We start from the raw sequence: 142972 nt of genomic DNA on the forward strand, positions 1-142972 counted from the left end.
TAGATTTAGAACAACAGTGTTTACATGGTATATCCAAAAATGTACTATTATGAAAGCAGTGTTTACCATTTGATGCAAATGCTTCATTCTGACACATGTTTATGGCATTTTGAATGCAGTGTTACATTTTGAAGGAGATGTGAGGCATTTTGTGTGTGCAGTTTTGGGAATTGTGTTTAGAGTTTTGGAAAAAAAAAAGGAGACCGTTTTGAAAACGTGTGTAAGCAGTTGGAAAAAACTGTAATATCAGCACAGTCACCTTGTTACACATTGTATTTGTATTTATTATGAATCCCCAGCTGGGCTGGAACTAAAGCCTGCATATCCTGAAGACTTACGTGCTGGATAGATTTCTTTTCGGCTCCCTCATGAGCCACCCACGGCCCTCCTACAACGCAGCACAGGAGCAGAACCATCTGTGTGGTGTGTGTGTGTGTGTGCATTTGTGCATTTGTGCAAGCAAATGTGCGTATGGCTGAAAGACGTAATCCATTAAAAGCCGCAGTTATACACAATACCATAGCCAAGCAATACCACAGCTACTGTGTAACCTCATCAATATCATAATATAAGATGGCGTCGTACTGTATGGCTGCTGTCTTGAGAGCTCCGACTCAACTTTGCTATTTTGGGATAATTTTGGCGTTTATCTCTACTTCTTTTGCACTACATGTATTTGCTATCATTTCTTATGATCGACAAAAACTTTAAAACATCAGATTGGCAGTTACTAACCTACATTTCAGCTGCAACTTCGACCCATCCGCCCTGGGCTCTTTATGTACCTCTGATCCAATCTTTGGGCTAGCCAAGAGGAATCGCTGGTGAAAAAGATGCAAAATATTGGGTGTTCTGTTGATACTAAGGCGAAGGGAATACCGGCAACCACTTCCCTCCATTCAATTGGCCAATGTACAGTCACTTAATAAGATGGATGACCTTCCATCGCAGATTTGCTACCAACAGGACTCTCATAACAGCAACATTCTCTGTTATTCTGAAACATGGCTTTCAGACAAGATACCCCATGGCTATCCAATTCGATGGATTCTCCCTTCACTGAGCGGACAGGACATCGGATTCAAGGAAATCCAGAGGGGTATGGATATGTCTCTTCGTCAACAATGGATGGTGTTCATACTGAAGCGCAGTGGAAGTCTCTACCTATTGTTCACCTGTCTTGGAATACCTGATGGTCAAATGCTGACCCTTCTACCTCCCGAGAGAGTTTTCATCTGTTATCGTGAATGCTGTATATATTCCACCTCAGGGCACACTCTATATATTCCACAACAACAACAAGCTTGGCAAATCAGATCATGTCTCTATACTCCTGCTTCCTGTTTATGAACAGAAGCTTAAACATGAAGTACCTGTGACATACTCTATAGAAAAATGGTCCTCCGAAACAGAGGCTAAGTTACAGGACTGTTTGCTAGTGCTGACTGGAATATGTTTTGGGGACTAACCACCTCGGGTTTCATCAGGAAAAGCATCGCTGACTTTGTCCCCACAGTGAAGATTCACTGCTTCCCCAATCAAAAGCCCTGGATTAACACTGAGGTACGTGTTAAGCTAAAGGACAGACACACATAGGGCCATTGCAGCCAACTCCGAGGTGACAGCTGCGGACATGAACACGTACCAGAACTCCCGCTACGACCTCCGCAGATCCATCAAACGAGTAAAAGGACAATATAGGAACAAGGTTACACCGGCTCTGACGCTTGACACGTGGCAGGGGCTACAGTCCATTGTGGATTACAAAGGTAGCCGTGATCTATTCAACAATGGCTCTCTACTAGACGAACTCAATGCATTTTATGAACACTTCGACAAAAACAACACAGAGCCGTGCACGAGGGCCCTCGCCGTCTCAGAGGACTGAGTAATCTCGCTCTCCGGGGCCAACGTAAGGTCAACACTCACAAGGCCACAGGGCCAGACGATATTCCAGGGTGAATTTTCAGAGCATGCAGACCAGCTGGCAGGCATCTTCACGGTCATTTTCGGGGGTGCACACCCCTTTCCACATCGATAGGGCCACAGTGGAGAGGGTCAAGAGCTTCAAGTTCCTCGGTGTCCACATCACTGAAGACTTAACATGGTCTCACACCCCAGAAAAGACCCCAGAAACCGAGACATTAACTATTCTCCAAGCTCCCATTCCACAGGCGGTACCGGTATATCAAGGCTCAGACAAACAGACTCCCAAACAGCTTCTATCTCCTAGCCATAAGACTGTTAAATGGCTAACAACCACTCCCTCTCCCACAGACTATCCACAGTGAATCTATGCCCATGCACAGGTCTCTACCCACTCAGACACAACCTACAATGCTGCTAAAATGATTATTGATTGCCATAACCATTAGTATTTATCTATTTTTCCTGCTACTGGTGACTATTACTCCTGTTTACATGTAGATTTTACCATTAGTATATTACCATAGGTATTTATATATTCCAGCTAGTAGTCTCTTTTCAGCCCTGTTTACATGTATATCCTACTACTAGTCAATTGTTAGTACCCCTGCACATTAAATAAGGTACTGGCACTGACTTGCATTCTCGTGTTCTCATCGTAGTTCTTCTCTGGTTTTATTCTTACTTTAAAAAAATATACACTACCGGGTCACTTAGAAATGTCCTTATTTTTATAAGAAAAAAAAAAATCCATTTATATAACATCAAATTGATCAGAAATACAGTGTAAACATTGTTAATGTTGTATATGACTATTGTAGCTGGAAACGACTGATTTTTAAAGGAATATCTACATAGGCGTACAGAGGCCCATTATCAGCAACCGTCACTCCTGTGTTTCATGGGCACGTTGTGTTAGCTAATCCAAGTTTATCATTTTAAAAGGCTAATTGATCATTAGAAAACCCTTTTTCAATTATGTTAGCACAGCTGAAAACAGCTGTTGTTTCTGATTAAAAAGCAATAAAACTGGCCTTCTTTAGACTACTTCAGTATCTGAAGCATCAGCATTTGTGGGTTCGATTACAGGCTCAAAATGGCCAGAATCAAATAACTTTCTTCTGAAACTCGTTAGTCTATTCTTGTTCTGAGAAATGAAGGCTATTCCATGCGAGAAATTGCCAAGAAACTAAAGATCTCGTACAACGCTGTGTACTACTCCCTTCACAGAACAGCGCAAATTGGCTCTAACCAGAATAGAAAGAGGATTGGGAGGCCCCGGTGCACAACTGAGCAAGAGGACAAGTACATTAGAGTGTCTGGTTTGAGAAACAGATGCCTCACAAGTCCTAAACTAGCAGCTTCGTTAAATAGTACCCGCAAAACACCAGTCTCAACGTCAACAGTGTAGAGGCGACTCCGGGATGCTGGCCTTCCAGGCAGAGTTGCAAATAAAAAGCCATATCTCAGACTGGCCAATAAAAATAAAAGATTAAGATGGGCAAAAGAACACAGACACTGGACAGAGGAACTCTCTATATTTATGTATTCATAAATATATAAATAAATACATGAAACAGAAAACAAACAGCAAATGCTGTTTCCAACTTGACCGTGGTTTATCTCCTCCACACTTTTCTCTTGTTCCCATTGATTTGTCCTCTTGGCCCCTCTCTCTGCTTTGCCGGTAGTGGGTGAATGAGTGCACGTGTGTACGTGAGCATGCGTACGTGTCAGGGCCTTAGCTTATCTCCCTGCTTGGCCAGTGGTGTATCTGCTCCAGCTTCTTCACACAGATCTGTGCAGAATTATCCTCATTAAACTGGATCTATCCACATTAAACGTATTGATCTGCCCTGCACCGTCTCCCAGCTCAAGACTTCCTCCTCCACCTCTCTCTCTCGCCCCTCTCTCTCTCTCTCTGTCTCACTCTGTCTCGCTCTGTGAAGTTAAGAGCCCACCTCACCTCCGCTCTGTGTATTTTGCTCATTTTTAGTCACTGTTCCCAAAATGCAATATCAATGCCCTCTACTCTGAACTGCGTGGTGCTAGCATCCCACAAGCTATAATTACGCACACACACATGCATTCAAACACACACACACAACACACACACACAAATGTACTCAGACACACAGGGGGACGGGAGGCATGTTTTAGATTCCATTCAATTCCAGGAAAACATTTTAATCACAGACCTTTAATTGTGGTGATGAGTGGGATGACTGAACCAGAGGAGGGAAACACAGACCTGATTGTTGAGTGTGACAACTTCAGTCTCTCTTACAGGCAAACAAATGGCATCCTATTCCCTATATAGTGCACTACTTTTGACCAGAGCGCTGGTCCCTGCATTTGGGAAGCATCCTATGAGTGGCCCCTGCGGCAATCCTTCATCTGAATAACTGCTGTTATTCTAATGAAGCATAATTACAGCAGACACTGTTAATTAACAGGATCATCATGTGGGCACATTGTATCTGTTCATTAGCATTATCCACAGACAGACACAAAGTGGAGGAGACACTCCGGAAAATTAAACTCAATCAGCAACCCTTAGAAGGTGCTTAGTTTTCTCGGAAAACCAAGCAATTTTCTTGGACAACCACAGAAACATTAATAAAAACAAATTACCTTAACCTCTTTCGAGGAACAACACCTTGTGACCCCTAATCTCCCTCGTTATGTAGTTATAGAGAGAGAGAGAGAGAAGAGAGAAAGCAGGGAGAGAGAAAGAGAGAGGAAGAGAGGAAGTGAGTGAAAAAAAAGAGAAAGAGAGAGAGAGAGACTCATTAGTATCATTATATCATTAGCATCAGTCCCAGGCACAGGAGGTTGGGGAGAAGGGCTCGTGGTAATGGCTGGAGCAGAATGAGTGGAATGGTATCAAATACATCAAACACATAGCTTGACGCTATTCCATTTGTGCCGTTCCAGACATTATTATGAGCTGTCCTCCCCTCAGCAGCCTCCACTGGTCCCAGAGCACCATCAGCCTATAGCCCAAAGGCCGGCAGATGGGGATATTGAGTCTTTTAATATTACCGTCCAAAGGGAATGCATGCAGCCGGCTATAAACTTGTATTCCCCGTGGACCAATTTCTACATTCAGGCTGCAAAGTTGCCAATTTCCTCCTTAACTCAGTTTAATGGTGAGAAGGCAGAAACAAACGGAACGCTAGTCCCGGATGTTGCGTATCACGTTCAGCCAATCAGGCGGCAGCATATGGGGCGCAACGTGGGGCACAACATCACGAAGTAGCATTAGCCACGCTAGCATGGTGATGGGAAATGTTGTTTTGTAAAGAAAGTATGCACATTTTCCCTGTTTATTTCCATACCTTCTCACCATGAATTACTGTTAAGGAGGAAATCGATGCCTTTACAGCCTGAATGGACAAATGTTTTATGTATGAACCGGTCCACGGGGGATACGGGTGTGTACAGCCAGCTGCATACATTCCCTTTTAACGGTAAGATGAAACGACTCAATATGGCAATCTGTCGGCCTTTGGGCTACATCAACCTGCTAGCGGCAGTGCCAATTAGCCGTTAGCCCTGGCTAATCGCAAGATGGCTAAAGACGACCACAACAGCTGTGTGTGTGTGTGTGTGTTCGTGCATGCGAATGTGCGTGTATGCATACATGTGTACGTGTGTGTGCAACACGTAGTGAGTTAGTTTATCCCAGCTTATTGTCATGTATGAATGATTGTAGATAATGTTTTATCATTACTATATTATCCTCTGAAGTTGGGAAGTAGTTGAGTAGGCGAAGCAGTTTAATGCAGTTTAATGCACGCACACACACACACACACGTCTGGAAACCAGGAGGGGGACAGAGATTGGAAAGAGGGGAGGCGGCATGATGTTTCAGAGACAGTTTGCGTGTGTGTTTTTCTGTGTATAGAGAGGCAGTGTTAGAGAGGGTTAGTGACTCAGTGAGGGCTACCGAGTGGTTGTTAGGTGGAAAGAGGAGCCGAGGTTTGGCCTTGTTTAGATGCGCTGGCTGAGGCAGGCTGCCGTTTTCTGTCTCTGATTATTTCTGTTTCTTTCTCTCCTCTTGTGGACTGCCCTCTCACTACCTCTTTATAAACGGGTAATTTGATAGCATGATATAATCTAAAATAGTATTATGATGTGATGTAATCTCCCAGTCTCCAACGTACAGTACAGTACCTGTCCCTCCAGTGCAGCTCACCACATGTGTCTACAGCGCCCTCTACAGCATGGCTATGGCAACACACGTGTCACGTGCGCCTATGGCTCTATTTAGTCCTTTTTCTTTCTCCCCTTGTGTGCTTTATTTTGAATGTATTACAGTTTTTTTCTGAATGCTGAAACACTAACAGGGATTCTTGAAGCACTATCTCTGAAACCATTAACACTTGTAGCCAATGCATTTACCAAGTGTGCCAAACTGAATGTGCGTTCTCTGCTTTACACTCAGGTTGTAAACTGTAAACACAACTCACTGCTTTACAGTCAGTTTGCAATTTAATAACACACTTCTAGCAAAACTGTAAACATTGGTCTCTACGTTGCTACGCTATTTCACCAATTGCCTTTCCACATTGACACATAGGGCGGCGAGAAGGTGACAACATTTGGTGCGATTATTCGCAAATAGAAGAAACATAAAAGAACTGTCAATATCCCTCGGCCTGGGGCTCCATGCAAGAGCTCACCTCGTGGAGTTGCAATGATCATGAGAACGGTGAGGAATCAGCCCAGAACTACACGGGAGGATCTTGTCAATGATCTCAAGGCAGCTGGGACCATAGTCACCAAGAAAACAATTGGTAACACACTACGCCATGAAGGACTGAAATCCTGCAGCGCCCGCAAGGTCCCCCTGCTCAAGAATATATATACATGCCCGTCTGAAGTTTGCCAATGAACATCTGAATGACTCAGAAGACAACTAGTGAAAGTGTTGTGGTCAGATGAGACCAAAATGGAGATCTTTGACATCAACTCAACTCGCTGTGTTTGGAGGAGGAGGAATGCTGCCTATGACTCCAAGAACACCATCTCCACCGTCAAACATGGAGGTGGAAACATTATGCTTTGGGGGTGTTTTTCTGCTAAGGGGACAGGACAACTTCATCGCATCAAAGGGACGATGGACAGGGCCATGTACCGTCAAATCTTGGGTGAGAACCTCCTTCCCTCAGCCAGTGCATTGAAAATGGGTCGTGGATGGGTATTCCAGCATGACAATGACCCAAAACACACGGCCAAGGCAACAAAGGAGTGGCCTAGCCTGTCTCCAGACCTTAATCCCATAGAAAATCTGTGGAGGGAGCTGAAGGTTCGAGTTGCCAAACGTCAGCCTCGAAACCTTAATGACTTGGAGAAGATCTGCAAAGAGGAGTGGGACAAAATCCCTCCTGAGATGTGTGCAAACCTGGTGGCCAACTACAAGAAACGTCTGACCTCTGTGATTGCCAACAAGGGTTTTGCCACCAAGTACTAAGTCATGTTTTGCAGAGGAGTCAAATACTTATTTCCCTCATTAAAATGCTAATCATTTTATTACATTCTTGACATGCGTTTTTCTGGATTTTTTGTTGTTGTTATTCTGTCTCTCACTGTTCAAATAAACCTACCATTAAAATTATAGCCTGATAATTTCTTTGTCAGTGGGCAAACGTACAAAATCAGCAGGGGATCAAATACTTTTTTCCCCCACTGTAGCTTAGATGTGCGAGGGCCTTTTGAATTTTGACTGTACTAAATTTAAATGTTTTCCTATCGTGTGCTGTGTTTTGGTTTATTTCTTGTGTACTTGAGCGACTTCCTTTACTTTTAATTGGTTAACCGCCTTTTCAGGGACCTGAGCCATGCCTGCCCCCCCCCCACCCCCTCCCCCAGGGGACTAGATGTGGCTATGTTAACTAGATATTGAGTCCAAGACAGCCCCAGAACAACAGTAATGACATCTCATTTTATATTGCTGATATAAAAACCTGTTTTCATTCTCATAATGAGAACCATGAACACTTGCTGTTCTCTTATTCTCCCCCCCCCCCCCCCTGAGGGGGTAACACAGCCTCAGACCGGTAGGGGAGAATACAAGAGTAGAACCTGCAGAAGGACACATTAAACTAGATGAGATTCAAGCTGACCTGATCCCAGATGGCTGTCTTCTAAATTCATTACCTACAGCTGTTGGAATTGCAAGTATATCTTTCTAAAGTTTCTCTCCTATAATGTGGAAGGAGGTACAGCAGAGTAGCCAAGAGTATGGGATATTAGCAAAATGGTACAGTAGCTATTTGGCACATTGCAGTGGAACTGCAGTACAATAATATTAGGCAGAGAGGAGGCAAGCAGTTCATTTACATACCGCCCACCTTATATTCTTCATACTGTGGGCACAGCTAGGGAACAGAAGGGACTGCATACGACACACACTTGGCTGGGTGTATTGTTCCTGAGGCTTTGCTTTGTCATCAAATTAGCTGTAATTACTAGACTGTACAGTATATTCTCACAGATCTAGGCACACTGCCTGCCAATGTTAGTTTCACCTTTTCAATATGGCTACTGCTGCCTGTGGTGGTGTTTATGGGGCTTACTGTAAATACCTCACACATACCACAATAGTCAACTTTTCATTGCTGCATTGGTTGAGAAGGTTTTCAAAAACAAGACAAAACAACAGAGCAATAAAACTAGAATCTCATTTCGATTGGATTCCGTCAATGCCACGACCAGCTCAGTGTGTGTGTGTGTGTGTGTGTATCTTCTAGTGCATTATGAAAACCTCATATTGAAGCTGTTTTGATTTGATGGCAGCCATAAAGACAGAGGCTTCATGAAATGAGGCGATAGGCTTTTTGAAACGAGGAGATAAGCAGCAGCGATTTGGCCTTAACTCACTGATTTGTTAACGTATTAATTCACCATGACTGACCGTGTTGCACGGATGTGGATTTGGTGGAATGATAAGCTATGAAGGTAGAGATGAACAATATCAACTTTGGGCCTATGGGTGATTCCTCACAAAACTAGAACAAAATAGGACAGTTTTTTTGATTTTCACAACAAGTCATCTATAGACGGGTCCTTCGGAGGAAGGATTGTTGGAACATTGTTGTCACGTTCGCTGTCTTCAAACTCCCTATCGTAAATAAGCCAAGGCGCAGCGTGCATGGAATTCCACATCCTTTAATGAAGTGAAACCAAAAAAAAACAATACAGATGGAAATGTGACGTTCTGGACTGCTCACCGGCAGCCACACAAAAACAAGATCCCACAATCACAGGTGGGAAAAGTGCTGCCTAAGTATGATCCCCAATCAGAGACAACGATAGACAGCTGCCTCTGATTGGGGACCATACCCGGCCAAACAAAGAAATCAGAAAACTAGATTGCCCACCCAAATCACACCCTGACCTGACCAAATAGAGAAATAGAAAGGCTCTCTATGGTCAGGGCGTGACAATTGTTGACATTTTAGTCTTACCCAAACCTTTAAGACTCCATAATGTTCAATCTGTATTTGCTCTGTAGTATTTGGATTTCAATAAACATTTTCTTACATTAATATATTGGTATTGAAAAATATAAACATGAATATTGAAAATACAATTTTATATTTGGCTAATATTTCTATATATTGGCACAAATGTTCCAACTTCAATAAATTATTTCTGAATTATGCTTTAAGACAACAATCCTTCCGCCAAACGACCCTTCTATGGATACAATTTTGTGAAAATAAAAAAGAATCATTGTTGCATGAGGAATCACACATATCTAAGGCTATAGATCCCTGTAGTAGACACTTCTCTAATTCATAAGTGTGTGTAACAACATCTCAAGTCAGTTCTTTTTTATAATGACGACCTACACCGGCCAAACCCGGACGACGCTGGATCAGTGGCGGTTCTAGACCATTTCAACTGGGGGGGCCAAGCTGGGGCCAGTTGTACTGTTAGAGGGGCCAGTTACATTAGACGTTATTGTTGTCATATTGTTTTCTTCACTGCATTGCAGGCATTAGCAGGCAAAAGACCATGTTCATAATCATTAGTGTTCCTCGTTGCCACTGTCTAATAACGAATGTAAAAAAAGAACGATAGCAAAAATGTGTTATGTAAAAGTTATTTCATACTCCACATTTAGGGGGGCCACAAAGGGGTCCAAAATTGTTGTCACAGGGGCACTGCCCCCCCCCCCACCAGAACCGCCCCTGCGCTGGACCAATTGTGCGACTCCCTATGGGACTCCCAATCACAGCCGGTTGTACAACAGCCTGGATTCGAACCAGGGTGTCTGTAGTGACGCCTCTAGCACTGAGATGCAGTGCCTTAGACTGCTGCACCAAATGCGGCTGGTTAGGTTTCGGTAGTAATTCTCAATAGAGTCAAGGTTTCGGGATAGGGTTAAAACATAAAAAATAATACTAGTGACTATCACTAGGATTGAACACAAGACCCTTGGAGCCGCCCCTGTCCACAACACATTAGTAAACCCAAGCCTACTTGATGGTAATAGCGCTCACTGTTGCCCCTAGCGGCCCGACATCTCCCAACGTCCTGGGTACCTGAACAGACAGCAGATTTCGAAGTGGATCTTGAGCTACCTGACCGGTGTGTGTGTGTGTGTCTTTGTTCTGTGTGGTCTATTGCTGCCCTTTCTCAGTGGGTCATCATAACAGGAGAGAGTGAGGGAGAGAAGGATAGGAAGGGAACTTCAAGGGACACGTGTCAATTCCTTTCCTCCTCTTCTCAGACACACTGGGAGAATCCCAAATGGTTTTGCTCTTTTCCTTTCTCCAGTCCTCTCCTTGCCTCTTTTTGAAAAAGGTCTAAAGGTAATCGAGGAGCGGAGGCGAGGAGAGGAAACGTGGAAATAAATCCTCTTGAAATGACACTCGCCTTCTACACTCGCACGTCAGACAAATTACGTTTACAGGGGTTGGAATCCCCAAGTAAATGTGTAAAGTGATCAAAACAAATACAGCTAGTTGTGGCAGACAACAGCATATGTTTTTAAAGGTGTGCATGCTTTGTTGAAGTAGGTAATCGAGGAGGGGATCAGACTCTCCTAGACCACTTATCAGTTTCCGGGTCAAGGAGGAGAGAGGACGGAGGAGTCGAGGAGAGAACAGACATTTGCCCAAATCTCCATTTGTCACATGACAGGATCAGGCAGGAACTACCTGCAGGCATATCTCATTTAGCTCTTTAACACACATATTTTGGTCATTTTTCACACGGGGTCCCCCTTCCAGCATTGGGGAACATCCCGCTCCCCCCACCTGCGCGCACGCGCCGCGTCTATTTCTGTGGGCACAAGCACTGTTCATGACACAAACACCCCCCTTGTTGGTGGACAGACTTTTGTTGGTTTAAAATGTATCTCATGCAATTCTACACATTTTGTCATGGGTTGCAAAGAAAATGGGGCCGTTTTAAAGCAAATGTTCTGGCAATTCTATATATTTTGCCATGTCTAATGTGTATCCATGTGATATTTGAGTGACAAAAAATGACAACAATATCTATGGGCTAAAAAATACGTTAGCTGACATGGGCTAGCTGATCTGGACATGTTATAAATAGCTCTCTAATGTATGCAATGACTAACATGACAAGAGGAACTGATGATGCACTACCCAATTTACAAAGTGCACCTTGTGCATTCTACTATTACAACTTTCAGGAGTAAATGGATCTGCATGGTCAATCTGACGTCTGCATTGGCCGTGCTGCATTTAAGGAGATACCGTCTCTGCATAAGTCAGGTCATTCATACCTCTTGCGCTTCACAGAGCAACACAGAGCTGTTGTCAAGGAAGAGAGTTTGTGTTTATACAGGACCTCCAGCGACCCACCTATCGTCAACCAAACATGTCATTGCGGAGCTACAGTGCATTCGGAAAGTATTCAGACCCCTTCCCTTTTTCCAAATGTTGCTTTATTCTAAAGTTGATTAAATCCATTTTTCTACATTCATCTACACACAATACCCCGTAATGACAAAGCAAAAACAGTTGTATTTCTTTTTGCAAATGTATAAAAAATAAAAAACAGAAAGAACTTTTTTACATAAGTATTCAGACCCTTTGCTATGAGACTCAAAATTGAGCTCAGGTACATCCTCTTTCAATTGATCATCCTTGAGATGTTTCTTCAACTTGATTGGAGTCCACCTGTGGTAAATGTAATTGATTGGACATGATTTGGAAAGGCACACACCTGTCTATATAAAGGTCCCACGGTTGACAGTGCATGTCAGAGCAAAAACCAAGCCATGAGGTCGAAGGAATTGTCTGTAGAGCTCCGAGACAGGATTGTGTCGAGGCACACACTGAGCAATCAGGGGAGAAGGGCCTTGGTCAGGGAGGTGACCAAGAACCCGATGGTCACTCTGACAGAGCTCCAGAATTCTGTGGAGATGGAAGAACCTTCCAGAAGGACAACCATCTCTGTAGCACTCCACCAATCAGGCCTTTATGGTAGAGTAGCCAGGCGGAGGCCACTCCTCAGTAAAAGGCACATGACAGCCTGCTTGTAGTTTGCCAAAAAAGCATCTAAAGGACTCAGACCATGAGAAACAAGATTCTCTGGTCTGATGAAACCCAGATTGAACTCTTTGGCCTGAATGCCAAGAGTCACGTCTGGAGGAAACCTGGCACCATCCCGTTGGTGAAGCATGGTAGTGGCAGCATCATGCTGTGGGGATGTTTTTCAGCGGCAGGGACTGGGAGACTAGTCAGGAGTGAGGGAAAGATGAATGGAGCAAAGTACAGAGAGATCCTTGATAAAAACCTGCTCCAGAACACTCAGGACCTCAGACTGGGGCGAAGGTTCACCTTCCTACAGGACAACGACCCTAAGCACACAGCCAAGACAATGCAGGAGTGGCTTCGGGACAAGTCTCTGAATGTCCTTGACTGGTTCAGCCAGAGCTCGGACTTGAATCCGATTGAACATCACTGGAATGACATGATAATAACTGTGCAACAACGCTCCCCATCCAACCTGACAGAGCTTGAGTGGATCTGCAGAGAAGAATGGGAGAAACCCCCCAAATACAGGTGTGCCAAGCTTGTAGCGTTATACCCAAGAAGACCCGAGGGGGGGGTTATACATTTTCAAAAATGTCAACAAATCTGTTTTTGCTTCATCATTAGGGGGTATTGTGTGTAAATTGATGAGGGAAAAAAACATTTAATCAATTTTAAAATAAGGCTGTAACGTAACAAAATGTGGAAAAGATCAAGGAGTGTGAATACTTTCTGAAGGCACTGCAGATTCCATGTCACAATAAGTTGACAAATTAGGTTGAAACAACGTTGATCAATCAGTTTGTGCCCAGTGGGTCCCTTCGGTCCAAAATTGTCTCTGGTTTGATCATCAGGGCAAGACTTGGAAGTCTCCGCCCACCTGTCGCCGCAAGTACCTCATTCTGGTCAGGCTCAACTTCAGAGCAATCACTACTGCCGAACAACTCCATTTCGAAATTCTCAAGGTTCTCAAGAGAGGAATTAGATTCATAAGTAAGTTTACTTGGTTTGTACTCAGGAGACAATGGTTTGTAGTTAGTGCCATTGTTTCGCCTTTGTGTCGTCACACTTCTGTCTCCACAATACCTGTCAACCAGAGCTTCTTCTTCTTCTTCTTCTATGATATATTGGCGATTGCACATTTTAATGTGCTTCCTGCCACCTACTGTACGGGATGGAAACAGGATTTCCCCCAAGAAACTGAACAAACTACATAAAATAAAATAAATCAAACAACTTTACTGTTAAAAAAAATCCCTACACAGGCTCAAGGGGAGCTTGGGAGGGAGGGCCATTTTCCAGCACCAGTACCCCTTGCAAGTCTTCAGATTTAAAATCCTTAAGTTCCAAAAACTTTTCTACAGAAGCCCCAATTTTCAGTTTCTTAGACTTCTTTGACACTTGAGCCGTACAGTTTATAACTGTGGCAATGAATGACACAAAATCCAACTTTTTAACACACATGGTATCTTTTGACTGGCAGCAAACATTTACTACTGCCTGTGGTGCTTCCACTATCATATCTTCACTAGGGTCACTTGTTTTCTCAATTCTTTTAATCGCCTTCGCCTCAGAGATTAGATTGGTCGCTCTAACTTTTGCCACCTCAATCTCCTTCACAGGGCACTCCAGGAACTCAGCATTATGATCCCCACCACAATTGCAACACCGTCGTCCTTCTACACACTGATCTTTAGTATACTCTGTCCTTCTACACACTGTCCTTTAGTATACTCCGTCCTTCTACACACTGTTCTTTAGTATACTCTGAGCAGACAGGCCTAAGCTGGAGCCTAGTGGCACCTACTATATACGTCTATGGCTGGCTGGCTGGCTGACACACACGCACACACACACACACACACACACACACACACACTTTTATCCACAGTTCTATTTTACTTCAGCACGCTAGGTGGCGGTATGATTCGTTTGTGGCGTGGAGACACGAAATCAGAAACCGGAAACACGCGACCATCGTCATCTGCAGGAAAAAATAACAACAAAACATTTCGTCACTGTGTAGCTTTGTTGGCGACATTTTGACAGTGTCAAGCGCTTTTAATCTTTAACTCGTGTTCTGCCCTCGCTTCATGGTAAGCTTTTAAACACCATATTCGTTGTTCAATAACATGATACAGCTGTTACGATGAAAAATAACTGCAGCAGATAGAGATAGCAACATTTGCTTGAGTTTTTCACTGGCTGGGTTTGTTTACCAGGCTAGCTAACTTATTTTCGCTTGGGGGAAGAAAAAAAACACGTTGACGGTGCCCCTTCGAAACCGTGGTCGGTGATGTTTCCTTTCTCTTTTCTTTTGTTTCAATCAGGATGCCTAGCCCTGTCCATAAGGCAGAAACAAGCCTGGGTTTTCTTCTAAGCTATATCTACCTGGTAACATCAGCCTAACGTCACTCCTCCAACATGGCCCAACCGAGAGGAGTCAACAGCCTGCAGTTCAACCAGGACCAGAGTAAGACAAGAGTAGCCTACTCTGTGAAGCCAGACAGAGATCTGTAGAGTACATTACTTTTGACAATCTTACTCTTGTTTCAGACAGTGTACATTTATCAGTGTACCTACCCCTCCATCCCCAGGTTGTTTCTGTTGTGCCATGGAAACCGGTGTCAGGATCTACAATGTGGAGCCTCTTATAGAGAAGGGACACCTTGGTGAGTGGAATTCAGACCTGTGGTACGAGCGATCTGTGTGTTCGCATACTGTGTGTGTGATCATCCTGTGCTTGTCTGTGTCAGACCATGAGCAGGTGGGTAGTGTGGCCCAGTGTTCAATGCTGCATCGCTCCAACCTGCTGGCTGTAGTAGGAGGTGGAGTAAACCCCAAGTTCTCTGAGATCTCAGGTGAGTGGATGAGCAGACCACATATTTTATTGAATTACTGATTAGACTTGATTTTCCAAAGTACTAAGGGTGTTGAAGAGTGGAGATAAACTTTACACATGCGCAGATACTCTGTATGACTGTGAGAGCAAATTCCTGCATCGCGCTCATCTCAATGTCTGCAGTGCTGGTCATGGCAATGTCAAATAGCTGGGTCTCAGTTTAAATTGTGGCAATGACTGCGACTGATTATATTTAGATTTTAGAACTTTTTTTGATAATGATTCTCATTTATTGTTTTCATTTATTTCAAAACTGAATGTGTTTTTTTTTTATCCTAGTGTTGATCTGGGATGATGCTCGGGAGGGGAGGGACCCCAAGGACAAGCTGGTGTTGGAGTTTACCTTTACCAAGCCTGTTCTGGCCGTACGCATGAGACACGACAAGTGAGTTACTGTCTGAACATTTAGTAACATTCTCCTGAACAAGCCCCAACTCCCCATAGAACACCCTGTAGTGTGTTGTTTTACTAACCCTTCTCTCCCTCTGCTTTCTCACACTCCAACCTCTCCTCTCCCCTCGCTTTCTCTCTCTCTCTCAGGATCATCATTGTGTTAAAGAACAGGATCTATGTCTACAGTTTCCCTGACAACCCTGTGAAACTGTTTGAGTTTGACACCAGAGACAACCCTAAAGGTACAAACACACATACACATATACATACATGCACCTGGTTATGTTTATCTGATAGACGTGTGGATACTCCCCTCTCTCTCTGTCAGGACTGTGTGACCTGTGCCCCAGTCTGGAGAAACAGCTGCTTGTCTTCCCTGGACATAAGTGTGGAAGTCTACAGCTTGTGGTAATTCATCCATTTAATTTAAGTGTATTGCATGGTACTATACTAACTATGTTGGTTTATAAGCTGTTCATTAAGCACACCTTCACATGTCATTCCATCGACTATCTGCCCTTTCGAAACTGCTCTGTGTGTGTTGATCATTTTTCACATTACCCATGAGGTCCCAGTTAGTCAGTGTTGAACTCTCTCCCTCTCTCCGCTCCAGGACCTTTCGAACACCAAGCCTGGCACATCGTCCGCCCCCTTTACCATCAACGCCCACCAGAGTGAGATCGCCTGCCTGGCGCTCAACCAGCCTGGCAGCGTTGCGGCCTCGGCCTCCCGCAAGGGCACCCTCATCAGACTGTTTGATACTACCACCAGAGACAAACTAGTGGAGCTACGCAGAGGAACAGACCCTGCTACACTCTACTGGTACTGGGGGGGAGAGAGAGGAAGGGGGGGGAGATGGAAGTCATGCTGAGTGTCTCATCGCTTCTCTTTCTCGCTCTCTCTTCCAGCATCAACTTCAGTCATGACTCTTCGTTCCTGTGTGCCTCCAGCGACAAGGGAACTGTTCACATCTTCGCTCTCAAAGATACTAAACTCAACAGACGCTCAGCGTAAGATGCACGCATGTGTGTGTTTGCGTGTGTTTGAGAGTTTCGCAGTGTGTTTTTAGCATTCCATTTGAGCTAATATTCCAATCCTTGTACTCCTTGTCATATGCCAATGACAGATGACACGGAATACAAGAACTGGAATTTTAGCTAAAAAGACTGGCAAGCAGGCTAGTGTTTGTGCGTACCTCAAATCCAAATTTGACAATTTACTGTTCATGGCTTGTTTATGCCACTATCACCCCTCTTCCCCTCTCTACAGATTGGCTCGTGTGGGGAAGGTGGGCCCAGTGATTGGTCAGTATGTGGACAGCCAGTGGTCATTGGCCAGTTTCACCGTTCCGGCAGAGTGTGCCTGTATCTGTGCGTTTGGGAAGAACACCTCTAAAAACGTCAACTCTGTCATCGGTCAGTCCTCTAAGCAACTAGACAGCAATGTTTCATATCTATCAATCAATATAGTTATCGTCCTACATGTAGCTGGAACATTAATTGTACTGTGGAAATGAACAATATATTTATTTAATTTATACAATAAAGCTGTGCCGTGTGAAATTGTAATGATAGTTTTACACATGTCCTTTTCTCTGCATTCCTCCCCTTTCTAGCTATCTGTGTTGACGGGACGTTCCACAAATACGTGTTCACCCCTGATGGCAACTGTAACCGAGAAGCCTTCGACGTTTACCTGGACATCTGTGATGACGACGACTTCTAAGAGGATGGAGAGAGAGAGAGAGAGGGAGGGAGGGCAGGGGAGAAGAGACCTGGTGATAATGTGATAATGGTAGGTTGGATCTAGAATCAGACAGAGATGAAGGCAGATGTTGTACAGAACAAAATACAGGTGTCTGAAAAGGTCTGTTTAACATGATTGCCTCGTTTTTATTGTAACCAAGTGTATTTAAAAATGTATGAAGATTAAAAACATTTTTACGATGACTGCTGGCTTGTCTGTGGTCCCTTTTGAGTTAATAAAACCAAACCTGTTCAAATGTAGTGTAGTCACTTCCAGGACGCACAGATACAGGGTGCAATTCATATTATAGGAAAAGAATAAACAATTGATGCGAATATTTAAAGGGCGTTCATTGGTTTCGACCTGGGGACACGTCAACCCCTCGTGACTGCCATATTGAGCAACGGCGTAACAAAAGGCGGATGTTCTTAGCTAGGACAAGATTTTATCAAGCTGGTTAACGTCAGTTGGTCAGGCTTTTCACTTTCACTTCTTGAAAAATAGCAAGTAATCCCGGCAAAACTGACATCAAGGGGCTAAGTTGTTAAATTGTCCCTGTGCGGTAACATCGTCGCTTGACTATTGAACAGGTAACGTTAACTGGTCCACATTTTTTTGTATTTATTCTTACACTAGCTAGCTCGCTAACGTTAGAACATCGTTTTCTGTGACAGTGCATATAACGTTAGCTAGCTAGTATTTCGATGATGAATGAGTAAAGTTAGCTAACGATTTGTCGTATATCTGCGTACTTGGTTGGCATCAATCAGCATGAGCCGTTAGCCTAGCTGTTTGACAGTTCTTGATAGTCGGCAGTGCAGCGTGACCAGTCAGCAGATGGCTAGTTAGCATACACTGCCTGCTAGCCAGAATAGACCCCGACCCTATTTTTGCTTACACTTGCACTGGGGTCTGACAGTCTTCCTGTTTAGATTAAGACACAGCAGAGCCGGTGCGAGATAAGGCTCAGAAATTGTACCTCAATCCAGGGATGAGAAATGCATTATACTCCGAATTGTCTCATTGTCCCAACCATTACACTGAGAAGATTGAACTACTTACTGATAGTTTTCTCGGAAAACTGCCCTTGTCATCATGCTAGGTAGCAGAAGCCATTTTGGAACGTCAATGTAAGCCAATCAGCTCCTTTTGTTGTTAAATGCAACGTGCCATCCCATAATGGCTGCTGTGGCTACTGCTAGTTAGCATGAAGAAAAACAGCAGTTTACTAAAAACTAGCAGTCTTTCCGGTGTAACAGTTGGCATAATGGGACAATTGAGAAAAAGGCATTTCTCATCCCTGGATTTCCGAGCTATATATTGTGCCCGCTCAGCTGTCTCTCTAATCAGGAAGTCTGTCTGACCCTAGCCCAATTGTGGACTAAAAGAGGATTACCTTACTCCTTATACTCCAAAGACCTTACCATTTCTGTTTAGAGGTGTATTGGCTTTGGCAGCCAAATACTCCATCTAAATGTGAATTAATTCTCAATTGCGGTACGGTTCTGGAAACATAAAACCCTCTACTTTCATATCACATCAAAAAAAAATCACAAATGCAAAATATACACTCTACTGTACACTGTTTTAACTGGATTTAACACAGTTGCCGCCAACAGTATTTTTCAGTGACAACACATTTGTGGCTTCAGTCTTATATTTAAACACAGGTGTTCGGAGACGCAGATGGCTAATTAGCACAGGTACGCCTCTGTCTTCAGGCTGTTTTCCATAAACATATGCTGTAACATGGAAATATGGCTGTGTAGGAACCATAACCCTAGACGGGTTGGTTGTTTAGCAACAAAACCGACGTGTGTGCAACTATGGGGCAAAACAGACGGGCTTAGATTAACATGTAAACTATATTTTTTTCTCCAGCGTTTATTGAAAACATAAATACTGTACTGACCCGGCTGGGTCATAAAAGGAAAAGAGACGGACTCTAGGTGTGCAGGTCAGAACACAGGTTTATTCCTAAACTGGGCTATTGTTCTGGCCACAGCCCACGCCGCTAAATACCGAACGTACACAATTATACCATGTCGAGTTCAGGGTCACTCCCCTAGGAACAGATCAAGGCCCGAACAGAAAGAGAGAGAGAAAGATGAGACAGTAATCCCTATTTATGCATTCCCAAATCCCGCGGGATTACCCATCATACCCCCCCAACCCATACCCCCCCAACCTCTGTCCTGACATATTTAACCCCTGCTAGTAGCCATGAGAACCATAACACACCCACAGACACAGAACACAATACCGGGTCGTTACATAGCCCCCCCCTTTCTAAACCCTAGCCCCTAGGGTTACACAACAAAATCCTTAAAACGACCCGGAAGTCGCATCAGTCTCTTGGGCCTCCCCGTGGCTTTCACCGGTGAACCCACAGAACACTCATCTGCCCCAATGTCATTTCCAGCGCCCTCCGAAGAAGCAGCCCCCATCCCAGGCTCAGGCTGCGCTAGAGTCTCCTCGTTAGACTGTTCCCGTGGGCTCACATCAGAGACCTCACTCCCATTTCCTACCGTTTTCCTCCCTCTGTAGGGTGCCAATCGGTCCCGGTGGACCACCACCTTCCTGCTCCGTGGGGGGACCTCCACCCGGTACGTCACCTCCCCCACTCTCTCTATCACCAGACACGGCCCCACCCATGCACTGTCCAGCACCGCCCCTTCTTGCGCGTGGGGTTGTGAAGCCACACACATTCTCCCGCTCCAAAGTGCCTCCCCCTAGCGCGCGACTCGTAGTGGCGCTTTTGGCGCACCCCTGCGTTCTCGAGTTGCTCTCTTGCGAAGGTGTGAGCCACTTCTAACCGGTTCTGCAGACGACACACATAGTTCGGGCCAGGCAAAACCCTGTCGTCATTATCAGGAGGGTGGCCAAACGTCAGTTCGGCTGGGGTGCGCAACTCACGACCTAACATTAGTAGCGCTGGGGAGCACGCAGTCGATTCTTGAACAGCCGACCTACATGCCATAAGAATAAACGGTAAGTGGGTGTCCCAATCTCTCTGGTGTTTTGAGGTAACGATGGCCAGCTGCTGTGCTAATGTTCTGTTAAATCTTTCCACCAGCCCATCACTCTGGGGGTGAAGCGGAGTAGTGCGCGTCTTCTCCGCGCCTAACCGTCTACACAACTCAGAGAACACCCGTGACTTGAAGTTTCTCCCCTGGTCGCTGTGAATAGACTGTGGCACCCCAAACCGACTGATTATTCCCCCCACCAACGCATCAGCTACTGTCGCTGCCTCCTGGTCTGGGAGAGCGTAAGCCTCCGGCCACTTGGTGAAGTAGTCCATAGCGGTTAGAATCCACCTGTTACCGCTGTCTGTGGTTGGAAACGGCCCCACTATGTCTACCCCCAGTCTCTCCATGGGCTCCCCTACTGGGAATTGTTGTAGGAGGGCGTGTGACTGACCTGGAGGTCCTTTTTTAGCAGCACACTTGTCGCACTGCCTACAAAAGTCCTCAACATCCCTCCTGTGCCTGGCCCAATAGAAGCCTTTACGCACGCGCTTTAACGTTTTGGAGACCCCAAAATGCCCTGCGCCAACTCCCCCATGAAGCTGCTGTAACACGCTCCCCTGCAGCCTTTTGGGCACCACTACCTGCCACGTAATTTCTCCAGTCGCTGGCTTTTTCCACCCCCTCTGGAGCACTCCCTCAGCCACTCTAAGGACTGTGAGTTTAGCCCACAGTCCCTTGGTGACTGGTGATAGAGGGGCTACTTCCCCCCACGGCGGTCGTCTTCTCTCTTCCACCCACCGCAGCACAAGACGCAGCTCTGCGTCCTCCTCCTGGCGACGCCTCCACTCCCCAACGTCCACAGCCTCAAGCTCCCGGCACTCTGTCACCCTCAGCTGACTCACCGTGGCGGTGACTCCCTCCTCCCTGCACAGTTCTCTCTCTCGCTCCACCCGTTTGGCGCAGTACCCACAGCCATCCTCAGCACACGGGCGGCGGGACAAGGCGTCTGCATTGCTGTGGCGAAGGCCGGCTCTGTGCTCCACCTGGAAGTCGTAGGGTTGCAGCTCTTCCAGCCAGCGGGCAATCTGACCCTCTGGCTCCTTGAAGGAGAGAAGCCACTGCAGGGCGGAGTGGTCCGTCCGGACCACAAACGGCAGGCCCCCCAGGTACATTTACATTTAAGTCATTTAGCAGACGCTCTTATCCAGAGCGACTTACAAATTGGTGCATTCACCTATAATATCCAGTAGAACAACCACTTTACAATAGTGCATCTAAATCTTTTAAAGGGGGGGGGGGGGGGAGTTAGAAGGATTACTTTATCCTATCCCAGGTATTCCTTAAAGAGGTGGGGTTTCAGGTGTCTCCGGAAGGTGGTGATTGACTCCGCTGTCCTGGCATCGTGAGGGAGCTTGTTCCACCATTGGGGTGCCAGAGCAGCGAACAGTTTTGACTGGGCTGAGAGGGAACTGTGCTTCCTCAGAGGTAGGGAGGCGAGCAGGCCAGAGGTGGATGAACGCAGTGCCCTTGTTTGGGTGTAGGGCCTGATCAGAGCCTGAAGGTACGGAGGTGCCGTTCCCCTCACAGCTCCGTAGGCAAGCACCATGGTCTTGTAACGGATGCGAGCTTCAACTGGAAGCCAGTGGAGAGAGCGGAGGAGCGGGGTGACGTGAGAGAACTTGGGAAGGTTGAACACCAGACGGGCTGCGGCGTTCTGGATGAGTTGTAGGGGTTTGATGGCACAGGCAGGGAGCCCAGCCAACAGCGAGTTGCAGTAATCCAGACGGGAGATGACAAGTGCCTGGATTAGGACCTGCGCCGCTTCCTGTGTGAGGCAGGGTCGTACTCTGCGAATGTTGTAGAGCATGAACCTACAGGATCGGGTCACCGCCTTGATGTTAGTGGAGAACGACAGGGTGTTGTCCAGGATCACGCCAAGGTTCTTAGCACTCTGGGAGGAGGACACAAGGGAGTTGTCAACCGTGATGGCGAGATCATGGAACGGGCAGTCCTTCCCCGGGAGGAAGAGCAGCTCCGTCTTGCCGAGGTTCAGCTTGAGGTGGTGATCCGTCATCCACACTGATATGTCTGCCAGACATGCAGAGATGCGATTCGCCACCTGGTTGTCAGAAGGGGGAAAGGAGTAGTACTTGAAATGGCGTACTGCTGCCACGACAGCCAAAAGCTCTCTCCTTGTCACGCAGTAGCGTTTCTCAGCCTTATCAAAAGTTCTGCTGTAATAAGCTACTACGTGTTCCCCATCAGGACCACGCTGAGCCAGCATAGCCCCCAAACCCTCATTGCTTGCGTCGGTGTCCAGGATGAACGGACGGTTCGGGTCTGGTGAGGCCAGGACAGGGGCCTCCATCAGGGCACGTTTGAGGGCCTCAAACGCCCGCTGGTGCTCTTCGGTCCACTGAAAAACAGTGTCCTCCTTGAGAAGGTGGTTCAAAGGAGCCGCTACCCCCGCAAACCCCTCCACAAACCTACGATAGTAGGATGCCAGCCCCAGGAAGCACTTAACCTCTTTTTTTCCCCCCTGGAACTGGCCACCCCCTCACAGCCTCTACTTTGTCTGGCATCGTGCTGATGCCCTCACCACCCAGCTGATGCCCCAGGAACGCCACCTCCCTTTGCATGAAATGGCACTTTCCCGGATGTAATTTTAGCCCCGCCCCCGAGATCCTCTCCAACACTCGCCTAATTGCCCCCAGTGCCCCCTCAAACGATGTGCCGTGCACCAATATGTCGTCTAGGTACACAACACACTCGTCTCTCGGAACCCCCGCCAGCACTCTGTCCATCAGCCTCTCAAAGGTGGCAGGAGCATTACAGAGCCCGAAGCACAGCACCTTGAACTGCCAATGGCCCCTATCTGTGGAGAAGGCCGTTTTTTCACGTGCCCCTGGCGAGAGGGGCACCTGCCAGTAGCCCCTGCGCAGATCAAGGGAGGAGAACCACGAGGACCCTCTCACGTGGTCTAGCGACTCATCAATCCTCGGTAGGGGATAAGAGTCTTTAGTGGTGACAGAATTTAGGCCTAAGTTTACCCCCTTTCTTAGGCACCATGACGACCGGCGCGGACCATGGGCTATCTGATGGCTCAATGAAATCAGCCCGCAACATGTCAACAATAGCTGTGTCTGCTGCTTCCCTCATGGCAAGGGGAATACGACGAGGCCGAATTTTAATGGGTCGGGCGTCCCCAGTGTCTATTTCGTGCTGAACTAGGTGCGTTTGTCCTACCTCATCTTCCCCCCAAGCGAAGCTATCTTTAAAGTCCAACAGCAGCTGCTTTAACTGTCTCTGTTGTCTCTCATCCAGACCCTGACAGTTCTTCAGCCACACAGCCTCGACGGCGTCGATAGCTTCCTCCTTCCCCCCGTCGGGCTGATGGGGTGAAGGAGCCAGTGTGTTTTGGGCTACTGAGCTGCCTGTGCTTGCACCATGATGGGGAGTGAAGGCCGTCACCGCCGGAGACAGCTGCTGGAATGGCACAACGACCAAGGGAGCAGCCGGGATGACCGGTGTAGTTTCTGCAAGCTTGGAGGAAGACGGAGGGACAGCCCTGCCCCCTGCTGGCCCTCCCGAAGGCGACATTCCCACTGTGGGCCCCCCCGACAGCCTCAAAGTGCCCGCCGCTAAGTCCAACTGAGCCCCACAGTTTTTTTCAAAAAGTCCATTCCCAGTATACAGGGGTCCTGCACCGCTGCTACCCACGCCGGACACCCCACAGTTCTCCCCCCCACAGTCACAGATAGCTGACACTTCCCTAACATGGGGGCTAGCTCCCCCGTGACAGTCCGTAGCTGGACAAGGGTCGGCTCCACCCGCACCCCAATAGGTAGTATGTCTGGTCTCACCAGGGTTACTGTAGAGCCCGTGTCGACCAGGGCCAAACATTCCACCCCCTCTACCTTGACGATGACATTGCAGAAGTCCCCCACGGTGGTACGTCCCACCACAACTACCGGACTAGGAAACACGGCGGCAGCTACACCCTGGGGGAGCAGGTCCCCACCCTCTTGTCTGCGCTGCTGGGTACCTCTTTTGCTTACAGTGGGTTCGGGGGCGGGGGGGTGGGTCCGCGCTGCCCCCTGCGCGAGAACCCGCCGTCGTTTCCCTGGTGACGGAGGAATCTGCCACACTCCCGCTGAATGTGGCCAGGCTATAGGAGTTGAGCTGACACTGCGACGCTGCCTGGAGCCCCTCTCCATGACAAGCGAAGCAGTCTTGACTAGCCCGCCCAACTCGTCGACCCACTCTGGTTTCGTGACCCCTGGCACCCCAGCCACCGCTGCTCTCACCTCTGGTTGACTGGCTACTTCCACTCTCACTCCCTCACCCCAGATCAGCTCCCTCTTCCTGGCTATCTCCACTGCAGCCCGCAGAGATGGTGGGTCCGCCATCTGAACATGCTTACCCAGTTCGGTGGAAGAGAGCGCTCTAATAAAACTGTCCCGCGCCAGCTCGTCTTGCACCCCAATCGGCATAGTTGCATAAGCCCGCCTGGTCAGGCTCAGAATACCACTTGCCAACGCCTTTAATGATTCCCCCTGAAGTCTCTTTTTGTTACTCAGTTCAATCCGCAGCATGTTGGGCTGCGCGTCGCTGCCGAAACGGCCCCCCAATGCCTCCACTAGCGCACCGTAGTCGCCCCTCTCGTCCGGGGCTAGCGTTAACAGGCATTCCGACGCCTCCTCTGCCAGGCTCAGGGCAAGCTGTAACGCTTTCGTCTCGTCAGACCACCTCCCGGCTCTAGCCAACAACTCGAATTGAGTGAAAAAAACTTCCCATTTACCTTGTCCATTGAATTTTGGTAGTTTAGCCGCTACCGTGGCTAATGGCAATAGGCCGCTGCCATCTCTGTTTACATAAGCAGGCCTGCCATTTCCGCACCCGGTGACGTCGATATCCCCGTCGCCGTGACGTCTGCTCTCGAGCGGTGTGCAGGAAAACCCGCCAGTTCTGCCATCTTGCTGACTGACAATTTAACTCCCGCCATGTGGCCCTCCAGCTCATCTACGGCAGTCGCTGCCCGACCCTCCCGACCGGGTACCCCCGAGCCCACAACGGACACTTTGTCCGACTCTTCCTTAATTTTCCGCCTCGCCCCAAGCATCATGACCGTAGATGCGAGTCACGCTAAAACCAACCCGGCCTATACTGACAGCTAACTCGCCTAGTCTCGATCCCGTAGTTCGAAAGCACTTCTGACACCAATGTAATGACCCGGCTGGGTCATAAAAGGAAAAGAGACGGACTCTAGGTGTGCAGGTCAGAACACAGGTTTATTCCTAAACTGGGCTATTGTTCTGGCCACAGCCCACGCCGCTAAATACCGAACGTACACAATTATACCATGTCGAGTTCAGGGTCACTCCCCTAGGAACAGATCAAGGCCCGAACAGAAAGAGCGAGAGAAAGATGACAGTAATCCCTATTTATGCATTCCCAAATCCCGCGGGATTACCCATCATACCCCCCCCAACCTTTCCCTCTGTCCTGACATATTTAACCCCTGCTAGTAGCCATGAGAACCATAACACACCCACAAACACAGAACACAATACCGGGTCGTTACAATACATTTGCACAATGAGCAAATACCTAGTTACAGTGGTTGGTTAGCTGGCTAGTGAATATTTGCCGTATTGGCATAGGTGTGACATCCGTCAAAACGACCCCAAAACGAACAAGATAAAACTATCTCAAACGTGCCACCTATGATTCCCCACATGGCAGCTTCTTGCCATTTTGTTTCTCGCTGATGAGACATGTTTCATATGTTTTTAACGTTCAGAACGAGCATTGGGGCTCTTAACAAAAATCCCCCCAGCTAGAAGATACTATCATCAATAGGTGCTAAAGGCAAAGATTTGTATAACTTACCCAAGATGGACCACAGCCTGTCGTTTCCAATGGAAGCAAATTAATTATAGTGAGCAGAACAAGCAAGGAGGTGGACAGAGTCATGCATGAGCTAGCGAGATCCATTCTAGCATGTATTTGCATATTTCTGTTCGGGAACGCCAACTCTGAAGTGTGCGGGTGCAATAACTCAATTCGTCCTTGCACTCCTTCTAAACAACGCAATTTTTTTTCAACTTTGGCAAAGGGTAAAGTCGACAAAACTTGGTCCAGTCTGTTCGTATCAGATTCTAGTACAGAAAACTGTATTGAGATCAAATGTTTTATCAATGACAAAATTAGCAGAATGACAGCCAAAATCCACCTCTCTCGCTTCCACAGCTGGCAACTGGGCTTCCTCTCATCACTATATTTGGTGATTAGTGGTAATGCTAACCGGATGCTTCAGATTTATACATCCGGTGAAACATCTGGCTCATTTTTCTCAGTGCTAAAGGTAGTTAGCATCAATGAATGGGTTAATCTGACCCCAGTGCAGCTGTAAGCGAGAGTAGGGTCAGAATCTATTCTGGCTGCAGTGCCAGCCTGGTAACATCAAGGTCACGTTTTTTGTTATTCGCTACAGTTAATAAGATCACAATTTTAGTTGGGCCTACTTAATTAGATTTTAACTGGCTATTCCGTTTAAAGGTTTTACAAATGGACAGTCTATTGCATTTCAAGTTAGCCAGCTACATATTTAGCTAGATGGTATGCTAATTTACTAACGGTTCTTAGCAAAGGGGAAGGGGTGATGGGTTTTGTATTTCTGAACTTAAAACGTTATTAATCATTAGTTATAATAGAGACCTGAGGGGTGCCATACCTAGTCAGTTGTCTAACTGAAATGTCTTCCGCATTTAACCCAACGAACAAGTCTGTGTCACGTGTAAATAAGGGTGTTATCACAATTAACCCAAAAGCCGTCTGTTTCTTGACGACTGACTTCCCAGTTCCAGATCCAGCTAGTTGACTCGTCCCGTCCCGTTTGTCAGAAGAGTAACATCCCCAGGGAAGGATGGCCTCCCGTAAGAAGGTGCTGCTGAAGGTGATCATCCTCGGAGACTCTGGGTGAGTGACCAGAAGATGATCATGGTGTTTACACAACCAGATGTCACTCATTTTGGATATTTCCAACAGACGTGTATAGGTTCTGTAGCACCCTTGCATGTGAGTGTACAACGGCCTCTGTCAAGAAGTCAGGATCTTTCTGGCACATGTAGCTGTGCGGGTCGTCAGTGGTTCGAAGCCCTTCTCTGGCTGTTACTCTCAATCGCTACAGTTCTATATGTGCAGCTAAGTGTGTGTGTGTGTGTGTGTTCCTTCCCAGGGTAGGGAAGACTTCTCTGATGAACCAGTATGTAAATAAGAAGTTCAGTAACCAGTACAAGGCCACTATAGGAGCTGACTTCCTCACCAAGGAGGTGATGGTGGACGACAGGCTGGTCACCATGCAGGTGCGTCTCTGTGTGTGTGTGTGTGTGTGTGTGTGTGTGTGTGCTGGTATATTTAAGCAATAAGGCATGAGGGAGTGTGGTATATGTCCAATATACCACAGCTAAGGGCTGTTCTTAGGCACGACGCAAAGTGGAGTGGCTGGATACAGCCCTTAGCTGTGGTATATTTGTCATATACCACAAACCCCCAAGGTGCCTTATTGCTATTATAAACTGGTTAGAAAGTGTAATTACAGAAGTAAAAAGACCGGTTTTGTCATACCCGTGGTATACTGTCTGATATACCATGGCTGTCAGCCAATCAGCATCCAGGGCTCGAGGCACCCAGTTTATAATATTAGCCTAGTCATGAGTGCTTACCTCCGCTGGCTTGTCATAGTGTGTTTAAGTCAGAGATTGGGCAACTCATTCTGTGACGAGTCATATGGTGTCAATCTCTCTTTCCCTCTCTTTATTACCTCTTACGCATCTCTCTCACCCTTTCCCTCTCTCTCTTTCCTCCCTCTCTCCCACCCCCATGTCCTGTAAAGAGTTTTTGATGCAAGGCACATTTCTGTGAAAACAGACAATTAAATGCTATTCTCTTAATCGCTGTTTCCCCCCTTTCTCACCCTTTCTGTTTTTCCTCCTCACTCCGATCCTCTCCCGCTCTCTCTCCTTTTCTCTCCCTCTCTGTGTAATCACCTTTAAAAATGATACAACAAAGTACTAAAATGCCAGAAACATGGTTATCAACATGTCTCTTCTGTCAGATCTGGGACACGGCGGGGCAGGAGCGGTTCCAGTCTCTGGGCGTGGCGTTCTACCGCGGCGCTGACTGCTGTGTGCTCGTCTACGATGTCACGGCGCCCAACACCTTCAAGACACTGGACAGCTGGAGGGATGAGTTCCTGATCCAGGCCAGCCCCAGAGACCCAGACAACTTCCCCTTTGTGGTGCTAGGCAACAAGATTGACCTCGAGAACAGACAGGTTGGTGTCTCTGTGTCCGTCCATTGGAGAGCCAGAACAGGCAGGTGGTGGGGCGTAGGCAGTACAGAGTCAGACGTGGTCAAATGTTTGTTGTGATTGCTACATCCCTTAACCTTTTCATGCATGAGTTCCAAATATCTCTAACGGTCACCCTAGCACGAGTTTTTTAAAAACATTTATTAAATGTTTATGCGCGTGATGTCAGAATGCACTCACTATTCCAAAATGTGATTGTTACGCAACAGGACCGGTCAAACCAAAGTTATTTTTTCTTTTTTTTCTAATAACATTTTGAATTGAGGCGTGGTCTGCCTGCTCATTAATTCACACAGAAGTCGACCCTTTCACTGTATATCGCGTTGTCGTTTCTACTGTAGCACGCCGTATGTATGGAGCGTAATGTATTTAACTGTTATTCACAGTTTCAAGCACTGGTGACAAATAATGCATTCCTATTCTTGCATAGATTATAATGGACACATAATGTGTGTCAAATACTTTTTTCAAGGTTGTACTGATTTATGGTGAGCTAATGCTAAGCTAATTGCCAGCTATATGTGGCACCATGTTTGTTGACATGCAATGCATTCTGGTTGTCACACAAATGTCTGTCAGACCAAAGATGTTATAATGAGGTAAAGAGATGGTTCACTCGTCTTTCGAGTAAACTTCCAGAAGTGAACGATGGAAGTGGATGATGGGTAAACTGACGCAACTCATCTTGTAACCTTTTTTGAAACCGTAATATGGTTTCTGTCTCCGCTGAGAGTTGGCTAAATATGACCGCTTGTGTTAGGTCACTCTTTCCTCAGTTAGCACTACGACTAATGTAGCCAAAATGTTCCCGTTTTGGATGAGAATTGTCTTATGCTGTCACTACTTCTGTGAATGTCTGAAAATTGCATCCAAAAATAAGCTGCTCACATTGAGGACATAACGCTGTAAAGACAAAATGCTAAATGTTTCTGTGAAAACATTTTTTTTTTTTTTATGTGGCCAGTTCAAACGCTGACTGTTGCGTCAATCGTAACTAGACGTTCTAAATAAGTGTTCTAGTTTGAGCGCACGCTGCAGGGACCACTGTAGAATGATTACACCCGTGTGTTCGTACGTGTCAAAGGGTTAAAAGGATGAGTATACGCAACAGGTAGTTCCATGTAAAATGAGGAAGTATGTATGACATAATGGCGTTAATAATCTTATGTTGTGTAGGTGACGACAAAACGTGCCCAGGCCTGGTGTGCCAGTAAGAGCAGCATCCCCTACTTTGAGACCAGCGCCAAGGAGGCCATCAACGTAGACCAAGCATTCCAGACCATTGCCCGCAATGCCCTTAAACAGGTACACACACAAAATATAGACTTAAGCAGCCACAGGTAAACCTGTAGGCAGAGTGCCTCCAGCTGTTCAGAAACTCCCTTTCTCTCCCTGGCTGGAAAACACCTGTTAGACTGGTTCACTGAGGTTGCTGTGGACCTCATGATGTCATAGTCAAACACTGTCATCAAAGAGGAATATTTTTTTTTGGGGGGGGGGGGGTAGAATTCTTGTACTTCTGATTTGTGCACACTGTTTGTGGCTGTGTGTAATCCCATGCTTTGTGTGTCTGTAGGAGTCTGAGGTGGAGACGTATGACTTCCCAGACCAGATCAAACTGAGAGACGACCGGCCCGCCGCCTCCAGCGATGGCTGCTCCTGTTGAGACCAACCGACGCCGGATGGATAGAGGGGGACCAGGAAGACGTGGGTTGCATCTCAACAATTCTCCTTGTCTCCTTTACCTCCTCTGCACTGGTGTGAAAGACTGGGACAGGTGAGGCTAATTCGGAGGCCGTCTCCCACACAGCCTTCCCGTGTTCTCACATCAGTGCAGATGAAGATGAGTCGATGGGAGATTGAGATGCACCCCATGGAGAGAGCCAGGGGGGCACCCCCCCAGTCAATGCCCCCAATCCTCTCCCCTCAGTCAGCTACAGAAGTTCCAGATGAAAAAAAGAAAACACTTATTTTTCTTAACTCCCTGTCTCCAGTGGTGACCTGACCGACAGGAAGGAGAAAGCCCCTCTTGCACAGCATCACTTTTTAATAAGGTAGAATCGTTGATACTATGGAAAATACAATCATGATGCTCCTATTATAATGATTTCTAATAATGTTTTCGTGTCTTTTGTTCTGGTTTTAATTGTTCCTTTCTATAATACTGAGGTGCAGACTGTTCATCTGTCTGTTTGTGATCCAGGTAGACATTCTCCTTAACTACAGATCTAGGATCAGATTCCTATTTTCCACAGAACCTAACCTTAACCATTGGAGGGATTAAAAACGGATCCTGTGTCGGTGTTAAGGAGAAATTTGTACCTACTCGACTCGCTCTGTGCCTTTCATCTCATGACAAGTATTACTGTGGCAGATTTCATATGTATGTATATGTGTTATTTTTCTGCAGTTCTTATGTTGCCAAACTTTGTCAACCCTAGACCTTTTCTTTGGCGTGTTTCTCGTTGAACCAGTCCTCTTCAATTATTTTGTGTTTTAAACCGTAGTGTAGAGTGATAAGCTAACCAGATACATTGAAAGTAAATCTGCAATTAGAATACGAAGGTGTGCACCGAAATTCGGTCAACCCAACAGCATCCCTCTGCAGTATCAGTTCTGCATTTAGGTTCTGTTCTCCTTTTTTATATTGTATTAAGTTCTGTACATTTCTTGTTTTTGTTGCCTTATCCATACTACACATTACTATGTCCCTGTACATTGGCTGTAAATTCTCGAGTCCAAAGTCAAACCTAACCTCAAGGCCTCTAATAAATCTAAACATATCTGATTTGTGTAAGCAGTATGGTACTACAATAGTTTCTTTCATATTATTTTAACACCACTTGTCAGGTCTAGAAGGCTATCTGGAAGTGTCTAGTTAAAGGAGTAGGGTCTTTGTGTTGGTTTGGGATGTCCTCTGCCCTAACAGTAGTCCCAGGCCAGACTTTCATTCCACTGTATCTTAAATCTGCCTATCTACACCATCAACTAGTGTCGCTCTATAGTCATGTAACAGAAAAGAACATGTTCTTAAACCAATTAACATAAATCCTTAGTACTATGTGATGATTTTTAGCACAACTCCTACTTCAACTGTCATCTTTTATTGAATATGCTCTTTCTCCACCGTAAACAAATAAATGTTTACTTTATGGAAATATGTCAGTTGTCTTTCTTTAGTCATATTATTGGACCTGCAGGGCCCACTGCTCTAAATGTAATTCTAATCTGTGACAATGTTTGCATTGAACTATACTGAATGTACAAAACATTAGGAACTGCTTCCTACTATTGAGTTGCACCACATTTTGCCCTCAGAACAGCCTTAATTAGTTGGTGTGGACTCTACAAAGTGTCAAGTATTCCACAGGGTTACTGGCCCATGTTGACTCCAATGCTTCCCACAGTTGTCAAGTTGTCTTGATGTCCTTTGGGTGGTGGACCATTCTTGATACAGATACAGGAAACTGTTGAGCGTGAAAAACCCAACAGCGTTGCAGTTCTTGACACTCAAGCCAGTGCACCTGGCACCTACTCCCATACCCAATTCAAAGGCACTTATATTTTGTCTTGCCAATTCACCCTCTGAATGGCACACATTCAAAATCCATATCTCAGTTGTCTCAAGGCTTAGAAATCCTTCTTTAACCGGTCTCCTCCCCTTCATCTACACTGATTTTAAGTGGCTTTAACAAGTGACATCAATAAAGGATCATAGCTTTCACCTGGTTAGTCTCATGGAAATAGCAAGTGTTCCTAATGTTTTGTACAATCACTGATGTAAAACAAATTAATTTTGAAAAATAGAAAGTTTATTCCACAATACAACCTAATTAATACAACCAAATCTAAACAAAGAAATAGTCTATCCATCTGTCACTGAAATAAGGCAATTCCCATCTGTCTAAAATAGCACTTGTACTTAGTTTTTTGTTCCAGTTCCCTTATTTGAATAGGATAATCGAAATTGGGACACGTGTGTCCACCTGTAATGGGGATCATTGCAGCTCATCCTGGGTTTCTCTTCTTTCCCTCTGGTCATCATGTCATTGTAGAGCAGAAGGTGTGTGTTTGTGTGGTCACAGAGACAGGGGGTCCAAAGGCCTCCATGGTCTCCATCACAAGGGAGAGGTGGTCCATAAACGACCCCACAGAGACACGCAGAATACGGGCCTCATCGGCTCTCCACCTCCTGATGGAAAATGGAATGAGGGACGGAAGAGACAGGAGATGAAGGAGAAAGACGAGTGGAGGGAGATAGAATCACATGGACGGTCAGAATGATACAACTCAACAACCTCGTATACAGTAGTACCACCATACACACTTACACCATTGATTACACTTGGTGGTAGTACACGCAAACACACAGCAGACACTCACACAGACAGCGTGCTGCCGGACACCGTGAGCTCCTTGCTGATGCCTCCTTTCCGGGGCTCGCGGTCTGGGGAGAGGGACTGGAGCGCGATGGACGCCTCGCGACTTGATGGGAACGGGACGTCTAGTGCACTGCAGGACTGTCAAGGAAGTTTTCACTCTGTTTCATGCTAAATTATCAAAATATGCATACAATATTAAAGAGGCAATTTACGACCAAGCGTTAATGTCAATAACCGTTATATTGACGTCTTATGTGGAGTACATAGGATACAATTCCAATTTGCCTTGCTTGTGATTGTTTTCCGTGCAGGGCGCCGCCATGATGGTTTTTCTTCTAAGTAAATCTAGATGTTGGCGACCGCAGATTCGCCTGAATGTAACAAATATAGATTTACAGTCTGATGTGGAGATTCGCCACGGTTGATGAATAAAGTTGTTTTTCTATACAAAAAAAGATGTAACGTGGATTTGTCTACATAAAACAAGTTTTAAAAAGTTGTTAACAATCTTATTAGCAATAAACATATTGAGCTTGACACATCTCAGGCAAAACATGTGAATCCAATATGGATGTTGATAAGGATATTATTTAATTGATGTAAACTAATCACCCATAGATTTATGTAAAAATATATCTACATTTGTATGCCAATGGACGCGCGCGCACCGCTCCGCGTATGGCTATATTGGATACTCTAGAAATTGTCATTTGAGTGATCGGTTCTTCACTCGAGCGCAACCGGCAAAGGGCGAGAATGTGTCTGGTTGGTATGTCTATCTATCTTCATGATCTGAAGTGTCTTTATACACCTTTAAAACTTCAGTTTTAATTAACATTCGTCGCAGTCTCATTTCGATTAGCCTATCCTGTTTGCTTTTCACATCAGCTATAAATCAATTTACACATGATGAGATTGGAGATCGGCACATAACTGTGAATGCAGCATTAGCAGTCGGTAGGAGCTTCTTCTTCACTTACACCCAGACAAGCGCTTGGACAGGTAAGACAAAATGTTTTACTTTTTCAAATGTATTTTTACTGCATAAACTCGACATTCCCAAAGTATCAGTAAGTGGTTTATGTGTGTTAGATATTTCCGTTTTATTGTAACCTGTATGTGCATATATATGGTTATTGTATTTCACTGTGTTTGTGGGATTAAGCAGGCAATAATTAATTTAGCATGTGGTGGAGTCCCCAAAACTCACTAGCGAAACTCTTTATTCCTCATGCCTGTGTGTGTGTGTGTGTGTGTGCCTCTGTCTGCCTGCCTTTCCTCCTGCATGTAATGTGCATGCTTTATATGTGCATATCAGGGCTATGGGTACTCTGAGGGACTTGCAGTTTGCACTGCAGCTGAAGATCGAGGAGCTCCGTCAGAGAGACAGTCTGATAGATGAGCTGGAGTTGGAGCTGGACACCAAGGATGATCTCATCCGACAGCTGCAGACAGAACTGGACCGCCATCGCAATGCTCCACAACACACAGGGACCACTGGGAGCACAGAGAACACAGGTAGGTACTACTCGTTACACCTTAAATAACATTAACATGCACCTCTAATACATCACAGCCCTCGGGGAAACGGAAAACAACACAGGGTACCAAACCAGTCCTAACGCTCCTGGAGGTGTTCAGTGAATTCAAGGGTAGTTATGCATGAACCTGTGAGCCATCACTCTCAAGGCTAATGTGACAGATTGGGGTTGAACGCGGTCTCCTACTTGCCACGAGACTGTGTTAGCTCGCTGAGGTAAAGCCTAACCAAAATGGGTGTCTGTCAGGACCCGGGCTGTCCCCACCAGTGCCTGATGAGCCGCAGAGGACTAAGAGACAGGCAATATCAGCAGAACCCACAGCCCTGGACCCTGCCCAACTCACACATGTCACACTCACCAACTACAGCAAGAGTGAAGAGTGAGTACACGCACGCACACAAACGCACGCACACGCACACACACACACACACACACACACACACACACACACACACACACACACACACACACACACACACACTGATCCTGTCTCTGTACCTGTGTACAGGTCTAGAGAGCTGATCCATAGAGCTCTGTTGGAGAATGAATTCATGAAACACCTGGAGCAGGGACAGGTACTAGTATTACTACGACTGTATAGTATTACTGTGGTAATACTGCTATTCTCACTGTCTATTCTTAGATATCCATTTATTTATCTCCTCCCCCCTCTCTCTCACATACTCTCTCTTTCGCTCTCAATTTAATTAAACAAATGCTATATTTTTATAAACAGGTCTCTTGCTTTGTCTCTCTCTCTTTGTCTTTTTCTCTATGTCTCTCTCTCTCACTCTCACCCTGTAGATTCAGACCATAGTTGACTGTATGCATCCCACTCGTCTGGCCCGGGGCTGCTGTGTCATACAGGAGGGAGACGACGGATCTCTGGTCTATGTACTGGAGGGTGAGAGGCATGAAGGGAGGTGGAGGGATGGGGTGGAGGGAGGGAGGAAGGGATGAAACGAAAGAGAGGAAGGGGGAAAATAGGGCAATGAAGAGGGATAGAGAGAAGGGGGGAGGGAGGGTGAGCGAGAAGGGGAGAGAGGGTGAGAGATGGAGGGCGGGAGGGAGGGTGAGAGATGGAGGGCGGGTGGGAGGGTGAGAGATGGAGGGAGGGTGAGAGATGGAGGGAGGGAGGGTGAAAGAGGAGGGCGAGACTGTGAGAGAGGAAGGGGGAGGGAAGTAGATAGGTGAGAAGTTATGACAGTCTAGGCGAAAGGGGAGGCAAGGGAGGGACAGATAATACCACAATGAGACAGATATTTCACAGAATGTATAAATGTGAAGCATCCGGTTGGCGTTTCACTACCAAGTATGGTAGTGAGAGGAAGCCCAGTGGCCGGCAGTGGGAGATCATGGAACGAGATGGATTTTGGCAGACATTCTGCTAATTTACTCATCAAACATTTGATCTCAATACAGTTTTCTGTATCCAAAACTACAATTTGTTACGAACAGAGTGGACTACGTTCTTTAGACTTTACCCTTTGCCAAGATTTAAAAAAATAGAAGGCGTGGAAAGGTGAATTGAGTTACTGCACACGTGCACTTCAGAGTAGGCGTTCCCCAAATGCTAGAACACGCCAATAGGATCTCACTAGCTCGTGCTTGGCTCTGCCCACCTCCTTGCTTGTTCTGCCATCTATGGCTCATTTGTTCCCATTTGAAACAACAGGCTGTGGTCTATCTTGGTTTAGTTATACAAATCTTTGATTATACTGTATATATCAGGTGATATCATACAGTGAGCTCACTGTAGCAGAGGCAGACAGGTCACACGCACACACACTTCTTGCTCTCTCAGGCGCTCTGAAACATCTCTTCCTGACACCTCGACTCCTCTCCTCTTAAAAATATCTCATCTGTCCTCTCTCTTTTTACCACAGTCTCTTTGTCTCTCTCTGTTTCTCATTCACACACACACAGACACACACAATTAGACCATGTTGATTATACAGTCCGTTCACTTTGGTAAACATCCATCTAGAGAGTGTGGGTGTATTACCATGAAGAGATGATTAATATTAATGCAGTCCTTTACAGTTAAAGTCGGAAGTTTACATACACCGTAGCCAAATACATTTAAACTCAGTTTTTCACAATTCCTGACATTTAATCCTAGTAAAAATACCCTGTCTTAGGTCAGTTAGGATCACCACTTTATTTTAAGAATGTGAAATGTCAGAATAATATTAAAGAGAATGATTTATTTCAGCTTTTATTTCTTTCATCGCATTCCTAGTGGGTCAGAAGTTTACATACACTCAATTAGTATTTGGTAGCATTGCCTTTAAATTGTTTAACTTGAGCCAAACGTTTCGGGTAGCCTTCCACAAGCTTCCCACAGTAAGTTGGGTGAATTTTGGCCCATTCCTCCTTACAGAGCTGGGGTAACTGAGTCAGGTTTGTAGACCTCCTTGCTCGCACATGCTTTTCAGTCCTGCCCACAAATTTTCTGTAGGATTGAGGTCAGGGCTTTGGGATGGCCACTCCAATAACTTGACTTTGTTGTCCTTAAGCCATTTTGCCACAACTTTGGAAGTACGCTTGGGGTCATTGTCCATTTGGAAGACCCATTTGCGACCAAGCTTTAACTTCCTGACTGATGTTTGTAGATGTTGCTTCAATAATTTTCCTTCCTCATGATGCCATCGATTTTGTGAAGCGCACCAGTCCCTCCTGCAGCAAAGCACCCACACAACATGATGCTGCCACCCCCGTGCTTCACGGTTGGGATGGTGTTCTTCGGCTTGCAAGCCTCCCCCTTTTTCCTCCAAACATAACAATGGTCATTAAGGCCAAACAGTTCTATTTTTGTTTCATCAGACCAGAGGACATTTCTCCAAAAAGTACGATCTTTGTCCCCATGTGCAGTTGCGAACTGATACATTTGTACCTGTTTCCTCCACCATCTTCACAAGGTCCTTTGCTGTTGTTCTGGGATTGATTTGCACTTTTCGCACCAAAGAACGTTCATATCTAGGAGACAGAACGCGTCTCTTTCCTGAGCGGTATGATGGCTGCGTGGTCCCATGGTGTTTATACTTGCGTATTATTGCTTGTAAAAATGAACGTGGTACCTTCAGGCATTTGGACATTGCTCCATGGAAGAACCAGACTTGTGGAGGTCTACAATTTTTTTTCTGAGGTCTTGGCTGATTTCTTTTCATTTTCCCATGATGTCAAGCAAAGAGGGACTGAGTTTGAATGTAGGCCTTGAAATACATCCACAGGTGTATCAGAAGCTTCTAAAGCCATGACATAATTTTCGGGAACTTTCCAAGCTGTTTAAAGGCACAGTCAATTTAGTGTATGTAAACTTCTGACCCACTGGAATTGTGATACAGTGAATTATAGTGAAATAATCTGTCTGTAAACAATTGTTGGAAAAATGACTTGTGTCATGCACAAAGTAGATGTCCTAACCGACTTGCCAAAACTATAGTTCGTTAACAAGAAATGTGTGGAGTAGTTAAAAAACTGTAAGTGTGAATGAGTGGGGAGTTGGGGAGTTCTGTTCAGTTCAGGCAGGTTTGATGATGTAATGTTGTTTATGTGGGTGCCTGAGTGTGTGCGTGTGTGTGTGTGTGTGTGTGTGTGTGTGTGTGCGGTTGTGTGTGTGTAGAGGGAAAGGTGGAGGTGACTAAAGGGGAACAGAAGCTGTGCACCATTGATCCCGGGAAGGTCTTTGGAGAACTGGCCATCCTCTACAACTGTACCAGGACTGCTACTGTTACAGGTAACACTCACACACACACATCACTGCTATTTTAGGTAGGACACACACACACTTATTTGATTGAGTTCAGGATTAGGAATTGTTTTTGTAGTTTTTGTAATTTCTTCATCCTCCTCTCTGCCACTGACGTTTAGTCTGATGGATTGAGGTGAGATTTGGTGTCAGACGTGTGTGTGTGTGTGTGTGTGTGTGTGTGTGTGTGTGTGTGTGTGTGTGTGTGTGTGTGTGTGTGTGTGTGTGTGTGTGTGTGTGTGTGTGTGTTGAGGCTAAGTGATTGGGGTGAGGCGTGGTGTCAGATCTACGCTGTGCTAAAAGTATTTATTTAATTTCAGCAGAGAGATACAGTAATAATTGAAAATCCTCCCACGGGTCATTTTCACACACACACACACACTGTAGGCGGTAACTGTCTGATTTGCGCTGTAATATGCTGTCAGAAGGCTGCCTGCCTGTGTGTGTGTGTGTGTGTGTGTGTGTGTGTGTGTGTGTGTGTGTGTGTGTGTGTGTGTGCGTGAGTATGTGACAACCTCCGCAGTTCACAAATCGTCCTCTGACATCTTCTACTCTTTCTTCTTTTTTGTCTCTCTCTCGCTCTCCCTCTCTCTCTGAGTGGTGAAGTGTTTACTGTACAATGCTATTCAGGGTCGGGCAGCTATTGGTCTGCTGAGCGAGAGGGGGAGAGAGAGGTGAATAGGAAAAGAAACAACTCCTCTTGCTGCTCTCTCAGTCCCTCTCTTTTAGCATCTCTCCCCCGTCCTTTCCCCTCCTCTGTCCTCTCCTCTTTCCACACCTGCAAGACCTTTGATTTGACCATGTGTCGACAGCGTTCAATTTTGCCCCTTCATTCTTCCTCATCCTTGTCTCTGTCTCTCTCCATCACCGGAGTTGACTGACAGGTAGTGAACATGTGTGGTGGGGGTTGGGAGGGGTCTGTGAGGGGTGGAAGGAAGAGGTGAGATATATATATATCTATATCTATATCTATATAATTACCCTCTTATTAGAATAGAGAGAAACAACGTGTGTGTGTGTGTGGGTGTGTGTGTGTGTGTGTGTGTGTGTTATAGCAGATAATTAGAGTGGGATGTGAAGGCTCTCATCTCTAGAAGGAGAACTGTTGAGATAATGGCATTTCCTATCAACTGCTATGTGTACTGTGCTGACACATGTTGTTGCACATGTGACTGCGTGTGTACTTTTGTCCGTGTATTATTGTGTGGGTATGTTTTTGCATAAAGTGTGTATTAATACAGTATGTGTGGTTGTACATGTGTGAGAGGGAGAGAGAGAGAGAGCGAGAAAGAGAGAGACCTTGAAACTGTGCCCTGTTCATTCCTTTAGCAACCACGCACACACACGCATGCAGGGCCTGCATCTCTCTGATTGTTTGTGTATGTCAGGCTTTCATTGAGATTCCCTCTACTGGTTACTTGCTAAAGGATTGAATAATATTATCATCTTTTTGTCGCCTTGAATGGGATGGAGAGTGTTCCTGTGAGCATAGGTGTGAATATGGAGAATTTGAAATTGATTGGAATTGTCCTACTCTTCTTTCACCCCTCTCCACTTCCTCATATCGCTCTCTGAACCCTACTCTCTACCTTTCTATCCCCCTATCTTCTCTCGTTCTTTCTCTCTCTCTCTCCCCTCTCTTTCTCCTCTCCCTCTTTCTTCCTCTGTCTTTCTCGCTCTCCATTTCTCCGTCTCTCCCTTCAGCTCTGACCGACATTAAGCTGTGGGCGATAGACAGACAGGGTTTCCAGACCATCATGATGAGGACTGGACTCATTAAACACTCCCAGTATATGGAGTTCCTCCGCAGGTAACACACACACAGCTAACACACACAAACACAGGCACGCACGCACCCACGCACCCACACACACACACACACAAGCACGGTTCGCTTCTGCTTGGAACACACTCTTTATTATGCAGCTATGCAGACTTCTGTGAGCCTAGTTGGATAGACAGATGATTAAGATTCAGTAGCCACAGAACACAGAACGTTCGCTAGCTTCTGTCACGTCTAGGGTTGCAAAGCTACAAGTCATTTACCAAAGTTACCGGAATCTTCTGTCATTTTGGTAATTAACAGGTAATCTATGGCAATCTATGGTAATATTGGTAATTTATACTCAAATAACTTTAAAATTAAAAAAAAGTATTTATATATATGATTCATTTTTTATATGATTCATTTTTTATATCTGTGTCCATTTCGCGTGTGACTAACGTATGAGCGGATGGACGGACGGAGACAGATACACATTCCTCTCCACCATTTCATCTGAGGGACAATAAAGTGCTGAAACCCTCATATTAAATGGTATTCACTAAGTTGATGGTTTATATTTAGAATAATGTATTACAGCTTCATTCTATTTTAAAATCATCTTATTTGATATATTTTACGTGTGATAAATCCACGCAGAGGGCCAGAGATAATTACAAACACTTGTGATAATCTGAAGTACCCAAAATGGCCACTGGATGTTTTGTAATAAATTACATAAAATTCTTGAAAGTTACCAAAATTCTAGTAGTTTACTGGTAAACTTAGAAAGTTTCAAGTAATATATCCTCCCTTTGCAACCCTAGTCACGTATTTTCAAATTATTATTCACACAATTGATTTTGGCAAGAATGTTGTTGTTGTTCTCTCTCTCTCTTTCTCTTTCTCTCTCTGTTAGTGTTCCCTCCTTTCAGTCATTGCCTGAGGACGTTCTTAGTAAGGTAGCTGATGTTCTGGAGGAGGTGAGGAGTGCACATACACACACACACACACACACACACACACACACACACACACACACACACACACACACACACACACACACACACACACACACACACACACAGGCATGGTCAGATGGAGAGCAGCTGGTGGTGACAGTCAGTGTGGATTTGTTTTAAGAGTTTGTGTGTTCGTGTGTGTGCATGAGGGCACTTGTGTGTGTGTGTGTTAACTGCATGCATACTGCCATAGACACCAGTCACATGCCTTCCAGCCTTTAGAGACACGCAGACTGTTTCTCCTTTCTGTGGTAAAGTGCTTATGTCTGGGAGCCATGCCCCTCTCTCTCTTCTCCCTTGCTGTCCTCTCTCTCCATCTCTTCCTCCATCTTTCACCCTCTCCCTTTGTATCTCTGCCCACCTCTCTCTCATCCTCTGTCTCTACTCCCACCACTGTGGGAGCTCTCCTCCTCTCTCCTGCTCTCCTCCTCTCTCTCTCACGCTCCCACTGTCTCTCTCCCTCTCCCTTTGTCTCTCTGCACACCTCTCTCTCTCCTCCTCTGCTGTCCTCTATCTCTCTCCCTCTCCCTTATCCTCTCCCACTCCCTTTCCTCATCTCTCTTTCTCCCTCTCTCTATCTCTCTCTCGCTCAGACTCACTACAGTGAAGGTGATTACATCATCAGGCAGGGCGCCACAGGAGACACCTTCTTCATCATCAGCGAAGGACAGGTGAGGAAGAGGAGGTCGAGGAGAGAAGTGTATAAAATCCCAATCATACTGCCACCATGTGGACATAATCAGTAATGCAATTAAAACATACCAGTAATAATCATAATTTAAATTCAGACTTCCTCCCAATAACTTCCTCTCTCTTCCCCCCTCCTCTCCCCCCTTTTTTTCTCATCTCTCCTGTCTGTGCTCAGGTAAAGGTCACGCAACAGAAATCATCCAATGAGGAGCCAGAGTTTCTGACCACACTCTCTAGGGGGGACTGGTTTGGAGAGCAGGCGCTAAAAGGGTGAGACAACAGCACCTCTAATAACCAAACAACACTCTAACAACCAAAGTCACCTCTAACAACCAAACAACAACAAGCAGCTTTAGAGAACAACCAAACACACCCCTCTACCAACCAAACAACACCTCTAACCACCAAACAACACCTCAAACCACCAAACAACACCTCTAACAACCAAACACACCTCTCTAACAACCAAACAACACCTCTAACCACCAAACAACACCTCTAACCACCAAACAACACCTCTAACCACCAAACAACACCTCTAACAACCAAACAACACCTCTAACCACCAAACAACACCTCTAACCACCAAACAACACCTCTAATGACCAAACAACAACCAGCAGCTTTAGAAAACAACCAAACACACCAACCAATTGCCTAAGTAAACATATACTCTCATAGGATTAGAGTAGAGTTGTGTTTTGCAAAGGAAGATAATAAAGATGACTGCTTATTTCTGTTTATAATGAACTCATTTCTAAATATTTTTCTCTCTACCCAGGGAGGATGTTCGCACGGCCAGTGTCACAGCTGTAGGAGGAGTGACCTGTCTGGTCGTGGACAGAGAGTGAGAGACCCCTGGGGAGAGAGAGAGAGAGAGAGAGAGCATGAGTGCATGCCACAGGAGGCTGCTGAGGGGAGGATGGCTCAAAATAATGGCTGGAATGGAGTAAATGAGACGGTGTCAAACCCATGGAAACGACGTGTTCGATTAGTTCAATTACCATTCCCCTCCGGCCATTACTATGAGCCTGTCCTCCCCAATTAAGGCGCCACCAACATCCTGTGGTGCGTGCGTATGTGTAACTGAACCCTTCTTCATTGGTAGATGCGGGGTTGCGTAACTCTAACCCCTCCCCTTGTTCCAGGTCGTTCATGCAGCTGATAGGAGGGCTTGATGACGACAGCAGCAGACACAACGAGAGTGACGAGCTCAAGGCCAAGTAAGTGTCGCTACACCTCCGAATACTCTTCTTTCCCTCCTCCTTTCTCTTGTTTCACCAAACTAAGTTCAGTACATTTAGTTTGTGATATATCCAACCACACAGACTCAGCCAGTTTCAGTGAAAAGATATTAGGTAATTGATTGACCCCCCCCCCCCCTCCAGGTTGGAGGCAGAGGCAGTGTTTTTCTCCAGCGTGTCTCTCAACGATTTCCACGTCATCTGCACCCTCGGAGTTGGAGGCTTCAGTCGCGTCGAACTGGTGAGTGTGTGTATAACGTGCACGCGCTAACAGGACTGTGTGTGTGTGTGTGTGTGTGTGTGTGTGTTGTGTGTTTGTGTGTGTGTGTGTTTTAATATGTATAATGTGTGTGTGTGTGTGTGTGTGTGTGTGTTTGTGTGTGTGTGTGTTTTAATATGTTAGTGTGTGTGTGTGTGTGTGTGTGTGTGTGTGTGTGTGTGTGTGTGTGTGTGTGTGTGTGTGTGTGTGTGTGTGTTCAGGTGCAGTTGAAGAGTGACCCCAGCAGGTCGTTTGCTATGAAGGTTCTGAAGAAGCGTCACATTTTGGACACCAGTCAGCAGGGTCACATCCTCTCAGAGAGACGCATCATGATGGACGCACACGGCCCCTTCACCGTCCGGTACACACACACAAACACACACACACACCACACAGCCACTTCACTGACAATTACGCACACACACACACTGACGCTGTGTGTCCTTGTCCAGGTTGTATCGTACGTTTAGGGACTCTAAGTATCTGTACATGCTGCAGGAGGCCTGTCTGGGAGGAGAACTGTGGACTCTACTGAGTGCCAGGTGTGTAGGTCTAGAACGGCTGCAAATGAAACCTGACTGTACACAAACTGCTCAGCCAGCTATCCACTAACCCTAGCTTCATGCCCACATCTCGATTCAACTCTAACCCTCAACCACAACCCACAACTTAAGCCTAGCTTCATGTCGACATCTTGGTTCAACCCTGAATCTAGCCTCAACCACAACCCACAAACCCAAATCCCAGCTTCACGTCCACCTCCCAGTTCAACCCTAACCAGAACCCTAGCTTCACGTCCACCTCCCAGTTCAACCCTACCCAGAACCCTAGCTTCACGTCCACCTCCCAGTTCAATCCTAAACAGAACCCTAGCTTCACGTCCACCTCCCAGTTCAACCCTAACCAGAACCCTAGCTTCACGTCCACCTCCCAGTTCAACCCTACCCAGAACCCTAGCTTCACGTCCACCTCCCAGTTCAACCCTACCCAGAACCCTAGCTTCACGTCCACCTCACAGTTCAACCCTACCCAGAACCCTAGCTTCACGTCCACCTCCCATTTCAACACTACCCAGAACCCTAGCTTCACGTCCACCTCCTAGTTTAACCCTAACCAGAACCCCAGCTTCACGTCCACCTCCCAGTTCAACCCTAACCAGAACCCTAGCTTCACGTCCACCTCCCAGTTCATCCCTAACCAGAACCCTAGCTTCATGTCCACCTCCCAGTTCATCCCTAACCAGAACCCTAGCTTCACGTCCACCTCCCAGTTCATCCATACCCAGAACCCTAGCTTCACGTCCACCTCCTAGTTCAACTCTACCCAGAATCCTAGCTTCACGTCCACCTCCCAGTTCATCCCTAACCAGAACCCTAGCTTCACGTCCACCTCCCAGTTCAACCCTACCCAGAACCCTAGCTTCACGTCCACCTCCCATTTCAACCCTAACCAGAACCCTAGCTTCACGTCCACCTCCCAGTTCATCCATACCCAGAAGCCTAGCTTCACGTCCACCTCCTAGTTCAACCCTACCCAGAACCCTAGCTTCACGTCCACCTCCCAGTTCAACCCTAACCAGAACCCTAGCTTCACGTCCACCTCCCAGTTCAACCCTAACCAGAACCCTAGCTTCACGTCCACCTCCCAGTTCAACCCTAACCAGAACCCTAGCTTCACGTCCACCTCCCAGTTCAACCCTAACCAGAACCCTAGCTTCACGTCCACCTCCCAGTTCAACCCTACCCAGAACCCTTACCCTGGCAAATTGTTACATATCAATAGAGTTGCAGTTGATAGTCTGAGCACCCCTAGATCATCTATGGGACGAAACATGTTGATCTGACTCTTCTAGGGGTTCGTTTGAGGACGGCACCACACGGTTCTATACAGGCTGTGTTGTAGAGGCTCTGGCCTTCCTCCATGTTAGAGGCATCATCTACAGAGACCTCAAACCTGAGAACATCATACTGGACCACCGAGGATACGCCAAACTGGTACTACTACACACACAAACACCTCCGACGCAGCCTAGAGTTTCGGAATAAGCAGGCAGTGTGGTTTTCCTTCGTCTTCAGTTGATTGAATCTCGGGGCACAGACTCACAGAACAAAAAGCACCATATTTAGTGTGCGTGTTTATCTATCAGGTGGACTTTGGCTTTGCTAAGAAGGTGGGTCTGGGTCAGAAGACGTGGACGTTCTGTGGGACTCCAGAATACGTGGCCCCAGAGATCATCCTGAACAAGGGACACGACATCTCTGCTGACTGCTGGTCCCTGGGGATACTCATCTATGAACTGCTCAGCGGCAGGTACACCGTGTGTATGTGGGTGTGTGTGTGCGTGTGCGTGCGTGCGCAGAGATGAGATCTTCTTATTGGTCTCAAAGCCGAGATTGTCTTTCTCTCTCTCTCTCTCCCTCCCCACCTCTTCTCCAGTCCTCCGTTCTCTGGTTCTGACCCTATGAACACCTATAACATCATCCTGAGAGGAATCGACATGGTGGAGTTCCCCAAGAAGATCTCCAAGAGTGCTGCCAACCTCATCAAACGCCTCTGCAGGTTACACACACACACACACACACAAACATAGAGCATAGAGACCTCATCAAATGGTGCTTGCGCAGAGTGTGTATATGTGACAGTATGTATATGTGACAGTGTGTGTCTGTTGCCCAGGGACAACCCATCTGAGAGGGTGGGGAACCAGAAGAATGGTGTGAAGGACATCCAGAAACACAAGTAAGAGTTACCATGGTGATGAGGACTACTAGACCTACCAGCCAATAGGACTGCATGGAACAGAAATAGCTACATTCTCTGAAAGGACGTTTTGTTCTTCAGCTCCCATACAGATTATTTTGCCTCAATTAGGGAATAGGGTGCCATTTTGGACACAGCCAAGGTCATCTTGATACAACAAGGAGAGCTGAGTTTAGTTGTCCTAGCTCTTTTTCTATTTGTCTTCAGGTGGTTTGAAGGTTTCAATTGGGAGGGACTCCGACAGACAACTCTGGCCCCTCCTTTCACTCCTACTGTGAGCATACACGTTAATACACACACCCATATACACACACACACACACACACAGACACACACACACACTCAGCCGTGTCTCCTCTTTCCCAGGTGGAGGGTCCACTGGACACCAGAAACTTTGACTGCTTCCCCGATGACAGCGAGGCCCCGCCCCCAGACGAGGAGTCCGGCTGGGACCTGGAGTTCTGATTTGGACAACATACGTTAATGTAGAACAGACATGCCTTTCTGACATATAGATTAAGGCATCACGTCAGCTCTGATGATGGTATTTCTGTCTGCGCCCTCCCGAATGCGAACCTGGTTGTGCTAGGTTTAACTGGTGGGTTTACCAGGTGAGTTAGGAGTATCTGGCAGGTTTACCAGGTAAGCTAGGTACATCAGGTCGTGGCTCTGCCAAAGTGACCTGGGGGAATCATAGAACCCCCAGGTAGCAGCGGCCAATCAGCTGCTGTTGTCACCTGCTCCTCCTCATGACAGTTTTCTACAATACAATAAGAATTTTGGGGAGATTTGTTTGTGTTCATCTGTCTTGACTGGGGTGATGGTTAGTTTCCGCAGTATTTGGTCATAAAATATATAACCAAAATAAAATCATCTATCAAAAAAAACATAACACTGTATCAAATGTCTGAATAACTCAGCAGAGCAGTGTCACCGAGAACCACCCAGAGGGAGAGAGAGATGTGTGACTGTGCATGTAAAAGGAAGAATAAGGGGGAAGAGTGTGAGAATGAATGAGGGGAAAGTTAATGAAAGTTGAAACAGAAGCATTTCCTTTCTCGGATGTCACAGCTTTGAGACCCTTAGCAGCTATTTGAACCTCATATGAGCTGTGACAGGTTATCAGATCCAGATAGGTCGTCCTGGGTCACCAGGGACTGTTACTCCATGGCAACACAGATCATCATGGAAACCCTGCCACCTCCACTAACAACCTTTCCCCCGATAACACACACACAAACATGCATGCCTTTCACAATGATTGATCTGCCTTTCTACGTGACTGAACCACTGCACATGAAACATGACTGGAATTTTTAAAACAACTCATTTCAGTTTCCTAGGCCTAATTTAACTAGGGAAGTTGCCTATTCTAAATCAAACTTGAGCTAATCGTAGTCATATTACAATACTGAAAGGTTTCTGGTTTTGCAGACAAGTCATTTTTCCTACAACCACACCTGAACAGCTGCTTCTCACATTAGCAGACCCATTGTAACCTTGCCCTATGCATTTTGGAACAAAATAATCACTTTAGTTTCAATTTCCACAATGAACGTTCTTTCATGAATAAATATAAGCATACGCACGGAAAGTTCCAAAGCGCTCAGTGGAAACATTTTACAAATTGGCCTAACGCACGCACCGCGACCCCCCACTGGAGATGCCGGTCGCTGATTGGACAAACCCGCTGGGGGGTCCAGTGATTAGTGTAACAAACGGCTATAAAAACAGCTCGTCAACGTAACACTAACCAGGGAACTAACAGAGAGCTACATCCCAACTGTTCTCCACCAAAAATCAAGCCGACCTCTTCTACCTCTTGCACCCGATGAACATCACCATATTTCAACAAGATGCTAGCTAAATTCAGCCTGTTTGCGATCTTCCTAGTCCTGGAGACCTCCGCCTTCGATGCCGAACCGGAGGAATCCTCTCCTCGCCGTGCACGCTTCTCCTCCAATAGCCCCTGTGAGTACCGTTGGTTAGCCTAAAGTGCAAAAAAACTATGCAAACTGCAGTTCTTTATCCAAATAAGGCTGTAGATACAGAGTGCGTTGGGTTCATGCACAAGAGTTGGGTATGAAAGTTGCCTCGTGTAGTCAAACCTTCCTAAAATAGTTGCATTCCCATGAATAGAGACATAGGCACTTGGTTAAATGTATGTGAGTGTAGCCCACTATAGCCTCTGTCAATTGCTGAAGTTTGATGAATCCCCCCCCCTCCCCCCTCTCTCTCCAGCGGATGTGGCTGGGTGTTTGAATGGTGCTCTAGCTGTGGGATGTGGAACATTTGCCTGCCTGGAGAATTCCACCTGTGACACGGATGGCATGCACGATATCTGCCAACTGTTCCTCCGCACCACAGCTACCTTCAACACACAGGTAATCTATACACACACACACACTTTTTTGACGACCCACCGCAGTGTCTCTAACCGTGTGTGTGTGTGTGTGTGTGTGTGTGTGTGTGTGTGTGTGTGTGTGTGTGTGTGAGAGCGCAGGGTAAGACATTTGTAAAGGAGAGTCTGAGGTGTATTGCCAACGGCGTCACATCTAAAGTGTTCCAGACCATCAGGCGCTGTGCAATCTTCCAGAGGATGATCTCTGAGGTCAGTCGCTGGCTTTATTAGAGATTCACTCCATGTCAGCCGTCATATCTTCCTATCAGCGCCAAAATGATCCCAAATAACCTCTACTGTGTGGTAGGATGAAGTGCAAGTTTCTGAGAGTTTAAAGGTGTGTGTGTGTGTGTGTGTGTGTGTGTGTGTGTGTGTGTGTGTAGGTCCAGGAGGAGTGTTACAGTAGACTGGACATCTGTGGTGTGGCTCGCTCCAACCCTGAGGCCATTGGAGAGGTGGTACAGGTACCTGCACACTTCCCCAACAGGTGAGCCAAACTGTGTGTGCGCGTGACTAACCCGGTGTATTTGTCTAATGCGACGTGTGTGTATTCCAGGTACTACAGCACTCTGCTTCAGTCCCTTCTGGACTGTGATCAGGAAACAGTGGCGGTTGTCAGGGCGGAGTTTGTTTCTAGGCTGGGGCCAGACATGGAGACCCTCTTCCAGCTGCTGCAGAACAAGCCTTGCCCCCAGGATTCTAACCAAGGTGCTATCTCCGCCCCCGCCGGCTGGCAATGGCCAATGGGGTCTCCCCCCGCCTTCAAGGTCCAGCCCAGCATGAGAGGAAGAGACCCCACCCACCTGTTCGCTAGGAAACGCTCTCTGGAGGAGTCGGATAGAGAGATTGAGTAAAGAGGAGACATACGCTACTAGTCAAATGTTTTGGAACACCTACCCATTCAAGGGCATTTCTTTTTTTGTACTATTTTCTACATTGTAGAATAATATTGAAGACATCAAAACTAGGAAATAACACATGGAATCATGGAGTAAACAAGAAAGTGTTATATTTATATTTGAGATTCTTTGAAATAGCCACCCTTTGCCTTCATGACAGCTTTGCACACTCTTGGCATTCTCTCGACCAGATTCATGAGGTAGTCACCTGGAATGCATTTAAATTAACAGGTGTGCCTTAAATGTTAATTTGTGGAATTTCTTTCCTTAATGTGTTTGAGCCAATCTATTGTGTTGTGACATGGTGGGGGGTATACAGAAGATAGCCCTATTTGTCAAAAGACCCATATTATGGCAAGAACAGCTCAAATAAGCAAAGAGAAACGACAGTCCATCATTACTTTAAAACATGAAGGTCAGTCAATACAGAAAATGTGAAGGACTTTGAAAGTTTCTTCAAGTGCAGTTGCAAAAACCATCAAGCGCTATGATGAAACTGGCTCTCATGAAGACTGCCACAGGAATGGAAGACCCAGAATTAACTCTGCTGCAGAGGATAAGTTCATTAGTTACCAGCCTCAGAAATTGTAGACCAAATAAATGCTTCACAGAGTTTAAGTAACAGACACATCTCAACATCAACTGTGCAGAGGAGACTGCGTGAATCAGGCCTTCATGGTCAAATTGCTGTAAAGAAACCACTACTAAAGGACACCAATAATAAGAAGAGACTTGCTTGGGCCAAGAAACACGAGTAATGGACATTAGACCTGTGGAAATTATGAGATTTTTGGTTCCAGCAGCCTTGTCTTTGTGAGAAACGGTGTGGGTGAACGGATGATCTCCGCATGTGTATTTCCCACCGTAAAGTGTGGAGGGGGAGGTGTTATGGTGTGGGGGTGCTTTGCTGGTGACACTGTCTGATTTATTTAGAATTCAAGGCACACAACCACTATGGCTACCACAGCGTTCTGCAGTGATACGCCATCCCATCTGGTTTGGGCTTAGTGGGACTATCATTTGTTTTCAAAAGGACAATGACCTAACACACCTCCACACTGTGTAAGGGCTATTTTACCAAGAAAGAGAGTGATGGAGTGCTGCATCAGATGACCTGGCCTCCACAATCCCCCAACCTCAACCAAATTGAGATGGTTTGGGATGAGTCGGACCGCAGAGTGAAGGAAAAGCAGCCAACAAATGCTCAGCATATGTGGGAACTCCTTCAAGACTGTTGGAAAAGCATTCCAGGTGAAGCTGGTTGAGAGAATGCCAAGAGTGTGCAAAGCTGTTATCAAGGCAAAGGGTGGCTATTTGAAGAATTTTAATTTGTTTAACACTTTTTTGCTTACTACATGATTCCATGTGTAATTTCATAGTTTTGATGTATTCACTATTATTCTACAATGTAGAAAATAGTAAAAATAAAGAAAAACCCTTGAATGAGTAGGCGTGTCCAAACTTTTGACCGGTAGTGTACATGCACACCGTTCATACCTTAAACACACGCTCACATATACACACAAACACACCACAGCTACCTTAAACACACAAACACACATTCATGAATGCTTCAACTCTATGCATGCTGACACACACATATTTGCACAGGCATGCACACACACACAGCTGTCTCCTCACATGATTAAGGCTAAATGATTAAGGGAAGTTTGGAGCTGCTGTAATGTCGTAGTTGATTTGGGGAAGCGTCTATCTCTAGCTGCTGTTGAAAGTATTTCTGTGTTGGCTGATGCTTGATGAGAGGGGGATGAAACTTGTTAGCTGGACGTTGAATGTGGAGGATTATATCTGCTCAGAATAGACTCAACTTAACCTGGGGAGCTGTTGAAAAGTCTGATCATTTAGGCTATCTACGAAAAGGAACCGTCATTGTAGTTCCATCTGATTTCAACATGGCACAGCAGCCATAACATCCCAGTTTTGACCAGTGATTACCAAGAGAAGCCTATTTAAAAAGACCTTTGGATATATTACTATAATATTATTATTGATATGTATTTTCTTACTAAATGTTTATTTATGATGTTGTATTACGTCTTTAGTTGTAACTTGTGTGATTGGTTTGAGTTCTTCTCTGTCACTGTCTGTGTTAATGCAAGATCCTATACTGTGTACGAACACGACAATAGTATGCTGTGGAAGATGTGGTTAAATCGTGTATGATTTGAGATCGTGTGTGTGTGTGTGTGTGTGTGTGTGTGTGTGTGTGTGTGTGTGTGTGTGTGTGGTGTGTGTGTGTGTGTGTGTGTGTGTGTGTGTGTGTGTGTGTGTGTGTGTGTGTGTGTGTGAGATAGTGTAGTCGAGTCTGGTACTCTACACTATGGGGGCTTGGGGTAATTCTCTCTGCTACAAATAAATGTTGTGATCTGCATCATATTGACTACAGTGATTTCAAATGAAATGTTATTTGTCACATGCACTGATTGCAACAGGTGTACAGTAAACCTTACAGTGAAATGCTTACTTACAAGCCCTTAACCAACAATGCAGTTTTAAGGAAGAAAGTATTTACTAAAATAAGCAAGTTAAAAATAAATAAAATAGAAAAGAAGAAAATAGAAAAATAAATAATTAAAGAGCAACAACAAAATAACAGCGAGGCTATATACAGGGGGGGGGGACAGGTTAGTTGAGGTAATTGAGGTAATATGTACATGTAGGTAGAGGTAAAGTAACTGCATAGATAATAAACAGAGAGTAGAAGCAGCGAAAAAATGTGGGGTGGGGACAATGAAAATAGTCTGTGTAGTCATTTATTTTTTTATTAGGCAATTCAGTTAAGAACAAATTCTTATTTACAATGACGGCCTACCCCGGCCAAACCCTAATCCGGACAACGCTGGGCCAATTGTGCGCCACCCTACGGGACTCTCAATCATGGCTGGTTGTGATACAGCTTGGAATCAAACCAGGGTCTGTAGTGAAGCCCCTAGCACCGCGATGCAGTGCCTTAGATCGCTGCACCGCTTGGGATCATTTTATTAGCTGTTTAGGAGTCTTATGGCTTGGGGGTAGAAGCTGTTTAGAAGCCTTTTGGACCTAGACTTGGAGCTCTGGTACAGCTTGCCGTGCAGTAGCAGAGAGAACAGTCTATGACTAGGGTGGCTGGAGTCTTTGGCAATTTTTAGGGCCTTCCTCTGACACCGCCTAGTATAGAGTTCCTTGATATCAGGAAGCTTCTTCCCAGTGATTTACTACCCTCTGTAGTGCCTTGCGGTCGGAGGCCGAGTAGTTGCCATACCAGACTAGTGAATGAGCGATCATAGTTTCAAACATTGGTGATCTTTAATCGTTTGCATTGGTGTTAGAGTTGGGCTCCTGAGTAGCGCAGCGGTCTAAGGCACTGCATCTCAGTGCAAGAGGGGTCACTACAGTCCCTGGTTTGAATCCAGACTGTATCACATCCGGCCGTGATTGGGAGTCCCATAGGGCAGCGCGCAATTGGTCCAGTGTCGTCCGGGGTAGGCCATCATTGTAAATAAGAATTTGTTCTTAACTGACTTGCCTAGTTAAATAAAGGTTAAATAAATAAAAATATAGAGTGTGAGGTTAAAGTATTTTTGAAGTTTATTCTGTAATTTCCATCCACTGGGTAGCAGTATACTCCTGTCGTTGATGGGACTGTGCGTCCTTAGTACAGTCTACACTACAACGAGATTATCTCTGGTACCAATCTCCAGTCCCAGCCAAACTCCCCAGGCCTATGACTTTACCAGATCTCTGTACATACAGCCAGAACCAGCATTCTAAATCACAGACCTGTAAAGCCCTCCTACGTTCTTCTTACCACTTTCTCACAGTCAGTTTCTATGCTTTACAAACTCGTCTGTTAGATGACTTAGGGCTGGTTTGCCAAACAAGTCTGTGTCTGGCAGACCATCCCTAAGCGTACAGCGGTGGTTCAAAACATCCCGCATTTTCATGTGACCCACCAAATTGAGGCAATGATAATAACTCTCCCTAATCAATCCGGGTGATCAGTTAGGAGGTTGTTGGAACAAACAGTTTGAAAGGGAGGGGAGGTGTACCAGAGGAAAAGATCTACACTGCTAATGGCCCCCTAAGTGTTCAGTAATGACATAGAAGACATTTCTTTCTCTCTCTGTCTCTCTCTCTCTGTCTCTCTCTCTGTGTCTGTCTCTCTGTCTCTCTCAGGAGTACATGCGGTAAAACTTACCTGTTTCAACTGCTTCAGAAAGAAACGATGCTACACTAAAAAGTTCAGTTTCTAAAATGGTGGTTTGGGTCACAGCTGATCCCATTCCTTCTTGGTCGTTATTGGGGCCAGAAACGGAAACAGTGGTGGTTGTCACAGTACAAAACAGCCTGGGAACCAGTGGTAATGAAGTACTCAGCGCTGACTTGAGGGAAACTTGAACTCTCTGTCTCTCATGCAAGCGTGCGCGCGCGCACACACACACACACACACACACACACAAAAGGAAGTCTGGGGGGGGACAGGGGGAGCAGGTAGCTGACTAGTGGTGGCTGTTCAGTAGCCTGATGGTCTGTGGGTAGAAGCTACTGACCAGTCTTTCAGGTTTTGCCACGATGCTCCTATACTTAGTGAAGGAAGTGGGGAGAACAGGGCGTGGCTCGGGTGCCCCATGATCTTCTTGTCCTTGCTGCGACACAGGCAGTGTGCACCCAACGGTGCGTTCGGCTAAGCGTACCACCCTCTGTAGCACCTTGCGGTCAGCGGCGGTGGAGTTGCCGTACCAGGCTGTGATGCAGCCCGACAGTGTGCTCTCGATGGTGCTCCTGTAGAACACTGTGAGGGCCCTCGGGGACAGGCTGAACTTCTTCAGCAACCTGAGGTTGAAGAGTCGCTGTCGTGCCTTATTCACCATGGTGTCCGCGTGGTTTGACCATTTCAGCTCCTCTGACGTGTGTACGCTGAGGAACTTCGCATGGTTGATAGCCACCCTGTCAATAAATCTCCAGCGTTTATTTACAAAAGCCTGATAACCCTGACAGCCCCTGTGGTTCCCAAGGCTGATCCTCCACTAGCTCCTACAGGTGTTGATAACAGCACCACACTGGATGCCAGTGACTCTGACGCTCCTCTGAACCATCTGTCCCTGGTGGAAACTGCAGCCCCATTATGGCTCCTCACACCCAGCAGCTCATGGCCCATAACCCCAATAGAGGCCACATACAGCCAGGGGAGCACTTAATGGAGAAGGGTGACAGGGGTGGGGTGTTTGCATTAACACCTTGGTGGGGGACATTGATTGCCGTCATTGTGTGTGTATGTGTGGTGGTCAACATATAGGGCAATAGGGCAGATGGCTGTGCTAACAGCCCTCATTTCCAGGAATACGAGCAAGCCAACACACTCCTCAACACGTTTAGACAAGCCCAGATTTACACAGTGACACAGGAAGAGCTCAGGGAATATAACCCTATTCAGGGTAATCAGGTTAGAATAGGCTACTTCAAATTTTAGAGTGAATGGATGGGTGCTTTATCCTTATGCCTTCGGAGAAGTTTCTGGAAAGTTCCTATCTTCATCTGAAACAATAAGGATAGGATCCACATGAAATGTTTTTATTCAACACATAGTTAGCTATGAGCTGTGAATAGAACACAGGGCATAGAACACAGAACAGCTTAAATCTCACCAGAGAGAGAGAACGCAGCCAGAAATTGAACAGAATGTTTCCTCTCCAAGGGGCAGACATGCTATCCAGACCCTGGACCTCAGCCAAACAAGCTGCCAGCTATGTGTGTGTGTCTGGCAGGAAGCTGCTGTCTGTGCTGTAAGGTCCAGATCTCAGGGTGATTGATAGAGCGAAGTTACTGGCCAATCCTCTCTTCCCACCATTAATCACACACACACACACTTACCATTTTCTGGAGAGAATGCTTCCTCTGCAGTCAGCAGCAGAACCTCTCCTCCCTCTCTCCCATCACACACTCTTTCACCAGTCCTTTATTCAGCCCCTGAAGTCCTGGAGCACTACTATGCAACATTTGGCTGACTGATCACTTCAGCATGTGCTCTCTCTCCCTCCATTTTCTCTCTCATTCAAAAAGACTTCAGTGAAGTTTTGTAATACTGTTGTCTTTATTAGCAGTCCTTTAAATAAAGGCATTCTCTGTAAAGGAAGGTAGACTTCCATTGGCGATAAGTGCATTTGCCACTGTTTTAAAACCATTTACATTATCATTAACATTATCAACAACATCATCATTACCTTAATGTAACACTGGTGTCCATACAGCCTAGACTAGAGAGTGATACTGTAACTGTAGGCAAGCCCTGACTAACACTGCTGGTATGATATTAGCTTATTAAAACACATCTTACCTACTTCTTTCCTCTGAATCGAACACATAGCATCATATCCACGCCACTCGTAGGTGTACTTCCATTGACAGGGATAAAAACAAGCAACCGTCTAAAAAAATAACACTGGAAAAATATTTTCAGATGACACAATTCATAATATATTTATATAAAAAGCCCCCGACCCCGCAGGAGGCCTTTTGGTAGGCCGTCAATGGAAATAAGAATTTGTTCTCAACTGACCTGCCTAGTTAAATAAAGGTTAAATAAAATATAACTGAATTATTTGTTTTTCCTTGGTATGATTTCCTTTTTATAGCCTGTATGGTTTACTCATGAAGCAGCAGTTTGTTGCGTAATATGGCGATGAAAATAATGTTTAGCAGCCTCCTTCTCCGCCTCTTGCTCCTGTGTGAGTATCCCTATATTAATAGTTCAGTATACTCCTAGGGAGGAGGACAGAAGAGCCCAGTCTTTGTGAAAAGTCTATTTCATGTCTTATGACTCTGTTATAGAACCCTCTGTCTGTCTATCTTTGCCATTGTCTTAATCTTTGTTAATGAGCCTCTCCCCAGAAATGCTAAGCAGGTCAAATGAAACCGCTCCGGGGCGGACTGGAGAACGAGGGGTTAAAGCACTCAGGTAGTGTCCTCCCCTCTGGTAGGCCTCCCAGTCACCAAGGAGGGGCTGGGGGTAGAAGCCAGGGGGTTGGGGGAAGGAGGGGCTGGGGGTAGGAGGGGGGCAGAGATCATGGTAGAGACTGACTAAAAGGGAGGTGGATAGGTTAAGGTGTGCGGCAAGGGTTGTAGATCAACGTTGGCTGTGTCCCCGGGTGGTGGTGTGCCGGGTAGGTATGGTGTAGGTCAGGATGGATGTTCGGGGGGGGGGTCCGGGAGGGAATATGGTGGTCGTAGGCCAGGGTAGAGGTCCGGGAAGGGGTCCTAGGGGGGGTGTGCTGGTTGTAGAGCAGGGTGGAGGTCCGGGAAGGGGTCCGGGAAGAGTACTCTGCTCCGTGGGTCGGCTCCCTGGAGAAGACAGAGTCAGAGGAGCTGCTGGTGTCTGGACCCACTGGAGAATACTGGACCGCAGGGATGGACAGATCCAAATACTCCTAGAGCGAGAGCAGAGACAGAGGGAGGGAGAGAGAGAGAGAGGACATGTTCAGGGGAACAATTGAAATTATACGAAAATGATACTGTGTGTGTGTGTGTGTGTGTGTGTGTGTGTGTGTGTGTGTGTGTGTGTGTGTGTGTGTGTGTGTGTGTGTGTGTGTGTGTTTACCTGGTTGGCCATGAGTGAGAGCATGCGGTCCAAATCCTCTACCAGTTGTTTGAAGGTTGGTCTGTGAGACTGAACAGCATGCCAGCAGTCTCTCATCATCATGTACCTGAGAACAAACACCACAGGGTCGGAACAGACAGTGCATTATTATACGTGCAAGGACATTTATTATACTTGTATCACTATACTTGCGAGGACATTGTACTGTATGTGTGTGTGTTTCGGCGTGTACTCACAGCTCCTCTGTGCAGGCGGCTGGTCTGTCCATACGATGTCCCTCCTTCAACAGTTTGAACAGCTCCTCCACGGGGACACCAGGGTAGGGAGAGCCTCCTAGAGTGAAGATCTCCCACAGCAACACACCAAACGACCACCTACAACACACACACACACACACACAGAATTCAATACAGGAAACTACCACTTTATCAGGGACAGTTATTGATGGGCTTGAAAAGAAACCTACAGGTACATAACATGATGGATCAACGCAAAGCCACGGCACAACAGAACGTAACGTCTATGAAAGGTTAGGAGGGCGAGACTTACACGTCACTCTGGTGTGTGTAGATGCGGTCGAACAGAGCCTCCGGTGCCATCCATTTCACTGGCAGACGACCCTAGGAGGAAAACAAGGGGTTAAACCACCTATATGTCCGTTTGTCTGTGTTTAAGTCAAACCCGCTCCATTTTGACCAAGTCACTCACGTTGGTGGTCTTCTTGTAGTAGTCTATGTGGTGGATGTCCCTGGCCAGCCCAAAGTCTGCGATTTTCATCACATTGTCCTCTGTCACCAACACATTCCTGGCTGCCAAGTCTCTGTGGATACACTACAAAACAAACAATTGATTGATTAATTGATCGAGAGGGACAAATGTCCACACTTCTAGGAGAAAGGGAGAAGTAGAGTAAGAGAACAGAATAGATGCAGACGAAGAGAGAGAGACAGACAGACAGACAGACAGACAGAGAGACAATAACACGGGTCTCTTCTCTGACCTTCTGTGAGGCGAGGTAAGCCATGCCCCTGGCCACCTGGTAGGCAGCAGACACCAGCTCCTTGACCTCCAGCGTGTCCAAGGGGGCCTGGGTAGGCCCAGACCAGTACTCCAGACCCACAGGCCTCCGACACCGCAGGTACTCTCTCAGGTTGCCCTGAGATGCATACTCTACCACCACGTGGAGAGGGCCTGGAGAGAGAAGAGGGTTATAATTAGGCTTGGGCAGTATGCCGATACAGAGGTATTCTGAAAAAGCCACGATTATATTTGAATATTTGGAGATACTTTTAAATACCTGCAGTCAACTCGTGCAATAATTTAGGAGATTGTGTTCTTCATTTCACCTGTCACATTGTTTTACATTATGAAGCTTACTGTAGTTCCCCAGAACAGTTGAGCCAGTCACGTGTTTGTTTGTAAATAGCACAACGGGAGAATACAGGAGCTGGTGGGTCCAGCTGTGTATTTGGTTTAACTTGCTAGTTAGCTAAGTAAGTGGCTGAGTTAATAAAGAGACACTTTCTGTGTTTGAGATGTCAAAGTGCTTTGGATGAGTTATCTGTAAAGCTGGCACTGATGCCATCTTGATTTCTTTGCGTTTATTTTTTCTCCTCTCCGTTCTCGTCCGAGCAGAGCAGGTAGGCCCGTTACCGTAGCAACTCCAAACTCCACACAGACACAGCGTGTACACATACTGCTTCAGAGCCAGTACTGTTCTTCCTTCAGACAAGCATGCGTCAAAACTTTGTTCATTTTCACAATGTCTCTAGTTCACATTCGCTTGTAAATGTCCAAACGCAACAGAAATTACATTCAGTAGCTACTACCTATACTTGTATAGCTGTATAAGCTGGATTGCATGTCTTTGCAATTCGTTTATTTTGTTTGCGCTCGTTAGCATATTTAGATAACAGCCTCTATTGAAATTCGCTATTAGTTTGTGCTATGTTTGTTAGCATTCTGGTAATGGATGCCCAATGGCATTTTTTTTGCTTTTTTTAGCGCCCCCTCCTGTACAGACGGTAATACCATAAATCCAGAGATGAGAGAAGGACGGTATGACGATATGAATATCTGGATACGGCCAAACCCCAGTTGTAATGTAACATTTGGGTGTTCGCCAAGGTTCAGTGCTTGGACCCCTGCTGTTATCTTTATCCTTTCGTACTGTGCCTCTTTGTACTTATGGTTTGCCATTCTGCTCATACGCACGCACAAACGCACACACACAGCGCCAGTCTTACCATCCTGTGTGCAGGCTCCTAGCAGGTTGATGATATTCTTGTGTTTCCCGATCATCTTCATCATCTCCATCTCAGAGATCAGATCACTCAGGTCCTTCTCTGTGGCGTCCGCTACACAGGAAATAGGACGTGACATCACATCAATATCAACCAATACGCACACCGTTTTCAAGGTTCGAAATGATGATACCAAAATCTACGTTTTATTCTAATTTACTCCTCAAATTTGAGGAATATATTTCAAGAAGTAGTCAGCACAAACCTTTAAGCATCTTCACTGCGACCATGGTGAGACGGGAGGGTTTTTCTCTGTCCAGACCTGCAGCCTCTGCTAGCACCACCTGACCAAAACAACCTTCACCCAGTGGCTTCCCCAGTGACAGCCTAGAACACAGACACGCAAGGCATATAGTTATTTTTAGCTCATTTGCACCCCAGTATCTCTACTTGCACATTCATCTTCTGCACATCTATCACTCCAGTGTTTAATTGCTAAATTGTAATTACTTCGCCACTACGGCCTATTTATTGCTGTACCTCCCTAATCTTGCCTTCTTTGCACACACTGTATATAGACTTTTCTATTGTGTTATTGACTGTACGCTTGTTTATTCCATGTGTAACTGTGTTGCTGTTTGTGTCGCACTGCTTTGCTTTATCTTGGCCAGGTCGCAGTTGTAAATGAGAACTTGTTCTCAACCTGGTTAAATAAAGGTGAAATAAAAAAAAGAAATAAAATGAATGTCCTGTTCATGGAGGTTATGAATCCCCTTGGTTAAATTATAAGCACCTAGTGCAGATTATGTATGCCATATGCAGGGTATATGCAGGGTATATTATGTATTCCCTAAATTATAGGTTGTGTATTCTCCATGCAGGGATATAATCCTTCTAGTACCTGTCTCGTGACAGCTCCCAGAGCGGGTCCGCAGGCAGCTCATATTCCGACACGCCGGCCAGGTTGGGCGTGGCTCCGCTGGAGAGGCGGTAGGGTCTGACCAGACACACCCCAGACTGCAGAGAGGAGGAGGAGTCTACTGACACCTAGAGAAAGAGAGGGGGAGGCAGTGAGAGAGGATATGGTAAACTGAACTAAACCCAGGGATTAGTTCTCAGGCAAATGTTACGCATCCTACGATCGTGGTTCATGGGTATGTGTGTATATGTGTGTGTGCTACCTGTCTGCGTAGGGGAATGCTCTTCGCCAGTTTATGAACAGCCAGCTGGCTACTGAAGTCGCTCTTCTTCGGGGAGCAGCGTAATCGGCAGGCGGTCGCTATGGCGATTAGGAGCATGATGATGAAGAAGGCGACACAGTAGATGAAAATCTGCAGGTAGGCCTGAGACGTTACGGGGGAGGGAGGCACGTCTGCAGAGGAGGAAGTCAATGTTTTTATTTTATTGTCATTTTTTGTTTGCTTGTTCTCTTCCATTTTGAGTGCACATTTGTAAAGCACAATGGGCCGCAAAGGTTAAGAATAAGCGAGTGTATTTATGTGTGCGTACCTTTGATCACGCTGAGCCAGGCAGAGTGGTGAGACATTCCTATAGAGTTTCCTGCCAGACAGGTGTACTCTCCCTCATCCTCCACAGACACGTTCCTCAGAGTAAACACCTCCATCTCCCTGTCTGTGGTGTTAAACCCTGCAGTCTGAGGGCGATAGAGAGATGTTTATGTGGGGTAGCCCTCGTGTGTACAGTGTGGGTAAACCTTTAGAATTCGTACGTAGATATGTGTGTGTGTGTGTATGTGTCTGTACCTTCAGTACACGTACGTAGGGCAGTCCGTCTGTCCCCACTCTGCTGCCGTTAATGGTGATGCGTTTGAGCCACTGGATGTGGGGCTGAGGGTCGCTGAACACTCTACAGACAAACTCCACGTCACTACCTACCACTGCCGTACGATTAGCTGGCAGGCCTGCCTGGAGGATGGGCCTGTGAGGGGAACGTTCTAGAACACACAAGCACACATGCAACGTGAGTGACGCAAACACACACATATAGATACACATCTCTCTATGTACGCATATCAGAAGTAAACACACACACATACTGACCCACTACGTCCAGCTGGTAGGTGTGTGTGAGGCTGCCATGCTTGTTCTCCACCAGACATGTGTAGTTGCCTTTATCAGACGGAACCACTGACTCCATTATTATAGTCCACATGTGGTCTCTGAGCTGAAAGAGGGAGGGGGCGAGAGAGAAAGTCAGGGAGTGAAAACATAAGAATAACCAAGAAAAAAAACCCACATTTGTTGTGGTGTTTGTGATTGAAATTTGGTAAAGTAGAAATAAGTGACATTTGGTATTCCCCAAGGTTCAGTGCTTGGACCTCTGCTGTTATTTTTATACATTCTACCCCTTGGCACTGTAATCTAATCTTTACTTTTAAGGTATGCTATTTACCTGCTGACTTTACTGATGATGCACTATACAGACAACACACTATGCAGCAGAGGGCTGTACAAACATACATACCTTGAAGCCTCCAATCCGCTGGTCTCTCCTAAACTCTTTTCCATTCCTGTACCACCGCAAAGTTGGAGTGGGATTACCAGTCGCCTGGCAACGGAATTTAACAGTCTTACTGGCAGGAACGGCATGGAGCCTCTTTTCCATCTTGTCTGGAGTCACCCACTGAGGAGCCATCGCTAGAGAGAGAGAGAGGTATTTATATTTATAACTTTGTATTCAATATCAATCTTTTTGTAAATTGGTTTGGCTCCTACTTTTTCATACTAATAAGGTTAGAGGGAGCGAAGGGGAGTGAAGGTAAGGTGTGGGGGAAAGAGGTGAGAGGAAGGGGCTTACGTTGGAGCTTCTGGTTGTTGTACAGTTTATTTTCCTCTGAGGAAGACTCTTCATCATCATCTTCATCCTCCGACGATGTAAGCATGTCAGCTATGGAGAGAGGGGAACACTTTCAGTATTGCTGTAGTTCTCAAACGAGTATGTAAACTAGAGTTAGAAACCAGTGTGTGTGTGTGTGTGTGTGTGTGTGTGTGTGGACGTGTTTAACTAACTAATAACGAGAAGAAAAAAAATTGACCAACTGGGGACATTTTGTTGGTCACGACAAGGTCAAATGCTATTTCTAGGAAGTTTAGGGTTAAGCTTAGAATTAGTGTTAGTATTACATTAAGGGTTTGGTGTAACAGCTGTCGTGCGAGAGAGTGGACCAAAACGCAGCGGAGTTAGTGTTCATCATATTTAATTATTAAACGGAACACTATACAACTACAAAATAAGAAACTTACAGCCAAACAGTCCTGTCAGGTGAAACACAATGACAGAAACAATTACCCACAAAACCCCAACGGAAAAACATGCACTTATGTGTGACTCCCAATCAACAACAACGAACTTCAGCTGTGCCTGATTGGGAGCCACACACGGCCCAAAACAAAGAAATACAAAAACATAGAAACAGAACATAGAACGCCCACCCAATGTAACACCCTGGCCTAACCAAAATAAAGAACAAAAAACCCCTCTCTATGGCCAGGGCGTTACAGTACCCCCCCCCCAAGGTGCGGACTCCAGCCGCAAAACCTGACACTGAAGGGGAGGGTCTGGGTGGGCCTTCTTACGGCGGCGGCTCAGGTGCGGGACGTGGCCTCTGCCCCACCCTTGGCGTCGCCCTCTTAGGTGGCGCACCTGGCCGCGCCAAAGGTCTGGTGGGCGACCCTGACTTCGCCCGGCTGGCGACCCTTGTTGCGCCCGGCTGGTGGACGACCCTGGCTGCGCCCGGCTGGCGGGCGGCGATGGCTGCGCCCGGCTGGCGGACGACCCTGGCTGCGCCGGACAGGCGGGCCACTCTGGCAGCTCCGGACAGGCGGGCCACTCTGGCAGATCCGGACAGGCGGGCCGCCCTGGCAGCTCCGGACAGGCGGGCCGCTCTGGCAGCTCCGGACAGGCGGGCCGCTCTGGCAGCTCCGGACAGGCGGGCCGCTCTGGCAGCTCCGGACAGGCGGGCCGCTCTGGCAGCTCCGGACAGGCGGGCCGCTCTGGCAGTTCCGGACAGGCGGGCCGCTCTGGCAGCTCCGGACAGGCGGGCCGCTCTGGCAGCTCCGGACAGGCGGGCCGCTCTGGCAGCTCCCTACAGGCGGGCCGCTCTGGCAGCTCCGAACAGGCGGGCCGCTCTGGCAGCTCCGAACAGGCGGGCCGCTCTGGCAGCTCCGAACAGGCGGGCCGCTCTGGCAGCTCCGAACAGGCGGGCCGCTCTGGAGGCCTAGTCCTGGGAGGTGGCACCGGACGGACCAGGATGGGGAGACCCACTGGAGGCCTGGTCCTTGGAAGCGGCACAGGAGAGACCAGGATGGGGAGACCCACTGGAGGCCTGGTCCGAGGAGGAGGCACAGGCTTAACCAGGATGGGGAGACCCACTGGAGGCCTGGTCCGTGGAGCAGGCACAGAAAAGACCAGGATGGGGAGACCCACTGGAGGCCTGGTCCGAGGAGGAGGCACAGGCTTAACCAAGATGGGGAAACCCACTGGAGGACTGGTCCGAGGAGGAGGTACGGGCTTGACCAGGATGGGAAGACATGCAGGAGGCCTGGTTCTGGGCGTAGGCACAGGACGTGCAGGGCTGGGAAGACATGCAGGAGGCCTGTTTCTGGGCATAGGCACAGGACGTGCAGGGCTGGGAAGACATGCAGGAGGCCTGTTTCTGGGCGCAGGCACAGTCTTCAACAGACGGCCAGCACGCACCTCAGGACGAGCATGGAGAACTGACTCAGGTGACATCAATTCACTGACACGCTCCGTAGGGCGAATGCCGTGCCTTATGCACCAAACCAGCAGGTCTCTCATCTCTCTCTCCTCCAATCTCCCCATCAACTTCTTCACTGTCTCTGCTTCGCACCCTTCGCTCACCTCCAACGTCAATCCGACTGGCTCTGGTTCTGACCTCGGCACCGCCGACTGTCCCGTGTGCCCCCCCCCCCCAAAAAAATCTTGGGGCTGCCTCTCGTGCCTGTTGCGCTCTCTCTCCTCATACCATCGCCTCTCCGCTCTCGCCGCTTCGATCTCCCACTGCAGGAGGCGATACTTCCCAGCCTGAGTCCATGGTCCCTCTCCGTCCAGTATTTGTTCCCACGTCCATGAGTCCATCATGCTGCTCTCCTGGTGCTGCTCCTTCCTCCGCTGCTTGGTCCTTGTTTGGTGGGTAATTCTGTAACAGCTGTCGTGCGAGAGAGTGGACCAAAATGCAGCGGAGTTAGTGTTCATCATATTGAATTATTAAACGGAACACTATACAACTACAAAATAAGAAACTGACAGCCAAACAGTCCTGTCAGGTGAAACACAATGACAGAAACAATTACCCACAAAACCCCAACGGAAAAACATGCACTTATGTGTGACTCCCAATCAACAACAACGAACTTCAGCTGTGCCTGATTGGGAGCCACACACGGCCCAAAACAAAGAAATACAAAAACATAGAAACAGAACATAGAACGCCCACCCAATGTAACACCCTGGCCTAACCAAAATAAAGAACAAAAACCCCTCTCTATGGCCAGGGCGTTACATAGGGTTAGGAGCTAGGGTTAATTTTAGGGTTAGGAGCTAGGGTTAGTTTTAGGGTTTGGAGCTAGGGTAAGGTCTCAAATCAAAATCTAATTTTATTGGTCACACGTGTTTAGCAGATGTTATTGCAGGTGTAGTGAAATGCTTGTGTTTCTAGCTCCAGCAGTGCAGTAATATCTAACAAGTAATAACTAACAATTTCACAACATATACCCAATATACACAAATCTAAGTAAAGGAATGGAATTAAGAATATATAAATATGGATGAGCAATGTCTGAGAGACATGGACTAAGATACAGTAGAATAGAACAGAATACAGTATATACAGGGCAGTTAACTCACTGTTCCTAGGCCGTCATTGAAAATAAGAATTTGTTCTTAACTGACTTGCCTAGTTAAATAAAGGAAAAATTAAATTAAATAATTAAAAAAATACATATGAGATGAATAATGCAAAATATGTTAACATTATTAAAGTGACTAGTGTTACATTTATTAAAGTGGCCATTGATTTCAAGTCTCTGTATATAGGCAGCGGGCTCGAATGTGCTAGTGATGGCAAAATAATAATACATAAATAATACATTTAGGGTTAAGGGTAGGGTAAGAGTACGGGTTAAGTTTTGGGAAAATAGGATTTTGAATGGGACTGAATTGTGTGTCCCCACAAGGTTAGCTGTACAAGACTGTGTGTGTGTGTGTGTGTGTGTGTGTGTGTGTGTGTGTGTGTGTGCACGCAAACAGGAAGGGCTGAGACAAGGTTACTCTGTGGGGGTCTGCTGAGTGGGAATGGAAACGGCATAAAGATTAACCTTTCACCCCTTTTAAAGGTGCCTCGACTATCGCCACAGCGCACACACCACCGCTCCTTCAGAGTTCCCACGTAGCTCCCTAACCCCAAGCTCAGAGATAAACAAACACACTCATCATCAGCACCTTCATCCTGACAAATGGCTGCAAACAAAAGGGTAAGGATGGGTGTGAGGGTGAGTTGAGGAAGGAGGGCTCCAGAGCTTTAATAATGGGTCCTGTTTGAATACGTTAAATGAGAAAAAAAAGCCCTTTTCCTTCTACCATTAGACACAGTCCGATAGGGTTCCAGTCCACAGCATTCACAGATCCAGCCACGTCAGATCAGTGATTACTATAAGCAGGGGCATTTTCTACCACACATCCCTTTCCATCTCTCAGCAGAATGTATATATTGATTACTATACAATATAGAACTACTATATTACTAACTAAGGGCATTTTCTGCCGCAGATCCCTTCCCTCCCCACATCTCAGCAGGACTGCGACCAGAGAAGGCACACCTCATCATCATATCTACTGTAATCTAGAGAGATTAGGTCCATAATCATCACCACCACAGAGTGACATAGACCATCCCGGAATCCCAGCTCCCAACCTCACTACAGCAGGTCTGTAATCTACAGGGAGAGGTTTACAGAAACTGCATTATGGGAAGTCCTGAATACTGTCTGCTCATGGCAGGGGGAATATTCCTAATGAAAGGTTGTCAAAGATAGACAGAGAGAAAGAGTTGGAGAGAGAGAAGAGATACAAACAAAGATGAAATAACTGAAAAGAAGAACAGAATCCACTAAACAAGAGCAGAGCAGGGGGAGGTGGTTGAAATCCAAAGACCAAAACAACTTTGTTTGAAAGAAGCAGCGAGACAGAGATGGAAAATTGGAAGCAGCCTTTGTATATGGAAAAATTGTTTGCAGCAGAAGATACATTTTGGTCTTTTTGACTGTGAGAAAAACAAGAGTTGATGTGTTCCAAAACAACAGTATCAAACACACATTATCTCTGTATCCAAAACACACTCACTCGCACATGCACACAAACACACACACACACATTCGCACGCACACACACACACACACACCATGGTGTTAGGGCTGGATAGGATGGCCGTGGTTACAGGACTCGCCAATAGAAGGGAAAAAAACACCTCCTTTCAGACAGCATTAATCCTTTTCTACCAAACACAGCCTTTCTGTTCCACATCCAACCAACTGTGTGTGCGTGGACAGGATATGTAAACCATAGCCAGCGGTGGAGACGCTAAACCGTGGTTGCGCCATGAAAAATCCCTGTAAACATCCTCAGTTTTTCAACTAAATGGACAAACCTTGACGATTGAGGTCCTTTCTAGACCAATAAAGAGCCTCCACTCCCCCAAATTGAAGAGTGTGTGCTGTCCTCTGTCTCAGAATAAAGACCCACTGCTAACTGAACAGTTCCAGACAGCGGAACAGAGTCAGTGGGATTGAACCATCACGGAAGCAGCCTGAACCCAGAACCCTCAGCCTGGCATGAAAGAGATCAAATAAGAAAGAGGAAGAGAAAGCTCACGTTAAAACGCACACAAGCGAGCAAAACGGAAGCGCACGCACGCACACACAGAAGGCTAATCAGACGCAGCCCTGCCGAGAGAGAGGGCAAGCAAGAAAGAAAGAAAGAAAGAAAGAAAGAAAGAAAGAAAGAAATATAGAAAGAGGAGAGAATTTAAGATCTTTTATGTGGTCCATGTCTCTTACCTGTGTCACTGTCAGTGTCACTGAGGGAAGCAGCTGGTCTGGACTGGGTTAGGGGGGACTGGACCAGTAGAACCAGTAGAGACCAGAGTAGCAGCAGAGACCAGCGAGACAACAACATAATGGCACTGGTATAGCTTAACTGGTACAGTACTGGAATGGCAAGGGCAACTGGTACAGGGCTGGCTGTAGAGGGCGCTCCAATGGATCAACCTACAACCATCAACTCTTCAGGTGGGGAACTGTAAGAGGAAAAAAAAGAGAGGGTCGAGAGGGACAATAGTGGTTATGTTAAAAAAAAGGTGAGAAAAGGTCTCGCCACCACTGCCCTGTCAGCCCATGCTGTCGGGAGGACATTGGTGGAGACCCATGCTCCAGTGTCTCTTTTCACAGGTCTGAGATGGGATCTCCGCTTCCCACACTCCTCAGCCCTCACACTTTAGCACCTGTCCCCGAGAGGGGGTGAGAGAGGCGCACCTACCACACACACAGACACACACTTTTGACGCGTCTCCTGTCAGATCACCTGTCACACCTTAAATGCCCATCGAACATCACAGAACAAAAACGGTGTTATATCACAGTTACCCCATACATCCTCTTCACAGAGTCTTGCGGCGCTACTGAATGCACAAGTTTAGTGTCTCTCGTCAGAGGGCCAATTTATTTTGGGAGATTGCAAAATATTACCTTTTTATTCAAAATATGACCTTTTTATTATATATTTTTTTTATACTTTTTTCTCAACTTGTTTCTCTAACTTTATAGCAAGTCAAGCTTGACATGAAATGCTTTGAAAAAATTATTCAAAAACAAATTCTTTCTGGTCTCTCATCCCAATTAGATCCAAACCAATTTGCCTATCGTGCCTCCAGGGGTGTTGATGATGAGTTACTGGTCATGCTGAACAATATTTACGAACATTTAGAAAAGGCAAATAGCCTAGTGAAAATTGTATTCATTGACTTCAGTAGCGCGTTTTACACCATCCAACCCCACCTACTGGTGGATAAACTGGTGAATTTGGGTGTCAACTCTCTACTGATCAAGTGGATTAATAGTTTCCTTGTGAACCGTACCCAACAAGTGAAGTTCAACTCTGCCATCTCTACATCTAGAACGGTGAATACGGGAGCCCCTCAATGTTGCGTACTTTCACCGATACTGTAAAAACTGTACACAAACGATTGTCAAGCCTCTGACTCAGCCCACAATTTTTTTTCAATATGCAGATGACACCGCTGTTGTGGGTTTCCTCCACCCAGACCAAGCCTATCTTCAAGGTTTAGACAGAGAAACAGACAAATTCGTCCAGTGGTGTGCATATAACTTTCTTGAAATAAACGTTAAGAAAACCAAAGAGACGGAAATTGATTTGAGAAGGAACAAAACTCCACTACCTCCTACGAAGATCGATGGGGAATCAGTCGATAGAGTGACCACATATAAATACCTGGGATTCGAAATAGACAATAAACTGAAATTCAATGACCGTGCCTTTGCAAAGATAAAGAAAATGCAACAGGGAATGTTTTTCTTTTTACGCAAACTGAACCATTTTAATGTTGACCGCCATATCTTACAAATGTTCTATAAATCTGTCCTGCAGAGTGTGTTGTCCTTTGGTCTGATATGCGTGTTTGGAAACATGCGAGTGCAAGACCAAGTCACGCTTCAGCGCTTGATTAAGACGGTGGGAAGGATAATTGGTATAGATCAAGAATCAGCCTCCAGACAGTACTCATCCCCTTCACTCAAAATTCAGTCACAGCAGCAGCCGGATAAGGGGAAAGAGACTTCTTGAAAAGAAAATCAAAACAGATAGATATGGGGACTCTTTTATTCCAACAGTCATTAGGCTGTTTAATAGATAGTCTGTTGGGTATACAGCATATTGCACTTTCACTTTAAATGTGTTGTTATAGCACCTTGAATGAATTCTATTGTGTAGATTCTGTGTTTTCATGTTTTATGTACCATCTTTTTAAGCACATGAAAAAATGAATTTCCCTCTGCTTGTAACGTCTGCTTCCAACTCACACTCTCAAACACGTAGATCCCCTGAAGGCAGCTCACTTTCCAGCCCACTTTCCAGCTCACACTCTCAAACACATAGATCCCCTGAACGCAGCTCACTTTCCAGCTCACACTCTCAAACACATAGATCCCTTGAACGCAGCTCACTCTCCAGATCCCAATCACCTGAATTCTAATCACCTGTTCACACACCTGTATGTCATTATCACACACTATTTAGTTCAGTTCTTTGCACCCCATCACTGTGAAGTATTGTTTGTTTTGTGACACACTTCTTTCTTTCTGGTTGTCCCCGTGGTTTACTCCTGTGTATGATAGTGAGGCAGACAAAAACTAACGACGCCTTCTGCCTGTACTTTAGCCTATTGGATTTCCTGTTATCTACCTATTGCCTGTCCTCCCAGACTACATTACTAGCCTTTTCCCTGCCTGTACTGTTGCCCTTTTGGACCCCCTGTGTATGACCTTCTGCCTGCCCCTGGACCCAGCTACCTGCCTCCTCCTGTGGTCCTCTACAATAAACACCTGTTGCTCCCTGCGCTTGAAACCAGCTCTCTGTCTCCCCTCGTGTTCATTACACTGGTGGGATAATAAAGTTAATCTGAATAATCAAAAACAAATGTCTTTACCAGCACAATAAACTTAAATGGGAGGGAACAGTCATATAATATAATTGTCTCAACAGCCAATGTGTATTATTTAACACTACTATTAAAATAGTACTCACTTATAGGAATGGGTAATTGTTTACAAGTTGCTAGTTAACCCATAAAGCCATCAATATTTTCATCTTCTGTGGTTTGGTAACTTCCTGTTCTTGACGGACTCTGGCTGGACTGAGGACGACGCAAATTTGAAACATTTCAAAGTATGTGGCGTCCGTCTCATAATGGAGCCTTTAACCGCAAGGGGGCATTGCGTTTCCACTCTGTTGTGGACATCCACATTGAAATGCATGACATCCGGAGCCACATAACGGAGTGCTTATGGGTAATGTGAATGAGGATTGAGTTACACCTCCCTCTAAAGGCTGCTACACTGTTTACGTGCATGTTCATAGGTGGAGTCGATTTTTGGGGGCAGCAGACACTTTTCCTTGCATTCCACCCAGTGTATATCCACTAGGTGGTGCCAGAGTAGCTTACCAAGCAAGAGGGGCCGAGGCACTCTTTTTGACTCTAGCTAGCAACTTCATTTGAAATTCAGGATCCAGTTACAGGCCTGTTACAAATACTAGCTAGCTAGCTACATTTCTGGTGTTCTATTCTTTCAACTCTACTTCACAGAGTAAATTAGCTACAGAAGCAGAAGCAAACATGTCTGCCTCCAAATTGGTAGAGCTTGAAGTGCTCTTACATCTCGTGAGAAATAAAAACAAACGGTGGCAAATTCGTCCACAGAACACTACTAGGTGGGGAAGGAGAATACGTCTCTTGTCCGACCTATGCGAAGCATTGGCGAGGAAAGACAATTTCAATACTTTCGGATGTGGGCTGGCAGATTTCACAACCATGGTAGACGTGGGCGCATTTGGTCGGGAGGGAGATGCGGGAATTTCCTCACGACGCAAGTTTGGGTCCCAACTCATTGCAGGCCAGCTGCTGCTACCAAGGCCAGAGTGCTTGCCTGGGGACCCAAACACAGAGCCCATATGTCTTCGTGGGAGACGAGGCGCTTCCTCTGAAAGTCAACATGTGACCATGTCCAGGTAAGATACTGTAAATGGATGTGACTTGGAATATTATGATGTGAGAATTACACAAATGTAAATAGAAGTTGTAATGATATGCCTCACATAAAAGTGCTTTGGCATCCCAGTAGGAGGATGGGGGTCTATGTCCAAAGTATAGTCTACACAGTTGTTACAGTACATATTTGATGGCCTTCATGTTGGGGCTCACGAGTGGCGCTGCGGTCTAAGGCACTGCATCTCAGTGCTAGATGCATCACTACAGACCCTGTTTCGATTCCAGGCAATCGGCGCAGTCCCAACTCCTGGTCTCTTTCTCCTTTATCAGACTGCGAACATACCGGTCCCGAATCTGTCTCCATGTCGATGCTCCCGAGTGGCGCAGCATTTTAAGGCACTGCATCTCAGTGCAAGAGGTGTCACTACAGTCCCTGGTTCGAATCCAGGCTGTATCACACCTGGCTGTGATTGGTAGTCCCATAGGGCGGCGCACAATTAGCCCAGCATCGTCCGGGTTTGGACGGTGTAGGCCGTCATTGTAAATAAGAATTTGTTCTTAACTGACATGCCTGGTTAAATAAAGGAATTTTTTTTTAAAACGTTGTACTCCCACCAGCAGCTGACTTTGCATTATGGTCCATACACAATCGCAGCAAATCATTTGACAGAGGTGCTCGTATCGTCTCACCTCCTCGGACAGACGCTCCTCAAAATTGGACAGAGATTTAATTTTGCATAAGGAATGTCAAAATCAAAGCAAACATGCAAGTAGAATAGCAGTAGCAGCATGTCCATTGCTTCCGTGTTTATAAATACCAGAAAGCATGTGAAGTAGACACAGGGGCGGGACTTCGCCTGCAAAGCTTTCTCAATACTGCCCATCAATTGTATATGTTGCGGTCCAAATTTCATGGGCTCACTTGTTCGTAGTAGGTTTGTGAGCACAACAAGGAGCTGCCCATTTTGTGACATAAAATGACACTGCAACACTCTGTCGGCTCCGACTGTGTACAGTGTCCTGGCCTTAACCCCTTTGTCGCTGTACATGTGCTAGTCGGAACTTGGAAACTCTTAAATGTCCGACTAGCTAACTGGTTCAAGTTATACACGTGCCGCGTTCAACCAATCAGCAAGTCCGAAATATCAGTTTCCTAGTTCCCGACTTGCACGTGAACGCAGCATAACCCCTATCCAAAACACCTCCTGCCTGTCAGTGTCACAGTGTTAAAGTCTCATTGAGAAGATGGATCTTGTGTTTAGGTGTGATGAAACCTTTCCAACCCACAAACACACACTGTGAGAGACTAACAAAAAGGAGAGCTGTAAAAATACTCTGTAATACATCATCTCCGTGCTTATGGCAGAACGACCTGACGTAACACAAGACCTGGACATCGCTGCAGCTGGCAGTGAGGAAAGGTGTGTGTGGACATTACCGAGGGTCCGATTCCATAATGAGATCTGTCCTTCGGAGCTGGCAGCCAGTGTGTGTGTGTGTGTGTGTGTGAGAGACAGGATGGTGACCCAGAGAGGGAGGTATGTAACGGTGAAGAGTAGAGCGGGAGGTTTATGAAGACATCATTAATGCCCTTCATTAATGCCGCCCGTAACTCAACTCCACACAAACATTAAAGACTCTCTTAAACGAATGAGTCTGTTTGCAGATTTATGAGTTTTATGGTGTAGAGTCTCCATCATACTGCTGGCTAGCTGACAGCAGAGCACAGCACAGAGACATCCAAGCAGAGACAGAGTGAGGGAGTAAGAGAGAGATATAGAGCATTCTGAGTATGCAGGCTTTTGCTCCAGCACTACTCCAGAGCATGGTAGGAGTAAAAACATGCAAATCCCCGCCATAGTTCTTCAGCAGGAGGGTTGATCAGCCCTGCCATAGAAGCTAAAAGCTAGTTAACAGCTAACACGCCCAGCTCTGTAAACCTCACTGTGGTAGTTATCACACCACCACCACAAAATCACCACAGACACAATTAGAACAGAAATAAGAGTGATTTCTCCCTGCTCTAGCCACGCTGTGTGGCTTCTTTAAATTCTAAAGGAACATTTCAGCAATTTAACAGACACTCTTATACGAAGGGACTTGCTTTCAACTAGAGTAGGGAAGACAACTACCATAAATTATGATCTTCACAAGTAAAAATAACTTTAAGAGCAGGGATAATTATTCTGCAGATGCTGCTGAACTAAACGCTCTACATGTTGGCACTGTGTATAGCTTAGCGATGGACTGTTACAATGACTCCGGAGGTTTGATATGATTCTAAATGGATGGTCTGAGAGTAGCTACACACACACCCAGGGTGGTGTATAGTCGCTAGGCCAGGAATAGAGCGTCACACCAGATCTCTATCGAGGAGAGGGCCTCTACCTATTGGAAACATCTCCCCGCTCCCATCTATCTCCCATGCCTTCCCCACACACACTCTCACTCTATCTTCCTTCCCGCTTCCTCCCCCATACACCCCCTCTTTCCCTCATCTGTTCTTCATCTCCTCCTCACCCCTAACCCCCCCCCCACTCTCTTTCCCCTCTCATCCCTTTTGTTAGATACATTCTAGTTCTCATAAGAATATATGTTTATTCTCCCTCTCTTTCTAGCAGATGTGACCTCCAGATTTTCCATTCCGGAAGCCCTCACCTACACACCAGATTTTACCTCAGATCCGGCCTGTTCCCCCTGGTCAAAGTAACGCTGTCATAGTAACTATGTCATAGTAACACACCATTTCTCGGTAGAGGCCCACGCCACCAGCAGACTGGAAAACAGATGACAGTGTGTATGTGTAAAGGGGAGCCATGACTGTCACGTTCTGACCAGTAAAGGGGTTATTTGTTATTGTAGTTTGGTCAGGACGTGGCAGGGGGGTATTTGTTTTATGTGGTTCGGGGTTTGTTAGTATATGTATTTATGTAGAGGGGTGTTTGGTTAGAGTATTCCGGGGGTTTTGGGTTATGTTCTATATTTCGTATTTCTATGCTCTGTCTATGTTGTGTATTTCTTTGTTGGCCTGGTATGGCTCTCAATCAGGAACAGCTGTACATCGTTGTTGCTGATTGAGAGTCATACTTAGGTAGCCTGTTTTCACCTGTCCCTTTGTGGGAAGTTGTTGTTGCACTGCTGTGTGTTAGCCTGCATACTGTTTGTTCGATCGTTTTCTTAATTAAGTGTTCTAAATAAAGTTAAAATTAGCACTCAACCCGCTGCACCTTGGTCCAGTATATTCGACGACCGTTACAATGACTCAGGATGTGCTACCATTATCAAATCTGTTTTATTTTCCCCAAATTCCGTTTTCTCCGTTTAGTTTTTCCAGATTTTGTTTCCATGTTTTTTTCTTCAGGTTTTCGCTCTCAAAATCACACTTTTTTATTATTATAGAAAAACAACTTAATTTGATGTTTTAAGTCCACAACAATGCTTAAACCACATCAAGAGGCCACTTTATGTAGATGTTTTGTGTGTAGTTACTCTTTAATTCCAATGCACCTAGCAAGAGGCAGTTGTTCAGTGGTGTTTTTGTAGCGCACATGTGGTGGTAGCATAGCAGTGGGAAGTAGGGGTGCTGCAACACCCCCTTATAAATATTTTAGCAAAAATCCAGCACAAAAAAAATATTTTGCCGAAAATGATATTGCTCCTTGCTGAACAGACATAAATAAAATTATTCAAAATACTACACCAGAGAGTATAATTTAGCTACAGAAAATCTGCAGTCTCAGCCACTGCCTGTCACCAAGGGAGTACCCCAAGGCTCAATCATATGCCCCACGCTCTTCTCAATTTACATCAACAACATAGCTCAGGCAGTATGAAGCTCTCTCATCCATTTATATGCAGATGATACAGTCTTATACTCAGCAAGCTTTCTCTACCCTTAACCTTGTTCTGAACACCTCCAAAACAAAGGTCATGTGGTTTGGTAAGAAGAATGCCCCTCTTCCCACAGTTGTTATTACTACCTCTGAGGGTTTAGAGCTTGAGGTAGTCACCTCATACAAGTACTTGGGAGTATGGCTAGATGGTGCACTGTCCTTCTCTCAGCACATATCAAATCTGCAGGCTAAAGTTAAACCTAGACTTGGTTTCCTCTATCATAACCGCTCCTCTTTCACCCCAGCTGCCAAACTAACCCTGATTCAGATGACCATCCTACCCATGCTAGATTACGGAGACAAAATTTATAGATCTGGAGGTAACAGTGCTCTCGAGCGGCTAGATGTTCTTTACCATTCGGCCATCAGATTTCCCACCAATGCTCCTTATAGGACACATCACTGCACTCTGTACTCCTCTGTAAACTGGTCATCTCTGTATACCCGTTGCAAGACCCACTGGTTGATGCTTATTTATAAAACCCTCTTAGGCCTCACTCCCCCCTGAGATATCTACTGCAGCCCTCATTCTCTACATACAACACCCATTCTGCTAGTCACATTCTGTTAAAGGTCCCCAAAGCACACACAACCCTGGGTCACCCCTCTTTTCAGTTCGCTGCAGCTAGCAACTGGAACGAACTGCAACAAACACTCAAACTGGACAGTTTTATCTCAATCTCTTCATTCAAAGACTCAAAGACTCCTGGCCTGGGTATCCTGGAAGGATATTGACCTTGACCCGTCAGTAGAGGATGCCTGGTTGTTCATTTAAAGTGCTTTCCTAACCATCTTAACTTCACTAGGGTAGGGGGCAGGATTCGGAATTTTGGATGAAAAGCGTGCCCAAAGTAAACTGCCTGCTACTCAGGCCCAGAAGCTAAGATATGCATATAATTGGTAGATGTGGATAGAAAACACTCTAAAGTTTCCAAAACTGTTAACATAATGTCTGTGACTATAACAGAACTGATATGGCAGGCAAAAACCAGAGGAAAATCCATCCAGGAAGTACTATTATTTTGAAAGGCTGTTTTTCCATTGAAAGTCTATCCAGAAATCACTTACCTTTGAGCTTCACTTACTCTAGACCCAAACTGTTACAGACCTATATCCATCCTGCCCTGCCTTTCTAAAGTCTTCAAAAGCCAAGTTAACAAACAGATCACCGACCATTTTGAATCCCACCGTACCTTCTCCGCTATGCAATCTGGTTTCCGAACTGGTCATGGGTGCAACTCAGCCATGCTCAAGGTCCTAAACGATATCATAACCGCCATTGATAAAAGACAGTACTGTGCAGCCATCTTCATCGACCTGGCCAAGGTCTTCGACTCTGTCAATCACCGCATTCTTATTGGCATACTCAATAGCCTTGGTTTCTCAAATGACTGCCTCGCCTAGTTCACCAACTACTTCTCAGATAGAGTTCAGTGTGTCAAATCGGAGGGCCTGTTGTCCAGACCTCTGGCAGTCTCTATTGGGGGTGCCACAGAGTTCAATTCTTTGGCCGACACTTTTCTCTGTATACATCAATGATGTCAGTCTTGCTGCTGGTGATTCTCTGATCCACCTCTACGCAGACGACACTATTCTGGATACATCTGGCCCTTCTTTGGACACTGTTAACAAACCTCCAAACGAGCTTTAAAGCCATACAACACTCCTTCCGTGGTCTCCAACTGCACTTAAATGCAAGTAAAACTAAATGCATGCTCTTCAACCGATCGCTGCCCGCACCCACCCGCCCGACTAGCATCACTACTCTGGACCTTTCTGACTTAGAATATGTGGACAACCACAAATACCTAGGTGTCTGGTTAGACTGTAAACTCTCCTTCCAGACTCACATCAAGCATCTCCAATCCAAAATTAAATCTAGAATCGGCTTCCTATTTCGCAACAAAGCCTCCTTCACTCATGCTGCCAAGCATACCCCCGTAAAACTGATTACCCTACCGATCCTTGACTTCGGCGATGTCATTTACAAAATAGTCTCCAACACTCTACTCAGCAAATTGGATGTAGTCTATCACAGTGCCATCCGTTTTGTAACTAAAGCCCCATATACTACCCACCACTGCGACCTGTATGCTCTCATTGGCTGGCCCTCGCTACGTATCCGTCGCCATACCCAGTGGCTCCAGGTCATCTATAAGTCTTTGCTAGGTAAAGGACCTTATCATAGCTCACTGGTCACCATAGCAACATGCGCTCCAGCAGGTATATTTCACTGGTCATCCCCAAAGCCAACACTTACTTTGGCCGCCTTTCCTTCCAGTTCTCTGCTGCCAATTACTACACAGCCCATCTGTAAATAGCCCACCCAACTACCTCATCCCCATATTGTTATGTTTTTGCTCTTTTACACCCCAGTATTTCTCCTTGCACATCATCATCTGCACATCTATGACTCCAACGTTAATGCTAAATTGTAATTATTTCACCACTATGGCCTATTTATTGTCTTACCTCCCTAATCTTACTACATTTGCACACTGTATATAGATTTTTCTATTGTGTTATTGACTGTACGTTTGTAACTCTGTGTTGTTGTTTTTGTCGCACTGCCTTGCTTTATCTTGGCCAGGTCGCAGTTGTAAATGAGAACGTGTTCCTCAACTGGCCTACCCGGGTTAAATAAAGGTGAAATAAAAAATAAAATATATATTTTTTTAAATCATCGACACTCTTACTGACAGTTGCGGCTACTTTGTGTGATGTATTGTTGTCTCTACCTTCTTGCCCTTTGCGCTGTTGTCTGTGCCCAATAATGTTTGTACCATGTTTTGTGCTGCTACCATGTTGTGTTACTACCATGTTATTGTTATGTTGTGTTGCTCCCATGCTGTGTTGTCATGTGTTGCTGCCATGCTATGTTGTTATTTTAGGTCTCTCTTAATTTAGTGTTGTCTCTCTTGTTGTGATGTGTTTTGTCCTATATTTATATTGCATTTGCTTTTTATTTTTAATCCCAGGACCCCGTCTCCGCAGGAGGCTTTTTGCTAGTTAAATAAAGGTTAAATATTATTTTTTTAAACAGCTTCTACAAAATAGCTGTGGGTTTAGTTTTATCACAAGCACTTTCAGCTGGGAAGGCTACAATTTGGGCAGCACGTGAGCCAAATATATATTCCATAGAAGGATTTTGGAACCTCTAACCCTGGCACTCTAACTGTTAAACTCATTAGTACACTAACAATGGCTGCCAGTCCTGACTTGAATGGGAACTGCTCATCTATGGATCATATATCTATGGTTGTTCGCAGCTATCAGTTTGCCTTTCACAAATGTATAAAAACAACTGTGAGAAAAACGTAGGCCTACCATTTGGAAAGCAAATGCCTAATGCTGAAAAGAGTGGACTAATCTGTCTGTGGAAGCAAACTATTTTTTTTCTCAACAACTTTCAGCGATTCTGAGCAAACAGCACTTGAGATATTGGCACGAGCGCATCGGGCATTACTGGTGAGTGGCCTATGAATCATTTTCATCATTGGGTGAGTCAGTGTCACTGGAAAGTTTATTTCGTAGCTTAATGTAGCCTACAGTGCATTTGGAAAGTATTCAGAAACCTTGACTTCTTCCACATTTTGTTACGTTTCAGCATTATTCTAAAATCAATGTTTTCCCCCACCAATCTACACACAATACCCCATAATATTAAAGCAAAAACAGGTTTTTAGAAATCTGTGCAAATGTATAACAAATTTAAAGCTGAAATATTACGTTTACATAAGTATTCAGTCCCTTTACTCAGTACTTTGCTGAAGCACCTTCGGCAGCGATTACAGCCTCGAGTCTACTTGGGTATGGTGCTACAAGCTTGGCACACCTATATTTGGGGAGTTTCTCCCATTCTTTTCTGCAGATACTCTCAAGCTCTGTCAGGTTGGATGGGGAGCATCACTGCACAGCTATTTTCAGGACTTTCCAGAGATGTTCAAGTCTGGGCTCTGGCTGGGCCACTCAAGGACATTCAGAGACTTGTCCCGAAGCCACTCCTGCGTTGTCTTGGCTGTGTGATTAGGGTCGTTGTGTTGGAAGGTGTACGTTCGCCCCAGTCTGAGGTCCTGAGCGCTCTGGAGCAGGTTTTCATCAAGGATCTGTGTACATTTCTCTGTTCATCTTTCCCTCGATCATGAATAGTTTCCCAGTCCCTGCCGCTGAAAAACATCACCACAGTATGATGCTGCCACCATGCTTCACCATAGGGATGGTGCAAGGTTTCCTCCAGACATGATGCTTGGCATTCAGGCCAAAGAGTTCAATCTTGGTTTTATCAGAGCAGTGAATCTTGTTTCTCATGGTCTGAGAGTCTTTAGGTACCCTTTAGCAAACTTCAAGCGGGATGTCATGTGCCTTTTACTGTGGAGTGGCTTCCGTCTGGCCACTCTACCGTAAAGGCCTGATTGGTGGAGTGCTGCAGTGATGGTTGTCCTTCTGGAAGATTCTCCCATCTCCACAGAGGAACTCTCGAGCTCTGTCAGAGTGACCATCGGGTTCTTGGTCACCTCGCTGACCAAGGCACTTCTCCCCTGATTGCTCAGTTTGGCCGGGCGACCAGCTCTAGGAAGAGTCTTGGTGGTTCCAAACATCTTCCATTTAAGAATAATGGAGGCCACTGTTTTGGGGAGCCTTCAATGCTGCAGAAATGTTTTGTTACACTTCCCCAGATCTGTGCCTCGACACAATCCTGTCTCGGAGCTACGGACAATTCCTTCGACCTCATGGCTTGGTTTTTGCTTTGACATGCACTGTCAACTGTGGGACCTTATATAGACAGGTGTGTGCCTTTCCAAATCATGTCGAATCAATTGAATTTACCACAGGTGGACTCCAATCAAGTTGCAGAAACATCTCAAGGATGATCAATGGAAACAGGATGCACCTGAGCTCAATTTCGCGTCTCATAGCAAAAGGTCTGAATGCTTGTGTAAATAAGGTATTTCTGTTTTTTGCAAAAATAAAAAATAAAAAAACGTTTTAGTTTTGTCATTATTTGTATTGATGAGGAAAAATTGAATTTAAACAATTATAGAATAAGGCTGTAACATAACTTGAAAAAGTCAAGGGGTATTTCCCGAAGGGACTGTATATAGACGGGGATTCTCGTTGCCTCTTCAGAAAGTTGCAATAAATACGAATCACTCATGCATTCTGTTCACGTCTTATGATAAACTTGGTCAAATTAAAGGGAGTGCTCCTAATCTCAGTTTGTTACCTGTATAAAAGACACCTGTCCACAGAAGCAATCAATCAATCAGATTCCAAACTCTCCACCATGGCCAAGACCAAAGAGCTCTCCAAGGATGTCAGGGACAAGATTGTAGACCTACACAAGGCTGGAATGGGCTACAAGACCATCGCCAAGCAGCTTGGTGAGAAGGTGACAACATTTGGTGGAATTATTCGCAAATGGAAGAAACACAAAATAACTGTCAATCTCCCTTGGCCTGGGGCTCCATGAAAGATCTCACCTCGTGGAGTTGCAATGATCATGAGAACGGTGAGGAATTAGCCCAGAACTACACTGGAGGATCTTGTCAATGATCTCAAGGCAGCTGGGACCATAATCACCAAGAAAACAATTGGTAACACACTACACCGTGAAGGACTGAAATCCTGCAGCGCCCGCAAGTTCCCCCTGCTCAAGAAAGCACATATACATGCCTGTCTGAAGTTTGCCAATGAACATCTGAATGATTCAGAGGCCAACTGGTGAAAGTGTTGTGGTCAGATGAGACCAAAATGGAGCTCTTTGGCATCAACTCAACTCACCGTGTTAGGAGGAGGAGGAATGCTGCCTATGACCCTAAGAACACCATCCCCACTGTTAAACATGGAGGTGGAAACATTTGGCTTTGGGGGTGTTTTTCTGCTAAGGGGACAGGACAACTTCACCGTATCAAAGGGACGATGGACAGGGCCATGTACCGTCAAATCTTGGGTGAGAACCTCCTTCCCTCAGCCAGGGCATTGAAAATGGGTCGTGGATGGGTATTCCAGCATGACAATGACCCAAAACACACGGCCAAGGCAACAAAGGAGTGGCTCAAGAAGAAGCACATTATGGTCCTGGAGTGGCCTAGCCAGTCTCCAGACCTTAATCCCATAGAAAATCTGTGGAGGGAGCTGAAGGTTCGAGTTGCCAAACATCAGCCTCGAAACCTTAATGACTTGGAGAAGATCTGCAAAGAGGAGTGGGACAAAATCCCTCCTGAGATGTGTGCAAACCTGGTGGCCAACTACAAGAAACGTCTGACCTCTGTGATTGCCAACAAGGGTTTTGCCACCAAGTACTAAGTCATGTTTTGCAGAGGGGTCAAATACTTATTTCCCTCATTAAAATGTAAATCATTTTATAACATTCTTGACATGCGTTTTTCTGGATTTTTTTGTTGTTATTCTGTCTCTCACTGTTCAAATAAACCTACCATTAAAATTATAGACTGATCATTTCTTTGTTAGTGGACAAACGTACATAATCAGCAGGGGATCAAATACTTTTTTCTCTCACTGTATATTTTATTATATCTCTCTCTCTCTCTACTCTTCACCTATCTGTCTCTCTTTCTCTTGCTCCTCCCTGAATGAGGCATCTGACATAGAACAGCAATTACAAATTCGCTCAGTTCACAAGTTAGTCAGGAGTTCTTACACAGACATTCAGCGTCTCTCACTGTTACCCCGGTGAGTAACATTTCCAATGTATGCATTATGCAAATAGACTTTAAACTGAACTCTCACACCATGACATGATTATCATTATTGTGTGTGTGTGTGGCTATATTACCCCATATGTGCAGATATGAACATCCAAAGTAGTCTTCTGAACATAATGGTCCGGTTTCCAGGTTATGCCTAGTCCTGGCCTAACAAAGCTCGATGGAGAATCTCGGTTTAAAGTGCTTTTTAGTCGAGGACTAGCTTTAATCTCTGTCCAGGAAACCGGTCCAATAACTTTTTCAATGCCACGGATCATGTGGCAATAGAACTAATTCAATTCTATTCTATTCATCAGCCGGTGACAGTTGGTTCCGCGCGTGAGTCACCGGTCAAGCGCGGTGAGTCAACAGAAATCGCATGCATCAGCCAGGTCTCATCAGACGTGACACAAGCGTCATTTACCGTACACCGACACATTTACAGCCACGTCTATCGGACACAATGTCCCCACATTAGCAGTGACCTGTGACTGACTGCTTGTGCTGTGTTCCTCAGAGAGAGACATGGGTCAAGGATTACCAGCTGGACTCTCCCCTCTGGTTTGTAAATGTGATCACCTTTGTGTATATCTTATACATTATTAATGGCGCCTTCATAAGCCCTTTATAAGACATTATAAGGCTATAAAGGGTGCATGCCATAGGATATATGGATTAATGGTTAAGTCATTTGAAGCATTGTAGTTCATGAAGGGTTCATTCGTTTAACTGATAAATCAAGAGGAAACCCACGGATATCCAACTCATTCGAAACAAACCCTTTGTTATTGCAGTTGCATAATTATTCAATAGGCTACCACATGCAGGGGCTCCTAAATTCCATAGGCAATTTTTCTTATATAGGCTATGCATTTCAAATCTATATGAACATGCTTGACTAGATACCCTACACCTACTTAATTTAAACGTAGCATTGTTTTTATCAAAATAGCAATGATTCTGAAAAATAATGAACCAATGTTTACAAACCACAAAATGCAAGCTACATGCAACATTGTGACTACAGTCTTGCTATTTATTGGATTGCATTGGTGTCTCACCTGCGTTTCTGATCCTTGTACAACTACCCTCGAGGAGGTAGGATAGGAATTAAATGTCCGACTCCTTTGATGCCTTCAAGTCACAACTCCCGAAAAAACATCGGAATTTTTCCGAGTTCAAATAGAGTGGCGCGGCGAAGCCACGCGTAATGGACGTTGACTGCGGAGTATGGTGCGGTCTCTCTTTCTACCTTCCAACAAGTTGTATAACTAAGACTTTCAGTTCGAATACAACAGCATTTCGTTGTTTATCCGTTTCAGTAAACCAGCAAATCTCGAGGCATTTTAGTTTACTCCAAATGTGCCTATTCCTGCCTGGAGAAAACGTCGGAACTCCGACCGTTTTCTGTAGTATTGTCTTGGAACGGTCGAATATAAAGTCGCGAAAAAAACTTTGCACAATCCTGCAACCTAATATTTTTCTGAAATTATATACATTGTTTAAGTCAACAACGCAGAGATGTACTCTAATTTGTTAATAGCATTTGAGGTGAAGTGGCTGGCAACTTCAATTAATATATTTCAGAGCAGCGAATTCCAATTCTCACTGCGCAGTGTGTGCGTTGTGTGCGCGTGTTTGGGGGGGTGGGGGGTTACAGAGCTGGGAGATTCTGAAGGAGACCTCCCCCTTCCCCGCTTGCCTCTGTCGCCCCACCCTCCGTCTCAATTGCAGGAACTCCAAATTATTTTAGCCTACACTGTAAACCTGTAGGTCTATCCCAAATGAAACAAAGAGTTCTCTACTGACTTGACTGACCAAAACACGGCATAATTTGGAAATAGACAGTAGCCTATGTTTGTTTGTGTTTTGGCAACATTCTCATAGGCTTTGATTACTCATTGCTGTTGTCGACTGCATTTTTAACTATGACCTAACAGGGAAATGGCCTTCATATCTTGTTGGAGGGAGAGCCCTGCTGTGTGAGTTTGTGAGTTGTGGGGGGAGGGGGGCTGACTGGCTAAGCAGTGATGTAACTGGGCCTGGTCTAAGTAGGTTATACAGTTGATTAAAATAAGAGGAAAGCTATGCCGAGAGAGAAACACACACACTTTTATGTTCTGTCTGCGTCCATTTACAGGAAACCTTGGGACGGGATCCTGTATGTAGGCTGGCCACAGTAGGAATGGCTGTTTTATAATTAGCAGTAAATGCCATTGGGCTGTGATGAATGAACTGTAAGGAGTGATAGAGATGTAATACAGACAGTAAACGCGGCCCTTACATTCAGTACATTCTGTTGGTGTGTGTGTGTGTGCACGTGTGATGGATGAACTGTGAAGGGTGTTACAAGCTGCACTTCCTGGTGTTGTCAATAATGTCCAAACTTTAACTACTTTCCTAGCGTGCATTAGAGATCCCAAAGTGGAAAATAACCCAATAACATGTATTTATGGGGTACCTCATACAATCTATTCTATCTATCTGACTATCTAGCAGTCTGTCCGATAGTGTGAAAACTCCACGGAAGACAGGTTAGTGTGGTGCTATATAAGGAATACGTGCTGTATAGAAATGCTTAATAAAAGGTAAACAAACAAAGAAAAGGTCCCTAAATTCAGTAAATAAGCCTACAGTTATATTTGTATACATAGGCTATCTCAGTTGGATGGATTGACACCATACAGTCACAGATCGCTAACCTATCACATCGCTAAATGCCACACATGTTGCACTACAAAGCAGCACTCCTCACATTGTTCTGGTTAATCTGCTGTTAATGCAGACAGAGTCTGCGCCCTGAGTGTGTAACACACACACACACACACACACGTGCACACACAGGGCCTGTCCGCCCTATGTCTTTTCTAAAAACACCTCATAAACCGAGAGCCTCTTTTCTCCTCTGGTGGCTGTGTGTGTGCAGAAGCAAGTGTGTATACATGTGTGTGCCTGTGTGAGTTTGTGTGTGTGTGTCTGTGTAGGGTGGGGAATAGGCAGGGTAGGCGGGCAGCATGGCGCCCAGACCACATCACATGTGTGAGCGGGGGGCACATATGGAGCTGGTTGAAGGTGACGTGTGGGGGGGGGGGGGGGGGGGGGGGGGAGTGGGAGGAGAGATGAGAATGAGGAGGGGAACAGGAGGTCCTAAACCGGTGGTTTATTTTTTTTAAGCACAATTGTTTCTAGTTCCACCCCAGCCAGCACTGTCTCTGGCCCCAGAGACAATCAGCTTCACATACCATCAAGGAAACACTAACCCTAACACTAACACTGTGTGTTTATCCTCTAGATTAGATAATAAACAGCTCTGATTGCCTCGTAATTGCGGAGCCCCAAACACCCCTCTACTATCTTTAAAAGGTAACCAGAGATCTGCCCAATACACACACACACACACACATGTAGCGTAGCCAGAAATGTGTTGGTGGGGGTGGCCTGCGGAAATTTGGGTGGGGGGGACAGCTAACTTCTTGCAATTGTAGACATTTTGCAATGGGGTAAGGAGAAAAAGGTGCAGTTTTATAGCTAATCTCATGCTATTCTACTCATTTTACCATGAGGCTGAGAGACCATTTAGCATTTTTTTAAGCTAATTCAAGCACAAATATAGGTGTGTTGACTTTGATAAAGGTGCTGGATTATGACCTGTCTTGTTTGCTAAATGAACAAATGAAGAAGGCAGTGGCCTGGTGCATATACAGCCAGGTCATCCGTGATATAAATCAGTTTTGTCCATGTCTGAGGACGTCGGGAGACGATGTGGAAACTGGCCACTAGGGGCAACAGTGAGTGCTGTTACCTTCAAGTAGGTTTTGGTTTTGCTAGGTCATTGGGGGTGGAGATGGCATATGGTTGTAAGCCTATGGTTGTAAGCATGTGCCTCTGGTCCAAGGTTGCATGTTTAAATCCAGCAATAGAAAGTTGTTTTTGATATGTTATCTTCAAGCCTATCCCAAACATTATCTCTTACCTTAACCATCAAGTGTTAATTCCTAACCTTAAGATTTTGGAGTTAATACCTAAACGTGACCTTAAACACTTTGAAATTTGATGTTTGGAAGAAATTTGACATTTGAGAAACTTGGATGAGTGTCTAATTCTGACGTGAGACTGTGAGCTAGTTCTGCATATAGCCTTAGAAGCACAATGACATATGCCTCAATGCGGTCATATTTGTGCAGTGGAGGCTCCTCAGAGGAGGAAGGGGAGGACCATCCTCCTCAGTGAATTTCATAAAAATAGCGAAACACTTAAAAAGTTATAATTTTTAGATAGAACTACAGTAAATATATTCACGTCACCAAATAATTAAAATACACTGGTTTGCAATGAAGGTCAACAGGAGCCTCAACAGCCCTCTGTATGGTAGCACCATGGTGTAACTTCCATCCTCCTCTGTGTACATTGACTTCAAGACACAACCTAGGAGGCTCATGGTTCTCACCCCCTTCCATAGACTTACACAGCAATTATGACAACTTCCGGAGGATGTCCTCCAACCTATCACAGCTCTTGCAGCATGCTAAAATGTTGTCCACCCAATCAAAGGATCAGAAAATTAATCTAGTACTGAAAGCATAAGCTACAGCTAGCTAGTTCTGCAGTGCATAAAATGTGGTGAGTAGTTGACTCAAAGAGATAGAAAGACAACAGTTGAACAGTTTTGAAAAATTTATTTCTTCAAAAATTAAGGAGAAGCAAGAGAGATATTTCGTCATTTTTTTTCACTTTCACTTACTTAGCTAGCAAATTCAGCTAGCTGGTTTAGCCTACTCAAACACCTGACTGTGACTATCCAACATAACACTGGAAGTCTTCCAAGTCAAGGTACATTTTTGGTTTTACTATTTTATTGCCAAAGGGGCCCGCCGGTGTAACTGCCAAACTGCTTACTGACTGTACACTGTACTGCATGATTGTAGTGGATTTTTTGTGCAAGGCGCTATTGAATGTGTCACTGTCCATGTGTCACTGTATGTCACCTCAAATTTTTTCTCTCAACCTGTTTGCATCTATGTTGTAAACTTTCATTCATAGGCTAGGTTGTAGCAACCTCATGATGTGGGTATAGGGAAAATTTGACTATCATGTAGTAGCATACACCTATCAATGCTGCGTGAATGGAATATGAATGACAGTCATCCAATATGCTGTAATAGAAATAAGGCCATGCTCATGAAAACAAATAATCATCCTCCCTCAATTTAAACAGCACCGACCGCCACTGTATTTGTGTCTTATTGGGGATGTGGCTTTCAGTTATTTTTGGCCACCCATCCCATGAGAGTCAATGTCATTCCAGTGCACTGCTTGCTATGAATTTAGTCTGATGGTTTTTGCATGCTTAGGTAAAAATAATAATGTCCCGTTTGGAACACTGATTAGTAGAGAGCATAAAAAAGGATTGAAATAAAACACTGTTTTTGTTATTGCTCAATCTGATTGGGTGGACCTTGCTCCCCAGCGGGTGGGCCCGGGCCCACCCAGGCCAACCCGTGCCTACACAGCTGACACACACACACATACACACCAGGACACATAAGGACGTTACCAACTGTAGCAGGTTCAGTCCAGTCCAGCCCCAATCCTCTCCCCAGACCCTAACCCGGCCTTGTCAAGTCACAACAGTCCTCTCCCTCTAGCACAGTAAATACTGTGAGACCCTTGTTCTCAGCCCTGACCATGCCACTGATCTCAGCCCTGTCTAAGTCACTGTAACCCCAACACACAGATACTGTACATACGCTCAAGCACAAGCAGGAGCACACAAGGACATCAAGTCATGACCACTACTGCTTAATATGCACGTTTTTCAGGCCTGCCAAGCTGTGTGTGTGTGTGTCTTCTGTCTTCTGGCCTAGCCCTGTGTGGTCAGGCTGACCTCAGAAGAGCAGTGAAATATGTGTTTGTATATGTATGTGTGTGTGTTTGTATGTGGCTTTATATGAGGCTGTTTTATTGGGCGTTACCCGGGACGACCTCGGACCACAGAGGGTGACATGACATGAGGAACCAAAACGGTTGCCGAGAGAGAAAGAGAAGGGCAGAGGTAGAAAGGGGTGATGGGGAAAAAGGAGAGGGAAGCAAAGAGAGGAGGGTGGAGAAGGAGAGGAAGGAGGATGGGGGAGACTCCCAAACCCTCGAAACCACAGTTCTTATATGAAGCACATGACATCCTAGAACAGGATTTAAAATATGAAACATTCCCGCAAACCAACAGGAACATCCTGGAAGGAGCCTTCTTGAAGACATTCATGGTCTGTAGAAACACGTCATTACGTCTGTGTGTCGAAGGAGAGGAGACTTGCATTTAGCCACCTCCTCCGGTAGTCCTAGATTCGCTCCACAGGCAGGGTGAGCCAAGGTGGGCATGAGTGATGACCATGCCTGCCTCTCTGTGTCTGGTCAGATCCCCACCTCTTCACTCTCACTTAAATAGGCACAGAATCAGCTAACATGAACTAAACCATACACACAGCTCAAGAAGTGCAATAAACACACAACCCTCAAGCTGTCAAACCCTAACCTCTCATTACGCACACCCACACGATCACCTCATCTTATCTTGATCAACTATCCTCTCCACAGCTCTGCCTTCTCTCTCTCTCTCCTTCCCTCTCTTCTGTCTGTCTCCAGTGACTGTATGCCAGCTCATCAGAGGACCTGGTCCTTAGATGAGCTCATCTGAGGGCCAGCTGCTGGAGGGAAAATGGTTGCTGTTGCTGAGTCACCAACTGCCCACAGGGCACACACTGGTCGAATCAATGTTTCAATGTCATTTGTCAACGTATTGTGACGTGGAATCAACGTGGGAAATACATTGGATTTCAAAAAAAAGTTATCAACCAGTACTGTTGTCATCTCATTTTTAACAAGCGTTGTAAACATTGCAATTAGGGTAAAACTTAAACTTAAATACATTGACTTAACCTGACTAGCAAGTTGTTACATCATTCTAATTTCAACATAATCATCAGATCTATGTATACGTTGAAATTGCGTTGACAATTCCACATATAAACTTAAAAAAAACATTTTTCATATTGGTGGTTCAAATTATGCTTCATTTTAGATATGATAAAACATATTTTAGTCGACCTTGTTTCAATGTTGATAGTAAAATGGCATGTTTGAATCAACATTATTGTTTCACCATCATGCTATGAACCCTAAATAAAGAGGTCCATTGAAATAAAATGTGAAGCTGAAAGTCCAACAATTCCTGCCTGAACAGCGACTCCTACTGGTATATGAGGGGTAATGCACTTCAGTGAGAATGAGTCTATCATCTAGATGCTTTCCTCTATGTACCCTGTGTTGCATTGGAAACAAGATGTGCTCGTTTCAGCTGAGCTACCATGTCAACACATTCACATTGATCAGCATCCATACTCATTTGCGTAGACTACCTAACTCACATTGAACAATTGAAAGTAGCTCCTTCAACTGTCCTAACACAAGCCGTATGTGAAAGTAAATTCGGAGTGAGGTTGGGTTTATGTAGGCTACATTGACCTCTGATTTGTCCAACAAAGGACACCATCATGTAGCTAGGTATATTATCATTCATCCATGGTTGATTGGATCTTTGGAAATTTAGAAGTACACTACCTGACCTAAAGTATGTGGACACATGCTCGTCCAACATCTCGTTACAAAATCATGGAAATTAATATGGAGTTGGTCCCCCATTTGCTGCTATAACAGCCTCCACTCTTCTGGGAAGACTTTCCACTAGATGTTGGAACATTGCTGCGAGAACTTGCTTTCATTCAGCCACTAGAGCATTAGTGAGGTCGGGCCATGGAAACCCATTTTATGAAGCTCCCGACAAACAGTTATTGTGCTGACGTTGCTTCCTAGGACAGTGGTCCCGCTCAAGGCCTACCACTACACAGCTGAGCCGTTGTTACTGCTAGGCGTTTCCACGTCACAATAACAGCACTTACAGTTGACCTGGGCAGCTCTGAGCTCTTCAGCAAGGTCATTCTATCGCCAATGTTTGTCTATGGAGATTGCATGGCGGTGTGCTCAATTTTATCCACCTGTCAGCAACGGGTGTGACTGAAATAGCCGAATCCACTAATTTGAAGGGTGGTCCACATACTTTTATATATATAGGGTAGTTACTATTAGCCCTATAAATAGGATGCCAAATTAATGATATTAACAATGCACTTTTACCTTTGGATACTTTTCGACCCCTGTATTAAGTTTTACCCTAATTTTAATGTTTATAATGCTGGTTGAAATTAGATGAAAACAGTACTGGTTGATGACTTTTTTTAAATCCAGTTTATGTTCCACGTTGACAAATTATGTTAAAACAATTCAACCAGTGTGTGCACAGTGGGTGTGTTCAGACTGGCATGCTGACTTGTGAGTGTGTGTGTGTGTATATGTGTACATGTGAGTGTGTGTGTATATATATGTGTACATGTGAGTGTGTGCACGCGGATGGGTGCATGTGTTTGCGTGAGCATGCACGGGGGTGTGTGTGTGTTTATGTCAGTCCATGTGTGTGTCTACACGCGTGTTGTGTGAATGAGTGTGAACTTATTCATCTTCTCTGAGCTTTACAGCTATGTCTGAGCTTAGCGGAGAGAGGAGAGTGTCTTTATAAAGGAAGTGAGTTCTGGGCTGACTGAAGGGACATTCTCTGTTCTCCATATAAAACTGCCTGGCCGTGTAAATGCCACGTTCCAGAGCTGGTGGTCTCTCAGTCTCTCTGAAAGGGAAGGACTGGGGCAAGACTATATTCATGCTCTTCAACCTGTTGAATAAGTATGCTTTAGAAATAAGAAATAATTGCTTCCAACGATAGATCGAGACCTTGCTCATGCCTGCCTGCACCATAAGTGTATGTGTGTTGTCCTCCCATAAGCCTATGCTGTAAGAGAGCGTTCAAGCAGACAAGACCTTGAGGAAGGAGGGGAAGAGGCCTGTGGAGTTTAGGAATGGAAACCTCTTAGATGTTAAATCTCCTAGGGGGACTTTGAGCGGTTCTGGATCGGTTCCGACTGACATTTTGGTTTACAAAGCTCTCTGTGAATGTCGTAGGGTCCTGAGCCTTATAGTTCCAGAAAGCCCCACCTGTCTGTTCTGCACTACCACTCTCTCAATGGAGCTGACTTGAAGTGTTAGGTTACCCCACATTTATGTAGGGAGTGACTTGACATAGGGCATGACATAACATTTCTGGCATATCCAGACAAAGAATTGATTTGCACTTCCGCAGAGCGACAGAGCCCAGCGTGGGAGACGGCATATGAAAGGTGACAGTCCAGCAAATCACACGTTTGTGGTTTCATCTCACTGTGATATTCTCAGCCAGATTTAGAGCTCTCAATAGGAAAAAATATGAAATCATTTCAAACATTGAAACAAGACCACTCTCTCTTGGTCATAGATGGACTAAATCACATCCTGCTTAAAGCTGAAGTTGTCACGAGTCTGCACACATTCGATTGGTGTCTCTGCGTCATTCAGTGGACATTTAGGAGAAAACTATTTGTTATATGAAATTGTCACTAAGTATGATCATAGGTATTTTACAGTTATAAGAAAGGTGAAATCTTATAGTAAGTTATTTTTAATTTGATTGTTACAATATTCAGAAAGCATTCCAGTCATTTCAAGCCCTATTGACCCACTTTCATTGAATTGGAAAAAAACATGCTGTATGTGTCATGACTTCCACCGAAGTCGGTCCTTCTCCTTGTTCGGGCGGCGTTCGGCGGTCGACGTCACCGGCCTTCTAGCCATCGCCGATCCACTTTTCATTTTCCATTTGTTTTGTCTTTGTCTTACACACCTGGTTTCAATTCCCCAATTACTTATTCATTATCTGTTCCCCCATGTTTGTTTGTGAGTAATTGTTTATTGTATTGCGGTCCGTATTTTTGTGGCCTTGTATTTATACAACGTGTATTGTGAATATATTGAGTAAAATTGCTTTCATTACTCATATCTGCTGTCCTGCGCCTGACTCATCTCACCAGCTACACACAGACGCTTTAAAGTATGATTCTTCATATTTTCATAAAATTTGTACTATGTACTTGAGCTTGTGTCCTCAGAAGTGAGTACACCTCAGAAATGTATAACACTTTTTTTTTACCAGAAAGGTGAGTTCCAGACCTTTCTAAAACTATGCAACATTACCAGTTATGGTTTATGGCCATCTCATGAAAACGAATTACTCTTGGTATGTCTATTTAGGCGGAAATGTTGCCCTATCATTCAAGAGGATTTATATTGAGGACTCTAGCCCACACCACAACAGGCACACCCTCTCTTGCTTTCTCTCTCTCACACACACACACACACACACACACACACACACACACACACACACACACACACACACACACACACACACACACACACACAATTGCCCACAATGCATACCAGGGGTTACCCAGCAATCCCTCCGTGAATGGCCTTGCTGACCCTCAGTTCTGCTTTGTTGGGAGAGAAGGGGCACATACGAGCACGCGCGCAAATTAAGGCCACACACAGAGCTGGATCATCTGTGAGGTCATATGAATTTAAGCTTCTCCACCATATGCAAAGCTGCACTATAAATACAATGCATTACCATGCACATTATACACACACACTTGCACACGCATGTGCAGTGAACACACACACACACACAAGTGCACACACACGCCGTCCAAGCCCGCACACACACACACACACAATCTAGCCCAGTATCAAGACTCTGTCATTATTTTAGAGTTCACTGGGTCTGAAACTCACCAAAATAACAGTTTCACAACCCACATTCATGATCCACCGAGAGAGAGAGAGAAACTTTGTGTCTCTGCCCCAAAAATAGATATTAAGTTGTTTTGGTATGTCTGGCTTTGTGTAAACGAGTGGGAGCCGTTTTCACTTGTACTGAAAGATAGGGTGAAAACAAATAGTAAAAACTGATGCTCAGGAATAACATGAGCGTTCTTGCTGAAGTAAACACTCATGAACAGTCATTCTACCTATGATGTGTACCTAATCGCCCTCTCTGATTGGATCACTGGCCACAGCCCGCCCCATCTCCCATGGTCCCGCCACCACAGCCTCAAACATCCAAACAAGGCCCCCTACCCACAACCCCATTTAACCATCTTCTTCGACACACACGCACGCATGCACACACGCTACCCCATCAGTCACAGCTCGTTAGTGAAAGCCACATCCATCCAATCAGCCCTGTGGTTTGTCTAAAGAAACAAGGAAAAGGAGATTGACAGTTGACTCTTTATCATCATCATTTTGGCTGCAAGGATTTTTTTCAAGCCACGCTCATTGAGATTTTTAAAGAGAGGTGGAGTTCTTCTCTGTCCTGGGACCCCAATGGTGGAACAAGCTTCCTCCTAAAGTCAGGACAGCGGAGTCCCTGCCTATCTTCCCGAAAACGTCTGAAACCCTACCTCTTCAAAGAGTATCTTAAATAAATCCTGTCATATGCGGTAGTCTCACCTAGCCATCCTAAGATGAAGGCGCCAACTGTAAGTCGCGCTGGATAAGAGCGTCTACTAAATGACTAAAATGTTGGATGTTAATGTGATGGATCGTCTTTCATTCTTTCCCATGGATTTATCCCTGGAAAAATGGGTCTGTAGACCAAGCTAATCAATGACCTCGATTGATCGATTACACAAAAAAGTCTGGAAAAATCCAAAAAGGAAAACCCACAGTAAACGCCCAGAGAAAATCTCTGCACTCTTTTCAACAACTTCTGAAGGAATCCTGTATGATTTAAAAAAAAGATATATATATATATATATAAATAAGAGCAGGCATCTGACATTTGCTTAGGCTTAGCACTTGATACCAAGCCTGGCCACTGATGCTGAGCCTGGCCACTGATACTGAGACACCATTACTGAGACATCACTGCCCTCATCTGGAAAAAAGAGGGAATCTTAGCCAGCACCAGTAGGATAAAACTGTTTTTCAAATCCAATCTTATTTGTCCTTTGCTTTGTAAACAACAGGTGTAGGATAACTGTGAAATGCTTACTGACGGACCCTTCCCAACAATGCAGACCAAAAAAAATCAAAAATGATTATAATACGAGGAATAAATACACAATGAGTAACGATCATTTGGCTATATTGTATAAACGGTACCAGTACCGAGTCGATGTGCAGGGGTACGAGGTAACTGAGCTAGATATTTAGGTAGGGGTAAATTGACTAGAAAACAGGACAGATAATAAACAGTAGCAGCAGCGTATGTGATGAGTCAAAAGAGGATCAATTCAGATAGTCCGGGTAGCTATTTGGTTAACAATTTAGTAGTCTTATGGCTTGGGGGGTAGAAGCTGATCAGGGTCCTGTTGGTTTCAGATGGTGCATCGGGACTGCTAGCCGTGCGGTAGCAGAGAGAACAGTCTATGACTTGGGTGGCTGGAGTCTTTGACAATTTTTAGGGACTTCCTCTGACACCGCCTAGTATAAAGATTATGGATGGCAGGGAGTTCGGCCCCAGTGGTGTACTGGGCTGTACGCACTGCTCTCTGTAGAGCCTTGCGGTCGGATGCCAAGCAACTGCCATAGCAAGCAATGATGCAGCCAGTCAAGATGCTCTCAACAGTGCAGCTGTAGAACTATTAGAGGATCTGAGGGCCCATGACAAATCTTTTCAGCCTCCTGAGGGGTAAGAGACATTGTCATGCCTTCTTCACGAATGTGTTGGTGTGTGTGGACCATGTTAATTCCTTAGTGATGTGCTAGGTTTCAAAACAAAACCCTCACAGTGTGGTACATTCCTGTTTGCGGATCACTAAGAGAGGGGCCTTTGACATAATAACACACTCAACTGAAATATAAACGCAACATGTAAAGTGTTGGTCCCATGTTTCATGAGCTGAAATAAAAGATTCCAGAAATGTTGCATACACACAAAAAGCTTATTTCTTGCAGATTTTTTGCACAAACTAGTTTACATCCCGCTTAGTGCACATTTCTCCTTTGCCAAGATAATCCATCCACCTGACAGGTGTTGCATATCAAGAAGCTGATTAAACAGCATGACCATTACACAGGTGCACCTTGTGCTGGGGACAATAAATGGCAGTTGAAAATGTGCAGTTTTTTCACACAACACAATGCCACAAATGTCTCAAGTTTTGAGGGAGTGTGCAATTGGCATGCTGACTGCAGGAATGTCCACCAGAGCTGTTGCCAGGGAATTCAATGTTAATTTCTCTACCGTAATGCCGTTTTAGAGAATTTGGCAGAACATCTAACCATCCTCACAACCGCAAACCACGTGTATGGTGTCGTGTGGACAAGCGGTTTGATGATGTTAACATTGTGAACAGAGTGCCCCATGGTGGCATTGGGGTTATAATATGGGCAGGCATAAGCTCCGGACAACAAAGAAATTGCATTTTATCGATGGCAATTTGAATGCAGAAATAACGCGAGTAGGGCCTAATGAATTGATTTCAAACTAACTCAGTAAAACCGTTCAAATTGATGCCTGTTGTATTTAGATTTGTGTTCAGTATAGATACTAAAAACAGGCTAGAGACTTACTGTAAAGAACTACATGATAAAACAGTAATTATCCAGTGATGAGATAATCAGATACAGCACCATGTGATGGGAATCCAACACCAGCCATGACATGGAGAACATGGCCCATGCAGACCAGTGTACATTGCCACAAGCAGCAGAATGAACCGCAGATAAGAACAAGGCAAGACGGTGCACTCACAGCGTATCTGCGCATGTGAACGGGTGCATTTCACGTTGCTGCCACGTGAGCGCTGCGGGACCAAAACAGCTGAGAAGTTTAGCCTCTTGCCTCATATTCTTAGTTGGAATGGAAGTCGGCCCTACTCGGTTGCTTACTTTGTGCACCGCTGAATCTACTTTTAAAAATACATCCAATATTTTAAATACATGTGGGACCTTTTTTCAACATTGCAAACAAACGTTTGATACATTCCTGTGTGTCTGAGACCAACCTGGTACTCATTTCTATCAAGGCATAAGGCGAGACCCAGATGCAGACACAGGAGGCAGATGGTTGGAGTATTACAATGTTTATTAATCCAAAAAGGGGTAGGCAAGAGAATGGTCGTGTCCAGGCAAAAGGTCAAAACCAGTAGGTCCAATAGGTACCGAAGGGCAGGTAGATTCAAGGGCAGCAAGGCGGGAAAGTAGTCCAGACGAACTGGCACAGAGAGACAGGAAACACAAGGATAAATACACTGGGGAAAACAAGTGACACCTGGAGGGGGTGGAGACAATCACAGGGACAGGTGAAACAGATTAGAGCATGACAATTTCACATTCTCTGCTCATCAACCGCTGCTCTCAGACAAGGCCAGGAAAACCAACATACTGTCTAGGAGTGGTAACTAAGTACAGCAAAAAAAAGTATTTGTTCATAACTTACTTGCCTAGTTAAACAAAGGTTAAATAAATAAATAAAATAAAAAACACCAATATAAAGTGTCTTATATAGGGCGTTGGACCATCACGAGCTAGAACAGCTTCAATGCACCTTGGCATAGATTCTACAAGTGTCTGGAACTCCAGTGGAGGGATATGTCACCATTCGTCCACAATAAATTCTATCTGAATCTACCTTTACAAATACATCTAGTTTTTTTAAATAGAAGTGGGACCTTTTTTCAACATTACAAACTAACGTGTGTAGATCCTAGATCTGATACATTCCTGTGTGTCTGAGACCAACCTGGTACTCATTTCACATTCTCTGCTCATCAACCGCTCAGACCAGGGCAACCAACATGCTGTCTAGGAGGGGTAACTAAGGACAGCGCAGCTCTGACTTGGTGGGTGTGGCCAACAGGAAACGCACACACTCCTTCCTGGTTAGAGGGGAATGGTCATCAGCAGGCTGGGAACTCTGGATAGGAGACAAGATGGTTCAGTGAGGACACATACAGGGATCGTGCGCACCTACAGCATTCAAGACACATACAGGCACACACACACCTTGATCAGGGTCTCCAGTTGCTCAGCTGATCGATGCCGAAGAACCGAGCCTCCTCCAGGACTGATACAGATGTGTGTGTGTGGTACCCAGTGGGTTGATGATGAGTTGTCCATATCTCAGGTAATTGAGGATGGGCTCAAAGTAGTCTGGACTATTGTCTATTAGATAGGCACCCCCCTCTCCAATTCCTCATTTGTCAGTGTGCATGAAACGCATGGTGTGAAGAGAGAGTGGTTGTCATGGTTACCGTGTGGTGGTGAAGCAGCAACACCCGACATTGAACATCAGCCAATCAGTGTGAGCCTGGAATCTCTCTGGACCGCCAGGGCTATCCTGAGGATCTGCACACAGATATCATACAAATATCTAGTACAGTGCTGTAAGGGGTGCATACTGGCGGCAGAGAAATCAGACGAAGGAGAGCAAAAACGGTGTTTCTAACGGCGCAGTTTAATAATAAAAACCACCGGAAAACAGAACAATCAATAAATGGGTACAAAACCCGACGCACACCAGACATAACGTGCGAAAGCACTTACAATAAACAATACCGGACAAGGACATGGGGGGAACAGAGGGTTAAATACACAACATGCAATTGATGGAATTGAAACCAGGTGTGTGGAAAGACAAGACAAAACAAATGGAAAATGAAAGATGGGTCGGCGATGGCTAGAAGACCGGTGACGTCGACCGCCGAACGTCGTCCAAACAAGGAGAGGGACCGACTTCGGAGGAAGTCGTGACAAGTGCCTTCAGAAAGTATTCACGCCCCTTGACTTTTTCGTTGTTGTTACAGCCTGAATTTAAAATGGATTAAATTGAGATTTTTTTTACACTAGACTACACACAATACCCCATAAAGTGAAAGTTTTTAGAAATGTACTAATTAATAAAAAAATGAAAAGCTGAAATGTCTTGAGTCAATAAATATTCAACTCCTTTGTTTTGGAAAGCCTAAATAAGTTCAGGAGTGAAAAAGTCACATAATAAGTTGCATGGACTCACTCTGTGTGCAATAATAGTGTTTAATTAACATAATTTTTTATGACTTCCTCATCTCTGTACCCCAGACATACAATTATCTCACCCTCAGTCGAGCAGTGAATTTGATTTGATTTGAATTTCAGGTTTTCCAATGCCTCGCAAAGAAGGGCACCTATTGGTAGATTGGTAAAAAAAAAGAAGAAGCAGACATATAATATCCCTTTGAGCATAGTGAAAATATCAATTACACTTTGGATGGTATCAATACACCCAGTTACTACAAAGATACAGGCATCCTTCCTAACTCAGTTTCTGCAGAGGAAGAAAACCGCTCAGGGATTTCACTATGAGGCCAATGGTGATTTTAAAACCGTTACAAAGTTTAATGGTTGTGATGTGAGAACTGAGGATGGTCAACAACATTGTAGTCACTCCAAAATACTTACCTAAATTAGTGTAACGAAAGAAACCTGTACAGAATATAAATATATTTCAAAACATTCATCCTGCTTACAACAAGGCACTTGCACATACTGCAAAAACACAACACAGCACCGAGAACCACTCTTCATATTTTCAAGCATGGTGGTGGCTGCATCATATTTTAGGTATATTTTAGGTATGCTTGTCATCTTTCTTTACCAAGACGACATTGAATGTTCCTGAGTGGCCTAGTTACAGTTAACTTAAATTGGCTTAAAAATCTATTGCAAGACTTAAAGGGCTTTCTAACAATGATCAACAACCAACATGACAGAGCTTGAATTTTTAAAGAATAATGGGCAAATATTGTACAATTCAGGTGTGCAAAGCTCTTAGAGACTTACCCAAAAAGACTCACAGCTGTAATCACTGCTAAAGGTTTTTCTTATGTATTGCCTAAGAAGGGTGTTTACTTATCTAATCAAGATATATTAGTGTTTTATTTATTTTATAACTTTTTAATAAATGTTAGAATTGTAACGTTAATCCCACTTTGTAAAACAACAAAATGTGGAAAAAGTCAAGGGGTGTGAATACTTTCTGAAGGTACTGTATCTTCTTCCCGGGGCCCTTTGGTTAACACCCTGACGCTAGGTCTGAATGCGAACACGCATCGCTTGAGGTACTGTTTTGGAAACATAAGGATATACCTTTCATATCAGCGAGAAATAATACAAAACGAATGAGGTTAAATTACTACACACCTTTATAGGGTTAGTGTTCCCTCATGGTCATATCTATGTTACAGCGCATGTTTAAGGAAGACAGGCGTAAGACTTAGGAGACCAACTGTGCTAATTAGCCATCTAGCATGCTCCGAACATCCGTGTGTGACGGAAGAAGGCCGCCAGAAACGTGTTGTAACTGAAAAATACTGTCGTGATAAAGCTGGGTAAAACAGTAAGTGTGTATTTTGCATTATTGAAATTATTTTGGATGTGATATGAAAATAAAGGGCTTGATGTTTCTAGAACAATATCGCAGTTGAGAATCGATTCATGTGTAACAGTTGTCCAAAGGAGTAGGCCAAGGTGCAGCGTGTTATGTGTTCGTCTTGATATTTATTTCAAACTCTGAACACTTAAACAAAATAATAAACAATGGAAAACAACCGTCACATCTTGCAGGCTTTACACAGCAGTACAAAAATACGATCCCACAACTCAAGGAGGGAAAAGGGCTGCCTAAGTATGGTTCCCAATCAGAGACAACGATTGGCAGCTGCCTCTGATTGGAAACCATACCTGGCCAAAACATAGAAATATAAACCATAGAATGCCCACCCCACACCCTGACCTAACCACATAGAGAAATAAACCGTCTCTCTCAGGTCAGGGCGTGACATCATGTTTAAATGGAATATTTGGCTGTTTCGACTGCCAGAGCCAGTCTACCTCTGAAAATAACATACACTACATGACCAAAAGTATGTGGACACGTGCTCGTCGAACATCCCATTCCAAAATCATGGGCATTAATATGGAGTTGGTCCTCCCTTTGCTGCTATAACAGCCTCCACTCTTCTGGGAAGGCTTTCCACTAGATGTTGGAACATTGCTGCGGAGACTTGCTTCCATTCAGCCACAAAAGCATTAGTGAGGTCGGGCACTGATGTTGGGCAATTAGGCCAGGCTCTCAATCACCGTTCTAAATCATCCCAAAGGTGTTCGATGGGGTTGAGGTCATGGCTCTGTGCAGGACAGTCAAGTTCTTCCACACCGATCTCAACAAACCATTTCTGTATGAACCTTTCTTTGTGCGTGGGGGATTGTCATGCTAAAATCAGGAAAGGGCCTCCCCAAACTGTTGCCACAAAGTTGGAAGCACAGAATCGTCTAGAACGTCATTGTATGCTGTAGCTTCCCTCCAATGGAACTAAGGGGCCTAGCGAAAAGCATGAAAAACAGCCCCAGACCACTATTCCTCCTCCTCCTTATGCCTTGATAGAAATTAGTACCAGGTTGGTCTCAGACACAGGAATGTATCAAAACTGTACAGTTGGCACTACGCAATCGGACATGTAGCGTTCTGCTTTTTTGATTTTTGATTTGTCAGTCGAACTGCCAGATGGTGAAGCGTGATTCATCACTCCAGATAACGCATTTCCACTGCTCCAGAGTCAAATGGTGGCGAGCTTTACACCACTCCAGCCAACGCTTGGAATTGAGCATGGTGATCTTAGTCTTGTGTGCAGCTGCCATGGAAACCCCTTTCCGTAATTTTGATTAAGACATTAAATGAGTGAGCAACAATGGACGTAGTCAATGAAACTATGTGTTCAGCACTTTTGAAAAGTACAGGGACAGAATGCAGAACATGGGCTGCTCTTACAGTATTTTCCCTGCACACCAAATCAGAACCATAGGATGAATAAAGAGGGAATATAAGCAGACAATGAAACCTCTTACAATATTAGATGATGACATTTCTCAAAAACAGGTTATAGGCTACATGTGCTGCACCACCGAGTGAGAACAGTCATGTTAGGCAAAATTAAGAGGTGAAAATAGACAAAAATATTAGGGTGAGGCACATTGGCTACTAACAGCTTACTACACAACTTACACTTAGTATTACTTTCTTAGCTACAGTATACATATCTCTCTTGCATATTACATCATTTACGCAACAGCATACAATACATTTTTGTACTCACCTTGACTTGTGATGTGCTCACTTAAACATAAAGGTGGCGCGGCGGTTTTGTCATCAAACTTTGTCATCAAAGTCTGACATTCTCTGGATTTATGGTGGGAACTCTGGGGGGAAAAAACACACAGCCACTCCATTGAATAGCAGGCTACTGGTTGCTTTGCACTGCTGGAAGTTGGCAGTTAGCCACTGATTCATTCCAAACAACTCATTGTTGAATTTGTGATTTCCAACTTGTTGTGTAATGTTTATGTCCAATGGCCGATGAGCACCGATACGTTTTATCTATAATTTCTCTTCATTATTTCTCTTCACATGATGACTGCTAGCTAAAACTTTGAAAGTAAGATGTTGACATGATCAGTCCCATCAAAGCTACTGTACATATAACGTGATTTGATGTAATTTTATCTGTGGCCAATGACCTTGAGCCTTCTTGGAAGGTCACCTGTAATAAACTCAGCAAAAAAAGAAATGCCCTCTCACTGTCAACTGCGCTTATTTTCAGCAAACTTAACACCTGTAAATATTTGTATGAACATAACAGGATTCAACAACTGAGACATAAACTGAACAAGTTCCACAGACATGTGACTAACAGAAATGGAATAATGTGTCCCTGAACAAAGGGGGTCAAAATCAAAAGTAACAGTCAGTATCTGGTGTGGCCACCAACTGCATTAAGTACTGCAGTGCATCTCCTCCAAATGGACTGCACCAGATTTGCCAGTTCTTGCCGTGAGATGTTACATAACTTTTCTACCAAGACACCTGCAAGTTCCTGGACATTTCTGGGGGAATGGCCCTAGCCCTCACCCTCCGATCCAACAGGTCCCAGATGTGCTCAATGGGATTGAGATCCGGGCTATTCGCTGGCCATGGCAGAACACTGACTTTCCTGTCTTGCAGGAAATCACGCACAGAACGAGCAGTATGGCTGGTGGCATTGTCATGCTGGAGGGTCATGTCAGGATGAGCCTGCAGGAAGGGTACCACATGAGGGAGGAGGATGTCTTCCCTGTAGCGCACACCGTTGAGATTGCCTGCAATGACAACAAGCTCAGTGGTGGGTTTGTGCCCATAAGCGACTTTGTAGCTGGTGATGTCTGGTGAGGACCTGCCTTACAACAGGCCTACAAGCCCTCAGTCCAGCCTCGCCCAGCCTATTGCGGACAGTCTGAGCACTGATGGAGGGATTGTGCGTTCCTGGTGTAAGTCGGGCAGTTGTTGTTGCCATCCTGTACCTGTCCCACAGGTGTGATGTCGAATGTACCGATCCGGTGCAGGTATTGTTACACGTGGTCTGCCACCGCGAGGACGATCAGCTGTCTGTCCTGTCTCCCTGTAGCTTTGTCTTAGACGTCTCACAGTACGGACATTGCAATTTATTGCCCTGGCCACATCTGCAGTCCTCATGCCTCCTTGCAGCATGCCTAAGGCATGTTCACGCAGATGAGTATCTTTCTTTTTGTGTTTTTCAGAGTCAGTAGAAAGGCCTCTTTAGTGCCCTAAGTTTTCATAACTGTGACCTTTAATTGCCTACCGTCTGTAAGCTGTTAGTGTCTTAACGACCATTCCACAGGTGCATGTTCATTTATTGTTTATGGTTCATTGAACAAGCATGGGAAACAGTGTTTAAACTCTTCACAATGAAGATCTGTGAAATTATTTGGATTTTTATTAATTATCTTTTAAAGACAGGGTCCTGAAAAAGGTCTGTTTCTTTTTTTGCTGAGTTTATAACTCTGGCAGGATACAAAGGGCTGAAATTTTGGATGTCTACCCTTACTAAGGACATAAACTTCACGATGACGTAGTGTCCCCATGAGTGACAGAAGACTGAGCCAATCATGGCGTAATGCTCCTATTTTTTTGCTGGCTCGCCCCACCACCACAGAAAGCACTGACCTAGGCTGAAACACCTGCATTTTGGAGCTTGCTTACTCAAGAAAACAAAAATTAGACCGTGTGTATGTTATATATATTTTTTACATTGTTTGCAAACCTCTATGTGACATGTATTAATGCCAAAATAACATGCAAAACAGGCAAGTCCCTCCCCCAAAAATATTTATATATTTTTTTGCTAAAAATGTGGGGCTCAAAACATGAAGGGCTCTGATTTAGCTTATTCATAATGAATTCATCATTAACGTTTGGTTCATGCATGTGACCGACCAATACCTCACGAGGCTTCTTCACTCCAAGCTGAGACCTTGAAACCGAGATATCCCTTTGTTCTGGGCGTACTGCCAAATTGCTTAGACTGATAGTGAAGATTCCTCCCAGGCACGATCAATCAGTCACTTGTATGGACCCAGTCAAATTGGTTATTGGAAAAGCACAAACATAAAACGTTCCTTCACAAAGTGTTGCAATAATGTCAGCCAATCAGCGATCAATGAGTAAATGTTGTCCAATTGCAATGGAGGCAGTAACTCACATGGACTTACCGAGATGGCATTGGTCATCATTTGTACCCCTTGTTTCCTCACCTCCCCTACTATCAAACTTACCTTCCTCTGGCTGATGAGGCACCAAGGGAAAGTAGAAGTCATCCCACTTCAATAATAACAGAGAGAATGTAGTATTTAACAATCAAATCACTTTATTAGCTAATTCATTCTTACAGGCAAATAAAATAGCAAGGGTTCTACAACGTAGACCAGGGGTGTCGAACTCCTTTTACCCCGGGGGGCGCGTTCGGTCTTCAACGAGGTCCAAAGGGCAGCACTAAAAATAGGTTATATTTCCTTGTAATAAAAACTTGCAAAAAATTATTCTTATATATTTTTAATATATACTCAAACCACCCACGGGCCAGATTCGACCCCCTCGCCGGCCAGATCCAGTCCGCGGGCAGTATGTTTGACACCCCTGGTGTAGACACGCGCGCGCACACACACACACAAACGATTGAGTGGATATCTTACAATGAAATACCAGAGCATGGTTGAGTTCAGGAGACACCACTGGGAGAAAACACTTTCAAATAAAAAACTTACAATTGCATTTCTATTTGACAAGTTATCGGTTTGGAAACACCTCTTAAACACACCCCTTGTCTGAGTAAAATAAAACTACATTGTGCTTGATTGCAGGTTTCTCTTTGTGTGATGTCAGGGAACAGAGAGGATTCTGGGAGGCTGTCAATAGTTTCTGCTCCAACTTATATCTCCGCTCTACCTCTCCGTCCCTCCTTCGCCCTCTAGGGTTAGGGGGAGTGTTGTGTTCACTCGTTTCCACTATCCTCTGTGTCGTCCTCTCCTTCCTCGCTCCGTCCCTCTCCATCTATGTCCCTCTCTCTCACTGGGTAGTTGAGGATGTGGCGGTTGGCCTGGGTCAGGTACTGCTGCTGTTTGAAATACACCTTCAACACTCCCTTCATCACCACAAATGCTATACCACCCTACAATACAGAGGGAGAGAGAGGGAGAAAAAGTGAAACATAAAACACCTGCCACCCCAGACATACTGTACACACACACACACACACACACACACACACACACACACACACACCCACCCCCCCCTCACCAGAACGGTGCGTTGCAGAGACGAAGGTACCCTGCTGAAGATCAGTCGTCCCACCAGGCTGGCCACGGAGGGGAAGATGAGAGCTCCACACAAAGTACGAGACACTGACAGGTGGTCCCCTCCATTACTCCCATCAACTGGCACACGGGGCAATGGACGCCCTATACCTGTATGGGATGGGGGTGAGGGGAGGAGAGAGACAAAAAGGAGAGTTAAAAAAAAAAAAATGTATCAAGTGTGTTTCATTTGCAGAATGTACCACAGCGCCTTTGGAAAATATTCAAACACCTTGAATTTTTCCACATTTTGTTATGTTACAGCCTTATTCTAAAATTGATTAAATGTTTTTCTTCCCCCTCATCAATCTGCACAAAATACCCCATAATGACCAAGCAAAAACAGGTTTCTGTAGCATTGAAGGTCCCCAAGAAAACAGTGGCCTCCATCATTCTTAAATGGAAGAAGTTTGGAACCACCAAGACTCTTCCTAGAGCTGGCCGCCCGGCCAAACTAAACAATCTGGGGAGAAAGGCCTTGGTCAGGGAGGCGACCAAGAACACGATGGTCACTCTAACAGGGCTCCAAAGCTCCTCTGCGGAGATGGGAGAACTGGCCAGAAAGCCAACCATCTCTGCAGCACTCCACAAATCAAGCCTTTATGGTAGAGTGGCCAGACGGAAGCCATCCCTCAGTAAAAGGCACACCTGACAGCACTCTTGGAGTTTGCCAAAAGGCACCTAAAGAGTCACTGGTGTGATGAAACCAAGATTGAACTCTTTGGCCTGAATGCCAAGCGTCACGTCTGGAGGAAACCTTGCACCATCCCTACGGTGAAGTGAGGTGGCGGCAGCAGCATCAGGCTGTGGGGATGTTTTTCAGCGGCAGGGACTGGGAGACTAGTCAGGATCAAGGGAAAGATGAAAAGAGCAAAGTAAAGCAAGATCCTTGATGAAAACCTGCTCCAGAGCGCTCAGGACCTCAGACTGGGGCGAAGGTTCACCTTCCAACAGAAAAACGACCCTAAGCACACAGCCAAGACAACGCAGGAGTGGCTTTGGGACAAGTTCTTGAGTGGCCCAGCCAGAGCCCGGACTTGAACCTGATCGAACATCTGTGGAGAGACCTGAAAATAGCTGTGCAGCAACGCTCACCAGCCAACCTGACAGAGCTTGAGAGGATCTGCAGAGAAGAATGGGAGAAACTACCCAAATACAGGTGTGCCAAGCTTGTAGCGTCATACCCAAGAAGACGCTGAGTAAAGGGTCTGAATATTTGTATATATTTGCAAACATTTCTAAAAACCGTTTTTTTGCTTTTGTCATTAACGTAACAAAATGTGGAAAAAGTCAAGGGGTCTGAATACTTTCCGACTGCACTGTATGTGTATGTACCTGGCACTAGCAGCTGTAGTTTAGAGGAGTGTCTCTGCCACAACCTCAGTATGTAGTCCTCCCAGCGTATCATCTTGCCCAGGACCAGCATCACAGGGATGGTAGGTAGACCCATCAGGAGGAACAGAGGGTCAGCTCTCTCCATCACATCCAAGCCCTTCTTATGGCCTACCACCTGCAGAAATAGGGGGAGGAGGGAGAGGTAGGGAGGTAAGGAATTGTGAATCTCGTGTTCTGGGTTGCATTGGCGTTCGCAATGGATTCACTGAACTAGTTCGTAAGTTAGTGTTAGTTATGGTCAAAGGTTATGGGGTCTAGGGCAAGGGTATAATGGTTTGAGGTTCAGGGGTCAGGAGTAGAGGGTCATGTACCTGCATGACAGTCACAGCTCCATAGGTGACAGCTGACCAGTACACTGTCCCCACCACCACCCCAGCAGCAGCGAACGGACTGGCCCGCGACAGAGCCCTGTCCACCTGCTGGAGGAAGTACACCAATGGCCCTGGAGGGGGGGACAGACAGACATATACACAGTCAGTAAAAAGGGGGGGCAGAGACATATACATAGTCAGTAAAATACACACACCTGGACAGAAGACACTAAAGAGTAGAACTACCTTGTGTGTGTGTGTGCATGTGGGCTGTAAGTTGCCCATATCGGGAAAGACTATACTCTGTGTGTGTCAGTTACCCATCTTGGGGAAGACGATGCTGTACTCTGTGCCACACTGAGGGCAGCTGACAGCTCCTCCACTGTTTCCTTTCTGCTTCTCATCGAGCCAGCGCTGCAGGCAGGCCTGGTGGATCCACTTGGTACAGCCTTTACACCTGCAGGGGCTTACCCACTCTGCCACGCGGTCCTCTCTCTCTGTCGCAAAACACACCCAGCAGTGCCTGGACACACAGTGGGAGACACTGGTGAATACGCACAGACAAAGGCAGACAAAGGTGAACACACACACACACACACACACACACACACACACTTCTCAGGGGGCTCCTCTACACAGGCCATGTTGAGTCCGTTCAGTTCCTCTAGGTCCCTGTCTCAGCATGGGCCAGCCAGGAAGGACCTACACACAAACAGTCATTTTCACTTTCTCTACATCCTGCATCTGGTTAAATTATAGACAACATTTACCAACTTCCTGTATTAGCTTGCTTCTTCTACATTCAACTAACTCACTTTTGTTTTGGCTAAACTTGTAACTAATTTAGCTGTCTCAACCATGCTAAACTGACATGCCCCAGTCAGTGAACAACTGCAAGCTAATCTGAGATAACGTTAGCTAGCTAATGCTGTGATGCTGGTTTTCTGTGTTTTAGTTTGATCATAAAATGACATGTCGTCCATACAATTTGCCATTAAAACGTTTTAATCGCTTTGTGAATTTTGCTAAGGCCGAGATTGCGTCAAGTGTATAACGTTACTGTTAGTAGACTAGCAAAATAGTTTAGTAACGTTAGCTATGGAGGAATTCATAACTTCTAGTTGTTGAACAATGACAGTGGTTTCTCACCTCAATAATGCCTCTATATAAATACCCCGATGTCAGTTTTAAACTAGCTGAATGACAAGAGAAGAGTTTTGATCGCTAAATAATCTTCGTCAACTGTCACCACCATAAAGCAGACAAGAATAATAAAGTACTTCCGGGTCACGGATTTTTGGAATCCTTCAGAATAAGAGTAACGTCCTGTATACTTTGTAGCTTAATTAATAATTAGAGCGAAATTGTGCAGAATTATATATATATATATTATACTAGCTATCATACAAAGAATACTTTCAAGTATTTCTATGACATATTATGGGATAATTATTTTTTATAAATATTAAGCCTAAATGGTGAACAATATTTTTTGTGCATGCACAGTGCACGGTGCACTCCTATCATTTAGAGAACCATACACAATTTCCTGTAGTTTGTGTTGCAGTAAATGGATGTTCCATTCTACTTAGGAGCACTTCTAGTTTCCAAATCAACAGAGTTACACCCAGAGGAGCGTCACTGCTTGTTTTTTGCCCCTTCAAGAGAGTCCAATCAGCTGAAATCCAGTTTTTTTTTTTATCGGACTTAAATATTGCGCTGTACATAATCGTTTGTGTGTCCACAAAACCAGAGGCCTACTTACTAGAGTCCCTAATATACAAAACAGATAAGTTTGAACAAAACGTTTGCGTAGGGCCCCTGAACACTATATGGTACAAACATAGCACTGTAAAGGAAAAACTATTGTTTGTGTAAAACCAGGGTCCAGTCTACACTTTTGTACTGTCACTTTAACTCTCCGCTGACCGACTAATTCAGGACTATATCTTAATTACAAAGGAATAAATAAACTATTTTAGCGTACTCTTTGTTTGCTTCCAGTGTGAAATAAAACGCAGTTCCATACCAGACTTGCACTCTTGACTTGCGCTATAATGGTGGTGCCTAATTCCAACTATTAGCAGGTGGTTAGGTGAGAAGCGAACTGCTAAAGTGAAACAATGGAAACAATGTGATCAGTAGATGGAGTGTTAACTGACTGGCATTCCTGTAAATTACCTACTTTTTCTAATGATGATGAGCAGGCTGCAGACTTTACACATTTAAATCAGTGCAAGGCCAGCCCTTTGTGCCAAAATATGCCTCAGGTCAAGCGTTTTGGCCGGACAAATAAAAAATATTATCCGAGTAAGATCATGTAAATAGGTTTGTATCACACCAATCATCAGATTGCTTATGTTTCTTCAAATGGTGTGGAAGCAATGTTGATTTGTGCCCAGTGGGCTGATTCTACCGATGAGTGTTACTGTTGATGATCAATTTCTGTTGATGATCAATTGTCATTGATATTTGTTATGAATAAAGCATGCTTTTTTTTTAAAGAAATGTACTTGCATCTCTCTTGACTTTTTGAATGTAGTCATTTATTATTATTGTTTGTATATTTTCCGAAGTGTCCACCAGAAGGCTTTGACTTTTACATTGTACGCTATTTTGGTATGCAATGCATCCTGTGACTCAGTTTTTTATTCAAACTCACCTGTTTTGTACTTTAGGGACTCTAGTGAGTATACTGGACCCTATTTCTACGGACACACAATCAATACATTTTCCTGTATAGTGCTATATTTGTACTATATAATGTCCAGGGCCGCATTCTAAGCTGTTTGACCACAGTAAAAGTCCAGCAACACTTCCTGACCTAAGTTTTTGTTCAAACTGACCACTTTTGTATTCTAGTGACTCTAGAATACACTTTAAGCTGTTTGACCACAGTAAGGGCTCTATTCAATCTGTATCGCAGAAGTTCAGCGTTACAGCGCTATTGACATTTAAAGGCAATATTCCTGTGTTAGTTGAGACTGCATTGACAGTAAACGCTGCATATATCGGCTCAATCGTAAATTAGCTTTACATTTCTATTGTGCAATCTATAACGCTTCAGCAATACAGAATGACTAGAGCACTGAAGGTCTAGAAACGCTTCCTATGACCTAGGTTTTTGTTCAAACTCATCTGTTTTGTACAGGTACTTGTCTATGGTGCAATATCTATGTCCAATATGAAAAACATACTGCATTTAAGCTGATTGGCCACTCTTTAAGGGCTGCAAAATGAGCAGCAAAACTGTCATCAATGCAAAGAGTGGCTACTTTGAAGAATCACAATATAAAATATATTTTAATTGGTTTAAGACTTTTTTGGTTACTACATGATTCTATATGTGTTATTTCATAGTTTTGATGTCTTCACTGTTATTCTACAATGTTGAAAATAGTATATATATATATATATATACACACACTACATGACCAAAAGTACGTGGATACCTGCTCATCGAACATCTCATTCTAAAATCATGGGCATTAATATGGAGTTGGTCCCCCTTATACCAGCCTCCACCCCTCTGGGAAGGCTTTCCAGTAGATGTTTGGAATACTGTGGGGACTTGGTTCCATTCAGCCACAAGAGCATTAGTGAGGTCATGCAGTGATGTTGGCAGATTAGGCTTGGCTCGCAGTCAGCGTTCCAATTCATCCCAAAAGGTGTTCGATGGGGTTGAGGTCAGGACTCTATGCAGGCCAGTCAAGTTCTTCCACACCAATCTCGTCAAACCATTTCTGTATGGACCCTGCTTTGAGCACAGGGGGCATTGTCATGCTGAAACAGGAAAAGGCCTTCCCCAAACTTTTGCCACATAGTTGGAAGCACAGATTCGTTTGGAATGTCATTGTATGCTGTAGCATTAAGATTTCCCTTCACTGGAACTAAGGGGCCTAGCCCGAACCATGAAAAACAGCCCCAGACTATTATTCTTCCTCCACCAAACTTTACAGTTGGCACTATGCATTGGGTCAGGTAGCGTTCTCCTGGCATCCGCCAAACCCAGATTCGTCCGTCGGACTGACAGATGGTGAATCGGGATTCATCACCTCAGAGAACGCTTTTCCACTGCTCCAGAGTCCAATGGTGCAAGCTTTACACCACTCCAGCCGATGCTTGGCATTGAGCACGGTGATCTTAGGCTTGTGTGCGGCTGCTCGGGCATGGAAACACATTTCATGACGCTCCCGAGAAACAGTTATTGTACTGACGTTGCTTCCAGAGAAAGTATGGAACTCTGTAGTGGGTGTTGCAACCGAGGACAGATGATTTTTACATTTCTCCTAGACGTTTCCACTTCACAATAACAACACATAGTTGACTGGGGCAGCTCTAGCTCAGGGCAGAAATTTGATGAACTGACTTGTTGGAAAGGTGGCCTCCTATGACGGTGTCACGGTGAAAGTCACTGGGCACTTCAGTAATGCCATTTTACAAAAAAATTTATCAATGGAGACTGCATGGCTGTGTACTTAACTTTATACACCTATCAGCAACGGGTGTGGCTGAAATAGTCAAATCCACTAATTTGAAGTGTCCACAAACTATTGTATATCTAGTGTACGTAGAGTTGAAGTCGGAAGTTTACATACACTTAGGTTGGAGTCATTAAATCTTGTTTTTCAATAACTCCACAAATTTCTTGTTAACAAACTATAGTTTTGGCAAGTTGGTTAGGACATCTACTTTGTGCATGACACAAGTAATTGTTCCAACAATTGTTAACAGACAGATTATTTCACTTATAATTCAATGTATCACAATTCCAGTGGGTCAGATATTTACATACACTAAGTTGACTGTGCCTTTAATCAGCTTTTAAAATTCCAGAAAATTATGTTATGGCTTTAGAAGCTTCTGATAAGCTAATTGACATAATTTGAGTCAATTGGAGGTGTACCTATGGATGTATTTCAAGGGCTACCTTCAAACTCAGTGCCTCTTTGCTTGACATCATGGGAAAATCCAAAGAAATCAACCAAGACCTCAGAATTTTTTTTTGTCTGGTTCATCCTTGGGAGCAATTTCTAAACACCTGAAGGTACCACGTTCACCTGTAGAAACAATAGTACGCAAGTATAAACACCATGGGACCATGCAGCCGTCATACCGCTTAGGAAGGAGACGCGTTCTGTCTCCTAGAGATAAACGTACTTTGGTGGGAAAAGTGCAAATCAATCCCAGAACAAAAGCAAAGGACCTTGTGAAGATGCTGGAGGAAACAGGTACAAAAGTATCTATATCCACAGTAAAACAAGTCCTATATCGACATAACCTGAAAGGCCGCTCAGTAAGGAAGAAGCCACTGCTCCAAAACCGCCATAAAAAAGCCAGACTACAGTTCTTAACTGCACATGGGGAGAAAGATCGTACTTTTTGGAGAAATGTCCTCTGGTCTGATGAAACAAAAATATAACTTTTTGGTCATAATGACCATCGTTATGTTTGGAGGAAAAAGGGGGAGGCTTGCAAGCCGATGAACACCATCCCAACCCTGAAGCAGAACTGAAAAAGTGTGTGCGAGCAAGGAGGCCTACAAACCTGACTCAGTTACAGGAGGAATGGGCCAAAATTCACCCAACTTATTGTGGGAAGCTTGTGGAAGGCTACCTGAAACGTTTGACCCAAGTTAAACAATTTATAGGCAATGCTACCAAATACTAATTGAGTGTATGTAAACGTCTGACCCACTTGGAATGTGATGAAATAAATAAAAGCTGAAATCATTCCCTCTGCTATTATTCTGACATTTACATTCTTAAAATAAAGTGGTGATCCTAACTGACCTAAAACGGGACTTTTTACTAGGGTTAAATGTCAGGATTTGTGAAAAACTGAGTTTAAATGTATTTGGCTAAGGTGTATGTAAACTTCTGACTTCAACTGTAATTTTAAGCCTTATTCATACAGTTTTGTTGAATAGAAATACATCATATAAAATGTTTCATATTTGTATTATATTTGTATTGTGTATTTGAGATATTTTTACTTTGAGTATGCAGCATTACTAGTTATGTTTTTTGCCCTCTCATGATAATTACTTATGGTAATTATGTAGATTACATTTTCGATGACATTTAGTTTCATTTAACTGGTTAAACAACATTGTAAGTGCTAACATTTCCTCACAAAATATTACGAATTTTTGCCATTTGTATAATTTTTTACCATCTTCATTACAATACTTTTATTTTGAAGGGATATCGCCAAAGTCACCTCGTTATTCTTTCTTGGTCTTGCTTTTTCTTGCTTGCTTCTCAGAGGTCTGACTGTCCTACTGACCGCCAAAAATCCATACCTCAGTGCCAAAAATACACAACAGTCCTTCTGATTACAGAGACTTTATTCTTAAAGGGAAAGAAACACTGTCATATTTTGTATCTAAACATTTTGGGGTGTTCTGGAATTTATGACAGATACACTACACATAACTTATATTCAGTAATAGCTAATTACCAATTCTAATTAACCATGATTTCAAAAACATGCACACAAATATAACTTCTCTAATGCTCATCTAGTCATCTTGTAAAGGGAGAAAAGTTGATTTCCATCATGAAGATGATGGAAAAGCCAGCCAGCCAAAACGGTGCACACGCTGACAACCCTAAATAGAGGGTTTGACAGTGAGTACGTAAACTCCAGCTGGCAGCATTGCGATTGGCTGTTGCCAGTGTCCGTTTAGACAACCAGACACAGTTAGGTTGTGATCAAAGCAAGCATCGGCAGCGAGTCGTATGAGCCCAGAGTGACAGGGCGTTATTTACATGATTAAAATATCCACTAGGCCACATTTTATTGAAGGAATTATTGAAACATATCTTAAACAATCAGTTCGTCATGGAGTCCTATGACATTATAGCTAACCAACCGGTTGTGATCGATAATGTAAGTATGATGTCACTCATCCACACCCTGCCTTGCCCGCTAAATGACTAGCCAGGAAGGTTAGCTAGCTTATTGTGTTGGAAGCTTTGTTAGCTGACATTATTGAATACTGTGTACCAGCTTGCTATTCATCAATATATTCCAGTTGCACCAAGCTCTTCCCATGTGCATGTCGTGTAGAATGTCTCTTTGTCAATTTAGTTTTGTTGCATTGCATAGCTTGCTAGCTAACTTGTGTGCTTAAGAACCAGCTTGCTAGTGCTAGCTAGCTATCTAGCTTACGTTACGTGGTTTTTCTTTTAAACGCGGTATAACGCTAGCTACATCTCACATCTCCATCATATTTTCTGTGCTGGAAGAATAACAAGATGCATATGATAAAATTATAGTCGCATCAGCTACTAGGTAGCTAGCTGCAACACCGGCTAGACACATTATTTCGCCGGGAGACGAACCCCACCTTGGCTTGCTAACGGCTAGCCATCTATGCTGAGTCGTTCCATGTCATTTCAGCAAGCCATAACACCCACCATCTCCGATTGTTCTGATATTTTTTCAGTAGTTAGAAACCGATAGGATTGACATTCCTGAAACATTATTTTCATAAAATGTAATTTTGTCTTGGAGAAATTAAGCTATTTGATTGCACCCAAATTGGCCATTTTTGTTAGACCATTCCTGGTGAACAAGCAAACTATTCGACTAGAGCAGTTCTAATGGTTTCAATGTTATGGTCTCTGATGGTCTTCAATGGTGAAAGTCCCAAACACACTGTATAGTGTTTTGCAATTGGTGTTTTTTGTTGTTGTTGGTAAATGTCACTAATCATATACATATAGGGGCTGTTTCCTGATAATTATTTTGGGACACATAAGACTGCCATGCAATTCATTATTTTATTAGGGTTGTCACAACATTTTAAACCATTTGTATTGTTTTATTTTAGCCCATTTATCCATCAACGTTTTGGGCTTGTCAAAAAAGTATTCATATGGGAATTGAATAGGGATAGCCGTCTCAGAGAGCGGCCTCTTGTTGGACTATTCAAGGAGAGTAGGGTTGAAGTATTAGGTTGCTAAGAGATGGGCAAACTGAATTGCTTTCATGGAGGACTGGCTTGAATTGAGTTAAATCGATTGGTTTACAACCTAAAGTTGCAAAGGAAATGTTGTGATATATACACTCAAGAGACCAGCCAAATGGATAGTGTGGCGTTATAGCAGAAACAACGACATCTAGTGGTCAACTTGGTATAATGGTAAATATTGCAAGCGACTTCAATTACACATTCTCCAAACAGGAGGGAAAACATCACCAGATTTACAGGGAATACATTACATAGTATGGAGAAGCAATACTCCAAGTCACAGCTTCATACTACTTGTCTAACATAGATAACTTATACTGTTTACCGGTTGTTGGAGTGGGATTGGGATGGGGTGTATGTGGATGGATTTTGACAATTTTGGGGTGATTTTTAGGAAATGCTAATCGTATCTATTAATAGCTACATCAACTTTTTAAGAGCAATCTGAGATGGTGGGTGTCAATCCATTTTCTTATGCTTTTTGAAGTAGAACGACCCTGATGCTAGCCCTGCATTGCCAGAGAAGTTAGCTAGCTAGCAGCATTAGCAAGCGCTAACTATCGCCATCAGTCACTGATCATGCGCCTTAGGGCATACCAGTCTGAAAATAAACAACTTCAATCCAAAAAATACCTACTTGAAATTGCATTTTCAATTTTCTTTGCTAGATTATTTATCCTGAATGAGTGTACCCGACCATGCAGGTTGTTTTCGACGTAGTGCTTACCTGTGTCATCTCTTGCCCTGATTAGCCCCGAGGCCCGTCATGGGCTCTGTTTTTAAAGCTACACAAGTAGCATACTGTTTTACTAGAAGGGTACTCAAACCCTTATGAAAAGTTGAATTATAAAGAAGGGACTGTGATGCTGCCATGACCCAGCAGACAAAGACTGCAAAGTGTAATATCTCATCCAGAGAGGGATGATGCCTTCTTCAGCTTCAGGCGGTGTCTTGTGAGACACACACACACATATGAGGAGTGTTAATTGCATTGGGTGGGGGCAGACAACACAAGCAGTTTTTAGCTCAATATGGACCCATTTCTCTCTGTTTTAATTTCAACTCCTATTTACCTATATCGTTCCTTTTCTCCCCAGGGTTCAGGCGTTGTCAAAGCTGGCTTTGCTGGAGACCAGATCCCCAAATATTGCTTCCCCAACTAGTAAGACCTCCATTTTTACTTATCCTACACCAACAACACACCGCTGATATTCAGTCAGATAGCATCCAGGGGATTTGTGTTGTGTTCATGACTCTGTTGTGTTCCAGTGTGGGCCGTCCCAAGCATGTGCGCGTGATGGCAGGAGCCCTGGAGGGGGACCTCTTCATCGGACCCAAAGCAGAGGTAGGCTTCACACCATTGGCTTCCTCGCGCACACACACACACACACACACACACACACACACACACACACACACACACACACACACACACACACACACACACACACTATGAATGGGCCTGTCTCAACAAGCCTCTATCTAACCCTTCTCTTACCCCTCCCCTCTCAGGAGCACAGAGGGTTGCTGTCAGTGAGGTATCCCATGGAGCACGGCATAGTGAAGGACTGGAACGACATGGAGAGGATCTGGCAGTACGTCTACTCCAAGGAACAGCTGCAGACCTTCTCAGAGGAGGTGAGCTCTCCTCTCTCTTTCATAACCTCATTCCTTGTTTTGGTGGTCAATGCAGAACAGTCGACCACATGCTTCCTTCAGTAGCCACGGCCACTGGCTTTAGTCACAGATTATTAAACTGTCCTTCTCTCTCTCCTTCCCTCCAGCACCCTGTCCTGTTGACTGAAGCTCCCCTGAACCCCAGTAAGAACAGGGAGAAGGCGGCTGAGGTTTTCTTCGAGACCTTCAACGTCCCCGCCCTCTTTATCTCCATGCAGGCAGTCCTCAGTCTGTGAGTATGTTTCACTGTGTGTTTGTGTGTGTGTGGTAGTGTCTCACTCACGCTTTTGTGTGTATGTTATACTCGCATCCCTCTCTTGCTCAGCTATGCGACAGGGCGCACCACAGGGGTGGTGTTAGATGCGGGCGACGGGGTGACCCACGCGGTTCCCATCTACGAGGGCTTTGCCATCCCCCACTCCATCATGAGGGTGGATATCGCTGGCAGGGACGTGTCCCGCTACCTCCGACTGCTGCTACGCAAGGAGGGCTACGACTTTCACACCTCCGCCGAGTTTGAGGTGGTTCGCACCATCAAAGAGGTACGGGACGGACTGTGTGACCCAGACATACACGTGTGTCACCAAACGAAAAGAAACGCAGGGCTCTATAGCTGTCGATAGGAATGTGTCGATAATGTGTGTGTTTCTGTCCTCAGAGAGCCTGCTACCTGTCCCTGAACCCCCAGAAGGATGAGACTCTGGAGACCGATAAGGCCCAGTACACCCTCCCCGACGGCAGCACGCTAGATGTTAGTATTTAACACACACACACACAACCTTTTTTTGTTTTCTTTTGAAGGATTACAAACATCAACAACATCATAATCACCATGATGACCCTGAGCCTAATCTCTGACACCCAGTTGACCCTAACTTTGACCTTTGCACCCCCCCCCCCCCCCCGTCCAGATTGGTCCAGCCCGGTTCCGAGCACCAGAGCTGCTGTTCAGGCCAGACTTGATCGGAGATGAGAGCGAGGGCATCCATGAGGTGCTGGCCTTCGCTATCCAGAAGTCTGACATGGACCTCCGACGCACACTCTTCTCCAACATCGTACTGTCTGGAGGATCCACACTGCTCAAAGGTTACGCGCACACACACACACACACACTGACTGTTCAACATCAACTAATACCAGTGTGTTGTGAATGGGAAGTGGGTGTTTTCTCATGTGGTTTAAGGCTCCTTAGCTCAGCATTGCACAAACACACACACCCTGTTAGCTAACATAGTCTTTTCTGCTGTAGGCTTCGGTGACAGGCTACTAAGCGAAGTGAAGAAGCTCGCTCCCAAAGATGTGAAAATCAAGGTATAGTAGCTAATAAGTTCATGCCCAGGGGCCTCTTCTTGGCCAGAGCTCAGCATGTTAGTATGTAAGCCTGATGTTTTTAGCAAATGTTGGCAGGATGTTGTCATGTCAGCAAGCCCCTGCTGACTTCCTTTCTCCCTCGCTCTGTTTCATGTCCAGATCTCCGCCCCTCAGGAGAGATTGTACTCCACGTGGATTGGGTAAGAGATCACCACAACATACACACACCAGGGATGCAAACTCGTCGCTTATTGGCGGTGTTCGCCGTTTTTTGATCTCAGAATAGGCTGTCCGTGTAGATCCGAAGGAAGAGAAAAAAAAGTATGGAAATCATTGACTGAGCACAGAATGCATCCCAGAATGCATCCCTACGCATTCTAATAAAGGAATAGCATGACGTCAGATCAGAATCAGCGCTTCATTCAAAATCACGTGTTTCCGCTGTGATCAGCCAGCCGCATCCTCTACCAACCATTACTCACCTGCGTCTCCCCGTCCACTCTTTCTGTGCATCTTTAAATCTAATTTAGCCGCGTCGGCGAGCTGGGGTATGCAGAAACTGACAAGTCTTCTGTTACATTTGTGCAATTATTGGAGCAGCTCGAGCGAAGTGGATACATAGTGTTTTTTCATTTTGCCTGTTTAGAACCAAGAGCACAGACCAGTCTGACTAGGCTCCGCTGTCACGCAGCCTCTGAGTGCCATAGAGGAAAAACGGAGCACAGTGGCGGTCATGCTTGCGCCTTTTACATCGCTGAACACCGTATGTCTCTGGCCTAAATCATTCAAAAGTTATGCCCCATTTACTGGAGCTACCTTTCTACCACGAATTCCTGCGTGTGTTTATATAATTTCATAAACCATGACGCGGGCTGTTTTTAAAGTGAAACTGACAGTGTTTTAGAAACATGAAATCGTATTAAAATCTGTTCATATTTTTACATTGTCTGACAAGCGACCACTTAGATATGGTAACTTTCACATTTTCATACTTTCGTAGAATGCTTGGGAATGACGTAGAGTGAGGCATTTGTGAAGATTCAATATCAATTTAGAGTGGAAAAGCGGCCGTGCGTTTGGAAAATCAATAGACACTGCAGTAAATAAAACCATTGCCAATCAGAGCTACAGTAGGCCTATATGCAAATAAGCCATTTGTCACACGAGCCTGCCATCGTTCACTTTGAACTGGACTGTGTGTTTACAGGCAGTAGCAACTGGCGACTTTAGATCATTAGAACGCATTCGCCAAAAGCCACAAAATACACCTGAATGGATTTCTGAAAATATGTAAACACCACAGGAGTCCTCCTACATTTGGGAACTTTACAGTCTTATTGATCAAACAACCATGAAAAGGTAGGCTCTCTCTCCATCAGTTTCCTATCCACATCAACAAATCAACTGTTAGCCTGAGCGAGATGAGCTAAAATCTAACGAGGGAACAGTAGATAAACCCTCTCAAACTTTTTCCGCTTGAAGATGGCCGTCAAAATAGCACTGATAAACGATGGGGAATGGTAGCCTGCTCGCCATTCTGCAGCTTGCCTGCCAATGCATGCTTGTCCCAACCCACATTTGAATAACTGAATGGGAATCCCTGCCCATTTTGATCGATGCCAAATACATTGGATTGACAACTAAGACGTATGCTAACTGTGGATAACAGTCGTTCGAGTTCAGCATAGCTAGCTAGCAAAGTGATTCACATTTCTTGCTAGCTAACCAAATGACACATGCATCTCTAGCTGTAGCCACAGAAAAACGACACGGGGGCGAAAAAGTCGGCCACTCACCCATCCGTCCAATGACATGACATGGTCCCAGAAGATAGCTAGCTAACATTAGGCTCCGTGTTTGTAGCTCGCTAAATAAATGGCCACACCGATAGATAACCTAGCCAATTAGTCACATTATGACTCATTTGTGATCATTGCCCTTGCTAGTTTAAATGTGTCGACGTTTGTCCGTTTTTGTCCAAAATATTGAGTCATTGAAACTGAATCCCTAATGGCTGGAGACAGCAAACCATGTACCAGGCCAGCTGTGACTTATGACCTGATAGCACTCACTCACCTGTCATCCCTCTTGTGTTCTGCGTAGTGGCTCCATCCTGGCGTCGTTGGACACCTTTAAGAAGATGTGGGTCAGTAAGAAGGAGTATGAGGAGGACAGAGCACGGGCCATCCACAGGAAGACCTTCTAACACCGCTGCCATTAAACTGCTCTCAACGTTAGCTATCTGCCCCCCAACCTTCCCTCACACTACCATCGAATGTTCCTGTATCAGCCCTCAGTTGCCCCACATTACCAATTTGCCCCAGATAATTCCAACTACCCCCATATTGCCCTCCATTACCACGCCATACAGCCCAATGTCTGCCCCCCCTTTGCTACCCCCATCCTCTGGCCAGAGGAGTTTCTATATACACCTTCCCTCAGTTCAGCATGCCTTTTGTTGCCACCCACCGCACCCATGGGTGTAGGGAGAGAGCAGGATGCCCCTTCAGGTAAACCTGTGACCCCCATCACCTCCTCCCTCCACACACACACACCCCTCGACCCCAAAGATACCCCTCACACAGACCCAGGGCTGTGTGTGCTTCTGTCAATACTGTGGACTGTCTGTTTTTCTGTTCTTAAGGGGGCAATGCTATACTCTACTCAACCCTGAAGTATTTATATTACTTTCCTATCTACCCTGCCCTGTACGATGCCTAGCATCATATCATTCAGTGACAATGAAGGTGAATGTTTTTTTTCTTCTCGATACTGTAAGAATTTCATTCCAAACCGAAGAGATGATTGATTTTTGCTTTTTAAAATTATTTTTTCATATTTCGGTCATCACGGTTACAAATCACCATGTTGATGTCGATGGTTGAAGTCACCGTTGTTTTAGTTTCCATTTGTTGAATTAGTTTGTATTGAGGGGTATTGGGATAGGTTAGGCTGCTCTGTGGGGCCTGGGGTAAAGAATACCACTGTGTTTGACATCGGCTCATAAAACATCCAAGGAATTCATTGGATTAAAGGAACTTCTCTCTCCGCCAACCCTCCTACAGGTGTTTAACAACAATGACTACTGGTCATGTTTAGACGGCAGCGATGTTTAACGCTTCCTTATGTTGATGTGGCAAAATATAAAGTATCTCCATTCGGTTAGCTGTGTTTTTTTCCCCTCTTTGTCTAAAAAGGATGTTTGTGAAATGGTTTGACAACAGAGGAGTGATGAGATGTACCCTCGTCACTCAGTACAAAACCCAATATGGGGATTTAGATGTTGTGACCATTACTATTTCTAAATGACCGTTTAAAGATATGAACGCTAAACTTGAATGCCTTATAAAAGATTTATCTGACAAAGTGCTGTCTGTGGAAAAAGTTGACATTTGGGCCTACATCAGATGTGTTCCTGTTATTAGTGGTCTGTGTTCAACAGAGAGACTGGTCTGAGAGCTGTGTACCTGGACAGGTTACATTTTGAGGTCTTAAGTCTCCCCTAACCACTGTTGCAGGGTCAGATTTATTCATCACCCAACTGGTTAACCTTCAGATTGTTTGATTGTTTATCTGATCTTAAACCGGGAGTGAACTCTGATCTCAGTGTTAGAGGTCAAGGGAAGGCCACTGAGATCTTCCTCCGACAAACATTTTAATTTTTCATCTCCAAAGGCTCCATTTAAACCATGGTGGGGATTAACTGTTAAATATGCAACTGTTGTTTTAAGTGTATGTATGGGATAGAAACATTGAGAGATGTTTAGTTGCTATAGACTGTAGTAAGACCATTCTCACAATAAGGATGTAGAAGCACAAGATGGCGGAGTATTATCAGTTAGTTTCTACCATCTATTTCCCCCCTCATGTACCAGTAGAAGTCTGGGTGTTATTATGGCTAAGCTGGGTTCCCTGCATCTCATTGGCAGTAAAGAGGTTGTGTCCAAACCTGTGTCCGCCTTCCTTCCGTGCCCCGACACCGGAAAGTCCACTTTATCTTCTGGGTGTTTTTAAAAAGGTTCTAAACTTCATCAGCCTTGTGTACAGTGGAACACTTTTCAAAAAGTCAACAACAACTAAAGAAGATCGTTAAATACAGGAATAAAAATGTACAATACTGTTTATTCAAGTCTTGCTTTTACTTTTCATTTTGTAAATTCAGTATAATAAAATAAGTTAATGACTGCTGTTGGAGGTGTCTGTGTTTTATATATAATTAATTATAGTCATAACCATAACCAACAGGATGCTGTGAAGTCTTTTCGACATTGTGACCCAGTTCGGTTACACTTGTAACTTTGGTCCCATTTTATTAAACAGACATAAAAAGGCTTTATAAGGCATTCATTCGTAAGCGCTACACAAATGCTTTACAAAGTCATACCACATTTATAAGCGTCCTATTAAATAAACGGAGTGCTCTCTGGACCTTTTCTCAATAAGAGGTCATCTATGGAGGTCATCCATGGAGAACAGAAGGAGGCTGCAGTGGGTTTATTGGTCGGAGGTAAGTGCTTTGTAAGTGCTGTACGCTACAGTACATGTTTATGAACATCTAAACGATAACAACCAGTCTGTTTCCTTGTACAGCACACTTCTATATTTTCATGTACAGTAGGTAGGATTAATAGACTTAATTCTGAATAGGAACTAGTTATAATGCATATTACAATCACTCTTGGCTTGATATCCTAAAGCATTTGCTTCTCATTAGTAATGCATGTGATGAACACATACCCCTCTGATACCTATTACATCTCACTAGCATTTAATAACTATTTTGTTTTACATGATCATTATTCATGACTCTCCATCGTAGATAATGGATGATCAGGAGGGATATTGGGTGGGTAAATACTTATTTGGCTGTTTTGTACCAATGACACTAATACTATAAAGAAGTAGAGGCCTTGTGAACAACAGTGTGTCTTCAAGGCTCAAAGTATATCTGTTTGCTTACAGGTAACAATACTCTCCCCAAACGCTCTCGAAGGAGGTTGCATTATTGTGTGTTTGTCTTTCAACTTCCGGCCCATTGACACACAAGTAAAACCATCAGTAAATGTGAATTACGTTTGTCAAAACTATGTACAAAAGTGCACAGAATTTGAAAGATATAGTGAATTCGGGAGGTAGCCCCGACCGGGACTCAAGCACAGATCTAGTGACTGTGAACCTTACCCGTTATGCCAAGAGGTCCAAATCTCTTGACGAGGTCACTAGGTGTTGGCTTAATATATTGTAGCTACTATATGTTTACGTTGAGGACAAAGATATTTTTTTAAATTACGTTTGTTTTCCTGTAGCTAGTGCAAGCACGACGATGCCAACGTTATTGCAGTTAGCGTTCCCATAGAGATGGCATGGTTAGCTTGCTAGCGCATTTTGACTGTATCTAATGGTCGTTATCCACACAGGCTATTTCCCTTGTTGCCGGGCTAGATAAGGTGAATAGACATTCATCAAAATCTACTGAATGTGTTCACCTTATGTATCCCGGCAAGGACATATTTATTGCGATTGTTTTTCAACTTCCGGCACATTGACAAACAGGGAGGAGATGTCCTAAAGAGAAATTACATTTATCAAAAATATTAAATAAAATGCACATAATCTGAAAGATATGTTTATTCTCTGTTGAGGAAAATTCTTAGATGATGTCTAATGTTGATGCCAAATAAGATCCAACATTATTTAACAACCATCTTAAATGGGTCTCTGATGAGTCAGTATGTTGACCAGTGTCCTGTGGTATGTTGCAGTGGGAGAAGTGACCCCAAACGTCCACTGAAGAGAAGAAAGAGCATGGAGGAACCTCCACTTAGTGAGTTATGTTGGGCTGGGTCAGGAGAAAGTCATCAAGTTGGCTTCTTCACAATCTGATAGGATTCACCATCACAGTCATGTGTAGAACGAGATCAGATCTACTGTCCACTGTACCGTGGTGTGTGTCATGGTGAACATGGGGAATACCGGTCAGAGTCTGGTCCTGTCTACTGGGTCTAGAGAAGGAGGGGGAGGGACGCCTGTAAAGGTCTTGATGAAATTTAGAACAAAATTCCAAACCAAGGTAGATTAGTGTCCTTTCCCTGCACACTTTTAGAATGGATAGGCTTGTTAGGGGTGTTGTGTCAGGTAGGCTGGAGGACCTGGGAGAGTCAGAGACTGAGAACTCTAAAGATGAGTGAGACTTTTACTCAGTGTTGGAGAAGGTTTACTATTGGCAGAGAGAGAACTACACTGTATTTACCCCACAATATTTATATGTTTTAATCAATCCAAGTGCACAGAAATACTGTATGTTTCTACAGTGAAGGATTGATGAGTGATGCATGTGTTTATTGTTCAATGCGTGTTACTTGAACAGTACTTTTCAAGTTACTAAAACGTACTGTATATCAATACATTCATGTTTAAAAAAAATATACAAAAGAAGGCTATTACTTTTCCTGTGCGCACGCATCTCTTATCTACAGGGAGTGGCACTAGGGGGTGGTGGTAACATCAAGATTAGAGTGGTGGGCCAGTAACCAGAGGTTTGCTGGTCTGAATGGCAGGGCTGACGGGGTTAATCTAGCAGGAGTGAGCTGGAGGGGTTGCTGGCATCAGAATCACCAACATGCAGTAAAGTTTATTGCCAGCAGGTAACAGTAAAGTATATAATGTGATCTAGGATCAAAGTTGATCCTCAGTTGAGTTGGTGATTTTGTCATTGTCACTGATCTTTGGAACTAGAATGTTCAGAGCCAAGCCTCAACAACCAATCAGACTTTAATATCTGATGGCAATAAACTGGACTGAATGTTGCTGATTATCTCATGCTTTTCCTACACAAGGAGATTAGACATTCTTCAAATTCTACTAAATGTATTCACCTTATGTATCTTGACAACAAAGACCCGGACATATTTATTGCAATCATTTTTCAACTTCTGCAACATTGACAAACAGGGAGGAGATGTCTGAATATAAATTAAATGTATCAAAAGTATTAAATAAAATGCACATAATCTGAAAGATATGTTTATTCTCTGTTGAGGAATTTCAACGTTTGTTTTAATTCTGTATAAGCAAAATTACGCAGACGTTAGCGCAGTTAGCATTCCTATAAAGATAACATTGATGGTTAGCTAGCTAGCGAGATGTGGCACAACAGTTATCCACATAAACAATATTTCCATTGTTTTGGTCCTTTGTTAATCGTATTCTGTCTCTAACAACATTGTCCTTTCAAGTATTACTCTTTGATTGAAAAGGGAAATAGATACACTAGATACAGTCTTAATGTGCTAGCTAACTAACCATCCATGTTTTCTCTATGGGAATGCTAACTGTGCTAATGTCGCTGTCACGGCCGTCGTAGTGAATGGACCAAGGCGCAGTGGGTTGAGTGCTCATTTTGACGTTTATTTTTAAATAACCACGAACACTTCACAAAACATGAAAACGGCCGACAACATAACAGTTTGCAGGCTAACCCTAGCAGTGCAAAACAACCTCCCACAATTCCCAAAACAAACATACTCCTAATTATAGGACCTTCAATCTGAGGCAACGATACACAGCTGCCTCCAAATGAAGGCCCCAATCCCAATTACCTAAACATAGAATTAAACACCCTGAACAGACATAGAACTATACAGCATAGAACTAAACCAAAAACCCCGGAATACATAAATCAAACGCCCCTCTACATAAACACACACTCAAAACCCTATAAAACAAATACCCCCTACCACGTCCTGACCAAACTACAATAACAAATAACCCCTTTACTGGTCAGGACATGACAGTCGCAAGGCAGTTAACCCACTGTTCCTCGGGCGCCAAAGACGTTGATGTCGATTCTGGCAGCCCCCCGCATCTCTCTGATTCAGAAGGGTTGGGTTAAATGTGGAAGACACATTTCAGTTGAAGGCATTCCGTTGTACAACTGACTAGGTATCCTCCATTACATTGAGAGGATGGTTGCCGTTTCATGGGCTCTTAACCAACCATGCTATTTTGCTTGTTTTTCAAATTTTTTACAACTTATTTTGTACATAATTTTGCTGCTACCATCTCTTATGATTGAAAAGAGCTTCTGGAAATCAGAACAGCGATTACTCACCTTGAACTGGATGAAGAATTTCTCTTTAATGAGTCGGACAAGAGGGATTTACTCCAGACACCCGAACAGGCCCTCATCCACCGTCATTCGCAGGAGAAAACGACAAAAAAAATATCTCGAAAAGAGATCAGGTGCCTTGTGAGGATTTGCCGACGAGTGGCTAATTTGTTCTTGCCATCCGTACTACTGGCCAACGTACAATCACTGGAATATAAATTGGACGAGCTAAAAGTGTCACACCCTGATCTCTTTCACCGGTCCTTGTTATTGTCTCCACCCCCTCCAGGTGCATTTTTTCTCATTCACCTGCCTTTGCTATTCTCCTTTTTCTAGTCCTCCTGGTTTTGACTCTTGCCTGTTTCTGGACTCTGTACCCACCTGCCTGTCCATTCTGCCTGCCTTGACCTCGAGCCTGTCTGCCACTCTGTACCTCCTGGACTCTGAACTGGTTTTGACCGTTTGCCTGTCCATGACCATTCTCTTGCCTACACCTTTTTGGATTATTGAACTTAGACTCCAACCATCTGCCTCCTGTTTTTGCATCTGGGTCTCGCCTTGTGCCATGATAAGAAGCACGTATATAGTACCAATGGGACATTCAAAAATGTAATATCTTATGTTTCACCGAGTCGTGTCTGAACGACAACATGAATAACATACAGCTGGTGGGTTATACATTGCATCGGCAGGATAGAACAACAGCCTCTGGTAAGACAAGGGGTGGCGGTCTATGTATATTTGTAAACAACAGCTGGTGCACGATATCTAAGGAAGTCTCGAGGTTTTGCTCGCCTGAGGTAGAGTATCTCATGATAAGCTGTAGACCACACTATCTACCTAGAGAGATTTCATCTGTATTTTCCGTAGCTGTCTACATACCACCACAGATGGATACTGGCACTAAGACCGCACTCAATGAGCTGTATACCTCCATAAGCAAACAGTTAAATGTTCATCCAGAGGCGCGTTCCTAGTGGTCGGGGACTTTAATGCAGGGAAACTTAAATCCATTTTTAGCAAATTTCTATCAGCATTTTAGATGTGCAACCAGAGGGGGAAAGAAATCTGGACCACCTTCACTCCACATACAGAGACGCGTACAAAGCTCTCCCTTGCCCTCCATTTGGCAAATCTGACCATAATTCTATCCTCCTGATTCCTGCTTACAAGCATAAATTAAAGCAGGAAGCACCAGTGACTCAGTCAATAAAAAAGTGGTCAGATGAAGCAGATGAGGGACTGTTTCACTAGTACAGACTCCAATATGTTCCGGGATTCTTCCAATGGCATCGAGGAGTACACCACATCAGTCACTGGCTTCCTCAATAAGTGCATCAATGACGTCGTCCCCACAGTGACTGTACATACATACCCCAACCAGAAGCCATATAGTACAAGCAACATCCGCACTGAGCTAAAGGCAGGAGCTGCCGCTTTCAAGGAGCGGGACTCTATAAGAAATCCCGCCATGCCCTCGGGACGAACCATCAAGCAAGCAAAGTGTCAATACAGGACTAAGATCAAATTGTACTACACCGGCTCCGACACTCGTCGGATGTGGCAGGGCTTGCAAACCATTAAAGACTACAAAGGGAAGCACAGTCGAGAGCTGCTCAGTCGAGAGCTGCTCAGTGACATAAGCCTACCAGACAAACTGAACTACTTCTATGCTCACTTCGAGGCAAATAACACGGAAACATGCATGAGAACACCAGCTGTTCCGGACAACTATGTGATCACGCTCTCCTCAGCCGATGTGAGTAAGACCTTGAAATAGGTCAACATTCACAAGGCCGCAGGGCCAGACAGATTACCAGGATGTGTACTGCGAGCATGTGCTGACCAACTGGAAGGTGTCTTCACTCACGTCTGTAGCCATAAAGTGCTTTGAAAGGCTGGTTATAGCTCACATCAACACCATTATCCCAGAAACCCTAGACCCACTCCAATTTGCATAATGCCCTAACAGATCCACAAATGATGCAATCTCTATTGCACTCCACACTGCCCTTACCCACCTGGACACAAGGAACACCTATGTGAGAATGTTATTCATTGACTACAGCTCAGCTTTCAACACCATAGTGCCCTCAACACTAATCAATAAGCTAAGGACCCTGGGACTAAACACCTCCCTCTGCAACTGGATCCTGGACTTCCTGACGGACCGCCCCCAGGTGATAAGGGTAAATCAAATCAAATCAAATCAAATCAAATCAAATTTATTTATATAGCCCTTCGTACATCAGCTGAAATCTCAAAGTGCTGCACAGAAACCCAGCCCAAAACCCCAAACAGCAAGCAATGCATGTGAAAGAAGCACGGTGGCTGGGAAAAACTCCCTAGGAAAAAACTCCTGAGAAAGGCCAAAAACCTAGGAAGAAACCTAGAGAGGAACCAGGCTATGAGGGGTGGCCAGTCCTCTTCTGGCTGTGCCGGGTGGATATTATAACAGAACATGGTCAAGATGTTAAAATGTTCGTAAATGACCAGCATGGTCAAATAATAATAATCATAGTAATTGTCGAGGGTGCAACAAGCACGTCCGGTGAACAGGTCAGGGTTCCGTAGCCGCAGGCAGAACAGTTGAAACTGGAGCAGCAGCATGGCCAGGTGGACTGGGGACAGCAAGGAGTCATCATGCCAGGTAGTCCTAGGGCTCAGGTCCTCCGAGAGAAAGAAAGAAAGAAAGAGAGAATTAGAGAGAGCATATTTACATTCACACAGGACACCGGATAAGACAAGAGAATACTCCAGATGTAACAGACTGACCCTAGCCCCCCGACACATAAACTACTGCAGCATAAATACTGGAGGCTGAGACAGGAGGGATCAGAAGACACTGTGGCCCCATCCGATGATACCCCCGGACAGGGCCAAACAGGCAGGATATAACCCCACCCACTTTGCCAAAGCACAGCCCCCACACCACTAGAGGGATATCTACAACCACCAACTTACCGTCCGAAGACAAGGCCGAGTATAGCCCACAAAGATGTCCGCCACGGCACAACCCAAGGGGGGGGCGCCAACCCAGACAGGAAGACCACGTCAGTGGCTCAACCTACTCAAGTGACGCACCCCTCCCATGGACGGCATGGAAGAACACCAGTAAGTCAGTGACTCAGCCCCTGTAAAAGGGTTAGAGGCAGAGAATCCCAGTGGGAAGAGGGGAACCGACAAGGCAGAGACAGCAAGGGTGGTTCGTTGCTCCAGCCTTTCCGTTCACCTTCACACTCCTGGGCCAGACTATACTTAATCATAGGACCTACTGAAGAGATAAGTCTTCAGTAAAGACTTAAAGGTTGAGACTGAGTCTGCGTCTCTCACATGGGTAGGCAGACCATTCCATAAAAATGGAGCTCTATAGGAGAAAGCCCTACCTCCAGCCGTTTGCTTAGAAATTCTAGGGACAATTAGGAGGCCTGCGTCTTGTGACCGTAGCGTACGTGTAGGTATGTACGGCAGGACCAAATCGGAAAGATAGGTAGGAGCAAGCCCATGTAATGCTTTGTAGGTTAGCAGTAAAACCTTGAAATCAGCCCTTGCCTTAACAGGAAGCCAGTGTAGGGAAGCTAGCACTGGAGTAATATGATCAAATTTTTTGGTTCTAGTCAGGATTCTAGCAGCCGTATTTAGCACTAACTGAAGTTTGTTTAGTGCTTTATCCGGGTAGCCGGAAAGTAGAGCATTGCAGTAGTCGAGCCTAGAAGTAACAAAAGCATGGATTAATTTTTCTGCGTCATTTTTGGACAGAAAGTTTCTGATTTTTGCAATGTTACGTAGATGGAAAAAAGCTGTCCTTGAAGCAGTCTTGATATGTTCTTCAAAAGAGAGATCAGGGTCCAGAGTAACGCCGAGGTCCTTCGCAGTTTTATTTGAGACGACTGTACAACCATCCAGATTAATTGTCAGATTCAACAGAAGATCTCTTTGTTTCTTGGGACCTAGGACAAGCATCTCTGTTTTGTCCGAGTTTAAAAGTAGAAAATTTGCAGCCATCCACTTCCTTATGTCTGAAACACAGGCTTCTAGCGAGGGCAATTTTGGGGCTTCACCATGTTTCATTGAAATGTACAGCTGTGTGTCGTCCGCATAGCAGTGAAATTTAACATCATGTTTTCGAATGACATCCCCAAGAGGTAAAATATATAGTGAAAACAATAGTGGTCCTAGAACGGAACCTTGAGGAACACCGAAATTTACAATTGATTTGTCAGAGGACGAACCATTCACAGAGACAAACTGATATCTTTCCGACAGATAAGATCTAAACCAGGCCAGAACTTGTCCATGTAGACCAATTTGGGTTTCCAATCTCTTCAAAAGAATGTGGTGATCGATGGTATCAAAAGCGGCACTAAGATCTAGGAGCATGAGGACAGATGCAGAGCCTCGGTCTGACGTCATTAAAAGGTCATTTACCACCTTCACAAGTGCAGTCTCAGTGCTATGATGGGGTCTAAAACCAGACTGAAGCGTTTCGTATACATTGTTTGTCTTCAGGAAGGCAGTGAGTTGCTGCGCAACAACTTTTTCTAAAATTTTTGAGAGGAATGGAAGATTCGATATAGGCCGATAGTTTTTTATAATTTCTGGGTCAAGATTCGGCTTTTTCAAGAGAGGCTTTATTACTGCCACTTTTAGTGAGCTTGGTACACATCCGGTGGATAGAGAGCCGTTTATTATGTTCAACATAGGAGGGCCAAGCACAGGAAGCAGCTCTTTCAGTAGTTTAGTTGGAATAGGGTCCAGTATGCAGCTTGAGGGTTTGGAGGCCATGATTATTTTCATCATTGTGTCAAGAGATATAGTACTAAAACACTTTAGTATCTCCCTTGAGCCAAGGTCCTGGCAGAGTTGTGCAGACTCTGGACAATGAAGCCCTGGAGGAATACCCAGATTTAAAGAGGAGTCCGTAATTTGCTTTCTAATGATCATGATCTTTTCCTCAAAAAAGTTCATAAATTTATTACTGCTGAAGTGAAAGCCATCCTCCATTTGCGAATGCTGCTTTTTAGTTAGCTTTGCGACAGTGTCAAAAAGAAATTTCGGATTGTTCTTATTTTCCTCAATTAAGTTGGAAAAATAGGATGATCGTGCAGCAGTGAGGGCTCTTCGATACTGCACGGTACTGTCTTTCCAAGCTAGTCGGAAGACTTCCAGTTTAGTGTGGCGCCATTTCCGTTCCAATTTTCTGGAAGCTTGCTTCAGAGCTCGTGTATTTTCTGTATACCAGGGAGCTAGTTTCTTATGACAGATGTTTTTAATTTTTAGGGGTGCAACTGCATCTAGGGTATTGCGCAAGGTTGAATTGAGTTCCTCGGTTAGGTGGTTAACTGATTCTTGTCCTCTGACGTCCTTGGGTAGGCAGAGGGAGTCTGGAAGGGCATCAAGGAATCTTTGGGTTGTCTGAGAATTTATAGCATGACTTTTAATCTTCCTTGGTTGGGGTCTGAGCAGATTATTTGTTGCAATTGTAAACGCAATAAAATGGTGGTCCGATAATCCAGGATTATGAGGAAAAACATTAAGATCCACAACATTTATTCCATGGGACAAAACTAGGTAGGTAGGTAACAACACATCCGCCACGCTGATCCTCAACACAGGGGCCCCTCAGGGGTGTGTGCCCAGTCCCCTCCTGTACTCCCTGTTCACTCATGACTGCACGGTCAGGCACGACTCCAACACCATCATTAAGGTTGACGATGACACAACAGTGATAGGCCTGATAACCGACAACGACGAGACAGCCTATATGGAGGAGGTCAGAGACCTGGCCGTGTGGTGCCAGGACAACAACCTCTCCCTCAACGTGATCAAGACAAATCAAATCAAATCAAATGTATTTATATAGCCCTTCTTACATCAGCTGATATCTCAAAGTGCTGTACAGAAACCCAGCCTAAAACCCCAAACAGCAAGCAATGCAGGTGTAGAAGCATGGTGGCTAGGAAAAACTCCCTAGAAAGGCCAAAACCTAGGAAGAAACCTAGAGAGGAACCAGGCTATGAGGGGTGGCCAGTCCTCTTCTGGCTGTGCCGGGTGGAGATTATAACAGCACATGGCCTAGATGTTCAAATGTTCATAAATGTTCATAAAAGGAGATGATTGTGGAATATACAGGAAACGGCGAGCACGCCCCCATTTTTATCGACGGTGCTGTAGTGGAGCAGGTTGAGAGCTTCAAGTTCCTTGGTGTCCACATCACCAACAAACTAACATAGTCCAAGCACACCAAGACAGCCATGAAGAGGGCACGACAAAACCTATTCTCCCTCAGGAGACTGAAAAGATTTAGCTTCGGTCCTGTCACGCCCTGACCTGAGAGAGCTTTTTTATGTCTCTATTTAGGTTCGGTCAGGGTGTGATTTGGGTGGGCATTCTATGTCCTTTTTTCTATGCTTTGTATTTCTTTGTTTTGGCCTGGTATGGCTCTCAATCAGGGACAGCTGTACATCGTTGTCGCTGATTGGGAGTCATACTTAGGCAGCCTGTTTTCCTTTGGGGTTTGTGGGTAGTTAATTTCTGTTTAGTGTTTTGCACCTGACAGAACCGTTTGGCTGTCGGTTTCTTGTTTTTTTGTTTAATGTGTTCTATCTTTAATAAATTCATGATGAGCACTAACCACGCTGCGCCTTGGTCTACTCTCTTCAACGACGGCCGTTACAGGTCCTCAGATCCTCAAAATGTTCTACAGCTGCACCATCGAGAGCATCCTGACTGGTTGCATCACTGCCTGGTATGGCAACTGCTCGGCCTCCGACCACAAGGCACTACAGAGGGTAGTGCGTACGGCCCAGTACATCACTGGGGCCTAGCTTTCTGCCATCCAGGACCTCTGTACCAGGCGGTGTCAGATGAAAGCCCTAAAAATTGTCAAAGACTCCAGCCACCCTAGTCATAGACTGTTCTCTCTGCTACCGCACGGGAAGTGGTACCGGAGCGCCAAGTCTAGGTCCAAGAGGCTTCTAAACAGCTTCTACCCCCAAGACATAAGACTGCTGAACAATTAATCAAATGGCTACCAAGACTATTTGCATTCCCCCCCCTTTTACACCGCTGCTACTCTGTTATTATCTATGCATTGTCACTTTAATAACTCTACCTACATGTACAGTTGAAGTCGGAAGTTTACATGCACCTTAGCCAAATACACTGCTCAAAAAAATAAAGGGAACACTTAAACAACACAATGTAACTCCAAGTCAATCACACTTCTGTGAAATCAAACTGTCCACTTAGGAAGCAACACTGATTGACAATAAATGTCATATGCTGTTGTGCTAATGGAATAGACAACAGGTGGAAATTATAGGCAATTAGCAAGACACCCCCAATAAAGGAGTGGTTCTGCTGGTGGGGACCACAGACCACTTCTCAGTTCCTATACTTCCTGGCTGATGTTTTGGTCACTTTTGAATGCTGGCGGTGCTTTCACTCTAGTGGTAGCATGAGACGGAGTCTACAACCCACACAAGTGGCTCAGGTAGTGCAGCTCATCCAGGATGGCACATCAATGCGAGCTGTGGCAAGAAGGTTTTCTGTGTCTGTCAGCGTAGTGTCCAGAGCATGGAGGCGCTACCAGGAGACAGGCCAGTACATCAGGAGACATGAAGGAGGCCGTAGGAGGGCAACAACCCAGCAGCAGGACCGCTACCTCCGCCTTTGTGCAAGGAGGAGCAGGAGAAGCACTGCCAGAGCCCTGCAAAATTACCTCCAGCAGGCCACAAATGTGCATGTGTCTGCTCAAATGGTCAGAAACAGACTCCATGAGGGTGGTATGAGGGCCCGACGTCCACAGGTGGGGGTTGTGCTTACAGCCCAACACCGTGCAGGACGTTTGGCATTTGCCAGAGAACACCAAGATTGGCAAATTCGCCACTGGCGCCCTATGCTCTTCCCAGATGAAAGCAGGTTCACACTGAGCACGTGACAGACGTGACAGAGTCTGGAGACGCCGTGGAGAACGTTCTGCTGCCTGAAACATCCTCCAGCATGACCGGTTTGGCGGTGGGTCAGTCATGGTGTGGGGTGGCATTTCTTTGGGGGGCCGCACAGCCCTCCATGTGCTCGCCAGAGGTAGCCTGACTGCCATTAGGTACCGAGATGAGAATTTCAGACCCCTTGTGAGACCATATGCTGGTGCGGTTGGCCCTGGGTTCCTCCTAATGCAAGACAATGCTAGACCTCATGTGGCTGGAGTGTGTCAGCAGTTCCTGCAAGAGGAAGGCATTGATTCTATGGACTGGCCCGCCCGTTCCCCAGACCTGAATCCAATTGAGCACATCTGGGACATCATGTCTCGCTCCATCCACCAACGCCACGTTGCACCACAGACTGTCCAGGAGTTGGCGGATGCTTTAGTCCAGGTCTGGGAGGAGATCCCTCAGGAGACCATCCGCCACCTCATCAGGAGCATGCCCAGGCATTGTAGGGAGGTCATACAGGCATGTGGAGGCCACACACACTACTGAGCCTCATTTTGACTTGTTTTAAGGACATTACATCAAAGTTGGATCAGCCTGTAGTGTGGTTTTCCACTTTAATTTTGAGTGTGACTCCAAATCCAGACCTCCATGGGTTGATAAATTGGATTTCCATGGATTATTTTTGTGTGATTTTGTTGTCAGCATATTCAACTATGTAAAGAAAAAGGTATTTAATAAGATTATTTCTTTCATTCAGATCTAGGATGTGTTGTTTAAGTGTTCCCTTTATTTTTTTGAGCAGTATACATTTCAACTCAGTTTTTCACCATTTCTGACATTTAATCCTAGTAAAAAGTCCATGTCTTAGGTCAGTTAGGATCACCACTTTATTTTAAGAATGTGAAATGTCAGAATAATAGTAGAGAGAATGATTTATTTCAGATTTTATTTCTTTCATTACATTCTCAGTGGGTCAGAAGTTTACATACACTCAATTAGTATTTTGTAGCATTGCCTATAAATTGTTTAACTTGGGTCAAACGTTTCGGGTAGCCTTCCACAAGCTTCCCACAGTAAGTTGGGTGAATTTTGGCCCATTCCTCCTGACAAAGCTGGTGTAACTGAGTCAGGTTTGTAGACCTCCTTGCTCGCACATGCTTTTTCAGTTCTGCCCACACATTTTCTATAGGATTGTGGTCAGGGCTTTGTGATGGCCACTCCAATACCTTGACTTTGTTGTTCTTAATTAAGCCATTTTGCCACAACTTTGGAAGTATGCTTGGGGTCATTGTCATTTGGAAGACCCATTTGCGACCAAGCTTTAACTTCCTGACTGATGTCTTGAGATGTTGTTTCAATATATGCACATAATTTTACTTCCTCATGATGCCACCCTTTTTCCTTCAAACATAACGATAGTCATTATGGCCAAACAGTTCTATTTTTGTTTCATCAGACCAGAGGACATTTCTCCAAAAAGTACGATCTTTGTCCTCATGTGCAGTTGCAAACCGTAGTCTGGCTTTTTTATGGCAGTTTTGGAGCAGTGGCTTCTTCCTTGCTGAGCAGCCTTTCAGGTTATGTCGATATAGGACTCGTTTTGCTGTGGATATAGATACTTTTGTACCTGGTTCCTCCAGCATCTTCACAAGGTCCTTTGCTGTTGTTCTGGGATTGATTTGCACTTTTTGCACCAAAGTACGTTCATCTCTAGGAGACAGAACACGTCTCCTTCCTGAGAGGTATGACGGCTGGGTGGTCCCATGGTGTTTATACTTGCGTACTATTGTTTGTACAGATGAACGTGATACCTTCAGTCATTTGGAAATTGCTCCCAAGGATGAACCAGACTTGTGGAGGTCTACAATTGTTTTCTGAGGTCTTGGCTGATTTCTTTTGATTTTCCTTTGATGTCAAGCAAAGAGGCACTGAGTTTGAAGGTAGGCCTTGAAATACATCCACAGGTACATCTCCAATTGACTCAAATGATGTCAATTAGCCTATCAGAAGCTTCTAAAGCCATGACATCATTTTCTGGTTTAAAGGCACAGTCAACTCAGTGTATGTAAACTTCTGACCCACTGGAATTGTGATACAGTGAATTATAAGTGAAATAATCTGTCTGTAAACAATTGTTGTAAAAATGACTTGTGCCATGCACAAAGTAGATGTCCTAACCGACTTACCAAAACTATAGTTTGTTAACAAGAAATTTGTGGAGTGGTTGAAAAACTAGTTTTAATGACTCCAACCTAAGTGTATGTAAACTTCCGACTTCAACTGTACATATTACCTCAATTTCCTTGAGTAACCGGTGCCCCTGCACATTGACTCTGTACTGGTACCCACTGTATATAGTCTCGCTATTGTTATTTTACTGCTGCTCTTTAACTACTTGTTAGTTTTATTTGTTATTCTTATTCGTATTTTTAAAACTGCATTGTTGCTTGTAAGTAAGCATTTCACTGTGAGTTCTACACCTGTTTTATTCGGCGCATGTGGCTAATAACATTTGATTTGATTTGATCACTGGGGCCAAGCTTCCTGCAATCCAGGACCTATATAATAGGCGGTGTCAGAGGAAAATCCATAAAATTGTCAGAGACTCCAGTCACCCAAGTCATAGACTGTTTTCTCTGCTACCGCACGGCAAGCAATACTGGAGCGCCAAGTGTAGGACCAAAAGGCTCCTTAACAGTTTCCACCCCCAAGCCATAAGACTGCTGAACAATTAATCAAATGGCCACCGGACTATTACATTGACCCCCCTCCAATTGTTTTGTACATTGCTGCTAATCGCTGTTTATTATCTATGCACTTCACCCCTACCTACATGTACAAATTACCTCAACTATCCTGTACCCCCGCACACTGACTCGGTATATAGCTGTACCCCTTGTATATAGCCTCATTATTGTCATGTTATTGTGTTACTTAAATTATTATTTTTTTTAACTTTAGTTTAATTGTTAAATATTTTCTTAACTCTTCTTGAACTGCACTGTTGGTTAAGGGCTTGTAAGTACGCATTTCACGGTAAGGTCTATACTTGTATTCGGCGCATGTGAAAAATAAAGTTTGATTTGAATTATTGTTAATGCTGTCTTTGGTGTGCTCATCAATGCACAAGCACCTTTTTCTCACTCGATCCTTCTGGAATAGCTTGTTTTGTCGTGGGCCATAGACATACTGTATAACCCATAGAAGGGTTTTGGAACCTCTAACCCTGGCAATTTGACTGTTATTAAACTCATGGGTACACTACCAATGGCTGCCAGTCTTGACTTGAATGGAAACTGCCATCTATTGATTATGTGTCTATGGTTGGTTGCGGCTGTGAGTTTACCTTTCACAACAATCAAAATACAATCACGCTAAAAACATACAGTTTGGAAAGCAAATGCTGTCCTAACTAAATGTGTATTGTGATAGATATTTTAACATGATCATTTTTGATTGATAAAATATTAAATCACTTGTTTTCCTGAAATGAAGGGGATGATGACACAATCTTTCCGAGAAAGAGGGTATCTGATTTCATTAGTCCTCAACTCGTGCCTCAGACACTTTATTCAGGATAAATGGAGTTAGGCCTTGAGCTTGCCTGCCCTGAAGCAAGCTAGTTCTGAAGAATTTATTGCCACACAAATTTACCTGGCTATAAGGTGAGCCACTTTCATGGTACCGGTTATCCCGAGTTCAACTCAGAGTTGACCAAAGTTACCTCACTAACTCCTTCAACCTGATTCGTTAGTATAGGGCTCATGACAAAGCCCTCTCTGTTGCCGTCTCCTTGGTCCCACCTCTACAGCACTGTGCTCCCAGTTCACCCCCCCAACAAGCTGATCGCTGTGTCTGTGAATGCGTACACACACACACACACACACACACACACACACACACACACACACACACACACACACACACACACACACACACACACACACACACAGACAGAGGAGATATAACATACCACTACTTTCAAACAATCAACAAACCAATCAGTAATTAGGAATTGATGATTCATCAAAATGAGATGGTGAGTACTGAATGACTCCAACTACTCAAGGCCTTTGCAGCCTGTACGATTTTAGCTGTCTTATGCCACGATTTTGCAATCCCAGACAACATTTAAGTCGTGGGCAAATTCTTAGGTCGTAAACGATTGTCAGTCATCTTGGCTCCTCAGTGTGGCAGGGTCTAGGTCTGCCGATTAAGTACCACTACATGTGGTCGTAGGCTCAGACAAAGTTCTGGTCATGTCAGATTTTTTTGGCCTTTATCATGTAGCATGGCTGGTGTTACGAGCTGATCCCGGTGACTGACCAATAGGAACACGATCGGTACTGAGCATGCACACAATAATGCAATCATTGTGAAGTCATATTAATATAATAGTTTGATTTAAACATTTACATGCTGTGCAAGAGGAACGATTTCCCGAATAATCTTGTTTACGTGACACATCTGTAATCAGGCTACCTGATGGGATTTTGATAAATTCACAAATAAACTTTCTACCACAGCGACCATGTTATTTTGTGGAAGCCTATTGACTTCTGAATTCGGACATATAATGTTTGTAAGTAAAAACAATTTCTAAGATACATAGGCCTACCTTCAGTTTTTCTGAACTCACTTCACTCGCGCATAAGCATTAGGGCCGGGGCGATACCAGTATCAAGATACTTGTTAGTGTCATTGCAAGGAAACAAAACACGAAGCAAACTTAACTTCTTTAGGAAAACGGCCCTGATGTTAGAAAACAAACATATTCAGAGCATTTTCTCAAGTTTTCAGAACGTTTGTTGTTAGCTGGGATCTTTGTATCCCTCTCTCCCACCCTGTTTCCCTCCACCCCTCTCTCTCTGTATTTCTCTCTTAGTATGCAATCCATCTCTGAGAATCAGGAACTCATTATCAAAGTAAATTGCGAACAATTGTGAACAAAGGCAGCTCTACAATCTGCTTGTTTCATTTCTCCCAGTGGCTTTTTTCACCTTCGGCAGCAGTTATTCTGAACAATGTGTGAACTCAGATTGCACAGTGAATGCAACTTCCCTGAAGCTTCTAAAGAACATTAGCAATGATTTCCCCCCCAAAATGATGTGTCCCCATAGAGACGTGTGGCATCATGTCCATACAGACACCTCAAAGAGAGAGTAGAGGCCTGTTGAGCACTGACACACGCACACACTGATTCCCAATTACTCATGGCAGACAGGAACTCTACTTACAACTGCCTCAATGTAGAGATTGTAGAAGACAGCGGTGGTTGAGCTGGGCTTGAACCAGCAACCCTACGAATAGGGCAGCCAAGCGAATGTGTCCCACATGAGATGATTGATCTGAAAGGAGAGGTGAGGGATGTTCTGTCCTTTTACACTTCATAAATATGGACCTACCCACTCCTTTTACTGACAGAAAACACCAGGGGCACAGCTCAATGAGCTAATATGAGCTTCCTCTCAATGCTTTTATACAGTACGGGTTCATCTGATTTAGCTTTACCTCTCCTACCTCCTCATCTCTTCATCTCAATGGTCCTGGCTGGCTTCCTCTCCTCACCTTTCTTGTCTCCTCTTCTCCACTCTTTCCCTTTCTTGTCTCCTTTGTTTCCTCTCCTGAACTCTTTCTGCACTGATCTGAAAACGTAGGGGAGGAGAAAGTAATATTGGTGATGCTAACTAATTTACTTTCACCCCACCTGAATTTAATTTTACCTGTGCTGTTCTTTCACAACAGTGCAGTTAAAGGAAAGGAGAGAAGGAGAGGAAGCTATCTTAGAGTATACAGTACTATCAACGCAGTAGCCTATCAGATTGAACCAACTAATTAAACCATTAGACAAAACCATTATGTTATAAATTGGCGAGCATCTCCAGCCTATTCTCTTCTGGAATACGCCAGGAGGTGCCGATTCTGCAGGTATCAGATTACGTTTGGACTTGGTGAAATGTGGACACTATACCAGCCACTAGGGACAGGAGCGCCTATTAGCATCTAGTAGACTTGTCAGGTCCTAGAGTACCACTGTATGAGTCATAATACCCACAAAACCTAGCGGTCAAACAAAGAAATGGTTCCAATTCTTTTCCATCATTAATTTTCCCTATTTGTTTTTTTAGAAACACTTAAAATAAGGGCTGTGCTTTGTGTGGGCTTACGCTGGCTTGACGTTTCGATATCCGTGCAAATCTTTCTAGGACAAGGTGACTTTTATCAATATATTCGCCTGTCTTTACCCCCTAAAAATGAAATGCTAATTAGCTGCTAATGTGGCTATCATAAAGAACTACAAATGCCATGATGATCTGTACGAGACTACTGAATCCAGGCAAAGGTATGAATCTGGATTAACTATCTAATGTTAGCTAAATTGAGTGATTCATATTATTGGCTACATTTCTTTAACTTGACAGTTCTATGAACTGTCTTCTGCAAGTTTTAAATTTACACAATACCTGTTAGCAAAGGTGTTAGCTAGAGACGACATGCAAGAGCTTACAAGGATTTGTAGTCTTGCATGATGTCTACTTTGATGCTAATTATCATTTTCGAATCTGAGAGGAAATAAAGTGGAATATATGGATAAAAGTCACCTTGTCCGAGAGATATTTACATGGTTATCAAAATGTCATGCCAGGGTAAGCCTACACGAAACATAGCCCTTATATGAAGTGTTTTTTTGGATCCACTAAGACTCTTCCAAGAGCTGGCCGCCTGGCCAAACTGAGCAATCGGAGAGAACTCTTTGGCCTGAATGCCAAGCGTCACGTCTTGAGGAAACCTGGCACCATTCCTACGGTGAAGCATGGTTGTGGCGTCATCATGCTGTGGGGATGTTTTTCAGTGGCAGGGACTGGGAGACTAGTCAGGATCGAAGGTTCACCTTTCAACAGGACAACGCTCCTAAGCACACAGCCAAGACAACGGAGGAGTGGCTTCGGGATGTCTGAATGTCCTTGAGTGGCCCAGCCAGAGCGTCTCTGGAGAGACATCTTCCGTTTAAGAATGTTGGCCACTGTGTTCTTGGGGACCTTCAATGCTGCAGAAATGTTTTGGTACCCTTCCCCAGATCTGTGCCTTGACACAATCCTGTCTCGGAGCTTTACGGACAATTCCTTCAACCTCATGGCTTTTGATTTGAATACATTTGAAGAAATGTCTAAAAACCTGTTTTGGCTATGTCATTATGGGGTATTGTTTGTAGATTGCTGAGGATTTTTTATTTATTTAATCGATTTTAGAACAAGGCTGTAGCGTAACAAAATGTGGAAAAAGTCAAGGGGTCTGAATACTTTCCGAAGGCACTGTATATTTACTGCAACCGCCAACCGCAGGAAGGATTCAGGAGCCCGCTCTCAATGAGTGTAGACAGCCTGCTGCTCTGCTAGTGGTCAGATGGGGGAGGGGAGGAGGTAGGGGCCCACGTGGGTAACTGGGGGGCCCTGCCTTGATTGGGTAACTGAAAATAAAAAAGTTAACTGCATAATAAATAAATATGACTGGTCAGGGGCCCAACCACAGGAGCCCGCTCTCAATGTTCAAAATACACCAGAAAGCATAATTTAGCAACAGAGGATCAAAAGTTTCAAAAATATAACTGTGGATAAAATGCTATTTCAAGAGCATATGGGTAACTGCCAAAATAAAGGAAACACCAACATCAAGTGTCTTAAAAAGATGTTGGTCCACCATGAGTTGTCAGAAAACCTTCAATGTGTCTTGGGATAGAGTCTACAAGCAGACCTAAACCATGCCAGGAAAATACAGCCCACAAACATATTGCCACGGTCTGTGCCTTGCTGAAACTTTCACTCTTCTAGATCTGAAATAATTGGATGGCGAAACTTGCATCCACCCAACCAGAATAGCAAGTTGAAGCATTTCAGGCAATATTGAAAGTCAGGGTAATCCTTGTCCTGCAAATAATTTTTTTATATTTGAAAAAATAGATGCAGTAGGCATTTAGAATACATTGTGGAGTGGAGCTTTATAGTTATGTGTTGACATCACGTGCCCCGGGTACCTTCAAAATGATTCAGGAATAATTTATTTGAAAAACAGTCTCGATCATCATTTGTCGCAATAAAGAAAGTTTGACAAAAGAAAAATCCACCCCTGTCGAACATATACAAATGTTGTCTATGTTTAGAACATTTCTCCTTATAGCTGCCATTTCCATTACACATGTCCCAATGTTGTTGTTTTTTGCGACATTGTTTTTGTGAAATAAACCTGGGTCAATGAAAACCTGCCTAATGACTTCACTGAGCTTCAGCAGGTCCTCCACACAGCTCTCTCTCCAAACTACTCTGAGGCAATGCGCTGCATTTGCTAAGCAGCTAACATGCTGACCAAACTCCTCGCATGCGTGCGCCCGCATGCACCCGCGTGCGCCATCTAGCGCATGTTGATTTTGTCCACCCACACCAGACGCGATCAGGACACGCAGGTCGAGATATCAAAACGAACTCTGAACCAACTGTATTAATTTGGGGACGGGTCGGAAAGCATTAAACATTTATGGCAATTTAACTAGCTAGCTTGCTGTTGCTAGCTAATTTGTCCTGGGACATAAACATTGGGTTGTAATTTTACCTGAAATGCACATGGTCCTCTACTCCGACAATTCATCCACAGATAAAAGGGTAAACCGAGTTTGTTTCTAGTAATCTCTCCTCCTTCAGGTTTCTTCTCCTTTTTTGGACTTTATATCGTGGTTGGCAACCAACTTTGAGGTGCATTACCACAACCAACTGGGCTGGAATTTGGACCTCAGTTCATCTTTCAATCTCCCACGTGGGTATATGCTCCTAAAGACCAATGAGGAGATGAGAAAGGCAGGACTTGCAGCACGTCATGCATCACAAATAGAACCAAGTTCTATTTTAGCACCTGGCTACGCAGACGCTCGCGAGCAAAGTGGGTGCAATGATTGAATAACATGTAAGTGCAGTGGCAGTTCTAGCTTGTATGGCTCCCTGGGCGATCCCCCCCTTCTGCACTAACTGTAATTTTTATTCTGACATTTGGAACAACACAAATAAATAATCATAACATTTAGAAGTATATACATATAAAAATATATACAAAAATAAGACTCATAAATATCAAAAAGAAGTAACAAATACAACTACAAACAAATTGTAGTATAAATACAAATAAAAAAGAGAATGAAATTATTACACCATTACCCTATTGCTAACATAAAACACACAAATAAAACTAAATTGCACAAATCCTATATCACACAAATACACAAATAGAATAACACACTTATAAAGAAGAGAACCTGATTATTACACGATTGCACTTCAAACAAGAAACACACAAACTAAATTGCACAACTGCCATCTAACCCTTTCTTGCCTTCCTTGATGCAAGTCATCAATTACATTATCATAAGAAATCTGCCCAGCAATTGCATGGTTAATACTGATGACAGCAAGGCCACTAAAGCGTTCCTGTAACATGGTGGACCTCAGGGAGGATTTGATGAGCTTCAGCCTTGAAAAGCTCCTCTCTGCTTCAGCTACAGTCTCTGGAGGAGGAAGTCAGCTACGGTCTCTTCGATGGCAAGTCAGGCAAGTTCTTCATTTCTTGTGCAAGTTCTCTGTTCTTTATAGTGCAGTGTCATACTAAGAGAGAGACTTTGGAAAGTTGACAGCACTCAAAACTTCTCTCCCACATTTTCCAATGTGGAAAATCTTTCCTGAAGGGCTGAGGTTGCAGCATCAACAACG

At 44.7% G+C, this 142972-nt stretch overlaps 8 protein-coding genes and 1 pseudogene across 13 annotated transcripts; 5 read left to right on the forward strand and 4 right to left on the reverse strand.

Moving 5' to 3' along the window:
* The first annotated feature begins 14438 nt into the window (after window positions 1-14438).
* Window positions 14439-17697, forward strand: wdr45 (WD repeat domain 45). Its single transcript, XM_029768987.1, has 11 exons — window positions 14439-14549; window positions 14784-14926; window positions 15051-15125; window positions 15210-15314; window positions 15635-15740; window positions 15896-15990; window positions 16077-16156; window positions 16362-16570; window positions 16657-16758; window positions 17018-17163; window positions 17364-17697. Exons 2-11 carry the CDS (start codon window positions 14878-14880, stop codon window positions 17471-17473), a joined length of 1077 nt encoding a protein of 358 aa, XP_029624847.1. The 5' UTR covers window positions 14439-14549; window positions 14784-14877; the 3' UTR covers window positions 17474-17697.
* Window positions 17698-17890: 193 nt separating this feature from the next.
* Window positions 17891-31997, forward strand: LOC115203908 (ras-related protein Rab-7a). 2 transcript variants are annotated; one of them, XM_029768988.1, is made up of 6 exons: window positions 17891-18084; window positions 27327-27444; window positions 27704-27830; window positions 28583-28801; window positions 30014-30142; window positions 30414-31997. In XM_029768988.1, the coding sequence occupies exons 2-6, from the start codon at window positions 27392-27394 to the stop codon at window positions 30501-30503; spliced, it is 618 nt and encodes a 205-aa protein (XP_029624848.1). In that variant the 5' UTR covers window positions 17891-18084; window positions 27327-27391; the 3' UTR covers window positions 30504-31997. The 2 variants fall into 2 exon arrangements, with proteins under 2 accessions (XP_029624848.1, XP_029624849.1); XM_029768989.1 differs by having other exon boundaries at window positions 27333-27444.
* LOC115202585 (uncharacterized) lies at window positions 20127-25588 on the reverse strand (annotated as a pseudogene).
* A 630-nt stretch (window positions 31998-32627) lies between the features above and the next one.
* Window positions 32628-33554, reverse strand: lage3 (L antigen family member 3). Its single transcript, XM_029768990.1, has 3 exons — window positions 33492-33554; window positions 33221-33349; window positions 32628-33029 (listed from the first exon to the last, which is right to left on the reverse strand). The coding sequence occupies exons 1-3, from the start codon at window positions 33539-33541 to the stop codon at window positions 32879-32881; spliced, it is 330 nt and encodes a 109-aa protein (XP_029624850.1). The 5' UTR covers window positions 33542-33554; the 3' UTR covers window positions 32628-32878.
* A 395-nt stretch (window positions 33555-33949) lies between these two features.
* On the forward strand, window positions 33950-47140 carry LOC115203910 (cGMP-dependent protein kinase 1). 4 transcript variants are annotated; one of them, XM_029768992.1, is made up of 21 exons: window positions 33950-33988; window positions 34108-34221; window positions 34538-34737; window positions 35007-35139; window positions 35269-35335; window positions 35565-35664; window positions 38386-38499; window positions 40216-40321; window positions 41193-41256; window positions 41889-41966; window positions 42161-42255; window positions 42767-42832; window positions 43134-43208; window positions 43374-43470; window positions 43710-43849; window positions 43941-44030; window positions 45341-45482; window positions 45635-45798; window positions 45925-46047; window positions 46165-46227; window positions 46456-47140. In XM_029768992.1, exons 3-21 carry the CDS (start codon window positions 34542-34544, stop codon window positions 46730-46732), a joined length of 2190 nt encoding a protein of 729 aa, XP_029624852.1. In that variant the 5' UTR covers window positions 33950-33988; window positions 34108-34221; window positions 34538-34541; the 3' UTR covers window positions 46733-47140. The 4 variants fall into 4 exon arrangements, with proteins under 4 accessions (XP_029624852.1, XP_029624853.1, XP_029624851.1 ...); XM_029768993.1 differs by having other exon boundaries at window positions 33976-34221; window positions 46456-46522; window positions 46615-47140; XM_029768991.1 differs by having other exon boundaries at window positions 33976-34221.
* An 847-nt stretch (window positions 47141-47987) lies between these two features.
* On the forward strand, window positions 47988-49604 carry stc1l (stanniocalcin 1, like). The gene is made up of 5 exons (XM_029768996.1): window positions 47988-48219; window positions 48490-48632; window positions 48752-48859; window positions 49033-49136; window positions 49206-49604. The coding sequence occupies exons 1-5, from the start codon at window positions 48105-48107 to the stop codon at window positions 49501-49503; spliced, it is 768 nt and encodes a 255-aa protein (XP_029624856.1). The 5' UTR covers window positions 47988-48104; the 3' UTR covers window positions 49504-49604.
* A 6016-nt stretch (window positions 49605-55620) lies between these two features.
* fgfr1b (fibroblast growth factor receptor 1b) lies at window positions 55621-83410 on the reverse strand. Of its 2 annotated transcripts, XM_029768997.1 has the most exons (17): window positions 82862-83410; window positions 67479-67717; window positions 62203-62292; window positions 61870-62042; window positions 61446-61569; window positions 61149-61339; window positions 60895-61039; window positions 60567-60757; window positions 60287-60432; window positions 59651-59772; window positions 59389-59499; window positions 58143-58333; window positions 57851-57973; window positions 57692-57762; window positions 57379-57516; window positions 57143-57248; window positions 55621-56972 (listed from the first exon to the last, which is right to left on the reverse strand). In XM_029768997.1, the coding sequence occupies exons 2-17, from the start codon at window positions 67594-67596 to the stop codon at window positions 56646-56648; spliced, it is 2367 nt and encodes a 788-aa protein (XP_029624857.1). In that variant the 5' UTR covers window positions 67597-67717; window positions 82862-83410; the 3' UTR covers window positions 55621-56645. The 2 variants fall into 2 exon arrangements, with proteins under 2 accessions (XP_029624857.1, XP_029624858.1); XM_029768998.1 differs by lacking the exons at window positions 67479-67717; window positions 82862-83410 and adding an exon at window positions 67070-67254.
* A 20086-nt stretch (window positions 83411-103496) lies between these two features.
* On the reverse strand, window positions 103497-107491 carry marchf5l (membrane-associated ring finger (C3HC4) 5, like). Its single transcript, XM_029768999.1, has 7 exons — window positions 107360-107491; window positions 106826-106912; window positions 106531-106733; window positions 106211-106341; window positions 105840-106014; window positions 104449-104615; window positions 103497-104320 (listed from the first exon to the last, which is right to left on the reverse strand). The coding sequence occupies exons 2-7, from the start codon at window positions 106852-106854 to the stop codon at window positions 104144-104146; spliced, it is 882 nt and encodes a 293-aa protein (XP_029624859.1). The 5' UTR covers window positions 106855-106912; window positions 107360-107491; the 3' UTR covers window positions 103497-104143.
* A 5405-nt stretch (window positions 107492-112896) lies between these two features.
* actr1b (actin related protein 1B) lies at window positions 112897-121368 on the forward strand. The gene is made up of 11 exons (XM_029769000.1): window positions 112897-113104; window positions 115289-115353; window positions 115461-115536; window positions 115704-115829; window positions 115976-116100; window positions 116194-116410; window positions 116527-116619; window positions 116780-116954; window positions 117118-117179; window positions 117339-117379; window positions 119283-121368. Exons 1-11 carry the CDS (start codon window positions 113057-113059, stop codon window positions 119383-119385), a joined length of 1131 nt encoding a protein of 376 aa, XP_029624860.1. The 5' UTR covers window positions 112897-113056; the 3' UTR covers window positions 119386-121368.
* Window positions 121369-142972: the final 21604 nt, after the last annotated feature.

The sequence above is a fragment of the Salmo trutta genome, chromosome 12, assembly GCF_901001165.1.
Source record: "Salmo trutta chromosome 12, fSalTru1.1, whole genome shotgun sequence".
NCBI lineage: Eukaryota > Metazoa > Chordata > Actinopteri > Salmoniformes > Salmonidae > Salmo > Salmo trutta.

Coding starts and splice junctions, on each gene's coding strand:
- lage3 (XM_029768990.1), bottom strand. CDS start 33,541: ATGGCGGCGCCCTGCACGGAAAACAATCACAAGCAAGGCAAATTGGAA. Junction 33,350..33,491: donor AAGCAAGGCAAATTGGAATT/GTATCCTATGTA, acceptor ACAGTCCTGCAG/TGCACTAGACGTCCCGTTCC. Junction 33,030..33,220: donor TCCGGCAGCACGCTGTCTGT/GTGAGTGTCTGC, acceptor ATTTTCCATCAG/GAGGTGGAGAGCCGATGAGG.
- fgfr1b (XM_029768997.1), bottom strand. CDS start 67,596: ATGTTGTTGTCTCGCTGGTCTCTGCTGCTACTCTGGTCTCTACTGGTT. Junction 62,293..67,478: donor TGACACTGACAGTGACACAG/GTAAGAGACATG, acceptor CTCTCTCCATAG/CTGACATGCTTACATCGTCG. Junction 61,570..61,869: donor AGCGGATTGGAGGCTTCAAG/GTATGTATGTTT, acceptor TCCCTCTTTCAG/CTCAGAGACCACATGTGGAC.
- LOC115203910 (XM_029768992.1), top strand. CDS start 34,542: ATGGGTACTCTGAGGGACTTGCAGTTTGCACTGCAGCTGAAGATCGAG. Junction 43,471..43,709: donor GCTTCAGTCGCGTCGAACTG/GTGAGTGTGTGT, acceptor GTGTGTGTTCAG/GTGCAGTTGAAGAGTGACCC. Junction 44,031..45,340: donor TGGACTCTACTGAGTGCCAG/GTGTGTAGGTCT, acceptor TGACTCTTCTAG/GGGTTCGTTTGAGGACGGCA.
- marchf5l (XM_029768999.1), bottom strand. CDS start 106,854: ATGGCCTGTGTAGAGGAGCCCCCTGAGAA. Junction 106,342..106,530: donor CATCGTCTTCCCCAAGATGG/GTAACTGACACA, acceptor CCCCCCCTCCAG/GGCCATTGGTGTACTTCCTC. Junction 104,616..105,839: donor ACTACAGCTGCTAGTGCCAG/GTACATACACAT, acceptor CATCCCATACAG/GTATAGGGCGTCCATTGCCC.
- wdr45 (XM_029768987.1), top strand. CDS start 14,878: ATGGCCCAACCGAGAGGAGTCAACAGCCTGCAGTTCAACCAGGACCAG. Junction 16,157..16,361: donor GTGGAAGTCTACAGCTTGTG/GTAATTCATCCA, acceptor TCTCCGCTCCAG/GACCTTTCGAACACCAAGCC. Junction 16,571..16,656: donor GACCCTGCTACACTCTACTG/GTACTGGGGGGG, acceptor TCTCTCTTCCAG/CATCAACTTCAGTCATGACT.
- stc1l (XM_029768996.1), top strand. CDS start 48,105: ATGCTAGCTAAATTCAGCCTGTTTGCGATCTTCCTAGTCCTGGAGACC. Junction 48,860..49,032: donor TCCAGAGGATGATCTCTGAG/GTCAGTCGCTGG, acceptor GTGTGTGTGTAG/GTCCAGGAGGAGTGTTACAG. Junction 49,137..49,205: donor CCTGCACACTTCCCCAACAG/GTGAGCCAAACT, acceptor TGTGTATTCCAG/GTACTACAGCACTCTGCTTC.
- actr1b (XM_029769000.1), top strand. CDS start 113,057: ATGGAGTCCTATGACATTATAGCTAACCAACCGGTTGTGATCGATAAT. Junction 115,830..115,975: donor TGCAGACCTTCTCAGAGGAG/GTGAGCTCTCCT, acceptor CCTTCCCTCCAG/CACCCTGTCCTGTTGACTGA. Junction 116,411..116,526: donor TGGTTCGCACCATCAAAGAG/GTACGGGACGGA, acceptor TTCTGTCCTCAG/AGAGCCTGCTACCTGTCCCT.
- LOC115203908 (XM_029768988.1), top strand. CDS start 27,392: ATGGCCTCCCGTAAGAAGGTGCTGCTGAAGGTGATCATCCTCGGAGAC. Junction 27,445..27,703: donor ATCATCCTCGGAGACTCTGG/GTGAGTGACCAG, acceptor GTTCCTTCCCAG/GGTAGGGAAGACTTCTCTGA. Junction 30,143..30,413: donor CCCGCAATGCCCTTAAACAG/GTACACACACAA, acceptor GTGTGTCTGTAG/GAGTCTGAGGTGGAGACGTA.